Source organism: Psittacula echo (assembly GCF_963264785.1).
Source record: "Psittacula echo genome assembly, chromosome: 3".
Taxonomy (NCBI): domain Eukaryota; kingdom Metazoa; phylum Chordata; class Aves; order Psittaciformes; family Psittacidae; genus Psittacula; species Psittacula echo.
The window spans coordinates 3,025,838-3,170,016 of NC_137736.1; the positions used below are offsets into that span (position 1 = coordinate 3,025,838).

The window sequence follows — 144,179 nt, forward strand, 5'->3', positions numbered from 1 at the left end:
AGCTGTCATTGGGAAAATCCTGTTTCTCAGATACGAATGGACAGGGGACACTGACATGAAAATGGCAGCAGAAGTCAGTCTCTGAATTACGTTGTTAGGTGTAAATAGGCTTTATTCAGGTCTTGGCAAAGGATTGGGAATAGGCTTTTTAGCAAGCTGAAGTTTTTGCTTGCATTACAGTAGTATTCAGAGGCATGTTCAGGACCTGCTATACCAACCGCAGTTTTCGCAAGCAGTACACAGCAAAAGTATTGCATATGTATGCCTATATACATGTATATGTGGTAAGGCCCTCTGAGAACCATAAAACCCATCCAAAGAGACGAATGGTGAGAAAAGGAATAAAAAGAAATAGCTCCTTTTCCATCGGGGGAGTTACACTTGAGAAAAATGAAACACTTTACTAAAGCTCCAGGGAAAGCACGACAAAAGCCAGCAAAGGTTTCTCATCCCTTGGCCTCACGTCCTGCACGTTTTACCAGCAGGCAATACTGGAAACCTTGAGTGGCAAACAGTCCGTGCTGTTTTCAGGGTTTCTCTTGTGCTTTCCTGTGCGCAGCAGACTTTCTGTGTGATGATGGAGTAAGAGCAGCCCAAAGGCTTTTCGTTTTGTGTGGACATGCGGCGTTGGCACGTGGAATTGTTCCTCGGGCTTGAACTTCTATTAAGTCAACTCACACAGGAGTAGTAAAAACATAGCAAAATTGAATTTGGGGAAAGTGAAACTGATAAGAGATTTGCTGCTACTGGGAGTGGGAATCAGACCTTTCTGCAGTAGTTAACCAACGTTGCCCCAGTGTTGAGTGCGCTGACAGCACCGACCACAGAGCCGGTGAACTTTCCTGCTTTGTTGCAGCTCAGATCTGATAGCGGGGAGTTCCTGTTTGGTTTTGTACTTAAGCAATTGTCTGTGAAGTAGCAACGAAATGAAATATCCAAGATAGTGTTGATAAGTTTCAAGCAAGATGACGTAATGAGCAGTGCAGGTATAGATATATGCTCTGGTATTAAGCAGCGTGTTATGAGATGGTGTGGTGGATTTCATTTATATTTAAGTAATGCCTTGGACTATCATTTCTGAGATATTTTCATGTCTACCTTTGATCTGATACGTGTTAATCTAATGAGTGGGTAGAGGAAATTAGTTACTATGGGAACAATGTCTTTCTCTAACTTACTGCCCCATTTGGCTGCTCTGGCAGTCGAAGCACGCTGCAAAACGGAGCGGGGCCACTAGAGACAAACGTGCATTTCAATCTTAGAGGGAACTTCTGAGGTCAGGTTTGGGGTACAGAGGATAACGGCAGACCTCTGGGAGCTGTACTGTGCTTAAATCAAAACAAGGGAGGAAGGGAAGGGGGGGGAGCTGTTATCTGACCATGATAAGGAAATACTCCAGCAAAGTGAGAGTTGTCTGGTGGGAAGGAGACAAAGGCTCTGCTGCTGTGTTTCTTGGGGTGTGTAATTGCTAAATGATTAAGGACAGCTGTTAAAACTTGACGCTTTTAAATCCGTTCTGGTGATCGTTAATAAGGTACTTCACCATTAAACAGCATTTTGAGCTGCATCTGCTTCCTGTTTTCTGATGTAGACTCACAGAAGAAGGCAGCGGTACCGAAATCACGGGTGTGCCTTCCTCTGACCCGGAGAGCAATGGTACCTGCCCTGATGGCTGGTGACCTCTGGGGATGTGCTGTTGGTTGGGAAGCAACACCCTATATAGGTATTGCTTCCTCTGTTTGACTAACACACAATGTAACGTGTGGAGAGGAAAAAACCAGATTCCTCATTATTGCTCATATAATTAAGGGGAGAACTTTTCTCTGAGTGGAAGTTTTTTAATCCTCTCTTATTTGCTTCCTGTGTTTGGCCTATTGCCTGGGCTATGCAAAGGGAAAAGCATGTGGCCATCCTACCTCCCTTTGGCTCATTTGCTCTCAGAAGCATGTGAACATCAGGGGGGTGCTCAGCCCAACCTCAACCCCTACAGGTAAGCAGGAAATTCTTCCTCTGGGTGCTTTGTTTCTCTCATTCCTCACTGTGTAATATATGTCATTTATTTTGCCTACTATGTCAGGGAAAAAAATCTGTGCAATTTATGTGGTTAAAACAAACCAGGATCAAATTAGTGTGATTTACATTTCTGGAAAATGAAAAGTAATTAAAGACAGATCAGTGCAATACATGTTCGTGATCAATATAAGCGATATAAACCACAATACTAGGCATTAAGAAAACATTGACAAATGCCTATGACTTTCTGAATTTCCAACTGGGTTTCGACTACCACTCTGCTACCACTCTCCTATTCCAGTTCCTCTCTTCACAGTCACAATTTTTTGTACCTTTTTATCTCTTTTCAAGCTGATTCCTGCTCCCAAAGTCTTCTTTGTAGCGCTTGCTGTGCAATCCAGCTGATGGTCAATCTAAGGAAATATCGTCACTGGTAACTTCCTCCCAGCGCTGTAATGTTCTGGATGGATGCCCTCTCAAACAGCTGCAGGTCTTACACTGACCCCTGGATTACACCAAGTTTACTCTCCTGCTGGCTGCTGTTGTCCAAGCAGCATCACTGGGGGCTGTGTTGCCCCCATACTGCCCTCAGAATGGTGCCTGCCCCATTTTCATCACAGAAATGAAAGTACAATGCCCACCTCCTGCAGCCCTGGCACCCAGATTTATTGCATTTCTGGGTCTTTATTCAGCACCCCTAGAACCTGAACTTCATTCCCTGGTGCTGTTCCTGAAGTTTAGTGTTTTGCATATTATTTGACTTATTTATTTTGCAATTTTGTGTGTTTCCAAATTTTCCAATTTCCTCTCTATTGGAAACCTCAGGGATTGGCTTAGCATTCAGCTCATCTGCCCATGAGCACCTAGCTGGCATGGGCTAGACTGCTTTTTCACACGTGTATATGACAGCAGAGGCATCTCTCTGATTGTCTTTTGTGCCAGAGTCACATCCCAAAGCTAGGTAGGGTCACACTGAGCCTAAATATTTTGAAGGAAGGATTTAAAACATCCGAGCCTGCCCTTCTTCTAATTTGAGCCTCACTGATGAAAACAACAGCAATAACTAAAGCTTGGCGTGTTGCGATTCCTGCTTTCGCAGTCTGCACAAGTGTGATAGCAGCGTGCCTACCTGCCTTTGGGAACTCTGCCTCTTCACCTCTGCCGTGTTCCCAAGCTCTTCTCCAGAGCGCTTTCAATGGTGTGAAGATGGCAATAATACAAATAATTAATGTTAAGTGGCTGTCAATAAATTCTAGGTCTAAAAACATAACACATCTAAACCCATATTAATTTATTGCATCCCACTCTGAAATTTGAAAAGCAAGCAAATCAGGAGGGGTGGTATTGTGGTAATGATCAGTGTTTATTTTTTCCAGGGAATCATTGAGAAGCAGAGCAGCTTTGGGACAAGTGAGTCCTTATGAGAGTTTTTCTCCCACCTCCTTCTGAAAATTGGCTTTTAAAATGTTTTGTAGTTAAGTGTAGAATACTTTACAGAAAATACAGGTGTGCAATTATGATATTAAAAAATCTTTTAGTGTATTCAGTTTAAATATAAAAAGAGGAATTATGTAGAAAAGCGCTAAATGAGAAATCATCATCTCTTATGTCAACCCACAAACAACCTTTTCATGTGACCTGATCCGCATTCTTGCTATTTATTGTTCATACTCAGTCCAATCCCATCTTCTGCTCTCTGAAGCATTTCAGCATCTTCTAAATGAGGTGAAGGGGCAGGGACCTCAGCCTGGCACACACAGACCTTGAAGGGGGTTATAGTGAACAAGGCAAATCAGACCAAGTCTGCAGCACCACCATGCCAGAAAGAGCCCATGTGAAAGATCACTTTCAGAAAGACACATTGTCCAGGCTAGACGTGGTGGTTCTGGGCAACCTGATCTAGTGGAAGGTGTCCCTGTTCATTGCAGGGGTCTGGTCTAGCTGACCTTTGATGGTCCCTTCCAACCCAAACTATCCTGTGATTCCGTGATTCTTTGGTTAGTGGGGTGGGAGTTGTCGGTGTTTTATTTCATCTGATATTTGTAAGGCAAGTATCTGATAGCGTCAGTTTGGTTTCTATATTTGATTTATATTTTTGCAAACAGAAAGGTGCAGGAAAGAGCTAGAGGAATAAACCCAAAAGCTTTAGAAACCAAAAGGTTGATTCTACATGTGTAAAACAATCTCAGGTGCATGACCTGAAGCTCTCCCTTTGTCTAACAGCAAACAACTCTTCTTAAGTGGGAGGAGCTGGCTGGGGTAGAGCTGGCTTTTCACCTCCAGGGCTTTTCACAAGTGCCTTCCCAGTCAGAAGCTGTCTGGGTTCAGCAGTTAAGGAGAGAGGAGGCGATGAGGGGTTGGATCATGCCCAGCCATCAACATGGCAGGGTGCATGAAACATCATGTTCAAGCACATGGGTGCCATTGTAAGGAGATGGTGCTTTGTGAGAGGAGGGGCTGGGAATCACCTCAGATTTTCCCATGCATCTTCCTCCTGTGCTTCCCTTGAACTTCCTGGCATTTACGGAGGAGGGGGGACATGGAAGACATCCAAGAACCTTTTCTTGGCTAGTGTCACTGTGAGAAGCTGATAGCTGAACACTTGTTATCCGAGAGAGGAAAAACGCAAAGGAAGAGCAGGAAGAGGAAATGAAATAACATATCTATAAGTGGTTAAGTGTTAAGGAGCCTGCTAGGTGCCACCAAACTGAAATTAGCTCTGTTGCTATGAAAACAGTAAAGTTCTTCAAAGCAAGCTTCTTCATTTTGGTCGTGCTCTATATTCTTCCAGCCAAGCAGCACAATTTGTTCGGCATAACAATTCCTCACAGATTACTCTGCAGAGTCCTTTTGGATGCTGAGAAACTGAGCAGTTCTTCATTCTCTGGTGGAGCATCCAGTGTTATCACAACGTAGTGGGCTGCAGTGATTCCTGCAATTACTCATGACTGATTTATCACTTGATTGTAGGAATTCAGTTTAAATAGATTTCAACCCCCCCCCATCTCCCTTGGTCTCTAATTGATTTTTCTTTTTAATGCTGAATCTTTGACTTCCTCTCATAAAATAGATTAGAGTCATTATAGCTGCATGCTTTTTAATCATTCTGCTGCATAATTACTGTTGCTGCTGTTGTCTTCTGGTGTACACTGTTTCTTTATTAGCAGCTCTTCTTGCCAGAGGCTTTAAACATTTAACAATCTGTCAAGGTGGTAATTTGTTGTTTTTCACTTGGAGACCTTTTAAATGATATCTCAAAGCGCCTGGCCTGGTCAGATGCTTAAATATTCACTTATCTCTGTCTGTTTGGTGTCATGTTATTTTTAATTACCTTTTTTCTGAATAACCAAAGTTCCCCATTCATCATAGAAAAAATGTAAGCAGGTCACACGTAACTGTATCAGGCAGGAGCAAAACAAGCTTTCCAAAACTGTTTATGAAGTTAATGGCCAAAGATAATGCACAGGCAAGCTTTCATATGCTGGCACTAGCAAAAGAGCCTTAGTGCAGCCTGATCCAGCATTCGCAGTAAATGCAGGCTGTAGTGGTTTCCATAACACAGAGGGGTTATACCACTATTTCTTCTTTTCAATGCTTTTTGGGGTTTCCATTCAGGGTCCCTGCAGAAATACAGCCATTCTTCTCCACGAGCCTCTGTAGGCGTTTCCTATACAGCATGCCAGCTCTGGAGCAGCTTGCCTTCCTCAAGTGCCAGAAAAAGCCAGGCAGCTCGTGAGAGGTATTTTATCTCTATAAAAGGCTTTTAGATCTCAAGTCTCACTGAATTGGGTGTAAGTCACAGGGCTGTGTCTCCTCAAGGAGTCCTGTGAGGCTGTTCCTCAGCAGCTGGTGTGTGCGTCAACCTTTGCTCATCACTGATGGGCAGGACTGCTGAATGATGTCATTTTAGAGCAGTGACAGACAGCAACGTCCTCTGGGGTCAGAGCTGTGAGCTCGCATGGCCTGCACAGCCAGGACACCCTGTCTGCCACCAGGACAAGGTGTTGGTGGTCCTGCTGCTCACCCAAAGTGCTTGCTGGAGCCAGCAGCCTGGCTTCCGCATGTGCCCTGGGTCCCTGCCATGGGCATGGGGACAGCACTCTGCAAGGCAGCTTTTCCTGTGTCCACAAGGTGATCAGGGACTGGAGAGTGTGAGGAAGGGCTGGAAGAAGTGAAGAGTTCAGCACAGGTTATTGAAACTCGGGACACGATGGCCTGTTGGTAGGTTAAAGGGCTGTGGTGCTGACAAGATGCTCAGTTCTCCCTGTCCTCAGGGAGAGGACAAAAGGTAATGGGTTTCCCTGGACTAGAAGAAGGATAAAAAACTTCTCAGTGGTGAAATATGGTGAAGCTTAGACACAGACCACAGGAGGTATTTCAGCTGCTGGTGGTTGCCAAAGAGTGCATGAGACACAAGTCTGTCAAATATGGCACAGGTATGAAGAAAGCCTCCCTTCTGGCAGCGCAGTGGGTCAGGCTGCCTCTTAATTCTCCTCCCCCTCCTGTTTTTGTGCATGGAAGTGCAATCCAGAGGAAACGGAAACCCTGGGATTTGTGCATGCTAAGCTGAAAGCAGAAACACAGAGTAAAAGTTGGGTCATGGTTTTGATGTACACAGGAAAGAGTAAAATGCAAAGGAAGGCAGCAATCATTTATGACTGAAAAGAATAAAAAGTCAAGAATTGCTCATGGAAAAGAGTATTTAACTATATTTCAAATAACACCTTAGAGATTTATATCTTCTGTATAGCTGTTAGAGAATTGGTTGTTTTTTTTAGCATTCCTTCAACCGTTTTGGGGCAGGCTTTTCCATTAATGGAAATGACCGTCTCCATTTCTTTTAGCACCTCTTTTGTGCTTTATTTTTTCTTGCCAGAGGAAACTGGTGGATATGAATTCCTGGGATTTTTCTTGTCTATATGATAATCCAGACAGGATTTTGACAATTTCAATACAATAGCCTCCTCTCAGGGAAGCTTTGATTGCACTAAAACATACTCTGAAGTGCTAACCTCTTAACCTTCTGGAGTTCATTATTTGGACAGATAAAAATTGAGTTTAAAGTGACCTATAAGGTCTTCTTGCCAAGATATAATCTAGTTAAATTTTCCTCCAATTGAATTATGCAGACTTCATACCATGTATTGATTAAAAAAGTTCTTCTTAATGGAGTCACATAATAAGACTCCTGATACAATTTTGGCTTTTTTTCTCCTTTGATGGAGTTGGCTTTTAACAGAAACTTCAGCACTATGTTCAGTAAAACTGTCACCAGCTTGATGGCTTCTCAGTCAGATAATGCTTTGACCTCTGGGCCACATCCTCATTTGAGAAAAGCATAACTGCCAAATTAACCAGTCCTGTGCCACTTATGGAGAGATTTCTCATCTTGCATCAATATGAAGAAGCTGAAGACTGCTTTGGATTATCTCACAAAGAATTGGTGCTATGTCCTTGATTCAAGATGCATCCTTTGCCTTTCAGAATAGAAACTTTGGTAAGTGCGGCTTTCAAATGCCCTTTTTACCAGGATTTATAATTCTTGATTCATTTCTTTTTCAGACCGGAACAAAACCAAACAAAGGAGTGGTTAAACACATTGAAGAGACACCCTCAGCTAGGATTCATGTTTGCTGTGAGGTAGGCAAGGAGTCAGGTGAGTTGAAGTCAAGAGCATCTCTGTAGTGCTGGATAAGGAGGAGAGTCCCAACTTTATCTCTGCCTTATCTGGTTCCATCTATGGCTTTACTCTGCAAAATCTTTGGTTTGTGGATTTGGGACCCCTACAGCTATAGCATCCCGTAGGCCTCTGTGTCCCTGGGCTATCCAGTGACCTCTATGGGAAGAGCAGGAAAAAGTCTGATGCCTCAGCATTGATTAATTGCCAAAATAAGTGGCAAAAGAGAGACAAAGGGGAAATAGAGTCTGGAGGCTTCTGCAGGGATGGCGTTTTAGGTCTTGCTGTGGACTTCAGAGGGAAATCTGAATGTGTCCAGGAATGATGAGTCTTTGAACTCTGTTTGACCTCCTCCAGTTGCTTTGCTTTTAGAGAAGGTAGTCTCAATAGTGATATCAGTTTTGTGATGCTCTATGGGTCATGTACAAAAACTGCTTAACTGAGTTGATTGAGGAGGAAGGGAACAGATTGCTCTGTGTAAAAAAAAAAAAGGGAAAAATATAAAAAAGAATGTTTGTTTTTCTTAAATCTATTTGGTTTTATTTTTTAAGTGCTGAAATCCCACACGAAAAAAGCTTTTCTTTTTCTGGTCACTTAATTGAGACCATAACTTGTCAGTAAAAATAAGGAATTAAAAATTCAATTTTCCCTTTTTTTGAGGTACTTTGTGCCAGACCTGAAGCTGACAGGATTTGTTCGATTCATTGTAATTACTAGAAATGCTTCATCCATTCAGAAGCTTTCATGATACCCCTGGGGACTGTTAAGCTTTAATATAAGCTGTTATTCTCTTTATCTTTGATTTTTCCCTCAAATGATTTCCCCTTTTCTCTAGGTGTCTGGTTTTTGTTCCTATAGCGTTATTTTTTTCACTTGAAAAGGAAACAGCAAAGCTACGGTGTTTTGAGTCTTTTATCTGCCTTCTAGGGTGCAATTCTTACATAGAACTAAGCTATTTCTTGCTCAAATTATGCTGCGGGTTTGCTACTGAACAAGCTTAATCAATCAATAGTTCCTGTTTGATAGAGTAAATAAATGATGTTGTGGTATGTGATAATCTCTGAGTTTTCCCACCACCTAATAGAAGGCTCATACCGAGGTGGGAGTGTGAAAGCGGAGGAATTGACAGGCCCAGGCAAATGAACAATTACGGTGGTGTACTGAGGTCTGTGGCAAGGCAATAGAATAAGGCAGAATACATGCCTGGCATATAAAAGTCTTACACACTAGTTTTAAGTGTCCCAGGGGAACTGTTGGACAGATACTGCATGGAAAGCAAGAGACGCTCATAACAGCAGATTAGCTTGCTTATCAGTGGCTTAGAACTTGGAAATAGGGGCAAATGAGCTCAGGAACTGTTAGGGAACAGGAGCACAGGTATATATATTTCTAAAGCAAATTTCTGTTTATTTCAGGGAATATATTTTGAAGTAACCCTGGTCGAAGAGGAAGAGGTCTGATATGTTGCAAGGAGCAAAGTGTGGGAGTTTTCAGCAGGATGCCCTTTGATCCTCAGCTGCAGCCTGGCTGGTAGTGCCGTAAGTCGTGCAGGTTGTACAAGTTACAGATTTCAGATCTCACCATTATTCAGCCACATCTGCAGTGTTCTGAGTGGCAAAATGACAATGAGAAGTGGGTATACTGGCAGTATCTCTTGCTTATGTTTTACAGCCATACTGTAAAAGAGCCATGAGCAAACTGGTCTAGAGGAAGGTGTCTCTGCACATGGCAGGGGCGATGGCACTAGATGAACTTAAGACCTTTTCCAACTCAAACCATAATGTGTTTCTAAATAATTTCTCACCTCAGAGGAAGCAAACACGTGTAGCCAATCTAGTACACTGCCCTGCACCTCCAGTTTGGACGGGAGAGTTGCAACAGCAAATGCTTGAGCAGATATAAAAGCATTGCTAAAGAAATGAACTGAGGATCCGATTCCAATTTTGGGGTAAGTTAACATGTTTGATTTGGGATTACTCCTTTTGTTTCTTTTGTGTTTGTTTCTTCCCTTAACACCAATAAACTGCAAACGGGGCGATAGGAAAGAAACTCCACTGTGAGTCATAAATAGGGTTATTGACTAAATACCAGTTGTAGGATCTATGCCGCCGACATGTGAGCTGGAAAACACATCTCGACTGTATGATTTTATTTCTATTTTCTAAGAAGAAACAGTTTAAAAAATCATTATCAGTTGCATCCGAGTTGATCATGTTTGATTTGGAAAGCACTGGGATGCAACAAACAGGAAACCCCAGGGTGCCATTTTACTAAGACAGCTTTCAGAGAGGAACCAGGGTTTCTGCTGCAAAGCACTGTTGATTTACATGGATTTTCTTGTCACATGTTTTGGCAAAATGTATCAGCTTGTGCTTCTTAACACCAACAAATAATGCTTGACTTGCAAACGAGCTGCTTGGCAAGCACCCAGCCACAGGAGGCTTGGAAACTTGACTGAATAAAGAAGACTTCCATTTTCATTTCACCAGTTTGTGAACTGGCGCTATCCCTGCCATGGTCATCTGCAGCCGCTCTTGAATCCTTGCTCTTGATTCTTTGACATTGAAGCTGTTCACCCTGTTAGCTTTCACCACGTTCCAAGCAATGGAAATGAAACCTTTATTTTTTCAATGTAAATGCCTTAAAGGGATCTCAAGCTCATTTGTGCTCTCGTATTTGAAATTCATCCTTTCTACCTTGTGACATTGGTATCTTTTCCCTCACTACGCAGGGCTTTCAAAATGTTCACCTTTTAAAGGAAAAAAAAAAATAGGAGCTTACTTTGTATTTTTTTCTGTGCAGCCTTCTTGCTCATAATGAGCTTAAATAGAAGGAACATAAACCCCTCTGGAAATCAAATTATGCGCTAGGTTCACTAAAAAAAGTCATTACGTTATAATCAAACTGTCACTTTATGAGCTAGTGGGAGATGAAATACACCATAAGCTGACAAAAGAAGAGGATGGCTTGCTTGTTTAAATATCATTCATGGCACAAAGCAGTGAAGAAACTCTGAATTACACACGGCATAATCAGGAAAGCTCTTGGAGCTGGGGGCCACAGCACTGGAACCAGTGAGAAAGATAAGCTTTCTTCTTTCTAACCTTCAGTTATATGCAGCCCAACGTGTGTTCAGGCTACCAATGTCAGCAGACTGACAGCCCAAGTGTGTTTGGACACAGGGTGGGAAACACTTGTCTCATGATTAGCAAATAAACTGAATGCATGCATCATGCTTTGCGCGGGCTTCCAGTCTCTGCGGCAGTGGCAGTTCTTGAGTTATTGTCCTTGTTTGTTTCATTTGTGCCATCAAGCTGTCAGCCCCTTTCAGCCGAGGCTGTCTCACATCTCAGGTTAAACATGCAAGTGAATTGGGAAAATCTGGATGTGTGAGGGGTTGTATTTGTTCATGTCTTGCCAATTCTTGTGGCCCTTTCCACCTGCATTGCCTTAATGTGAATGGAAATGCCTTAGTTTGAGCGGAAATACACATTCCTGCTTAGCCACTGAGTAGACCAGCAGCATTTGGGCAGGAGGGGTGTTCATAGTCTTTCAGGCCCTTGTTGTGTGAGCTTTTGTTGAGTAAAGTCCTTTTTGCATCCTGATCTAACTTCTTTGAGATTTGAGCCTGTTCCCTGCATTCTGTTCTCTGCCAGCAATGGATCCTTTACACGGACACTCCAGCAATGAATTCTGATGCCTGAGAGCAGGCTGGTGGCAAGTGGTGGGCATGGATGTGGGGCATGGAGAGAGGGAGAGGATTTTGGATGCCAGCCTTGCTTTTCTAGCAGGGCCCACAGACGAGGCAAGCAGGCGGCCACAAGTTTATCCTCATGGATGGACCAAAGCTGGCGGAAGTCTGGCACCAGGACAACAGCTCTTGCTGCCAGCAATGCATCTAATGAAAGAGAAATTGGTTTTCATTTGGGGCTTTTCTTCTGGTCGCTTGAAAAAGATGCGGGAATATGAATGGGTTGAACTTGGTGTCTCTGCACTCTGATTTTTGTTTCTATTCCAGAGATACACAGGGTGACATGCCGGGAGGTCCATCTCGTGGAAGTGGCACAGCTGATAGCTTTATTCAGAGTCTTGCTTTTCTCTTTTCATGCTATGAATACAGCCACAGAGCAACACAGCATGCTGTGCTGGCCATGCACATGTTATTTTCTATAGACAGTGGATAAGACCCGTTTTGTGTATTCGTGCCACGTATCTATCTGGCAGGGTACTGTGAGCTTCAGGAGCACAGAAGCTGGGGGATCCCACTGGAGACTTCCCAATACTACAGCTTGGTTTTTCAAGTTTAAATCTCTAATTTGGTCAAGTACAATTAACTTTATTTTTTCAAAGAAAACTGGAAACGTTCCCATTCCAGGAACATGAACACCAAATGAAGCTTCATCACAAAGAAGTAGCAATAAAACCTTGTCCAAATGCCTGTGTAACTGTAGTCTGTTTTGACAGAAGTATCTTTTGTCAGAAACAGCTTTTGACAGCAGCTCTCTCCCCAGATAAAAGTAGCAGCTTGAAAGCCACTGTTTTTAACTTGTCACTGAATCTCATCACAAGCAAGCCCACCCGCGGACTGGTGGACTGCTGCTGAGCTCTAAGTTGTGTATTGAAAGCCTCGTGAGCTTAAATTTAGCATCATCCCCATTTCACGTTATGCTTCTGTTGCTGGCAACAGACTTGGTTAAAATACTACAGTTTTCCTCTCATTAAAGTCATGTTTCTAAAACCACCTTTATAATGCAAGATGTGTAAGATGCCTTCAATTACAAAAGGAAAAAACCCAAACAAACCCATAAACAAACCTCAGACCAAAACAGACAAACAAAAGGAATTTCACGACAGAAGACGCAAGTAAGGTTTGCTTGGCTTTGGTTGTGCAAACACTTTCATGAGGCCACTGTGCCCTGTTAGGCACAACAAGGCTATTTCATAGAATCATAGAACAGTTAGGGTGGGAAAGGAGCTTCAGATCATCTAGTTCCAACCCCCCTGCCACTGCACCTATCACAATGTCTTGGATAGTCTCACTGTTCACATTGTTGTTCTGCTGCAAGGATGCTGGTTCATCTCCATACCCATCTCGCTGCGCACAGGAAGACTCACTGCTCAAGTCTCGAAGTTGCAGCAGAGCCATGGGTGGAATTTGTGCTCCCCGGTGGATTTGAATCCTGAAGGAATGCGAAGGGATTAGCATGTGCAACTTGTATTCACTTTCCTGGGGACCAACTGCCTTTCTGGCTGTCCTCAGACTGACCTCGAGTTGCAACAGGTGATGCAAAAAAGGCTTCTAAAGAGATCAAATGGTGCTCTCTTGGTAAAAACCATCTGTTTAAACAGCTGGGGCTTGAGTTGGGGGTCTGTCTGTGGTGGAGGTAAGCTTCACTGATTCCCCAGGGAAACCTGAGGTGGAGAAGGGGTATAATACCCTTCTTTTAGGAAAGAAACAAACCCTTTGGATCTAGTATGGCTTAGCTCTAGCAGAGGAAGTTGTAAGGTTTTTGCTTCTGTTCCTAACCAAAGTATACCTAACACACAGCTATTTTTACAAAGCTAGAAAGCAACTTCGGAGATAGTGTCAAGAATTGGCAATACAGTATACTCCCTGGCTTTTGACTTCACCTAAACTGATCATTGGTAGGGTCCCATAAGCAACTAAATCTTTCTGCTATTGAATCCTCTTTGCCCTATGAAGATCATAGCAATGCCATAATTTAGCTCAAATAGATGTGACAACATAAGGCTAAACACTATATTTTACCTTCCTGCAGCAGCAGCTGCCTAGTGACCTAAACACTATGCATGATAAAGAGGAAAACACAAATTGTACCTTAGAAGTGATGGGTCTGGGGTCTTTTTGAAAGTGGAGTCATGGAGGTGTGTAAAGACAAAATGATCCAGGTGGGCCTGGAGCAATGTTCTCGGATGTATCACAGTTATGGATGACAGTAGGTGACATAGCTGACTCAGCCTGCAAATAAGGGTGGCAAAAATGACCCTGGTAGGATCATGACATTGCGTGTATCTAGGGAGTCTCCACTCAAGTTACAAAATCTGGCCTGACTCTTTTAGATTCTTTTCTTTTCCATTTGTCCATGTTCCTCTCTTCCCCTCTTGCCTCATTGCTTCCTTCAGCTACTGTGCTGAGTGGAAAACAGATATTTATTTATGAGATGATCTGTTAAGATCTATTCACGGCCTGATGATTTTTTGCAATTGTGAAAAGAGGAGGGATATTAAAGCTTTGTGTTGCTTCTCTGCAAGGGCCAGCACACAAAGTCTCTGGCACAGCTTGACACTGAGGTATAAGGGCCAAAATGTACTAACAGAGCAGGATTACTTTCTATTTGCTCGATGCATTTGCTCCATACTTTTGGAGGTGCTATATGGCCCTCAATTGTCACCAAAGTCCTCCTTTCTGAAATGGCTGAGCATCTCTGTCACTGCTCTCCCTTTCCCTCTCCACTCCAATGCCAAGATGCATCATATGGGCAATATGACTCTGAAACTGTTCTACTGTCCATTCTCCTTACAAGAACCCATATGAAGAGTGGTGAGGCTTATAACTTATGTAGCTTCTTTTTTTTTCTTTCCTTCTTCAAGCATGCTGAGCCTGAGGAAAATTAATATCACACTTCTTATAAACCTGTCCTTGTTGCTGATGCAAACCCTCTTAAAAGCATGTCAAAACAACGTGCTTAAGTGTGGCAATTTGCTAAAGAGTAATGGTGTCGGAAAACAGGACCAACTCATATGAAAACTTGCAGGAAAAGAGCTTTGGCTAGTTGCAATCTCGAGATTTTAAATAGAATATCAGCTCAGAGGTGAGTATTGAGTTTTTATTGAGGAGAAATCAGAGATGGAGGGTTTAGGAATCAATCTCTGATATATTAAAAAGAAAAACCCCAATCTGTGCCTGCAAGAAGCAAGCCTTCCATGTGATCCCTGCTCTTCAAGCGCAGGCAACAGGGCTTGTTGACCTGGATGAAATAAATCACTGGTCTTAATACAAACAGTTTTTGTATGTGTAAGTGAGAAGCTGCTGATCTCCTTGCTTATTTTTCTGCTCTAATTATTCTCATCTTTGTTAAAATGTATTATTCCATTTTTATTTCCGTAGATTAAAGCTGGAGTTGCTAATAATCAGGATTTTGCTGTCTCAAAATGTGAAATGCGCATGGCTTCATTAGGAGCAATGTGAGCTCTTTACACTCTTGACCTGACTTAAATGGATGTGTAATGCAAAACAAGCATAATGAGAAAGGCCCTCCCATTCTCACTTCATGTGTTTGATGTAGAAGGAAAACCCCAACCCCTCCATAATAATACTTAATAAGAAGCTCAGCTAAATAATAGAGGCTTAACGTGTTATCTTTTTTCTTCATGGCTCCAAACTTTCTTGGTCCTAATGGCCAGTGTTGGCGTTGAGCTCTCTGTAATATAAATTCCATTACACAGCAATTGAGTTTTGGCCTTTGTGGAGACCTGACCACAACATTTAATCTATTTAATTATTTTGTTAGAACTAAATCTGTTTTCCCAGTGGAGTCATTGCAATCCATACAGGCTCATCAATGCTGGACCCAAATTTCCTAGTAGAGACTGGCACTCCCTAGAGTTGAGCATGTGTCTTCAGCTCTATTCAGAGGCCTGTGCATACCCTGTTGTTACTGTTATTCTGACGCAAACTTCAGTTCTTTGTCTCCCCAGTCATGTATGACCAAGGTGAGGGCATTTACGTTTAGTTATCTGTATCAATACAAAGGCAAGAAATAAGCTCAAACTCTGAGACATACAAGTAATTGCTATGTGGGTTTGGGCTTATTTGGTTTTTTGGGGTTTACTTTAGATATCCCCTCCCTTCAATGCTATCAATTTATTTGATGAATCTCATCATGCAAGTCTTTCTAAACTGTTTGTCTCAGTGAATGATACCTGCTTGTTGCAAGCATGATTTGCACTTGCATGCCCCAGCAGATCTTTACAAGCACAACCATTCCAAAAGGGGAGATATGATAAACAGAAAGCTAGAGAAAATTTAGGAATCAAAAATAAAGCAGGATTTAGTCAGAAGCACAGATTCCCAAGGGGTATTTTACGTACAGAACCTATATCTAGCGAGTTGTAGACACTAAGACATATGCATGTCAAGGCTCAGGAGGAGTGACTTTCTAGACCATTAACAACATAAGCAATTACACCCAGACATGAAACTGCAAATAGAGTCAGAGCTCTGCCCTTAAAACGGTTTTGCACATTAGCAACATAACCTCAAAATGAATCTTTCCTCCTTTAGCATTTTCATATCTATTGCAAGTAAATTTGCTGTGATACCCATTGAACTATCTTTCATGCCAATGCTTTCTGGCAGCCATACTGTAAAGATGCTGATGAAAGAACAGAGGTCATTTCATATGGAGCTGGTGTATCAGATGAGTGTTGCTCTGACTGTGTCCAAAGGAGACGTGTGTGGCTTGATCTTATGGAAGCTGCCAACAGACCTTATTAAAAACATGCAGTATTCTTAAAGATAGCCTCATCTTTTTCATGGTCTGCCAAATTAAAAAGCTAATTAAAAATCAGCTCAGATTGAACCTTCTTCCTGCAGACATGATCTTTGTTCAGACTTCAAGTGATGCTTTTGAATCACCAGAATATGTAGACAGTGGTCATGGACTGAGGCTGAGAGCTGACAGCACCTATTTTAAGCCTCTCCAGGGCACATTTAAGAATGAAATCCTGGACTGATTCAGCCTTTGTTTGTCCTACAGGCAACTGGGAAACTTAGAGCAATTTATGGGCTTTCCATCAGTAAGACAGATCTGAGAGTCATTGTCATGGAAATGAAATTTCAGGTTGCAGTAATGAGGAATGTATCATAAGGACATAATGAGCACCCAGTAAAACGCATGAGCATTTTAATGGGCATAGCATTTCAATGGGCCTCTGTAGGAAAGATGCTTTTTTAGGCAAGCCATGATGTCCTTAAGGCTCTGCACCAGTGAAGATTCAGGTAGCAGCCGGAGAAAGGTAAGTGAGGGTGGGTGGTAGAGCCTCCACGTATTTTTATGGAAAAGCAATGACAGAAGGCAACCAATAGCAGAAGCACAGTGTTATTGCTGCTGCACGCATTCCCAAATGAATAACTGTGGTGGAAACCAGTCAAAACCAACCAACCATGTCAGGCCCCGTCCTGAAAACCTCCCCAGGTTAGCAGCCCCCAAGTAGCAGTCCCTCAGTATCTCCTGTTAGCAATGTTCCTCTTCATTCCCAGCTGCACCTATATGCAGGTGAAAGCCTGTTTCAGAGCTCAAAAAGGGATTGGGTAAAGGGTGGGGTTGACCAAAGCATCCTCTGTTAGATTTTATTGCCTGTGCAGTTGGTCCAAGCGTTTTCTCCCCCTCACCTGCTAGTCTTACAAATTGCTTTATTCGTACCAGCCCCAGAATGATGTTCCCAATAAAGCCAGCCAATAGTTTTCAAACCAGACGTCAGACTTGTTCCATGGCTCCTCTCACCTCTTCCCAGCCTGGCCCCGCACATCCCTCTCCATGTTGTGGTGATTCAGCAGCGCTGCAGCCTCTCCCTGCCTTTGGTTTACGCCTTGAGCCCTCTGTAACTGACCCCACTTCAGGCAGGAGGCTGCACTGGAGACCCCCGGCGTCCCCTCCAGCCTGAATTATCCTGTGGCTCTGTGTCAGATCCCATAGGCACAATGTTGGCTTGAAACCAGACTGGCTTTGAAATCTGCACTTTTGCTTGGCATAGCTTAAACGTGCCGACTTTCTGAGAGTGGAATAACCAGCACTGTCAGTCTCAGCAGGTAACTTGGAGGGATCCTGTCCTGAAGGACAACAGAGGGGAAAGAGGAACTCGGATTTGTATGTAGGAAGCTGAAGGATGGAGAGGTGAAGCCAGTTCCTGAATCCTGCGGGAGCTGAGAACAGGGTTGGGATAGTTGGAGTCTGAAAAGTAATTCTGTGTTTCTTTTCAGAGTTACATTTAGAATGAAAAATAGGCTATTTTTTTCAGGAATACCAACTGCCCTGGCTTGCCTGTGGCAGGACAAACTGTTTCTTGAAGCATGGAAAAGAAGATCTTGATTTGCAGCTGAACTTGTTAATGACTGAGCTTGTTATATGTTAGTTACCTTATTTAACATTTTTTACAGGTACTGTTGTAATGTCTACAGCGAGGACTTACGCATTAGAGTCAATCTGGTTTATGCAAATTAGGAGTGGGAAAACGGGCTTAGGTAATAGGGATGTCATAAATATCTCTGAGTTATGAAGTGGTGTGTTATCAGAAAGGTCAGGAGCAGAACGCAGTGACTGCTCACAACCTTGTGTTCATCGTGTGTCCCTTCTCTAATACCTTTGCATTGGTCCTTTTGTACCTTTGAAAAATACACTGATAAGCAGATAGCTGGAAATGGAATCTAGAGAGGATCATACCATGAATTAAATTAACTCTACTAGAGATAGATAACTCTGGTGGTAATTCTTCCCTGAGTATTGGTGCTAAAGAGTCAGATAGGGTGTATTCAGATGCATTTCTCCAAGGAGAAATGAGGCCAATGAGTGATTGTTGCTTCATATAATCAAGTAATTGTTTTTTAGCTTGCTGTAGATTACTATTGATGGCAAGAATTGCCAAAGGGCATTCATACAGGGAAAGGTTCAGTGTGTGCATGAGAGCCACTGCAGAAAAGCAGAGATCTTACCCTAGAGTGGGGTATAAATAGAGCCAGGGCAAGGCTGTGTGAGCAGGCCAGCAATAGCTCCAAGCTGTCTTAATGTTGTAGCTTTCTTCGCTGGACTTTTGAGTTAGTTTTCCTGAGCTGCTGATCTAAGATCACGCTCTGCCTCTCTCAAGAAAGCCTGCGGTGATGGTTGTGTTCCTCCACTTTCAGGCTGTGTGTTCAGGTTTGCTATCATGAACTTGGTAAAGGTGATGGCTGTAAAGGACCATTTATTAAAGGGGTAGCTCTTACTGAAGGTGTCCCCGTAAGAAAGGAGTTCAGATGAGGGAGGTAAAGGGCAATGATTCTGGCTGCAATTCCCAAAAAGAAGGCTGGATCAGTAGAGTGCATCAGTACTATGCTTGCACATATTCGTGCCTTGGGAATGCATCCAGTATGTAACACTTAGATGCTCATTGTGCCCAACACAGATATCCAGTGCTGAATGGTTATCGTACAAGTATCTTAGGATAAGTATGCATATCTAATGTTTATGCCACAGGATACAGTGCAGGACTGCTGGAAAAATACAATGATCACACACATTTAGGAATAAAAAAGGCATATGGTGATTAATGGGCAGCTGCATTGTATCTTTTGCTGCAGTGTGTGAATTGGTCGAATCTTTATAAGCCTCTGGAAATCCTTAGATGTACCCATACCTGTTCATTTCATCTGAAGTTCTATTCTTTGGCTTTTCCCAATTATTTAACAGTGGGGATTAGTCAGAATATCAAGTAAATCAAAAAAGTTAAACCCGCATTTGGATGGCCATGCATGCCAATAGTTCTTATTTGAGAAATAATCTTTCAGATGAAAGTATGAACTAATTAACCATGATTGCTTAATAACCTTGTTGCATTTATGTTCTACAGTTTACCTTGCTCAGTTAAGCTTCATCGTAATTGGTAAGTTGTCTCTCAGGTCTCACTGAGGGGTATACCACTGGTGATTGCTAACTTTGTCTCCATGGGAACAAAATCACTTCAAGAGCCTTGACGTTTATTTTAGGGTTAAGAAAGGTAACAGTATTCAGCTCTACAGGGATCATCTCGTTCCGTGTCAGTTATTAAACAATTAGGAAAATGTGGACTGTCTTTGAAAGGAACTTTTCAGTGGGCTTCTAGACAAGGAGCTGATTATGAAGATCTGTGCCTAACATTTAGCAGCCTATTCAGTGTCAGAGTGACGGATTTAGGCTATGGAGATGTTATTTATAAGTTTAAAATAATAGGAAAGGATGACGTTCCAGTAAAGTTTCTATTTGTGTTTTTTGTCATTACCTTGTTGACGGTGGCTTGCTATTGAGTATGATTTATCATATGTAGATGTTGATGATATGGAGGATAAGAAATAGAGCGCTCTTCAGTGAAGTTCTGGTTCAACAAACCTGTCACTTCACATTTTTCAGCTCTGTTTTGTTATAGAACTGTAACGCCACTTTCATGATCAGTCCAACTTGTCTGACTAATAGAATACTCTGTTTAGCATAAGACTGGTAACATGCACACAGTCTTTTTTTGAACCTGTGGAAGAACCATCCAGATGAGTGTACTATGTAGGATCCTATTGGACTCAGTTGTTTCAGACACAGGAAGAGTGCTTAAAAAAGCAAATCAAACCAAAAATAAGATTAAAATCCTCTTTTGGTATCGCAATCTTTGTGTAAGGGTAATGGTTGTATTGGGACTCGATTCACTTGAATAGGACAGTTGTTTGCAGACTGGATGGACTCTCCATTGCAAGGGCCTTTGTATCAGCATTGTGTATTGGTTATCTTAAGCTATCAAAGCACCTAACTATTCAAGAGATGGTGACAATTCTGCATTGGCAGGAACCTTCTTACTATTTCCAAGTGTCCCACTTATGCGGAGCTTGGTCAGTTCTTCAGCAGGAACTGAACAGGGAGTCCCTGGGACAGCCAGACCCCCACCTAGGATGCTAATCAACACACTGAAATGTAGACATTGTTCTGCCCATAGCAGGGATCTACATGGGGGAATCTAATTCTCTCCTGAAAAAGTTAGCCACGTGTTTTGCTGTGACAGTGACTAAAAGTTCAGTCAACACCATGCCTCACATCCACCTTTTGTCTTATCAGTCTGCTCATTCTTCTGTGCAGAGACTAACCAGGTATCTGCTAAAATCCTCAGACCCAAGGAATTAAGGATATAAATGCACTGGATGTACAAGAAGTCACAGACTTGATTACACCATAATTATAATTAAACAGACTTGAGCTGATTCTTCATATCTCACAAACAAATTAAGTGCAATAGCTCTTGCCACGCAATACACATAATGGTAATTTACAAGGTGTGTTCCCATTCTTGCTGGTGTCCCAGGAAATGTCAGATGCTTGCCTCTGAGCTCACACATTAGGAACTCCCTCTTTTCTGTCATCTCTAGCTAAAATAAGTAATTTACATCACCAAACTGAAGCTCAGTACATCGTCACACAACATATTACCTGCTCAAAGCACTGCTCTCATATCCTCTGTAAATCGAAAAGGCAGCTCCCTCTTCAGCTGTGGGCTGCATTTCTATATGAACTAAGTAAAAGCGGCAACGTTTTTCAGGATATAAGCTTATAAACATCACACTAGCTACTTCACCTTTCATTTCTTGTTTATTGTGACACTTATACTTCTGTAATATTAGCAGTCGTTTACAATGGTTAGGTTGGTGAGTAAAAACGGAATTAATAGAGCTTTTTCTGATAAGGAAATATCCAAAGAAATGATTGCAAGTGTCTCAACAGTTAAAATATCCAACTTAAGATGCTTCACAAAATATTAGTAATCGTTCAGTGTTTTGATCTGCGATTTCATGTGGCAGAGGAGTAAAAGGCCAAGCTATGTTAAGCAGCCTTTGGCAAACATAAATGAATATGTAGAAGCCACACAATTCAAATTGACATTTTCTCCAAACAAAGGCAACTCTACACTGTTCAATAATTGAAAAATCCCTGTGGCATGAACATCCATAATGACGGGCAGTGAAAATACTTCATCTCCCATGCAGTGCTTGTTGTGGGTTTCATGACTGGAGCTTGCTGAATTATTCATTGGAAACAGTTCTTATTGTAGATGTGTCTCCTTTTTGCATTTGGAAGTCAAGAGATGCTGTGGTTCAGTCAAAAGAGGCTGTGATATGATGCTCGCTGGTTTATCTCCAGTGCCCAGATATATAGATTTGGGATGAGAGGCTCAAAATGTCCCTTTGTAGAATGAAAACTGTCACTTCAAAAATTCAGTTTTCTCCCTAATTGTATTAAGTCAGTAGTTTATCATGCAATTAGGTGACATACAGCTTTCTTTTCATCCTATTTGCTTCTCAGCTTGCTACATGAGCTTGTTGCTCCCTAGTCATACACCACATCTGGACACATCTGAATCTCTGTTCATGGATCTTCGTCCGCATTTAGTTGTGTACAAGAAGGACTGAATGCAAGCTGGGAAGCTTCGCCCTCATACTGTTTTCCCTCTTAGGCTTCTGACCAGCTAAAGGCTTTTCTTTCGATAACCTGAAAGACAGATATTTCTGACAAGGGTATGTGAAACTTGGCTTCAAGTAACCCGTCACTGCCATGCCCATTCAAACTGGTCATTGAGAGGTTTTAGTTTAGCAGTTTTCCTAGGTTGCCAGCTTTGGAGCACATGTTCTTTGTGGCAAGGAAAAGGTTGCAGAAACTTCTTTATATTGGCAGTGTTTTACTGGGCATCAAGCAAGCCGTCCCAGTTAGTTACTGCGCAGCTAGTCTCCAAAGTGATGAATCATCCAAAACTTGAGTTCTTTGTGACTGTCATCATCTTTGATGAAGTACAGCTATATTGCAATCATCTCGTATATGGATAGCACATTCAGTCAGTCAGCATTGTTGCAGGGAATGGAAGTCTCGTACTGTTGGGCTTGATGCCAGTAAAGGGCTTAAGTATGTTCATCTCTTCCATTTTAAGTTGTAAATAAATGGGCTACAAATGCCACATTCTTGCTTTGGGTGGAGTATTGTAAATCATAAGCAAAACACTGACTTGAGAGAGAGAAGGCTACCCACTGGGTTTTACTAATGCTTGTGTGTAGCTATTTTATTTCCCCTAGAAAAACATTTCTAAGAGACTGTAAAAAAACCCTTTAAAACATTAAAAAACCCATGAAACTTCACCAATCTTTCTCTGCAGCATCTCTTTTTTAGGTTAAAAATGCTTATTTACTTTGGCACTTTATTGAAAGCAGGATTTATTTACTTATTTTCTTTAGTACATACTAGAGTGTCTCGAGAGTTGCATGCTAAATTGCGTCCATTTGCAATGTGCCTGAATTTCCAGATGAGTTTTTATGTTATTCTCATGCAAGAGTCAACGAATGGTGGCGGTGGTGGTGGTGGAGTGTTAATTCCTTGGAGGGAGAAACCTCAATTTCTCCCAGTACTTTATGTAGAATCTGGTAAGCCTTTTGAGGATTGTTCTGTATTATAAGCAATAAAGTTTGGAGTAGTTAAGAAGGGGACAGAAAGGTGAGCACTCATAATTCTACACGCTATAAATTTGAATGACAACTAGAAAACATTTCTTGCATTCTTTAGGTGTGTATTCCCCACTAGTTTTCCTATTATTTTCCGTGCTCAGTTTTACAGTGCATTAAGTATGTTAAGTCGTGTTATTTTCCCTGAGCCAGAAATCACAGACAGCTGCTCATGTACGCACTTATCAATGAAGCTGGCCTGTGCAAGATGGAAGGATTCAAAAGAGGAAATCAACTAAAGGATAGGAAATGGAAAGAGACTTCAGCACTTAGGAAGCGCAAGGATTAAATGTGTAGGCAAAAGATTCATAAGAAGAAAAAAAGTTTCAAATGGATGTTTGGATAATCCAAGTAGTTTAAAGATGGCCAAAGTAATTGAGAAATTCAGCTTTCAGTTTAATCTGACAAAGGAAAACGTTTGTACAACTGAATGTTACTTTTCAATATGTGAAAAGGGAAAATTCCCATATATTCCTTCAAGCTCCAGCTTCTTCTAAGCTGTAAAACCATCTTAAATGTAGATTTTACTTTATGTGAAGCAAAATTATTTCCTTCCCCCCCCCCCCCCCCCCCCCATTTGTGGGTGATGTGAGCGAACAGGGAATCACTGTTTTCCAGACTTCATTAGCTAGCAAACAAATGGGGTGCCCCAGCCTCAGTTCCACACCTCATAGACCAAATCCAACTGGAGCACGACTCCAGGGACGGTGGAATATAGCCCCTCACTTGTGCTGATGATACCTTGCCACTGTGAGATGAGCCACCAGGACACAGCTATATCTCTGAAAATCTGCTCTCTGATGTATTCTTACATTGTACCATCCCTGTAGCTCCCGCTGCAGGAGCACTGTGACCATGGGATGTGGGGCAGCTCCTCACCAGGGCTCCTTTCAGACCAACTTATTCTTGATGTTTTCTTGTGCTGGGACTTCCTGCTCTTTGCATCCAGCTCTTGGGTGCCTGGGGGCTTTCCCTGTCCTCAGAGCATCACTACTGGCAGGGAGGGAAGGCCCTGGGGTTAGCTTCCTGAAGTCAAATACAGCAAAAAATTCCCAAATGAAAGCCCACAAGAGGGACCTGGTACCTGAAAACAGTGGTGTGGTACTCTGCTGTATCACTCAGTCCCCATATGCCTCCTAAATCTCTTGTTCAATGGCAAGAATTCAAAGGTAAAATGAGCAAGTAGCATAGTCCATGTACACTTGTGAGCGTAGCAGCTGAAACTGCCTCATAGGGGGCCATAAATCCAGTAGCCAGCTACATTTAAAAGAGAAAAAATAGTAAGGTCCATTTGAAATAGCACTGTGTGCTCCCAAGGATTCTTTATGTATCAGGAATGGCTTTTGAACACTATAAATCAATCCTCTAGACTGCCAGAAGGAGAGGAGGTTTGGTCAAAAGATGTCAAGAGATACCAGGCTGCAATAACTCATAAAGGCACCTGCCTCGCATTCACAGGTGGAACATTTTCAGAGATAAATATCAGGATAACAGAGTCATTATCTCAGCTTTTTGTGTTGAAGAGGAAATCTTAAAGAACTGGTTTTTTTCTCTCCTTTTTCGTCCCCAAGAAGCAGTAAAAGAGAGATGCTGCCTCTATTGCTGCAGTCTGCTGTAAAGGCATGTGCTTTTGTTCAAGGCTTCAAACAATGCTTTTGAAAAGTGAGTTTAGTTGCTATGGAGAGGGAAGTCTCCTCTCCCCTCACCACCGCCTCTCTTTCCCCCAAGAAATGTGGATAGGCACTGAACAACATGACTTTCTCCGTCCTACTCTTGCAGCATGTTTCTGTACTGTTTCTAGGTACCAAAGGTGTCTAGAAACACCCCCTTTTGTCATTTATCAAGACGCAGAATACATTGGAAGCTGTGGTTGTAGATCCCAAGGTGAGGACACAGCAGAGGAGATTGCCAAGTCTAAATACTGGCCTGAGACATCCCCCAAAAGAGCTGCATTTGAAGCAATGGAACGAAACGCATTAAACTGGTTGGCTTTTCCACCGTGGAGTAAAACCTACTGAAACCTTCATGCGGTAAATCCAGGTTCTGGTGCAGTAAAATGCCATCTCCTTGAAAAGAGGACTTGAAACGCACTCTGTACAATCCAGGAGTAAATGAAAGCAATGACCTTTCAGTGACTTAGATCTGGCCAGTGTGAAATAAGGGGTTTGGAGAAGAGCGCATCCCTTACGGAAAGGGACACGTTATTGAGTTCTCGTTGTACAGGAAATTCTATTGATCCTTGCAAGCACTCCTAGAGAGGTGTCATGAACTGGAGCAGGCCCTTGAGATTGTATTTACTCTGCCCAGTCTTCAGAAGCTGTTCATTCAGGGTGGGGATGAAGGAATGTTATTGCTTTTCTCCTGCTTTCTTGCAGGTGAATGAAAGTTTCTTTACTCCGAAGCTGTCAATCTAATGACCCTCACCAGAATTAATGCAGCTTTTATGGCAAGTACGACTTTGTTTAATTGCACCACGAAGAAAAGAGGAAAATAAAGGAGAAAACAGGATTGGAAAATCATGCTTTCAGAGGTACAAATTGAGCACAGAGCACTTCTAAAAAAGAGGGGAAATAAAAACAAGGCTGCATGCAGTTTTTTTCTGACAGTGGGATTAAGAGACCCGATTAAATTTGTACAAGAGGCACTTACAAATATTTTGAGACTCCTCTGTTTTCTTTAACCAAATGTTATTAAAAAAAGATAAATCTTTACAGGAGATGCCTCAGAAAATGACATTTTGATTGGTTTTCCCCTGATTAGGAGAAAATTGGGCTTCAGGAAAGTGGTTGGAGCTGCAGCTTTCCTGCTGCGGGAGAACACAGGGTACCTGAGATGCGTTCGGGTCAGCTGCTGAGTCTACTCATTACTCGTGTTTTTACATATAGATGAGTGTTACTTCAAGTCTTAAAATCCTGACTTTTTGCCACAGCCTGTTTTTTTAACCAGTTGTGCTTTATGAGATGATACCAGTATATTTTAAGGCTTTGAAGCAGAAGGTGGTAGGAATAAGCATGTTTTACATAGCTCTACAAGTTCCATACATATAAAGCGTACATGGAATAAGAAAATGAAAGCAACACTTTAATTTTTTTCCAGCACTATTGCAAATAAAATGATTGTTTATCAATAAATACTTAATGCGCTTTAAAACCAAATTATAGACACTGGGAGCTGAATGAATTTCAATTATGCAGACCAACGATATTGTGCCATCCATTATATAAATCAAACCCAGGCGTAGGCCTGTAAGCTTTTGCTGCTTCACTGGTTTTTATTGCCATACAAAATGATAACTGGAAGCCATATAGAACAAGGCAAATTAAGAATCTATTGTGGGGAAAATGCAATTGGAAATGAACATCCTCCTGGAAGCTACATTCTGAAGCCAAATGCCTTGTAAGATTTCATCTTCCATGCGCAATCTGATGATATTCCTGTGCATATATGGTTAAATTAATTTTCCCTTATCAGCATAAAAACGTAGCTGGCTAAAATAGATTAGAACCGCATAAGATGTTGGATCTCATTTTATTTAGGTGGAGAAGAGGAAAATACTTAATTTCAGCCTGGAATGGTATTGAGCAGAATAAATGATTGAGTTCAAACAAAGAGATCACGCATCCCGGGGTTTTCTCCTTTGTTGTGCGAATGAAATGATCTCTAAATTCATGACAAGATGATGATTTTCTCAGTTGCAGAACAGTGAAAGGAAAATAAAATGATTTCTTTGTGCTCAAACAGAAACTTCTGATCCCACTGGAGCCCAGTCTCACTCTTTGAAAGGATTATGCAGTTTCTCAGGGTTCAGTCAGTCAGTTCGTGCAGTTTGAGGCTAAGGAGGGATGAGGCAAGCTGTGTCCTGCAGGATTGTCCTGTAAATGAACTTATCTTCTAAGCAACTGAAAAATGCTCACGCCTGTTAATAAAACCCAGCTTGGTCCGCAGAGGATAAGCAGTTCACTTTGAACCAGCCCCATCAAGTTGTACTATTAACCTGCCATTTACTTGTAAGATCAGGTTTGCCTTTTTTTTACCAGTGGTTTCAGTTCACCTGTAACTACGCTGAGCAAGTGGTGTCAGGGCCACTTTGCCCTGGGGTGCCAAGCTTGTCCCTCTGCTAAACACATGCAGCAGCTCCTGGGGCCCTGAGGATGCACAGCCCCACTGAAACTCATGAAATGGAAGACCATTTTGTTGTGAGTTAGAAAAAACAAGGGTGGTCTCCTTGTTTGTTTGCTTTCCAATTCTGTTGTTTTCATTCTCCTCGTCATGTAAGTGTCTCTGGAGGTTGGTTGGTTTTTACTTTCTTTTCTTCTTTCAGCCACAATGCTATGGAGAATTATTCAGCCTTCAGCTGAATAACTTTTGAAGAAGACGTCTGGTGTGCGTCTTAGGTTCATGTTTCAGTGACAAAAAGAAACAACACAGGCAAATAGCTGCAGTAGAAGGAGATTTTATTTTGATGGCTGCTTCTAGTTTCAGCCATGTAGATACCCAAAATCACAATGTTACTGAATTGAAATGGTGATCATTTCGCTTTAAGATGAGATTTAATCACTTGTTTTCTTTAATTCCTCATTTTGAGTGCTAGGTATTCACTCTACTTCAGTATACCAGGTTTAATTCATACCTGTTTCTACTTGATCTTTAAGTAGACAGTATTTTGTGTGCTGAACTAAACTTCTTGGCCAATGTGCCGTTCTAGCGGCCAGGACTCACTTCTCTATACACCCTCTGTGGTGCAAACCTGCTAGTGTCTGGCTGCATTGCCTAACTCCCTAAGAGGTTGATGGCACCGCTGTCTGTGTCTGAGCTTCCCACAGACCTGAATGGAAATCTCAGCTGTCTGGGAGCTTGGGAGCTAATCTCTGTTTACAGCACCTCATTAGGACAGAAAATAGCTTCTTCAAACTGCATTTAATAAGGCAGGTTTATCCTGAAAATGCCTTGAATAACTCCTTTGTTACTGTTCATTACACAGCAGTTCAAGGAGTACTATGGGCGAGTGGAGCCTCCGGAAGAAATACGCATCACGCTATACGTGTTTTGTCTAGACGTTGCAATGCCATCTCCATGCAAGACCATCAAAACAGTGGTAAGATGTCTTTGCTGACATGAAAGGGCTGACCTTGTTGATATTCGGGGATGTGGGTATTAAATGGCTTAATGAAGGGAAATGATTCAGTCAGAATGTGGGGTTTTGTTGAAACCTTAGAGGGACTGAATACCACTGCTTTAGAAGTTGTGACTAGATGATGTTTATTAAACAGCAGAAGAATTTGTTTTAATAAAATCTAGGAAACAAGAATAACTATTTTTTTAGCAGTTTTGCATATCATAATTACAACCGTTCATAGCTTTTTCACTCCATACCAGAAGTCTCGTGTTCCCAACAATGCGCCTTGCTCTTGGTTTTTTACAACTGGTTTTGTGAAACACATTCCCTTTCCTTGCAGATCTCATGTAGATCTATAAACCACCATGCTTCTAAGAAATGGTTGCTCCTTCCTAATCGAGGTGCTTCCTATTTGGGAACCAGATGAAATGAGAGATAGTGAAATAAACAGCAAATAATGACAATTTACTAGGTATCTAGCTCCTGATTTTACCAGTAATAACAATGTCATTGGGTCAATTTAGTGAACTAAATCTGGTTGAAATAATTGTCATAGTAAATTATTCTGTTTGAGTTCTTTGTGATACAAATCGAATGTTTTAAACTGTCAACACTTATGTTAGCAGAACTCTAAATGTCATTTTCCATGCTAAATCCCTTTATTATAGGGAGGAGAAATAGGGAAGTCTCATGAAGGCGCTGGAGATTTAGTCTATAAAAGTAGAGTTAATTTAAAAGACTAATTCATGGAAAAAATAAGAAGAAGTCCTCACTCTTCCCCCTCCACCCTCCAGCCTACCCCTAAGTGGAGAGTGGAAGTGGCAGCTATTGTGGTAAAACATTCCTTGGTCTGTCTATGTTGGAGGAAATGAAAAACCATTAAATGGATAATCGAATGAAAGTGCAATGAGATGTTCTGAGAACCCATCAATAAAAGGATGGCAAGCAATTGCTAAAGACAGCCCTTTCTAAATGTAGGTTTATTGCCAGAGGATAGAAAATTGAGAGAGAATTTGCAAACAATTGAATTTATGGTAATGACATATAAGTGTATTTTACCACCAAAGGAAAGCACAGAGCAAATATAAAAGACAAAATACACCAATGTCCCATGGAAACCCTTGTGTTTTGCCTATTATCTTTTGGTACTGGAAACTGTAATATTCTGATATTAAAATCAAGTACATTGCAAAATGCATCAGAAGGCAGTGACTGGGTGATATTCCTCTCTGTGTCAGCTTTAAGGTGAATTGTTGGACTAAAACCAACTCATGAGCAACGAGGAGCTTGCTCCTGCATACTCAAGGTAGCTTTGTTTCTTAGCTCCAGTGAAACCCGGAGAGTCTGATGCCGTTACCTTGGCAGTTTATGTGTAAATTACCTAGGGATAAATTGAGTCAATTTGAATTTTAAACCTCTTTGAAAACGCATTGTCACTGGGTCTGTTGAACCAGCAGAGGCGACTGCTAAAGGACAGGCAGGAAGAAAACAATTACCTGATGGGCTCGGACATGGAGCCTCCCAATAACCAGATAAACTGGGAAGGGGGAAAACACTTCTGGCAGACGTCAAAGATACCTCTTCTGGACAAAGCCCCAAAGTCTGGCAGTGCTAAAACCCTGTGGCTGAAACACCACAGGCACCAGGAAGCCTAAGCTTTGAGACAGCCTGTGCTCTGTGGGCAGGCCAGCATTGAGGGAGGCACGGGGAAGGCTTTCCTGTAAGGAGTGTCGTGATTTTTGCATGCAGAGGAATTGCTTGCATGTTTTCAAAGAGGTTATTTATGTGTGGTGTGGGTTTTTGTCTGTTTCGCTCCATGTCCCTGCCTCGTGGTACCAGCAGCCTGCTTCTACAGCCATGCCTCCCCTGGTGACCGTGGGGGCTCAGAGTGCCCCTGCTCCTACCTCATCACTGCTGCCCCATCCATATAACCAACCCCACTGCAGTACTGCTGGCTGGGCTGGGGAAATGCCCTATCTTTAAAGGCAACCTGGGATTTTGTATTGGTTTGGATTTTAATGTGTAGTCCTTCCTACTGCCAAGCAGAGTCGATGACAGGGTGCTGATGGGATTTAGTAGGATGGGAGCCGGTGCTTGGTTCAAGCTTTCTTTATTCCCTTTGATACACCTTACTGGCTATGACAGTGGTCATTGATGGGGTTACCTGCTCTGTTGGTACCCCTTGGCTGCTGAGTTGAGAGTCTGGAGATAATTCTCTGCAAAGCACTGTGGGGATGGAGGGTTTGCTTAGATTCATCCTCTGTAGATTTTGGGTTGGGAATAATGATTGAAAACAGAAAAAATGGGAATAAAATAATCCATGTCAATTCATTGAGGCCTTGGGTGCCATGGTTTAGTGTGGGATGTCCCTGCCCATGGCAGGGGAGTTGGAACTGGATGATCTTAAAGTCCTTTCCAACCCTAACTATTGATTCTATGATTCTATGATTTCATTCAATAGCATCTGCTTTCCCTGAGATGGGCATAGACAGAGCTGAGTCTAAGTTTAGCTAAGCTGATTTTTCTGTAAGTGTTCTGCAAAGACCGAACCTGCAAACAAGCTTCCCATACTAAAAAGGTCTTAGCTTGGCGGAACAGAAGAGCAAAACCATCTTTGTAAAGAGCCTAAAACCATAATTAAAAATCCAATTTCTAGGAATTGCTCCACAGAACTTAATAGCAAACACCAAGGATGAAAGATGGAGAGCTTTGAAAACAGTAGAAGGTTGCTCTAGGTAACCAGCAATGAGATACTTTCTGGCCTTCAAACCAGTATGGGACGAGGAGAGCCCAAAGCAATTAACTGGAGAAATGAAACTGAGCCTATCTCAGCCTGCCCCTGCTGAGAGCAGAGCTCAGAGGATGTCACTATGTATGAACAAGAACGTGAGAATGGCCAGCTGATGGCCCTGCCGAGGTGCTGGGACAAGCTACTGTCAGGCAAAACATCTCTAAGCTAAGCCCCTGTTTTAAAGCTGAAGCCTTGAACGTTAATGGCTTGGGCTGTGGCACAACCTTGTGTCTCTTCCCATGCAAGCCTTTCCTAAAATTCTAATTATCACGCATTGCAGCGTGGCTGTTATTAACGACTGTACCTTTCCTGAAGTAAAGCATGTCTGATTTATGGGAGGTTTTTTGTTTTACATTATTTCACCCCAAGCATAACAATTGCTATGTCTCTGGAAAGCCCCTAAATGACAGAAGCACAGATATGTGAGTTCTATTGAAAGCTTTAAGCCTGTTGTTCCAAGAAGTGCAGTTGTCTTGGCAGCAAACAAGGTTTTAAGTACCTTTGAGACATTTGCCTTTAATTGTGGAGGAATGGCATCACCAGCTGCAAAACTGTTTAACCCTCAGAAATGCTTGTCTTACTCATTAGCATCTCATTGAGGCATTGATTACAAAGAGGAGGAGTGGAGGGGTACCTGTAGCATAGCTGCCTTGGTTGAGGGGCAAGCGGAGCCATGTGAGTTCAGCTGAGCTTGGCCTCAGGAGGTCTCAGGCATCTCCAAAGAGTTTATTTCTTTGGGTAGCTGAAGGTCTGCAGCGTGGTAACGTAACGTGACAGGCAGCAGCTATTGTGCCTTAGCTAAAGGGAAAAATTCAAGGGTAGCCACAAACCTGATAAAGTCGGGGAGCAACTGCATGAATGTTGAGCGCTGGGATGGAAGCTGGTCCCCCTGTCTTTGTCTTAGGCATCCAGGGGTTCGCTGTGTGCTGTGCTGGTTCTTCAGCTCTTGTGACAAAAGGTGTGTATCTGAAAAACCAAGCCAAAACCCAACCCAAACCAAAACCTCAAACTTTAATAAACTCCATTTTCCACGATTACTTTTGATATTAGGGGGAAAACTGGGGGTCCCTGTCTGCCTTTTTGGAAACACAGCAGTAGAATTCACCATGGAGAAAATCTTCACGACTGTGCTGTCTCTAATGATGAATGCTTCAAACCCTCTTTGTCAGAAAGGCTTTCTAAGCGCTGATATGCAGCCACTGCTGCTGCTTTCTCTCCATGAGCTGCCTCTCCCACCAGTCACTACCAGCATGGTGGTGGGAGGCTGCTTGAAATAGCCAGCTAGTCCTAGCTAGTGCTCAGCAGGCTGTCCTCGTCCCTTCTGCCTCCTCCTATTCCCCAACTAGGAATCCTAATTTACTCAGCTGTCTTTAAGTAGGGGTCTGATTTGACATCTCCAACTTTCCTGATTCAATAGAAGCAGCAAACACAACGCTGCACCTGGTGGGGTCCAGCACTATAAAAATGCTTGTTTAAAGGCTGGATTTGGGCTCTTCTTTTATATAAATTAAAGAAGTTCTTTACAGAGGGAACTGTGCATTTCCTTGTCAATCACTTCCTCCTGCCAAGTGCTCAGCTTTCATTCCGGGTCTGCTCACCATCAGCTCTGTCTTCAATTTATTCCATATAAATTGAGATGCTGTAATTGGACTTCTCCAAGTCTGCACAGCCTTGTCTTAAAGTACCCCAAGTGCCTTATCCAGGCTTCGATTTCAGCTCTGATGGACTACAGGCATCCTGCTTGTTTGTTTATTAGGCAGCTTCTCATCTCAGTTGTAGTCTTTAAGAAACTCCATCATTTCAGTTGCACAGCTCTAGTAATTAGGCTTCCTGCTCCTCCGGTGTGGCTGGTGCTTCCTTAGCCTATATGAAGAGAGCAGAATTAAACAGTGGAAGGAGAAAAATGTTACCCCTGTTTAGCAGTCAACAGGGTAAGGTAAGAACCCTGGTCATACACATCAGATGCTGCATCTTGTAAAGCTGGGGTGTTGAGCAGATCACAAGGGTGCTAACACAAAACCAGGGTGGAAAAGATTAACAAGATAGGATAGATTACCTTTTCACAGAAAACGTTATTGCCTTTTTCCACTGTCAACCCGTACCAATTACATACTCACTGGGAAGATGAGCTTGACTTGAGGTTGCAGGTATACGTCTGAATCTCCTTCCAATGGCAACAGGCACCTAAGAGGCTGCTAAAGTACAAATACTCTGATTTTTCACCTGCAGTAATACCTGAAGTTTGACAAAGATTGAGGCTTTATAAATGTCATTTATCCCCTGGAGAAGGGAGCCTGACTGGAATGCATTTGAAGGCGTTGCAAATTAGAAATGGTTTTTACCATGTATTCCCACTGGTGAGCACACATAACAGCGACAAATATTTATCCAGATGGATGAACACAAGAATCAGTTTTGGCCTTAAGCTGTCACCACTCCTACCCAGTCACATATTTCACGAGTGAGTCTTGCTCAGAGCATCTTCCTTGCTGAGAGCATTGGGGTGCTTCCAGCTGCTTGCCAGCCCTTCCCTCTCTTCAGTGGGTTGTTCCCATCAGGCTGTGCCAAGTATATCAGCCACTGGAGCCAGTCCATCTGCCAGCCTTTCACAGGGGAGCAATTTGGGGCTCTTTCTGGAGGTCGGCAGCACTGCCAGGATCTTGTGCGACGCGAGGCACTGCAGAAGCCTGACAAAAGGTTAAATCAGACACTTGCCTGGCACCATTTTAATTACTCAGTAGGAGAGCGCAGGGTACTGCCTGCCAGTGCTGTTGCTCATTTATAGCCACCTTTACATGTTGTTCAGGCACGAAGGAGTCTTAATGAACTATTGCTGGCTGAGGAGCATGGGTATAGCGCTGTGTCATAGAACAGGACATTTTTACACTAATTTCAGTTTTTCTGGGTCACAGTTTAACTTCTTTCCCTTGAACTCCTGAAGGGGAATTCAATCTGTGCTCAGTGTTAAGGGCTTTTCTTCCCTCCCCGCCTTTGGCAGAGATGTGAATGCCTTCATTTTTCAAATAGAGAGGCTGATCCCATAACTCAGATGAAGAAGCTGCCTCACAGGCATGACATTGATCAGCAGGGAAAACTGATCCTTATGTGCAGGGTCTGAGACCCAAAAAGTGTGGTTTGCATGCTGAGATTCTGTCCTTTTGACAAGTAGCTGGTTTCTGCAGTAAGATTAACTTTCGCTGATACCATTTTAAGGCTAAATCATGGAAAAGTCGGGAAGAAGGCAGATGAACTTCAGTTGTAAAAAATGCAATGGCATATTACAGAAGGGATTTCTGGGGATGATGATAATACCAGCAGCAAAATCAGGGCTATTTCAGCACAACTTTTTGGTGCCTGCTTTCCACCTGCAATCATGCGTGTGGGCTAGCAAGCTTTTCCAGGCCTAGAAAACTGGCCACTTAAAATTGACTGAGAGTGACATAGCTATGTATTAACGTGTACAGGTATAAGGTGTTTCCTTCGATTGATTCTTCATGCAAAGAGTAGGGACCACAGGTGACTGTTGAGCTCTCTCACTTGAGAATCACAGGAGACTTTGTGCTCCCTACCTAGCCTGTCTCCCTGCTCCAAAGCAAGAGCACTAGCCTGGGTGTGCAGACTAGTAGCTTAAAAACACCCCAACAAAACACACTGTCAGCTGCATAATTCAGAGCCCTCTCCATCTCTATAATGTATCTCAGGAAGGACTGGCAGGGTCCCAAATGCCTGAAAGCCAAGGGGCTGGGAAAAGTCCTAGCAGGAGGTGATGGCTGCACGCACGTGGCAGCAGCCAAACACGCTCCATGCACCTTGTCCCCAGCAGCCTGGCAGGCAGGGCAGCAGCCTTGCTCCTTAGCCTTTCTCTGGGTTTACTGCTTTGCACATGAAATTCATACGATTTGTCATCAAAAATACGCACGTTGACCATCTGTGTTAATAATTGACTTAACAAGGATCTAACCGCCTCTAGCTCATCCTAGAGAAGTTAATTGAGGGGATTGCGTTTATAATCTGCCTTGAGAGTCCTAATCTTCTGTTCTGGTGCTGCCAAGCCCTGGATTGATTTTGGTCTCTCAGAGGGAAATAGCAACCTCCTGAGACAGACTTTGGCAGGTTCCCAAAGAGAAAGTACGCAGCATGGGGGACCAGGGAAAAAATAATATAGGCTTCTTCATGGCGTTTGAATGTTAGTTGTTAAATCCTGCTTCCTAGGAAATGGTAACCCCTAAATTTCCAGTTTTAAGGTACGCTCCAGGCCCTATGAAAAAGCTATTGTTGTTAACATAGGAATTTGTGTCTTTTTGTATAGGCGGTGGGTGATGTTTGTTTCCTGAGGAAGGGTGTGAGGGGTTTTAATAACAAAACAAACCTTTTCACCCTGCCTTTGGGAGGTGGCAGGTGAGGTCTTACTGAGGTAACTCTCTCCTTGGCCTTGGGACCTTCTGTCCAGAGGAACTTTCCAACTACTTGAGCTACCGCACGATGAGCAAGTCAGGGAGTAGCAAAACATGGTTCTGGTGAGAGAAGAAAGGTCACCCGTAAAAATGGAGGAAAAGATGCTGGAGAGCCCATCAGGAGATCTAAATCTTCATTCTGTGCTAAAGCCAGACTAACTGCACCTAGCCTCCTTTTTGGTTAATATTTTTATAGATAATAATTCTAAGCGTAAGGTAGGTAATATACTTGCTCTGTTCAATATCTTGTCTGTGTCAAAACAGTAGATTACTTCCCTGAGAAAATCCTAGTTCTTTCCTGTGGGCAACTAGTGTATGATGTAGGTGCCAGTCTCTTAAAGCTGAGAATGTGCAGGAAAAGTAGTCAATCCTCCTAGTATTCCAAGGAATACCTTTACTGCACCCAATGTTTTCAGGTGGGCAAAATCCATGTTAGTATAATAAAACAGTTCTTCTGTGTGAACGAGCCACACCCATAGGCTGCTTCTTTCCCTTTTTGTTTCATATAAGGGTTGTTAAGCGTTTCTATTGTTCAAACCATTGAACTATACATGAATTTTCTTTGAACTTACATTTCTTTCATTACCCACCTTGTGCTCTTCAGCTTCCTGGGAAATAGAGCCAGTGCAAAGCAGGAAGCCTGCCAGGGAGGTCCAATATCTGAGAGTGATATGAGATTACAGCCCAAATCTAATAAGGATAGATTAGTTTTATTTCCCATTTAGCCACGGGCATTGCTGGTAGAACAAGATATTAAATCAGGCTTCTAAAATTGTACCTGCACTCTGAGCAGCTGGTCAGCTAGACTCATCACCAGGCCCAGTACTTTCTCTTGCATCCTGAAAGGCCACGGCCAAGCCTTTGCACAAGCACCGCAAGCCAAATACGTCTCTGGTGTATTCAGGTAAATCACTGCAATGAGCCTGAAATGATTTTGATCCAGCTTCTCGCAAACAGATCTATGGCACTCCTAAATTTGCTTTTTTCATGCAACTCTGCTGGGCTTTCTTCTCCTTCTTGACAAGCTCTTTGCTGTACTGTAGCATCTGTTAGAGAAACACACCACGTGAGTCAGTGCAATCGGAAAGGGAGAAAGAATGACTGGTAATGGCTGTGGCTGCCTTAGTTTGCATGATGTTTGTTGCTTCGGCTGCTGTGCAGCTGAGCAGGGGGTAGGGGAGGGAACTGTCCTCTGGAGAGTCTGATTCACAGCAAGCCAACTTGGTTCAGTTCTGTAATGAGAAATTTTTCCTCGTTTGCAATTAAAATGTCAAATACCATTAGAAGTATTTGATTTGTGCGCAGTCACAGTGCAATTCTCCAGTTTACTGACTTTAAGGAGAGCCTTGCAAGATGCTTCTACATTTTTTTTCTTTTCAATCCAATTACGGTAACAGACTGAAATTAATTTACTGAATCATTGATTTTCCAAGGGGCAGAAGGGTGGCTTCATCCTTTTGGGAAACAAGGCTTGGGGAACACAGGCGGTTTTCCTTGTCTACATAGCGGTGCTCTTTTGGGGACACACAGTCTGGAAGAGCTCAGGTGCCACCCATCGACTTGGCCAGTGCTCTGGTTAGGCACTTAAACCCACTGAACCGCTGCATATTCATTTCAGAAATAGAGGCAATCATGCAAAATAGAAGTTAACTGTTCTGGTAGAGGTCTCAAATGATTTCGGTGCCATTAGCAGCATTGCTAAGCTTAATCAGCTGTGGAGAAGTTAAAGCATAACCTCATTTCAGGCGGGAGGAGGAGCAGTGTTCAGCCAAGTGGTGCCCGTGTGTCAGTAGGTCACAAGTGGGCTCCTGAGAGCGGGTATGTCACACATCAGTGACCAGACGGAAGTAGCATTGAGGACAAGGGGTCAAACTGGGAGGAGGGCTAAAGGAGGTGACTACCACCTTACTCTTGGTTCGCAACCAGAGCTTCAGTCCCAGTGACACTGGGGGGGTGATTTTCATGAGGTGATTGTCCGTCCTTCGCTTTGGACAATGAATGTGTGATCAGTGACTCTTTTAAGTCCCCACTAGTACAGATACAATGCTTCACTGAAGCAAGAAGCAGTGCAAGCCCTTCCTAGCATTGCTTCAGGAGGTGACATTCCCAGCTAGAAACTGAACATTATTTTACACGGGTGGTGACCCTTACAAACCAACTAAAACCTAGAAATCTCACTTAATTTTAGTGGTGGTTGAAAGTTTAGGAGCTCATATTGAGTGCTGAAAAAAGTGTTATTTGTTGAAAACTATCTTAATTCCCCATCCGTTTCTTCAGCTGCTTGCTAAGAGTGCTCTGGAAGGAGATAGGTATTCAGCGCACGTTGCTGCACGAACAAGGCCTTGCAGGCTGCTTAGGGCAGGTTCACATTATGCCTTTGAGCAGAATGTGAACCAAAAGGAACCACATCTGAAGTAGTTAATGTTACTCTGCTTATGGCCTGGAAAATATCATTATGCAAAACTACCCCAGAAGTTTCCTATTCTCCATCTTATATTCTAGCTACTCCTGGCTGATATTTATCCTATCTAACTACAGGCTGTTAAAGTCTATTGAGATACATAGGTTTAGGAAAGCACTTGCCTGACACAGCACTTGCATAAGGTGCGCTTAACTCTGTGTTGCCTTCTGGAGGTGCACCTCACCTTTCAAGGACCTGGATGATGTGTCCTGCTCTGCAAGACTCCAAGCTAAACCATTTTGGGAGACCAGACATGAGCTCCACTGAGGTACAGTTTCTCCTCTGCAGAGGTGGCCTTAACATGAAAAACAATCTTTTCTTTGCTTTTCTCATTTGTACTTCATCGCTCTTCCAAACAGACATAGAATTAGGGCATAGGGGGAAATTTATAGGTGATATAATAATATATATATAGAATATATATAATAATATGGGTATATAATAATGATAAATGATGGATGGATGGGATGGTGATGGGAGAGATATCTCGCTTTCCTGTGGCTGCTACTGACATGCTGATAGCATGAAAGGTATTTATAGGGCTACAAAGATACTGCTTACAAACAAACTCATTAACATCTGATGCTTTCAAAGTATTCTGTCCAAGAAAACAAAATCCAAGTTATGACTCTCAATGTCACTGTAACTTGGTCTTTTATTGCTGTAAATTGTCTCATTATTTTATAATGAAAAGAGCTGCTGCCCTCAAATTGTCACTGCTACTGTGTCTTAAGCTAACTTTCACACCCTTAGCCCTTCCTATTTGATGTATTTCTTCAGTGGTGGATTCTAACCAGTCTGCTCTGCTGAGCTCTCGCCAGGCGGCTGTGTGTCTGCAGGAAGGTATTTGCATACAATAACAGGGAAGAATTTAAGCTAATCAGGCAAAGATATCCATTAGAGCTAGTCTGCACAGTAAAACCCATCTGGGTTTACAGCACTCTGGAAGTGAACCTAAGCTTTTTGTTTCTGACAGAGAGGTCTGTTGCTTGTCTTGATAACCTTCTTTCATGCAGATCTCAAGATAAAGCTCCCCAAGCTGTGTTTATGAAAAGCTCTTTCTCAAGCAGGCTGCTGTTCTCTCTTGCTGGCACGATTCATGGAAGCTGCTCCAAGCACTGTCTTTGAAGCTCCTGCTGAAGTGACCAGCGTATGACACGGCCCTTCTGGGAGGCGTCAGTGGAAACCTCAACCTGATAGCCTTTAACATCAGCAGATGATTCCCAGTGCTGGCACTGGGTTACCCTTTCCTAACAAATGCCTCTTTTAAAACTATGGGTGCCATTACATTTTGTTGCACAGCTGTTAACCTACTCACGAACATCTTCTGAGCAGTGGAAGATGAGGTGTACAAGTGAAAAACCTTTAGGTGATGCTGTGCAAAACAGCTCAGTTTGTGTTATAGCTGGAAAAGAGAAGGCAACCTAAGAAAGCAGGGCAGGTCTCACATGTGCCTTCCATTTAATCTTGAAAGCAGTAACCCTGTAGAGTCTTTACTTATTTATTTTACTTTTTTGGCTTTCATGCAGTGTTTTCTTGGTGGTGTGTGGTTGTTGGGTCAACATTCTTTGTATTTGTTTTGTTCATTGGTTGCACTTTGTGTACCCTGCTTTTTCAGTGACTTGCACTTTGCACGACGTGATGTTCAACAGCTTACCCTGATGGACCATCACCGATCAGAAATGGCCTTAAATGGGAGCAGAGGACCACAGGGATGTGTGCCTGGAATGATAGAGAAGGTGAGGGAACTGACTCTCTTCCACCTCTCCCCAAATGTAAGCTCTCTTTCTCTGAAACATAAACTATAAGTTAGGCCTTCTAATTAGAAAAACCACTGCCAGCTTTCGAAGTCCCTTTCTTGTATCACAGAAATAGGAAGACAAAGGTGTGCACACGTAGAAACTCAGCACTAGATCACCCCATGTGATCCTCCTGCATCCTGTTGCCTTATCTGAAAGGGTTTTTAAACATGAGGCAGACATAAAGAGGTTTTTCTCAACCAGACAGCAGGAAGAGAGGATTTAGAGCTGTAGTCCTTGCCTATCCATTCGTTCTGACTTGTTGTCTTGGAGTGCTGTAAAGTCACTCAAAAGCAAGTTTCCTGCTTACAAAGTGAAGAAAGCAATTATTTACCAGTGGGATGAGCTAAAGGCATAATTAAAGAACCATCATTGGCCCCAGAATGTCTGTAGGGCATAATGGCAAATAAAACATTTGTGGAAAAGGTCATCTTGGATTTTGCTAGTGTTGACACTGGGAGCAGCGGCAGCAGAGCTGGGAAGGTGATGGAGCAGCCCCAGGGCTGGGGCAGGGAGGCAGCTGGGAGTGAGCTGTTCTTGGTTTTCTCCCTTACTCCGAGCTGTCAGTGAGACAGGAGGGATAAAAAGTCCGTTCAGATCTTTAAACATCTTTTAGATGGAAAAAGTGCTGTTGAGAGAGAAGCACGTACGCCTGGCCATGCTGCTTAAACACCCTGGCAGAAAACGGGGCTGCATTATGTCAGACGCAGCCTGTGGATGTGTGCGTGCAACCACGAGGGAGGAGAAGGAAGAAGCAGAATGAGAAACCCTCTTCTCCCTCCTCCCCCACATAGAAGAGGCAGTGCTGCAAGCAGGAGAGAGGCACAAGAGCTAAGAGAGGGAAGGGGTGACAGAGGAAGCATGAGGTTACTGCAGAAGCCCAGTGTGGATCCCACTGCCCGTTGCCATGCTGACCCCCAGGCGCTGCAACCCCATCGTCCACCCCTCCATGAGGTGCCATGGGCAAAGTTGCCTGCCAGCTACAATGCTATTAGGATGCTTTTCAAAGAAGTTCAAAACCGAACCACAGTGATAAAGTGGGAGCTTCTGTGCCAAGCACCAAGCAAACCTGAAAGGTTACCTTACTCTTTAATGAAATTCCTGCTTCAAAGCCCCCATCTTTCTTTCACTGGGGAGCAGCGTTTTCTTTAAGCAATGTTTAGAGGACACCAGTCTGCAAGGGTAATCATCCTCGCCTCTGGCAGGAAGAGCTCGCACGCTAGCACTTCTGAACAGGCACTCTTTGTGAATAATTGAATTTGTCTCTGGAGATCAAGGTTTCTTTTTCTGTGGGCCTGGCTGCAGCTCTGCTTCTTAGGTGCAGCTCGCTGCGATTGGGGCAGAAGAATTGTATTGCAGTTGCAGTTTTGTGAGTATGACTCACAATAAGGGTGATTGCCATGGAAAGAGTCATTCGTAGACGTCAAAAAAACACCTCATGAGGCAGCAGAGGCATCATTGAGCAGTGGGCAGAGCCCCACTCTGCACTGCAAGGGCCCCAACCTGTGTGATGCTCATAGCGCATCAGGTCCTGCCACTGCTGCCACCGCCTGGGATGCAGGGGAGGACCAGTCAGGCCAACTGCTTGCCCAGGCCAAAAGAAAGCATTGTGGCTCATGTATGCCCTGACAACATGTTGTCATTGTCATTGTCAACAACAAGGGTGTTGCCTTGTTTCCTTTAAAACCTCCTAGCTTTGCAATGGTTTCTGGGTGCCTCTGGAGCAGCATGTGTACCATGATGGAAAAAGCCCTGCATCCCACCTCTGAGACAAATATCCTTGCAGCTGCCCCATCAAGGAAAAGACAGTTGCAGATATGTCCTCCCTCCAGCTACCAACGAGGTCCGCTGTGCCTGGGCATGTGTCAGCACCTCTTCTCATCCCTTCTGTGTATAACATCCCACCTTGGCACCTACCAAGCTGCCTGTGAGTAACTTCTCAGGAGAGGGGTGGTGGGGAGGAACCTCTCATAATAATTGGCACTGCTGTGAGTGGGACCTCATGTGTCTGGCTCCAGAGAAGAGATGGAGCCCTGGCAGTAGACATAAGCAACGTGTTTCAAAGGTGTTTCTTGGTGTCGTGTTCAGAGGCAGGGCTCAGCTGTTCATTCACATTAATGTCAGCAGAGGGGTGAATGACTATTTCAGACTGTCAGATTAAGATACGAATTGGGGCAAAACACATTTCTGGAGTGGATAAAAACCCATTGAGCTGGGAGGTTTCTCTCTTGTCTTTCATCTCTAAGCGCAGCAACAACGCTGGGTGGCTGCATTCAGCCAACACAATGCAACGTGGCAGCAGTGTATTTTTAGGATGTTATTTTGGGGGGGGGAAACAAATTCTAAGGGCAAGACATAGCTATCTTCTAACACAAACAAGCTGCTCAGGAATTTCTGTGGCTATAGGATATACCTCATGGCACTTGGGCTGTCTTGTTGAATTGTGATACATGTTTCAGATCAATAAAAATGCTCATCTGAGACTTTTTTCTCTTCCAAGTTACACAAAATACATTCTCTCATGATACAAAGCTTACATGAACTGTTCAGCAGGAGAAGCTAAGGTAACTGCACTCACCAATGAAAGCCCAAATTCTAAACTGAAGTCCAGTTTTGTTGGACTCTAGTATCTGCAGGTAATCTCTGGGTTCTTTGTGTTCTCTGCTCTGAATTGGAAACCAGAGCATGCATCTTTAACAATTTTTACTCCCTTCTGTGGCTGTCAATTACAATGGCTTGAAATATTCTGTTCGTCTTCAACTTCAGCACTTCTTGATCCTCTGAGGCAGATCTTTCTCTGTCAGGCTTCTGAGTGACAAGCAGAGATTTCATCCTCGGAGACAGTTCCCTTAGCAGTAACCCAAGCATCTAGTACTACGACTGCTTTTAGCACATTTCATCAGGTAGGGGAGCAATGCAAACAAAAAAGGAACTGCGTAGCAGCATTTATCCCCTAGAGACATGTCTAAAGGCCTGACCATAGCCTGGCCAGCACTATAAGCTGTTCCAGCTGAAGACCTTAGCCTGCTTAAACACACTAGCAAGAGGTTGCATATGAACAAATTAGGGAAGTGGTATAGATGTCGTTTGCATCTGTGGTACTGCATAAAATAAAGGCATAAAATAAAGAAATGACCCGTGAGGTTTTTCTTTTTTACCTTGAGCTCTGTGCTTTGCACACTGGAGTCATGGAGAGCTCCATGGTCAGGGAAAGTAGACAGAGGGGAAGGAAATGGAGAACGGTTGGAAAGAAGTTTTCAGGTGGCAGCTGGCACTTTCTATAGGCCTTGTCTGAGGTGCAGAGAGGATTATCATTGAAGAAAGTGGCCAACAAAAGCACTAAGATCTCCTGTTTCAGAAACAACACGTCAAGACCCAGATCACCCAGGGATGGACCAGCCTCTCAAGGGAGGGCACTGGTGGTGGATACAGGTGCCTGTTTGAGGGACTATGAGGTTGGTTGGGGCTTTGAGCAACCCGGTCTTGTGGAGGGTGTCCCTGCCCATGGTAGGGGGTTGGAACTGGATGAGCTTTAAGGTCCTTTGCAACCCAAACTGTTCTATGATTCCATGATCCAGGACACACACTTCCTATGCTCTGATGGATGGGCTGTAATTGGCTTTCTCCTGGAATCCAAAGGATGGGGTTTCCTCAGGCCTGTGGGGAGGGAACTACTGAGGGTAACCAGCCTCCTGCCCAGCTGCACTTCAAAACACCCATCCCACTGTGTGAAGAGCCAGCAGATAATGTACATCCACACTACATGAATGAGGTGTCCTGCCCTGCAATGTTGGTTTTGGGGAAACAACCAGGTCCAATTTGCATACCACTTGCCTGCAATGAGATGCATCGCTGATAGGTATACGCCTAGTTCGTGGAAAGGTGATGTGCTTCGAGGGCAGTTTGGAAGGATTTACACTTGTCCTGCAATAAAGATAGGTCACAGGACTGGCAGGAACCCATCCGTGCCTGAGGGTGCTGGCATTATCGAAGCTACCAGCTGAATGGAGTAGGAGCTGTAATTCTTCATCCTGCTCAAAATAATGAATGGTCTCCTTCTCTGGAGAAAAAAAAAAGAAAGAATAAATAAGGCAAAGCTGGAAAACTCTCAGTTTATTCTGTTTTAATGTAGGGGCATTGGTTTTGTTGTCATGCCGTGGTTTTTAAACCCAGCATAATTTTAGCCTGAGTGTAGAGAATGTGGCAATAGTATACTTGAGCTATTTTGGACTAATACAGTGAAGGAAATGAAGCAGGCAAAAAAGCCACCTTTTCTGTACAATACGTACCCTATGTTCAACCTTAGTCACCAGACAAGCTTTTGAGAGAGTGCAAACCAGTAAACTGCTCACCGAGTTTATTTGAAAAGACAAAGGAAAGTACAGGCCTTCGACATGGGCTCAGAGTACAGGTAGTGTTTTCAACATAAAGGTTTCACAAGATGTGCTAATTCTATCGCTCCGGCAGGAAACTGAGGCTTTCACATCTAATGAAGCGTTTCTTTGAAGTCCCACTGAAAGGACGAGCGTGACTGTGTTGCACATCTGCCTGTTTGCACAGGGCAGACCATTTCGACTTCCTTTTCAGAGACTCTGCAAGGAGCAGGCCAAGAGAGCTATGTATTTACCAAAGCATCATCGGGTGAGGATGGGAAAAAGGTGCCTCTTCTCCCTCCTTTGTTTGCTCTTGGTGGCCAGCGTTGCAGGTAAGCATGTCAATGGGCCCCCTTGGCTCAGCTTATGACGGAGGGTGGTGAGGGGCAGGGTGGCATGTGCAGGCTGTGCTTAGCATGTCTCAGTAGGGCAAGCTGTAGCTGCTAGCAATGACTTTCTGTTTCCTGACAGCTTTCCAGTAACCCCAGTTATAATGTGCAGCCAGTAAGGACTAAATGGCTTGCACTGACTCGCAGATTAGTTTATTCAAAATACCATGTTTTCACCAGAATTATCACTGAGATGAGCTCAGTTGTATTTAGGGCAGTTTGTATTTAGGGCTCATCTCCAATGGGCAAACAGGAAAACTGCTTTGAAAGAGCAAATAAAAATCTCTCTGTCACACACACATGCATACATGTGTATGCAGAGAGAGGAAGAGCTGAAACACTTAAAGGCAAGGATAAACTGTACAGCTGCAACCCCTTAAATAGATCCTTCCCTTCCTCTTCCCCACCCAGCCCTATGTGCCGTGTTAAAGCTTGAGAAACAAGAGAAACAAGTGTGTCAGTGGGAGTAAAACTGTCAGAAAAGTTGAGTAAGGAGAAACGCATCCTCGTCCAAGGGAGTTTAAACCAAAACAACCTAAGGAAAACCAGGGAAAAGCCTGATGCTCACAACCCCCTCCACACAGACCTCTTACAACAGACTGGCCATGCTGGATGCAGCAGTGCTTATTGCCAGCTAAGAAGGATGTTGTAGGATACACATTGTTCCAATTAAGAAAGGAACAAATTAACGTGTTTGATGGCTGTGGTAAGATGCATCTCAAAATCTCTCCCTATTTTCCACGTCACTGTGGCAAACTGGATTTTAAAGAAAGTGTTTAGTATGTGTATTCATAGAAAATAAAAGTTCTCAGATGCAAAACAAAAGCACAATAAGAAAGAACCAGACTCCTCAAGACATGCACATGCAGGAAAGCAATGCTCTTTAGGGATGAATAGGACTGTTGGGTTTTTCCTCTGAGGATGAAATCCTCACTGAAAGCACTCAAAGGTGAAAACGGACACCATTGTGCCTTTATGGAGATCAGACGTATAAACGTTTGGGAGGTAATCTATTAAACTTCAAATGGAGCACAAGTATGGGCAACTGCATTTGGAAAAATCAAGCTGGCATAAAATGAGGCTAATTATATTGAGATGCTAACAAAAAGCTAAGAACACTTTAACATTAATGGGTTTCAGTTAAAATAATCTGAAGGACGAGGCTACTAACGACCAACACAAATTAAATGTTGTTTCTACATGTGTAATTTTTTCATCTTCATATAAATTATAAAAGTAACTCTTGGTAGGCATTCTTCACATGGTCCTTTAACTTGTTACAGCATCAGTATGAATACGAGAGCTAATTTGCTAGGTGTCCCGTGCTGGTTAGTCTGATTGCAACATTGCGTATGGCTTTTTCCTTAACTTTTCCTGATGCAAGACTTGCAGTGAAATCAATGAGCGTTTGCTATAATGAGCTCTTTGGACTGACAGAAATAGTTTTCAGTAATTTTTCTCACAGCAGTTGTCACTCAGGCTTATTTTTATTTACCCTTTTACGTCATCCCATCTCTTGGGAGTCAATTAAAAGATGAACAGAGCATGCACAGCAATAAAAAAGTGAGATTCATGTTGGGCATGGCCATCCAGTAGCTTTGTTCTCCATGCACCTAATCTTTATGTGTTCATGTCACCCTTCAGTGCTCAGGTACCCAATCTCAGCCAGCTCTGCAGCAGTGTGGGACTGTGCCCTTGTTCTTCTTTCCTGCCAAACCAGAGCTGCGGGTGCACAGGGTCCCTGTCTCACTCCTGGCTGTGCTGGTCCAGTATGGGGCACACCAGGCCACCTGCAGGCATCATCGAGGCTGCCTGGTCCCTGGGAGGGCATCCCCTGGCTCAGGTGCCCCAGAGCTGTGTACCATGGGGTAAAGCAGATGTCAAAGCAAAGAAATTGGTACCCCCTTTTTGCAAGTAAGGAAGATGAGCAGCGTGCGCTTGCTGCCATGCGGAGTCAGCGGCACGGCTGGTGGGACTGTGGGGCATGTTCCCAAAGCGAATTTGCAGTGGGGTTTTGGTACACAGGGAGGGTAAAACCCAATGGATACGGGGGGGGGAGTGAGGGGGGGGCAACAAGTCTGTACCTAAGAACATCTGCACAAGCACATTTATTAATGGGGACTCACATGCTCTTTTGAAAAAGGCTCTGTGGCTGTGATTGATTACTTGTCTGATTACTATAGCTCCCCCATCCATAAATTCTTCACCTCCTTGAGTCTGTCAGTGCAGGGATTTGGGGACTGTGAGCTTCTTGTTCATAGGAGGGAGAAACAGTGAGAAATCAATTTTACTACAGCAGCAGCAGCAAAACTGAGTCGTATAGGCTCCTGTTGAAAGCCCCTTCATTTCACCCATCCATTACTCCTTCATATGGCACACTAAGGACTGCCAACATGGTTTATGAAATTAAATGAGGAAGAAACCATACAGCTCGCTCTGACACTGAAACAGACACTTGTTCAGGTCATGCAGGAGCTGCTTAATAACACAGAGGTAGAAGGACAGGTTTCTCTGTCAAAGCAGTGAAGACAATGGCAACGAACAGGAGGAACAGTGCAGGGCAAAATTAGCCAGCAGGGATAACTCATTTGTTCTTGCAAAAATTGCTGGGGCATAACTGGGCCCGGCTTCTGCTTTATTTATATCACATGAAAGATTTCCATCTTCACAGAGGGACTCAGGGTTCCCATTTCTCTCCTGTGAATGTGATGGGAGCTCCCTGCCTTCTTCCAGACAAGCGTGTGTTTGCTCTCCCTGTTCTCACTCTGAAGTCTCTACCGGTGGAGATCTGTAAACCTCTTCACTGGAAAGCCTGTTTCTACAGTTGCAGGGTCTGCATGGTTGCCTGTGGCTAAGGGACCGAATCATGTCAAAGACGGCTTGGGAAAAAGCTTTGTTTAAACATTACTTGCACTGAAAATTTTCCCATTTGCTTTTAAGGCCAGCCCAAAGATGTCATCACAGAAACAGAAGTGGTCCACGCTTTGCCAGGTACTGACGTGACCCTGGTATGCAGCTTCCCAAAACCACACACCACCTACATCATACAGACACAGTGGTCCAAGACTGATGACACACAGCTTACCAGAATAGCTGTTTATCACCCTGTTTACGGCACCCACTACTTCACATTTCCTGAGGCTTCCTACAACTTTTCGGTGTCCTTCGGCATGAGGAATTGCTGCAGCTGGGGTGAGGCAGAGGCTTTGTGTTCCCCTGATCCAAATGCCAAGTCTGAATGCAGTCGGTGGGCTCTGCATCTGCAAAACGTTACCGTTTCCCTTAGCGGGCGGTATGAGTGCAGTTTTGCTACTTACCCTTATGGGACAAAGGCTACAAATATCCAACTTATTGTCAAGGCAGAAGGTAAGTGGTTATGAATGGGATGCTGGGGTTTTTGTAACAGGGGGTGGGGGTAAAGGGGTGAGGGAATATCAGGACAGATTAACATTTCTTAGTCTTTGATGGTGGCTTCTTAGGGGTTTGCACTGGTGCCGCTGAACGCCACTGCCTACACAGTTTCCTACTTACCAGGCACTTTCTAGCTGTTGTTATCTAGCTCATGGATAGGAAACCTTATTTATTTGGAGGAATACAAAGTTAGATAGGAATGGTGGGACGGGCAGTTTCCACATTTTCATCGTGGAGGAAAGTGCTGCAGAGATGACTGGATGCTGGGTCTCTGGATGCAGAGATGACTGAGGGTGCTGGATCTCCAAACCATGCTGTTCTGCAGCAATGGGCATGCAGCACAGGGCACCAGAAAGAGAAAACAGCCTTGTCTGGTTGAGGCCGAGAGCTGGCATCTGCTGGGCGTGCTAGGTGTTAGCTCAATGGAGGGATGTATCCCATCGTGAAAAACAAACTGGAGCAAAGTAAGGAATTGCTTGGAACAGTCACAGGAACAGAGACGTGGCTGCTTCTGTCAGCCAAAAGGAAGCTGGAAAGCAGCATGACTGCTCTTGGTAAGCAAGCCTCAGGGGAGAGCATGAACTCCGGGAAGGATATTTAAATTATCCTGGCAAAGGAAGAAAATGGGTTTAGGGAGGACGTGAGTGGATTTGACTACAAATTAAACAAGAGTGGCAACCATTTAGTGCAGCAATTTGGGAACAGCTGTTTAATGCCAGCAGTGAGGGCAGAAGTCCAAACTGCCGTGAAGATGGAGCTGGGCAGGGATGTCGGGCAAGCTTGCTGTTGTGCACATGGGGGACTGGATGTGATGGCCCCCAGAAACCTCTTCCTGACCCAGGTTTCTGTTAACAAGCCAAGAAGGATTAAACTAAATCCTGGCATGGTTTCAGTTAAGAGCTGCAAGGCCAACATGCTCACTCTGCTTGCGCCCAGGGCTGTAGATACAGCACCCGTTCAAAGGTTAGGAGCAGGGTGGGTGCAGGTGATGTTGGGGTAGCAGAGGGCAGCAGTGCTCCCACCACCTCTTTGGCCTGTATGAGGCCACACTGGTGGCAGGAGGGACATTGGTCCCCATGCTGGGTTGCATTTGTCCTGCAGCAAGAGGAGGCCCTGCGCAAGCCTCATTCACAGAGACATTCACCCCAAACCCTTGCTCACTGATGGCACCTGCATGGCAGCGGCTCAAAGCACTTTGGTGCTGTTATCCCAGAGGCAAACCTGAGGGGCAATCCAGCAGCACCCTTCTGCCCTGATAAACTCGTAAAGGCAAAAATTAGTGCCAGCGCATCTGTGCAACCCATAAAGATGCAGTACATGCTGGATAACAGCATCAAGGATGGTGATACCTGACATACAGGGATCTGCTGCAGTCGGCTCCCCTTTGGGAATCTTCTTGAGCTTCATAGGGCAAAATTGCTGGATCAAGCAGAGAGCAGTGAGGTACAAGTAGTGCTGGTAACCACATGCAACTTCTGTTCTTCATGCAGTTTGTCTCTTCCTTAATACAATAATAGTGCTAATTAGGCATTGCTCCTTTTCTCTTGCTGGTGCTCTTGGTTGGTACTGGCACGCTCAGGGTTGTTATTGTTGTCTACATGTTAAATGTGGGCAGTTCTTGTCCACATAGACATCATTGTGGCTTCTTTCCAGTAACTGCATGATGTAGCAAGCTGTGCTACTAGTAACTGCTTGCTTAGAGAGAGCTAAGAAAAATCAGTTCTCAACATACCGCTTGCAGATTTGTATTTTAAGGTACCCAGATCTTTTGCAATAAATCACTTCAACTCAAAAAAAGGCAAATGATCTCAATCCAGCCTACAAGTGGGGTGGAGAAGAGTGCTAGTCATTAATGAAGTACAGTACCCGACTACATCAAAGTGAAGTGAACCCAGATGGATTCAACTTGTAGACACTGCAAAGCCCACAGAGCAACAGGCCTAGGTAGGACTGACGAACAAGGAGGACCTTAGCCAACAGGCTGTTAATGGAGATGGAAATCAAAGACAGGGGAAAGAGCAGCTGGGGAACCTGACTGTGAGAACAGGCTGAGGCTGTTTGCAGGTAGAACTCTTGGTGCAGCTACTCATCTTCATGCCTCTTGCATGCTGCATGGCACATTTGCACAATAGCTTGTCCCAGCAAAGCCTCCTGTGCTGTTTTCTTCCTGAGAAGCCATGGATTTGCTTCCTTTGCCTTTTCTCTTTCCTTTCTGCACTATCCAGCCCTTTTAGTGCTTGTGCATGCCCTGTCCCACTGTGATAGCTGGCTCCTCAACTGCTTGGCTCTGGTGGAAAGTGGAGAGAAGCTGCGTCTGGCACTGAGTCTCCTGGGTACCACTGAGCACTGCCTTTCTTTATGTCCCTGTGGCACAGGCTGCGTGCTGACAGTGCCACTCTCTGCTTGGTTGCCAGACATACAGGAAGTTACAGTCACCAGAAAGTCCCCACTACCAAACAGTCCGGACCTGTTAGGTAATCCCCTTCCCCTCAAGATTAAAAAGATAGACAAAATATGCATCTATTTTATCTCACCATACAAGTAGAGCTACCAGGGGAGCAAAGTTCAGGAGTTTCCCAGGGGTGTCTAGAAGGAAGAGGGAAGGCAGGCTTAGGCAGCACAGTGATGGCAGCAGGGCAGGCTGCATGGTGTGGCAGTCAGGCTAATGGTCAGATGGATCAGTGCTCACCAAGGCACTCATAGCATCCCCTGGCCATCACTGCTGCTCTTCCTGTTTCAGTGCACACTCACATGCAGACCCAATGCTTGGACCACAGCTCTGCTCTGATCAGTGCATCACTCTGACCCTTCCACAGGAGGTCTGGAGGCCTGGACTGGGAATGGGGTAGGGTAGGAGGTATTGAAATGCTTTTATAAACTGATGACAAAGGGAAGAGGGGCAAGCTCTCTGCTGCTGATAATGGGCAGGTTGGAAAATAACAACAGAAGCACTTACACTGAAAACCGGGGTTAGCCTCAACCTGCCTGACGTGCTGAACACCTTGCTTTGTGAAAGGAGGTTTTCGGTGAAAAGCAAATACAAGTGCACAAAACTGATGCGAAGGTTTATTGCCACAGAAAAAAAAAAAAATCAAAGCTTCAAATTGTTCTCATCTCCAAAATGAGACATCTTGGTCCTGAATTTAAGCACAGGTTTTCATGAAATGCCCAAAAATTCAGGTAAAGCCGTGAATTAGAGTCATGAAACTGCATCTAGAATCAGAGGCAGAGCTTTCACTTAACAAATGTGCCTGTGGGTAATGGTTGAAAATTACAGTAGTGCCTGTTCCTTGAACAGTAGACCAGTCAATGCTGTTTTCTAAAGCACAATGAATGTCGCGTTTCTGATTTTCCTTCTCTGGCTTTTTTTGCTGTTGTTGCAATGATAAAAGAGGAGCAGCACAACGTGAAGGAAGTGTGGTTAAACCAGACTTTAGAAATTCCATGCCTTGAGGACACGGCCTCAGACAATTTGTCCCATTATCCTTTGAAATGGCTCGTGGTAAGTGTTCTTCCTTTCAGGCTTACATTTCAGAAGGAACTACAGGGTAGTTTTGCAGATGGAAATAGAATTGTCAGACTTTACTGTGTCCTGCAGAACCCGCCAAACAAAAGATATTGGTCATGTTGGATTGCGATAATAAAGGGGAAAAGTATAAACACAGGTTTGCAACATAGACACCACAAACAATAGCTGCTCAAGAAACAAGAGGCGAAAATCCATCTGAATTGCTTCTAATTTTGCAGTAATGCCTGTAGAACAGGTCCATGGAAGGTGCCAAAGGACTTAGCAAATAGAGCTAAACTATTCCTTACGTTGGATTTCCCAGGGATTTTTGCTGTAGTGAAGCTTTGGTATCTCTGAAAAACACAGGGTTACCGTGTAAGGTAGTGAGATACCAAGCAGCTTTGAAATAGAAAGGAAGAAGAGAAAAAGGAGGTGACTGTAATGTTTTGGTTAACCTCTGTATCACAGATACACGCCGACACATGTGAATCCAGTTATCTAGCTAACCACATAAATACTATTTTAAACACTTTGCTGTGAGCTATAAAGCTCGTTACATTTTTGTCCTGCATCCCACTTTCTGGATAAATATTTGCGTGTGCGTGTTTTAATGGAATGTTTTAGCATTGATTTCAATGTGGAGAGATAAATACCAGCCACCAGTGTCCTTGAGCTTGACCCTGTTCATTTCCATTTATTGTCCCCGAGGTGCTGTAACTGTTGAGGGGTTTCTTAAAGGTGATTTTCAAATGCTTTAGGCTTTTCAGTCTTTTGTCCTGGCTCATTTTCTATTCAGAGCTCCCTTTTGCAGTGCATTCCTCAGATTGAAATTCTACCAGCTCTTTGAAGGGAACATCCTTGCCCTTACTACTTTTTAGTGAAGGGGAAAGAACCCAAAGGTGTGCACGATGATACATGTGGGTCCCCATGAGTCATTCAGAGTGCAGCTTGTAAATAAGTCCAGAGGCACAGATGTGCAGGCTGCACCTATATCTAAGGGTGGCTGCCACGTAGGCATTAAGAGATGACTTTTAGCTATTGTTATCAGGTTCCCACTATTTAAAATCCAAAACCCCAAGGTTTTTCTTGGAATTTCAGTCATATTTACTATGTGTAGGATGTTCAGCATAACTTAGGTTGCTGCAGTGAGAAAGCGGCTCTGATGCCCTCTCTGTAGGCTGCAGAGATCAGGACTGACAAGACACAGCTATTTACTCCATAGTTATTGGTAAGATGATGACCACTGTTGACTTTGAACTTCTGAGAGAGAATGTGTTTGGAAAGAAATAGATGTTGCAAACGTCCCCTTACTGCTATGCGATCCTAAGGGTGCAAGGGAAGATTTTTATAGTGGGAATAGAGCTGATCTATAAATATAGATAGGGGAATGGGGGGGTTCTGGTCTTCACCTATTGTGTGGGTTGCTCTTTTTACAGGAGCAAAATGGCACGAAAGAGGAACTTGTAACCAAGGAGCCCTCCTGTCCTGCAGTGTACAGGAACAGCAGCTTGCTCTATGGGCAGGGAGTCCACCTGGGTTTGAATAATGCCCTAAAGATTTTCCCCACCAAAATCACGGACGATGGCAAGGTTTTCTCCTGCCATGTGGTGTCCCATCCGGAGAGAGTCCAGAAGAGCAGCACCACTGTGAGAGTATTCGGTAAGGGGCTTGTGCCAGCTGTGCATTTACTTGCACTTGGAAAGGTAACACTCCTGTCTGGTTCTGAAAGCAGCAGCTTCTGAAATACGCTGTTTGAGGTTTTTTACATATAGATATTGACATTACATTTTTTTCAGCTGCATTGAGTTAAAATGTTCATAAATAACCCCATGATTCTTAGGAAGACTTTGAGGCCATTCCTCCAACTTCTGATGTAGAACCGTTGCATATCGTGTATGGAGACAGGCTGAGACAGTTGGGGCTGTTCAGGCTGGAGAAGAGAACAGAAGGCTGCGTGGAGACCTCAGAGCAGCCTTCCAGTATCTGAAGGGGGGCTACAAGGATGCTGGGGATGGACTGTTCATCAGGGACTGCAGTGACAGGACAAGGGGTAACGGGTTCAAACTTAAACAGGGGAAGTTTAGATTGGATATAAGGAAGAAATTCTTTACTGTGAGGGTGGTGAGGCACTGGAATGGGTTGCCCAGGGAGGTTGTGAATGCTCCATCCCTGGCGGTGTTCAATGCCAGGTTGGATGAGGCCTTGGGTGCCATGGTTTAGTGTGAGGTGTCCCTGCCCATGGCAGGGGGGTTGGAACTGGATGATCTTAAGGTCCTTTCCAACCCTGACTATTCTATGATTCTATGGTTCTATATCGCCACCACTGGCATGCACATTGCCACTATCTCACCCCGATGTGTAAGCTTATGTTGGCCCTTTGCAGGTTACAGGTAAGCACCTTGGTCATCAAGACCTCCATGCCCCAGTACAAAAGGATCGTGCTGCCTGTGTTGGGAAATCATGGCCAAAATTTAGCAAGCAGGTAAAGTGTTTTGGAACTACTGTTATTGCAGTGCTGCATCCCTGAAGGCATGTGGTGTTCAGCTGCTGCCAGAGGCCTTGGTTCTGAAAGTGAGGACCTCAAACTACTGTGGGTCTCAATGTACTTAGGAACAGCAGGGCCCATGTAGCGTGAAAGTGTGGGCTGGCATTTCATGATGGAAGATTTCCCCATCTTTAGTTTCTTGCTCTAATCCCTTTCTAGTGTCTTGGGAACTACTCTACAATTGCTGAGGTACAACTGAATCAGAAAAATGCTGCCCATTGAAAAAGAAAGTATGTTCTGCTTTTTGAGCAGCGGGTCTGGAAAACATATTTCCAATGCCCCAAAACTGAATGGGTGTTCAACAGTGGGTCTGTCAACAGGGAGCAGGAAGAGAAAAAAACCCAGTAAAACCTGTGTCTGGGAGCTGTTGATCACTGATGCAAGAGAAGTAAAATTAGAAGTTAATGATCTGAAATTTCCTCTTGCATTTGTATGATTCAGAGATGGGTTTTACTTTTGAAAATCAGCATTTGTCAAACAGGTACAGTGTTACCTGGGTAATTGTTCAAGTATATTAGCGTACTTGAGCTCGCCTTCCCCTGCAGCCCTACTGATGCTTTTGCCTTGGTTTGCTGGTATTTGCTGCCCTGAGAGGTTGCCTTATTTGGCTTATTCTCTGACTTACTGTCATGTGTGGTTGCCTGCTCATGCACTCAGATCTGTATATCAGTACAACAGCAGAGAGAGGCAAACAGGAGAAAGCAACTGTGGCCCTTGGTGGTGAATAGCCTGTGATGCTCGCAGTAAGTGCTGGCTGGCTTAGGACTGGGGTGCTGTGCAGTCAGCCTCTCTCGCAGGCATCCCAACAGCAGGGTTATATGGAGGCTCAAAGAGCCAAGGCAGGATGCTAAGCACAATAGTAAGCATATACAATGCCAACAGCACGTTATATTGGTTACACCCCTCATCCTGGCCATTAGTAACGACGCAGCTAGAGAACAAAGGCAAACTGAAACCTGGAGAGGTTTTCCCATCTTAGCAAGCCAGCAACCCCATCACCCAAACACTCGTGCAATTGAACCACATGGGCTGGGTGGCACAAAACAGGGCAGGGAGGGCAGGCAGGTAGTGCACCATGGTGCTGCAAGAGGCAGGAGAGGAGAGGGAAGGTCTGTCACCTGGAGGAAGCTTCTTGTGCAGGATCCCTCTGATAAAAGCTGCAGGGCTAAACACAGCCCAAGTCTGAGGAGTGGAAGCGATGCTTCCCCATAGATGCTTGAGATGGCCTGAGTATGTGTGAGAGCTGGGCAGTAGAGGATGAGGAAGGCATGAACAAGTCCCTCAATGAAGTTGAGAGGCTTGATAGGTTGAGTGAAAACAGACATTCAATCAAGAAAGCTTTTTTTAAGAGGGCACTTCTGGGCTGAAATGCTTTAAAATATTTCTTTTCTGTAACAGAGTTCTTTTAAATACAAATTTCTAAGAAAATGTATGCTCTTTTCACGTCTAACTTTGCCAAATATTGATTTCTCCCTTTTGTAAGAGCTCAGCAGCAGAAACTGCTGCGCTGAATATTGAATTTCTGCTAGACCCAAAACGTTGGTAAATATCCCAGCAAGACAAATGAATGTCAAACTATTAACAGGGGCTGAGATGTTAAATGGAAAAGATCTATTAGATCATTCAGAGCTGTACTTGAGAGCTGCCTGCCAGAACAGCTACCCAGCAAATGTCTTCAAAGAAAGCAGAGGGCAGCATCCTGTACAGATGTGGAGAAGCATTCTACTCTACTCAGAGCTTGTCAGGCAACATGTGGAATACTGTGTTCAGTTTTGGTCCCGGCTATGCAAAACTGATGTGGACAGGCTGGAGAGGATCCAGAGAAAGGCACAAAGATGATCAGAGGACTGGAAAGCCTGGTGTGTGAGGAAAAAGGCTGAGAGAACTGGGTTTGTTCAGCCTAGAGGAAAGAAGGCTCAGGGGAAACCTTATCACCGTATTCCGGCATCTAAAGGGTGACTACAACAAACTTGGAGACCCCCTTTTTACAAGGAGTGCCATGGAAAAGACAAGGGGCAATGGGCACAAGTTACCGCTGGGGAGATTCTGCCTCAACACAAGAACTCTTGTCACAGTGAGAACAACCAACCATTGGAATAATCTCCCCAGGGAAGTGGTGGAGCACCCAGCGTTTGGATACTTTCAAGATTCAGTTGGACAGTGTGCTGGGACATCCCATATAGGTCATGTTTTGCCTAAAAAGGTTGGACCAGATGATCCCTGAGGTCCCTTCTAACCCGGTGTTCTCTTATTCATTGATGCTTGTTCTCATCATCAAAAAAACCAAAAGGAAGAGTAGGCACTAGGCTAGGTTTTATTTAGTCTCCCAGCCAACTCCCAGCTGAGATTAGAAGATCCGGTGTGCCAGATCTTTTCTTGCAGCTGAAAAAGTATGGTTGTCTTTCGCCAGCCCCACTAACCATCTGTACAGTTTCGGCAAGGCAGAAACAAGGATATAATCTTAAGACATTCATTTTCTGAGAGGAAGAAACCATCAAGATAAACCAAAAACCAAATGAAAACAAACCAGAAGGGGAAAAATATAAAGGTAACTTCAGGGTTAGTGAAAACAGGGGAAAAAATATCTTAATGGTAAAGATTAAAGTGAGGTTTAGCCTGGATCTCCTAAGGGGCTGCACTTGTTTCCAGTCCAGTTTTAAGGCTTAGAAAGGGCCAGAAGTGCAATTTAGAGTCATAGAATCCTAGAATAGTTAGGGTTGGAAAGGACCTTAAGATCATCCAGTTCCAACCCCCTGCCATGGGCAGGGACACCTCACACTAAACCATGGCACCCAAGGCTCTGTCCAACCTTTATCCAAGTCTTTATCCAAGACTTTTGAGATTTACTACATATTAGCACAGTTTCAGCAGTCCTTACTCAACAAGTCAGTTAATAGCACTGCACACCAGCAATCCCAGTGGGTAATGCCAGCTTAGAGAGGCTTTACCATACCTGATGACTTTTATCTAGACAGTCAGAAGTGCCTAGAACCAAAATGCTGTGAAAACAAAAGAAAACACTTTCTCCATCTGTAGTGCAGATGGTGGTCATCAGAAACCCGCTGCTGTGATATGAAGGTGAGCTCTGGGCTTCCTGGCAAGGCAGGAAGCATCTGCAGTCTGGCACTGCCACACATCCGCCCAGGCAACAGCATGGGGATAGCTATTGCTATACGAATCAGCCTTTTTGGGGATGGCTAAAGCCTTCGTAGGTGACTTTGGCAAACACCCAGAGCAACCAACGACTGGGAAGTGTTTTATTGCAGCAGGCCTATGAAGGGTGGCTCTGCAGCCAGAGCCATGGCTGCAGGATGGTTTCAGCTCGTTTCTCCAGCAAAGCCACCCAGGAGTAGTTTAGGTAGGCAGCGAAATACGTGATAGATCTTGCGGTAGCAGCTGCTGATACATGCTTGTAAACCACTTCCTCAGCCTCAAATTGGAGCTGTGCAAGCTTTTATCTTGCTAGATGTGTGGGTGGATGTAGGCTTTAATTTCCACTCTTTTTATGAAACAAGGCTGTTAAGCCTTATTAGAAGCTGTTACTGTGACTCGTGTTATCCACTTAACTAATGCCATTTTGTTTGCTTTCCAGCCTACCCCGAGATCTCTGTTGGCCTGCAGGAGGGAGCTGCTGGCACTTCAGAGAAGGTGAGTGATTTTGGCGTGAAGAGAAATGCTTGTGACCAGCACTCTGCCACCCCGGCAGGGCCAGCCAAGCTAAGCTGAATCAGGGACCTCCAAACAGACCAAGCTCACAGGGTGATGAGCGAGTCGATGAGTTAATATCTACCATCTGTGGCCTTTCTTCTGAAGGATTCCCATCCCCACAGCAGTGAGCTGCTTCAGTGAGGACAAACTGGAGCTAGCTAAGGGCTTCCCTGGTATGTGGGCAAAATCTGGGTTTGTGCTACTTATTGTGAAGGCTCCAGGACAGGATTGAGTGGCTGTGAGGAGCTGATGATATTGCAGGAGGCTGTGATGCTTCTTTTCCCTTCCCATCTGCCAGCAGCCACCTGGCAGCCTCGAGCTGCCCTCTTCACACTGCTTTAAATCCCTCTCTGAAGAAGGTCACCCACTACCTGGGATGCTGCTCCAAGGGGCCAGGCAGTGGCAGCCCCCATCTGCCACACAGCCCCGCTGGGACAGGGAGGAGCAGTTGTAGTGGGAGTGATGCTCATGTTCAAATCAAGGTGATGCTCATGTCAGGCGTAATGTGTTGTGCTGCAAGCAGAACACAGCTGGAGCAAGCAGAACACAGCTGGAGCAAGCAGAACACAGATGAAGCAAGCAGATGCCAATGGAATGACTGGATCTGAGGGCCCCTATTTAGAGCTAAACAGTTACACGTGTGGTTTGGGGTCTCTGTTTTACCACATGCTTGGTAATGGCAAATGCTGAAGGTCTGCCGTACCGCAGTGGCCATACTTGGCATAAAACATATTTGTGGCCCATATGATTGCCCAGCAAGCCACTCTGGCTGCTAGGTATGGCACTTTGCTTCCTGTCACATCCATCCAGGTTAAAGCTTTTGGTCTGTGAGCATGCAAATTAATTTGGAAGGTTTCCCTTGGAAAATGCTTGTGGGTAGGCAGAACCTTTTATCAACCGTACCCACCTGCTTCAGACAAGCCATGAGGCAGTTGGTTATGCAAAAATTCCCTGGTAACCTATTTCCAGATGTAGTGTTGGACGCTGCAGGCTTTTGTCTGCACTGTTGTGTCAAGCAAGCAAGCGGTGCTGCTAGCATGGGACCAGGCAATAGAAACTCTTCCAAGAGCCTCTGTCTATTCTTCATCTTCAAACACACGCCAAGTCCTTTCCTTCTCTTTTCCACCCTTTCTTGCACAGCTGAAGTCTACTGTGGATGTCAGACTTGTATTTCTTCATAGGCAGCATTTATAAAGATATTATTAATGCAGAGTGCCTGAATAACAAGGGAATAATGAAAATAAGAGAGGAAAGCAATTGTATTATGCTTTCAGAGGTTGTTTACCATGGCTAGGAAAGAGTTTCAGCCAGGTACTTTCAGTCTTCATACCAAATGATTGACTTCTGCTGGCTGTAATGCATCAAGTTTGCTTTGAACTAAAGGTGTTAGCCTCTTTCTTTGAAAGTGGGAGCAAGAAGGCTTTGTGCTACATGAGTAGCACATGATTTATTCTTTGCTTTTTATTACTGTTTAAATGCATAAGGCAATTTCTCTTAGTGCCATCATGTGCTAAGTAAATGTAATAGGGAACATTCAGGCAGCACGAGGATGAGACCTCCCACCCTGCTAGTGCTCAGCCCTTCATCCAGCCTTGATTTTGAGGTCCTTCCCATCAATTTCTTTATGAGAAGTTACAGTGAGCACAAACACAGATTTGTGGGGCATTTAGCATACCGACAGGACTACTGCATGCAAAGCAAGGAAATCCTTGTGACTTCTGGAAACCTCTTACAGACCATGCTCTCTGAAAAGGTATCTCATTTTCTACATTCAACACATCATTGTGCTAGGCTGGCCCAGCATGATGGGGTTGTCTCTGGGCTCTCATTCAGTGGTGTCTGCAACCAGAAAAATAGGGGCTATGAGGGGGAGAAATAGAACAATAAAGAGGAAGTGAGTGGGATGGGGGGTAAATAAGCTCTGTCTGTAATGGAGGTTGGAAGCAGGCAGCCAGGTGAGAAGTGGCTGAGATTAACGCCTGGCTTTTACTGCCCCATAGCCTAATGTGACCTGCATCATGAGGAAGGTATTTCCCAAGCCAAGCCTTGTGTGGTACATGGACAGAGAGAGCTTGACGGAGCAGCCTGAAGGTAACGCAACCTGTCAGTAGGATAATGGGGCAGCTGTAGAAGAGATTCCCAAGAAAAGCAATGGGTGCTCATTCGCTCCTGCCGTGGGGAACCTGTAGGTGTCCATGTGGGTTAAGGGAAGAGTATCAGGCCCCCTCAAAGGGAACATCCGTGGCCACATCCCCCTGGAATTGCCAGTCGTAGGAATGATGGCTTGGCATAACCGCACTGTTTTTGCCAGATCTTTGGCAGCGTCTCAGCAAACAAACCTGCAGCCCTATGAGCTTGCTTTTCAGTACCAATGTTTTGCACAGCTCTCATTTATCATTTGGAGTGTAATGAGAGGCTTTTGCAGCTTTTCCTTTTCTCTTTTCCCAAGGAATTTCTGTTGAACAAGAAGATTCGCAAGACAGTGAAGGTTTCTATCGGCTGAGATCAACACTGGTGTTTCAAGGGACCCACCATACATCTAAGACGTTCTTGTGTGCATGTCTGTTTTCCTTCCTTGGGAATGGAACATGGAATATTTCATCAAAAGAAATATTTGTTTCCTTCGGTAGGTTTTTCACAGATAGGACACATCTGAAATGTCAAATGATAAGAACACCAAACGTATGTATTCTCTGTTATTTAAAATACAGCGAAAGGCCAAGACTCTGGAAGTTTCATTGTGCAAGTTCCTCACACAGCTTGAACTTTCCGGCAGTGGTTTTTAGCTCAAGCCTTTGCTCAAGCCTTTTAATGAGCTAAGAAACTCCTGCACAAACATAAGATGCTTGCTATTTGTATCTTACTGCACTTCCCATATGCCAAAATACATTAGCTTAACCACATGGCTCTAGTGAGATATTATAATCATGTGTTTCTCACTGAGCACTCGTGGCAGAAAATCTGCCTGTGTGCAGTGTAGCTCTTTGGATACCAAACCCTCGGTCAGGCTCTCCAGTGACACCTGAAAATAGTTGAACCAAGACCAGTTGAGCCATTTTGGACAATGGAGAAACTCCCTTATAACATGTCCCATAGGAGTTAGCTAAATGAATAGGGAAGTGTGGAAAACATGGCCGTGCAGAGGTTTACGTAGTTTCTGAAGGTGCAGGGAAGGGCAGACTGATTTCCTTCAGCACCCTCTTGTGTATGCCTCCTCTTCAGGTGCAAATGCATAGTTACACCTTTTTCTTTCTTACTATGTATGCTCCTTGCTGCACAGATAACACATCTGAACTGCTGACCCGCTAGCAGCCTCCACGGGTACATCACATAGCATGGTGACTGCTTGCAGCTCAGCTGTGGATATGATCATTGCTATGTATTCCCACAAAGACTGCATCAAAAGCCAGAGCTTACTCCTCTGGAAATACAGCTTTGGAAGGAAAGGAAATAAATGATCATTTTTCCCCAAAATGACTCATTTCACCCATTTTACAGTTTTGTAGAAAGATATTCGAGTTGGAGAGCTGTCAATTAGAACAGTCTACATTCGCCCCTGCAGGCTATGTCAGCGCCAAGATAGATGTGCTCTGTGTAAAAATGTTAATGTACTTCAATGTGACAGAAAGGAAAGAATTGCTTCAATTCTCAGCTACGTTGTAGGAAGGTGCCATCCTAATGCACAGTGTGACACAAACCCCAAACTAAATTTCCAGCCTTTATGACAAAAGCCTACTTTAAAGAGCTGCTTTCATCTTTCTTTTTTCCCTTCTTTTGTCCTCCACAGACAATAAGCCTAATGAAACCTCATCGAAAGCTTTCACCACCATGGCTTCAGAAGGTAGGATAAATTAGAGAACAAAATAACCTGGGTTATGTTAGAGGTGTGTCTTTGAATTCCTACAGCTGTTGGAGAAATGGGTCTGCAAAGTTGTTTCTGGATGGGTACTAATGTACTCCTCTCTGCAACTATGATTCCAGAGCAAATACAATAAACAGGTATTTCGGTGATGTCATCTATCATAATTAAGCTCAAGCGTAATTAAACTCCAGCCTTGAGGGGCACTTAGTGTTATTTCTGATGCGTCAGCTGGCATTTGAATGTAGCTCTTTCAGCCCTGAACTGGTAATTAAAAATAACAGCCCTACTAATGGCTCTACCTTCTGCTTAAGTACACAGCCAAGACCTCAACATTTTGTCCTAATTAAAGCACTGATGGGATGTTTCTTAATTTGTGTAAATTTGGCAAACCCGCAGTCTGCCCCTGCAAGTTTGTCTTATTATCAGCTTATTGCAGGGAGATAAATCCTTCCCTCCACACCTCAGCCAAAGCCATTTGGAGATGCCTCTCCTTGAGAGGCTCGCTCTGCTCCGCATAGGAGGGAGCTGGAGTTCAGCAGTGGGTTACATCAGGTGTGTCAGAGAACCACTGCAGACAAACAGCATGGAAAGAGGTGTGGGTTTCTGCGTAAGCTTGCTTGACCAATACCCTGCTGGGTACCAGGAAGCCATCCCTGGTACAGGGGGTCCCTGAGAGAGACTTTGTCTTTTGCTGGCTTCTGCAAGGTGATCTCTCAAAGCAGCCCTTGCAGCTTTGAATTGCACACTCTGCAGAAACATAGTGGGAGCTGGACGTACCTCGAGGTGCCTCGCTACCCTGGTGTTCAGACCCGCTCCATCTTTGGTAAGGAGTCTTTCTATGTCAGCCAGATACTACAAAACCCCTGTTAGCGCAGGTGAAGCTAAGATGAAATGCAAATTGCAGAGCAGGGCTCAGAACAGTCAAAGGAGGTACAAATGCTTGTGAAAGGAAGCAGCTGGAGAGTGATGGTTACCTCCTCATGCTGCTAAGGATCACTCCTTGCCCATCACCCTCCCAACATCCCTGACCAGACAGAGGTACCTTCTGGCTGCCTTTCCAGGTATGTTTTGCTAATGGGCTGTATGAGCTTTCATGGAGCCCTTTGGGGAGATTTAACCCTTCTTCCTAACCCTCTCAGGGGGTACTGTGCCCCCCTTCTGGGGAATAAACAGTGAGACTTCTCTCACTCAGGGTGTAAATGCTGCTTGGGCAGAAGAGTATCTCCGCTGTGCTGGGCTAGCCTATTTACAAGGATTAGCTCCCTCTCATTGGCTTTGAGGACTCAATGAGCACTTTTCAGTGCAAACTGTCCCTGAAATTTCCTGTCACGGTTACAGCCTCTGAAGCGCCTCATGGATGGAGCTATGCAGCTGCCACCACCAGTCACATATGTTATTGCAGCATGCGTGCTAATAAGGCACATCTGTTTGTATGGGATAAAACCATGTAACTCACTTCTACTTTTTCAATTGAGGTCCCAAAGGCTCCAAAACTTCTTCCTCCAAAACCTCTGTTTCCCTAGGGATTTCAGACATAGTTCAGGTACTTCCTGTTTCTCACTGGACCCCTCGGTTGAGTAGTACATTGAAAGATTATTTGATAATGAAGCGTGATGCATTTTCACTCTTGAATCTTTGAATCACCCACTTTAAAGCAGAATAAGCACCTTTCTCACCCTGAGTACAAGTGTTTGCCTTGATTTGTTACGGACCTCAGAAATTCAGCATTTCCATCAGCTGTTATGAGTACCTCAAGTAAGGGTTAAAAAAGAAGTCTTCTTTATTACTCAGTCAATATATGCAGGATCTCTGCTTGACCACTTTAAATGTCAGGTACACAGAGGCAGGGAAAGGTCAGTGTGCTCTGGTAGTGACAGTACCTGTGTGCTGCTGGGCAGGAACTCGTGAGCTATGAAGTTAACCAAGAAGGGATCCGACACAAATCCTGCTAACAGTCATGTCAGGACAGCGTGTAAGATGGCATGCTGAACATCCCATAATATTCTTATGCCTTTTTATGAAATGGAATAAACCCCCCTATACAACTATGAATAAATTTGTCCTATTATGACAGAGAGGTGCACGTGATAGAAAAGTTAAACCCACCACTTTTCCTTGACCCAATACTAGCGCATTATTCCCATTCCTTAATGATATAAATAGCGTTTCTTTAGCACAGCATGCATGTGGATAACTATATAGATCTATCTTCAGCAGCTGAGAGGAAAACTCGCAAGAGCAGGCGATCTCCTTCTGCGTGTTGTCAGGACCATTTCTGGCAAGGCCCTGGCCAGGCAGGGGAGCACCACCACCAAGTGCTTAATCCACCCCACAGCAGTTAAACTGAACCCTGTGTATTAAAGCATAAATCAATAATGCACACAGCCAGCCCGCATGAAAGGGTCAGCATTAATAACATCAGCCATCTCCGAGTGCCCCTTGAATCTGTGGGATGTGTTGTGAGCATTTAACCTTAACTGCAACAGCAGGAACTGCTGCCGTCTGTACTTACCCAACAGCTATTGCAAGCTCTTTGATCCTGGTTGGTTTATGATTCATTAATAGCGTGTTTTAAATACCCTATTGACTAAATGTGATCTGTTTGTCACTAGAGCACCAGTTGACATCCGTGGCCTCTCTGGAGTTCAGAAGTCAAGCAAGCTTGCCTCCTGCTTCCATGACACAAGGTAATCAATTCAGCCAAAGTGCTTCCTCTGTTGCTTCAAGAATGCAGGAGAAAGGTGCATAAACACAATAACCACCTTGCATTTTTTGTAGCAAACAATATAATGCCCACTGAAGTCCTTTTTTTAGTACATTATGCACTAGGAAGTCCACAGTCCAAAAATGAGAAAATGCTGTGTGATTTTATCTTTTCTAATGCTCCATTCAGGATATATGCATTAGTTTGAGCAAGTTGAACAGACATTGAGTATATATTCTTTTGATTACTTATTGTATGTATCTCTTCAATTAAATTCCCTACAAACATAAAGTGACATTAGAGCTAGAAAAAGCGCAACCCAAATATTGGAGCACAGGAATACGAATGAAAAGCACCAATAAACTAAATACTAACAGCAGATGACCCAACTCAGTGATTTCTTCCCCGGGCTGGTGACACAGAGGCCAGTGAAGGGCATGGTAACATACCTGGGAGGGTTTAACCTCGCTTCCCCAGGGAGAGGTATGTGCAGGAGCAGCTGGCACATGCTCAGCAGTGTGGCAGCAGCCTGAGTGGAGAGCAGGTGAAGCTGCAACCCTCCTGCCTTCTGATGCCGAAATAAAGGGTTGATGCCCACCGATCTCAGCATCGAGCTGGGAGCACTTATTTCTTTCAAGTCCCTTTCCATTTTGAAGCCCAGCCGTTGATCCCTGTAGGAATGGCTGCTTTTAAGCAGCAGTTAGAACGGCGTTGGAGCTGTGCCCACAAGCAGCAAGGTGCGTGCTCGCTGCCACACGGCCTGAGTGAAAGCAGGCATGGCACACGTTCCCATTCTGGATGCAAAACAGCACGTGCGGCATGGCAGCACGCGAAGATGCAACTTGGGAAGTCGTTGTCAAACTCCCATCTTCCCCTCCATAGCAGCATCAAAGCTTGGGCTCAGAAATGATTCACCGCTGAGGCAGCAGCTGGCAGGAGTAGATTTGGCCCTTGGTATTTGCAGCAGCCTTGTTCTTCAAACAGGCTGACTTCCACTAGCCCGCAGGGCATCAAACATCCTCCTTAAGCTGTATAATTCAACCCTGCAACCTTCACTTAAAGTAACCTACGTTACGTGATGCTATAGCAGTATTTATCCAGGGATGAGTGAGCAATGCGAGGGGCAACGTGTGGGGTAATACTGGAGGAAGATGCTGAACACAAGGCTTCGTCCTGCCCTAACAGAGTGCTGTTTGGGAGCTGAATCACTCATTGTGAAACCTTGGGGCATGAAGAGGCTAGGTCTAGATTGAGATATGCCAGGGTAGCAACACAGATTGCAGAGGCACTGAAATTAAGGCTTGTTGATTCTCATGCTGTCTTCCCCATCCCCGAAGTAGAGATGCTTGCCCAGCCTGGCAACAAAGTGCTTGTCCAAGTAGACTGAAATCCCTTCTGCAAGCAGTTTAATGACAGAGGCTGTAAATATGCAATATGAACAGAGAGGATTCTCCTACTTGATTGCGTTATCTTCACTAGTTGAGAAGGTACGAGGTCAAAGATACAGTGTGAGCTGGTGCAGAGCTGTTTGTCTTCTATGAATAGACCAGGAAACAACCGCCTTTTAACCAATGGCCCTGACGTGTGGCAGGTGTGGTGGCTGACTGTGGGTTAATGCTTCTGCTCTCTGGCATGCTGCTGGTTACCATGCTGGTGCCACCATCAGCTTCTTGAGCAGACTCTTTGGGCTGCAGCTGAGTCAGGATGCCAAGTCTGAGTCTGCCATTGTAAAAAGGGGGTTGGTTCAGTTTTTGTTGTTTTGCAACTCTTTAATGAACATCCAAGAGACAGCTGGGAATTGATATGAGGCAAGAGTGCACAGATATAGGCAGGAGAAGGAGGAACAGAGACAAGACCAAGGCTGTTAAAACTGCAGCCCGGTCTTCACTTAGCTTCCACGATAGCTCCACCTCTGAGCCCAGAGATGCTCAGGCTTTAAGTGCTGGGTTACAGCTGCGTTTCACCTTCTCAGATGTGTTCAGATGGCTTAATGATACTTCTCCAAAAATGGGACAGGTGTTAGGAAAGGTGGACTCTTTTTAGTAAATGTGAAATAGGCCTCTTGGGAAAAATAGAGATCTACCTGCTAACCACCATCTGTCTGTGTCTGAACATCAGACAAACAGGTAGTTGAGCCCTAGAATACTTAGCACTTCAAAAAAAGATTCATGGAATATATCATAGAATCATAGAATAGTTAGGGCTGGAAAGGACCTTCAGATCATCCAGTTCCAACCCCCCTGCCATGGGCAGGGACACCTCACACTAAACCATGGCACCCAAGGCTCTGTCCAACCCGGCCTTGAACACCGCCAGGGATGGAGCATTCACAGCTTCCCTGGGCAAATCAACTGTCATTTGGCACCAGGTATTGCAGGTGTGTTCCTGCACAATAACTTCTTCAAAAGTTCTCTCTGCTGGTTGGGAAAACAGCTTTGTCTCATTGGAGGTGCTGAAACCCTGTCTAAATTCTGATTTACATATGTTTGTTCATTACTGCACTGGCTTCAGGTCGAAACAAGCCACCACACTTGGAACTACTGAGTTTCAACTGAAACCCAGCTAAAATCCAAGAATACATGCTTAAATGCCCCATATGTTTTCTCAAAGTTTATTATCCGTCTTGTCAAACTGCTCTTGAGTTTCTAGCTTGTGACTGATAGAGTTTCAAAACAGACACACAGTTGTATGATGCTTGTTTGAGGGAACCAATATAGCAAGAAGTAGGTTACAACCATTTGACCTCATTAGTCAGGAAACAGGGAAGAAAGAGGGAAAAATGAAAAACAAGTAATAAGTTCCTCTACAGCAATGTTTACAAGCTTGTGTGTTTTCAGCAGGAGCACTGATTTCTACAGAAGAAACAAAAACCCATACCAGCTCCACAGCATTTAATGAGAGATGGACAACAGCATGTGAGTACCTGATGCATTTCCTTTGCTTTGTAGGACTGTATCAGGGGAGTTATGAAGCCAATTCTGGGTGCTGCAAAGTTCAAATGTGGCACCAACTTAGCAAGTGTTGGGTTGAAAATCTAAAGTCATCTGAAGTATCTTGCTCAAAGCAGCAGCAGGTACTTGGCTCTCTGTGGTCCTGTTTGTGATGCCTTTGCCAAGCACATTCACTCTGCGGTGCTTGTTTTCAGCTGCTAGTTGGTAGTTGTCACATCGCCATGCTTAAGCTATTCCCAAACACAGAAAAGTTGTGTCTGAGCAGAGGTCAGATTCGGGTGGTGTAATCTGTACCAGCTTTCCAGTATTTCACAGAAGCAATTCCCCTGTGGAGTTGCCCTGAGCTAGAAAATAAAGGCTTGACGCTTCCAAGCTGTCAAGGATTTGCGGCAGCAGAAGAGGAACGAAAAAACATTTGAGAATCCTGGTTTTATTAGACATATTTAATTTGATAATACTGAAATTCAATATTGAATATTGAAATATTGAATTTGAGACCTCCCTTGGAGTATTATGTACAGTTCTGGTGTTCTCAACGTAAAAAGGACATGGAACTGTTGGAACAAGTCCAGAGGAGGGCCATGAGGATGATCAGGGGACTGGAACACCTCCCGTATGGAGACAGGCTGAGAAAGTTGGGGCTGTTCAGCCTGGAGAAGAGAAGGCTGCGTGGAGACCTCAAAGCAGCCTTCCAGTATCTGAAGGGGGCCTACAGGGATGCTGGGGATGGACTGTTCATCAGGGACTGCAGTGACAGGACAAGGGGTGACGGGTTCAAACTTAAACAGAGGAAGTTTAGATTGGATCTAAGGAAGAAATTCTTTACTGTGAGGGTGGTGAGGCACTGGAATGGGTTGCCCAGGGAGGTTGTGAATGCTCCATCCCTGGTGGTGTTCAAGGCCAGGTTGGATGAGGCCTTGGGTGGCATGGTTTAGTGCGAGGTGTCCCATGGCAGGGGGGTTGGAACTGGATGATCTTAAGGTCCTTTCCAACCCTAACTATTCTATGGTTCTACGAAATTGAGAGAGTTGCTAGGCAAATGTAGTGAGTACTGAGGGCAGTTTATAGATGACATAAATTACAGGAGCAGCTAAACAAAATCACAGAGCAGCAATGAAATAATGAGATAATGTGTGGCAATAAAGGCTGTCTAATAGAACATTGAAAGGCGGCCTCATTAAAGATCAATAAATCAATACAGGAAACCCCAGGGGTGGACACTTTTCCACAGGTCTTTCCCTCTAGAAAATATCCGCTCAGCAGCAGAAAGATGGAAGTTACTCTCTTCTCTAACATCTTTGGTTTTGTGCTTTCGGAACAGGCAGGGCTTGTCAATGCGCTTTTGTATTCGTCTGTCAGTCTTCTTTTGGCTGAAGTACAAACGTAGCAGCCACTTTCCATTTCCCGACTATATTTTTGGCAGCACTCCAGTGCTTATTTACCTGCATACAACCCACAACCACGCATTTAGACTGAAACCTTGTGACAACTTCTAATGCTTCACGATCCTACCCTGGCACAGCTTGTTGGTTGCAATTTTTGCTAAAAGCATGCTGAATTACACTACTATTTACAGGAGGTACTGGGTCCTGTACCACTCATGGCTACATCCCTAGCATTGCTTCCCCATAGCTTGATTACCAGCTGAGGCATGGCCTTGAAGGGTCCTCAGTCTGGCAGCTGTAATTGGGGGTAATTTCAGAGCACACTGGCACCAGTGTTCCTGCTGAGGCATACCAGCATGTGTCCCTGTGCTTTCCCAGGGCCACCGGGCTGGTACAACAGGGACTGCTATTATCAGTTCAATCCTCAGAGGCTCTAACACAAGCCATTATGTAAATTATAATAAGTAGTGCTCATCAGCATGCTATATAGAGCCCTGTGCTGTGGGATCTCTAAGTCTATATCCTCTTTCTTATATATAACTTTAACATGCCAGATCTAGCATGCTTGTGCCCATAAGAATAAACACCTAATAAACAAGGAGAAAAGAAGAACTGAATTGACGACCAAAACTCTCAGTGAATATTTAGAATGCCCTAAAATTGGACTGATTTTTGTCAGGGCTTTTTAATACATACATACTTACATGCATAGAATGATAGAATGGTTTGGGTTGGAAGACACCTCAAAGATCATCTATTTCTAAGCCCCCTGCCACAGGCAGGGACACCTTCCACTAGACCAGGTTGCTCAAAGCCCCATCCATCCTGGCCTTGAACACTTACAGGGATGGAGCATCCACAACTCCTCTGAGCAACCTATGTCAGTTTCTCACCACCCTCATAGTGAAAAACTTCATCCTAGTACCTAACCAAAACCTGCCCTCTTTCAGTTTAAAGCCATTCCCCTTTGTCCCGTCACTCCATATCCCTGTAAAAAGTCCCTCTCCACCTTTTCTGTAGGCTCCTTTTAGGTACTGGAAGGTTGCTATAAGGTCTCCCTGGAGCCTTCTTTTCACCCGTCCATCCATCCATCCATATATATATATATCAACTTGAGTGCTCAATTTCAATCAGAACCAGCATCTCATAAGAAAGAGATTTCCTGGCTTTGATTACTCATTTACATTGTTTAAATGGTGGATTTATTTTTCTTGGATTTATAAATCAGCAATTATACCACAGCCTTTCAGGTATCTTTGTTATTTCATTTGTTGTTTGCATCAGACAAAAGCAAAGGGTATAAAATAGCCACAGTTGAGCCCAGTAAAGCAATCACGTACAGGCTTGTAAGGTAATTGAAGGGCATTCTTTCTTTTTGCACAGATTTGACTGATTCCAGCACCGAATCCCCTCAAAGCCTCAGGAATGCCACGCACTTCTCCAAGAACACAACCCTGGAGTATCGTAAGTGCCGTGGCAGCTCTGGAAACGCTGTGCCATTGTCTAATCACATATTTTAGCTATTAATTTGGAAGATGCAAACACGGAGGTGGCTAGAAAAAACAGGAATGTATCCTCAGGCAGCACTGATCTTAAACATAGGTAGCTTAGCTGTATTAAGAACGGCTAAGTATCTGTCTACAAACAGATGAGAGATTATTTTTGTGGATCAGACGCAGTACTTGACTGAGGAGACTGAGGTTTCACTCAGTCATGGCAAAGGCACACTCTTTGTGTTGTTACGAAGGCACTTAATATCTTTAGCTCTTCATTACCATCAAAGAGGTAAAAAGCTTATCGTTCACCCAGACTGCTGTGCAGCTCAGTGCTGTGTTGCTGGAACATCTTAATGGGTGTTTTCTAATACTCCTCTTTCTCTCTCTCTCTCTTTTCTTTTCTTTCTTTCTCTCTCTCTTTTCTTTCTTTCTTTCTTTCTTTCTTTCTTTCTTTCTTTCTTTCTTTCTTTCTTTCTTTCTTTCTTTCTTTCTTTCTTTCTTTCTCTTTCTTTCTTTCTTTCTTTCTTTCTTTTCTTTCTTTCTTTCTTTCTTTCTTTCTTTCTCTCTTTCTCTCTTTCTCTCTTTCTCTCTTTCTCCCTTCCTTTCTCCCTTCCTTTCTCCCTTCCTTTCTCCCTTCCTTTCTCCCTTCCTTTCTCCCTTCCTTTCTCCCTTCCTTTCTCCCTTCCTTTCTCCCTTCCTCCCTTCCTCCCTTCCTCCCTTCCTCCCTCCCTCCCTTCCTCCCTCCTTCCCTCCTTCCCTCCTTCCCTCCTTCCCTCCTTCCCTCCTTCCCTCCTTCCCTCCTTCCCTCCTTCCCTCCTTCCCTCCTTCCCTCCTTCCCTCCTTCCCTCCTTCCCTTCTCCTTTTCTCCTTTTCTCCTTTTCTCCTTTTCTCCTTTTCTCCTTTTCTCCTTTTCTCCTTTCCTCCTTTCCTCCTTTTCTCCCTTCCTCTTCTCTTCTCTTCTCTTCTCTTCTCTTCTCTTCTCTTCTCTTCTCTTCTCTTCTCTTCTCTTCTCTTCTCTTCTCTTCTCTTCTCCTCTCCTCTCCGCTCCTCTCCTCTCCTCTCCTCTCCTCTCCTCTCTTCTCCTCTTCCCTTCTCCTTCCCTTTCTTTCTTTTAATATTATTTAATTTGATAAAAGCATGGGTTTTGTCTAACACAGGGTTGTAGGCCAAAAATGTAGGAGTCTTGCCAAGAGAATTTTGACACCCTGATTCTGGAGTTCGATTTCCAGCCTTCACCGGGGTGAATAACAGTGGCTTCAAAACACAACCTTCACTTAAACATAAAAAAAGCAAACAACAAAAAACTCCAAATAAGTAACTAAAAGTGTTCTGTGCCCATATCTTTCTTGGTAACCTGTCCTTTAGCATCACCGACCAGCCAATTTCAGTTATCAAAGGGGAAGATTTCTTTACTACCAGCAGTCTGCTCAATACTACTGGTGAGACATTATCCTACAAAGCCTCTTCTTTCGGCATGCCGTTGCAGTAAGTGAGGAAAGCAGAGGAGCACGGGATCTGAAGCATCATGTATAGTTGACCAGGGGAGCTCAAGAAAGGGAGAAGAGATGAAAGAGGAGTCACAGCTGCTGTGTCCCCACACCGTGGGTCCTTGCAGGCTTTTGGCATTCCTGCCTTCTCCCTGCATCCGCAAGTGGTGCCTCAGTGCATGGTTTCTTCCAGCAGCAAAATTTGGCTAGTCACACTCCCTATGTCCCGGGGGCCACCAATGGCTTGTGCAGTGTGGTGGACTTGGTGTTTGGCCACGGCGCTGGCTACCACTGTGGCTAAGACCCAGGCTGAGTGACATCCCAGTATGACCAGCATTGCAAAGGGCCATGATGCCAGCACAACGGGAGGTGACACTGAGGTGACATCACCCAGTGACTCTTGTGCTTCAGGCCTCTCTGGCCACCAGCCCACTGCTGCACCCTCGGTGGCAGCTGAAGGAGGTCCGTGCTCCTCCTCTCCTTTCTCCCTATAGCTGGGACCCTGAGGGCACCTCTTTCAGCCACCAGCACCCTTCAAAGGTGGCTGTGCAGCAGTGGGGGGATCCCAGCACCAAAAGCAGGAGAGGCAGGGTGTTTGTGCCATCAACAAGAGCCCACCCCAAAAAGTGGCTGTGCCTTTAGCTGGATGTTTCAGCAGGCCTCGGTGTCAGTGTGCTTCCCCTTAAAGAAGCTCACATAGAAACAGACGAAAGCACTGATTTTCAGATGAAACGCTTGCCAGCCTGTGCCTGAATAACCCCATCATGTGAACGGGTGGGTGGCTGAAATCAGCCCGCAAACCCCGTCAGAACTAAAGTGGGTTAACTCCATAAATTAGAGCTGCAATGCTCAGATTTGGGGTCCTCAGCCTGGGAGCCTCACGGTCTAGTGTTGATTTGCGGCTGTATCATCACTAGCACTGTGCCTGGGGGCAGCGAGCTACAGGCAGCAAGCCCAGAGTTGCCTCCTCTTTGAGGGTGTTCAGCTGAGCAATGTCTCTTGTGTCCCTTCCAGGTGATGTGATGAACACAAAAGCCAGTCACTTCCCCTGGCCAGCAGTGGTAGCTGTCCTGCTCCTCTCCTGCAGCTCTCTAATAGCTTTGGGCATCAGGAAATGGTGTCAGTACCAAAAGGAGATGTGAGTACAAGGAAGGGGAACCGCAGATGTGGGAGGGGTGGCACAGAAGACAGCATAAGCTCTAACCCAGCTGTTTGGATTTACACATATTCCCTTGACATTACCCATCCTTTAAGTGCATGGATCACTACTGCCATTTTTTGCCATACAGCAGTAGGAAACGTGGAGTGTTCTCAGCCTTTTCGTCTGTTCTGTGGGTTATCTAGAAAACAAACTATAAAGAGTGAGCTGCGGTGCAGCTTCAGGGTGCGAGGGAAGAAAACAAGTCAATTCCTTTATCCCAGAGCCCCCCACTTCTATTAGCCCGCCTGCCAGCTGCTTTTGCTCTCTCATTTTGCATGGTTACTTGAGGCCATGTTTTAATGAAACTGTACTTCTAGGGTAACTCTGTTTCGGTTGCGAGTAATATATGTGAAAGTAGGATAACTCAGACTTAATCCCAGCCAAAGAAGCATTGAGTATGTAATTATTACCAAAGTTTAATTCCCTGCTAAAGCACTCGGAGATCTACTGATGGAAGCAGTATCTAAGAGCCAATTATTTTTAATCTTACTAGCATTACTAAAATGTTTGAGAAATCACGGTGTTAATGAATCATTTGCGGTCCTAAAAAGCCCTTTTGGAACACGGCTGCAAATCCTGTATATCAAAGGTAAAAATGGGATCAATTTTGGCACCGATTTGGGATGGGGCCTTTCTTTAACTTGGCCTATAAATCGACGAAAGAAAAGTTGAGTCTTTAAATATGCCTTCAGAGAGCAGTGCGAGCAAAAGAACTCTGCCAGGGTTTTGAATGCTTCACCAGGACCACGGTCTGTTCTCTTAAAGCATGAATAAAGTAAAACTGGGAGGCGGGAGCTGAGAAAGCCAGATGAATACCGGGAGGTGCACTGAGGCTATAGAACAGGAACAGGGCAGTCATGCTATGTAAAAGCAAACGTCAGGTGCTCTTATAATGACTTAGTGTCCATCTACCTCCTCCTGTGCACGTTTTGCAACAGTCTTTTATACAGCTTTTGTGTGACAGTGCGTTTTATCTCTTCGATTTCAGAATGGACAGACCTCCATCTTTCAAGCCACCGCCACCTCCGATAAAGTACGCCTGCATGGTGGAATCTGAAGGGACCCCCTCATCCTGCCACGAGCTGGAAAACCTGTAACATCACCTGCCGAAGACTGACACAATTAAAAGGCTTTGTCTTTGAAACAGCGATGAGAGAAGTTTGGTGTTAATGACCCATACTAAAATGCAGAGCGCCGCAATGACATCAATGCTGGAAGCTGCGCACTCCTGAGGACGCTTATTTCATCCCCTCTATGTATGCATTACATTAACACCGTTGTGAGTGTCACCGTGAGATTACATGTGCTTAATTTGAGCTGCGCGATCAAGTGGGAATTTGCTGTCTTGTTAATGGGAACAGATTAACACATCACTCCACCAGCCTTTTGTTTTACTAAGTGTATAGAGATGACAGCTCTGCCATATGGGCACCACGATTACACGGGAAGCATTGGTTTAACATGAGGTTTTTGACACCTACACGAGCCATTCTTACAATTATTACATGTTTTGCTATACAAATATGAACCAACATGGGATTTGGTATCGCTGTGAAACCAAACCCAAAGCAATCAGCACCTTACACAGAAAGAAAGAGCCTGCATCAGTTGTCAGGGGGTTGCAGCAAAGGATGGTGCGGAGGGGAAAGGCCATGGTGCAGGCCTGGTGGGACTGCTTGCGAAGATGAACCGGTTGTTGTTGTTTGCGATGTCGCAACAAAGAGTCAACTTTGGACCCGCGGAGCAGAGACTTGAGGGCTGAAATGAATAAAGACCCTAACGACAATGGGAAATGCTGGTCCTTTTGGAAGCGCTGTGCCTTTGAAACAATAACCACTCTTGAGTCTGCTTTTCTGCAATTATACCTATGATACATGTGAAGACAACAAAGGGACTATAATAATTTTATTCTCCTTTGGTCTGAATGAGTTTCTGTCATTGGCTATCTTCATATTTTCCAAGACCTCGGGATAGTTTCCCAGGTGCCTTAAGCCCGTGGAAGGGATGCTTCAGTCTTACCCAGAGCCACAAGTAGCTGCTGGAGCACCTGTCCTATGGAGACAGGCTGAGAGAGTTGGGGTTATTCACCCCGGAGAAGGCTCTGGGGATACCCTATAGCAGCTTCCAGTGCCTACAAGAAAGCTGGAGAGGGACTTTTTACAACGGCTTGTAGTTCTAGGGCAAGGGGCAATGGGTTTAAATTGAAAGACAATAGTTTTAGATTAGATATTAGGAAGAAACTCTTCCCTGTGAGGGTGCTGAGGCGCTGGCACAGGGTGCCCAGAGAAGCTGTGGCTGCCCCATCCCTGGCAGTGCTCAAGGCCAGGTTGGATGGGGCTTGGGGCAACCGGCTCTAGTGGAAGGTGTCCCTGCCCGTGGCAGGGGTTGGAACTGAATGGGCTTTAAGGTCCTTTCCAGCCCAAACCATTCCAGGATTCCATCCTGCCAGGGCTGTGTGCTTCCTTGGTCTTTCACTCATGATTAAGCTTCCATGCTGAGGGTGGGATTCCCAGAGTTCCCAGCCAGGTCAGCAGCTGTGTGGTCACCAATGCAAGGCGCACGAGCTGCAGCAGGAGCACTGCTTTTGGCAGCAGTGTGGTCTTAAACGTTGCCTTCGGCCAGCCAAGAAACCGTCCCTCCAAGCTTATTGGGAAATGTATTGTTAACGCGACGGCATTTCTGTAATTAATGCAAATCAACTAAAACTCAATCATGTCAAGCTTAAAACTGGTATTCTGGTTTAGGGATTTGCTTTATTTACTGCTAAACGCGGGTCAGTGAGTACCAGGGTTTGGAGCGCTGTATTTCCAGGGACTTCAGATGAATGAATGGCTTACTGGAAAGAATGATCTGACAGACCTTTTTAGAAGATCTAATTCTATTATTTACCTTATAGCATAAGGTATTATTTATGTTCTATTATTTACCTTATAGCATAAGCAGTTCTAAATCCATCCCTAAGGGAATATCTGTGCTGAACAGAAAACACCTTCCTACCTACAAAACTGTACAGACTCTGCATGCAGGGAAGGCTCAATATTAGAGTGTTTCTTGTCTGTATGGGTTTGTAGAAGCAACGTAGATTAACTTTTCATGCTCTCAGTCACTGCAAAAGAAGACAGCTTTCTGCTTTTAAACAAAGAAGTCAGGATAAAAAAAAGCAAGCTGGATAGCCATATTCCAAAGGATGCGGAGAGCACAGCTTGCTTCCTTGTCATTAGGGGTCGGTAGCAGACTCCATAGCACAGTGTCAAAGAGGGGTTGCTTTATCATCTCTGCTATTTTAATCCCCACGGTTGCTTCAGGTCGGAGATGTTCCCTCTGGCACTGAGGTTTTGCCTTTGGGAGAACACCACGACTTGCTAACAAGAGCCAGGATGCAAGGAGAGCCACTAGGAGCTTCGTCCGGCTCCGCGCCCTACCCGTCCCAAAGGATGCTGCTTCCACAAACACGGCTCGACCACGTAGCGACCTCCAGGCCACTCCCGCCTGGCTCAGGACCACTTCCATCCAGCCTCTCCAGCGGATCATTCCTTGGAGCCCCCCCAAAGCCGAGGAAACACCCGCGGGCGCCGCAGCCGCGCTCCCGAAGCTGACCAGTAGGTGGCGCCGCAGCACCGCGGCCGGCGGCGAGCGCGGCCCGTGTCCCCCTCTTCCGGGCCGGAGCAGCGGGACTGGGGGGGGATGCTGCGGGGTGGCGGCGGGGGACAGCGGGGCTGATGGACGGGGACAAGGAGGATGCCTGCCCTCCCCTTCATCTGCAGAGGGCGAACATGTGGGACCGGGGGGACAGAGGGAGGGAAAATCGCCACCTGCCAGCCGCCGTCTCCATCCTTTCATTATAATGAAGCTAAATTGAGCGCAAGGCAGTTTCTGTTTCTGTTTGGCTTCATCTGCTCCTCAGTGGGATAAAGATGTAACATACTCAAGAATTGTGACTGGGTTCAAAATTTACCCCTGCTTTAATTTAAACGGGAAAAAAAAAAACCAACCCACAAACAACTCTGAAGCCATTATTTTTGGCATCAGCTGCCCCCGCGTGTGTAGGTTTAAAACCCTCAGCTCCGACTTGGGTTCTTATTCCAATCCTGGAATAACTTGGACCACATAAAGTTGCCAGATGCTTCAAGTGTGGCTTAAGCCACCCGGGAAAATACCCCTGAGGTCTCGAAAGCTGTGAAGACAGCAAATGACAGAAGCGACGCTATGGGAGTGTCAGGAAAGCTCTTCTATAAGAGTAACGTGTTTGAAGCTTGCTGCGTGGGTATAGAAAGTTATTGTACAGAGTCTGCTTTGAGCTGAGCAGCTCAGCTCAGCCCCCTGAGCTGCTCGCTCGCTCCCTCCTGTAGGATGGAGGAGAGAATCCAAAGGCAAAAGTGAGAAAACTCCTGGGTCGAGTTCAAGATGGTTTAACAGGTAAGGCAAAAGACACACGCATAAACAAAGCAAAACAAGGGATCCATTCCCCACTGCCCATCAGCAGTCAGGGGTTCAGCCATCTGCGGGAAAGCAGGGATTCGATCACAGGTTAACAGTGACTTGGAAAGACAAACACCATCCCTCCCAACATTCCACTCTTCCTTCTTTTTCCACCGGCTTTATATACTGAACATGATGCCTTATGGTGTGGAATACCCCTGTGGTCAGTTGGGGTCAGCTGTCCCACCTGTGTCCCCCACCAGCCTCATGTGCATTCCCAGCCACTCTCTGGTGGGGTGAGAGGCAGAAAAGGCCTTGGCTCTGTGTAAGCACTGCTCAGCAGGAGCTAAAACATCCCTGTGTTATCAGCACTGTTCCCAGCACAAACCCAGAACACAGCCCCATACCAGCTACTATGAAGATAAATGAGCTCTACCCCATCCAAAATCGGCACAGTGCGATGTTGCTAAATGCAAATCTGTAACACAGTAAAACCTGTAAAGCAGACCTGAGTCAGAATCTGAGGTCACACATAACACAAATGTAATACTGAGAAATAAGCTGCGTCTGCTCTTTATGGGCTTTCCTACGTGCATTACACAGCTGTGAAAGCAATGCATTGGAAAGCTAAGCAGCAAGGGGGTTCTATGTGCAAGTGGCTTTCGTCTGCTTCTGGGGAGACAGCACATGTTGCAGGGGGTGGGGAGAGGATAAAAGCAAGCAGTTTGTTTCCTGTGGTTGTTTTCAGTTACTAATGTGCCCTGTGAGGCCAGTGGCAGAGATGGGACTCAGAGAAGAGAGGGACTTTACCCAGCACTCCCCAATTCCTGTTCCTGATGGTTATATCCAGGTGGTGTGGGTCCTGCTAACCACGGGCAGGGAATGACTGCCAGCCCCAGGCCTGTTGTACATGGGGCAGAAGGGTGTCCTCTGCCTCAGCCTGGCTTCCATCTCTTCAGCAGCGGAGGGGACAGCTGTGAGCTGAGGGGATGCTCTGGTCCTCCCATACCTTACAGCCACCCCATCAAGCCTTATTCCTCTTGAATGACCTTCTGCCTCTGAATCATGCTTCCTTTTAACATGCACTTCTTACAAGGCACCTTTTGATCCTGTAAATGAATTAAGCCGGGTTTGCTTATTTAAGAAGCATCCCTGTAGTTTGCAGTGTGGCAGCGCCTGGGAGCAGGCAATGGGAGAGCACAGGCTGCTTGGCCATCCCAGAGCCCAGTTCATATGTTAACAGTTGCTGATAACAGTCTTTGCCACCTGGGATTTCCTGGGGAAAAAGACCATCTTAATATGGACCAACAGAGTTTTTTCCTTTAGAGAGATGCTTTCCTTGTTGCAGCTGTTTTGGAAGCCTTGTGAGGTGCTCTGGGTTCCTTTTTATGTATGTGTTTGCTTTAAAAAGCTGTGTACAGAAATGATACCTCCTAACCGCAACAGGGTATGAGTGATGTTATGCAATCTTTGCTGGATTTAAAGCCATCGCTTATCAGAGCAGACAAACATGGGTCAGATCCGTGTATGCTTAACCTCCAGAAGAAGCAGTATATGAAGGGACAATTGTGTTTTGTATACTGTTTATGTTAGTAGCTAATTCTTCCTGACTCTGCAATTAACTTTGAGCGAGAAGCCGATGGAAAGCTTCTAAAGAGCTCTGCAGGGGGATAATGATTACTTAATCCTGCCTAAGGAGATTTTACTGGAAATAATATGAAATCATATCATATTTTACATGATTCCTTAAGGACAAGACAAAGCTCGGGGAAGTCTTGAGCAAAGATTATTCGAATTCAGGGAGCATGGGATTATGTCTTTAAAACTCCTCTGCCATCTGTTTAAAACATCCTCTTTAAAAACATCTTCTTTTAAGCATCCTCTTCCAATCTGGTGTGGGATGCTTCATCTATTTCCTTTCAAAGTCTCTTGTACAAGGTTGCCCCAGTAAGACTTTCAATCCGTGGAATAATAATGTATCTTTCTGCCCCTTGGTTTCTTTCCAGACAGGAGGACTTCCAAATTAACTCTGGCATGCTGCACAGCTTGAAACACCCTCATGTGGTGTAAATGAAGTATTGAATAGCTTGCTATTGTCAAACAGAGTAGCAGATGCCAAGGGCTTGCTTTAAAGAAGCGAGCAAACAAAGGTGGGAAAGAGAAGCGGGTAATATATTGACATGAACTGATACTGAGGCTATGAGTAGTGGACAGAAAAAGGAGAGGAGTCAATAATATAAAGGGTATATTATGTGATAGACATCTAAGTTTTTGCAATGTACTTAGGAAGTGCAAAAAGTGCTGTGATAGTCACGGTGGTTCTTTGACTTGCTGTAAAAAGGGAAATGAACACTGCTATTTGGTCTACTGCACTTGAAGAAGCGATGTTTTAAATGCAGCAGTGTCTGCAGAGGTTTGTGATTAAGTGTGTCTGATGGGTTTAAATGTTAAATAATTCCATTACAGTCAGGGTAAAAATGGTAATGAGCAGCTTGGAGGAGTCTGAATACACTTACATGAAATGTTGAGCCATTAGCTTCTCTCTGTGAGAGTGAATCCTGCAGTTTTCCTCTCATCAGCAGCAAAGTGACCTTTAAAACACGCAGATGACACAGAAGCCATTTCAAAAACCCATTTGATCTATTGTCTGCTGCTAAATTGCAGTAAGGATTTGGAATTTACATGGCACAGTAGATTCTGGATTCAGTTGGAAGACTCTGAAAACATTACCCGAAAGCTTTTTAACAGTAGCAATGCACCCTGTTGAATAATGGGACACGTGTTATCAGGGTATTCAACACGATAAGGAGAAGGAGGCTAAGCTGCCTGTAGCACTTGATGTTACCAATTTGTTTTCTGTTGCTTTGAAGCACTTTTAAAAGTTCATTGTTGTGGCTTCATATTCTGTATATGGCAGCCCAAGAGCCATGAGTTGAAATTCAAATAAAGCACGTTTGTGTATTTGGTATTGACTAACAGCAAAACCCATATGCCTCTTAGTGCTTAAATAGCATCAGCACGATCCACACAGCTAACCTTTCGACTGTGTATTTGAAAATAGGAGGGTTAGGGCTGTGGGGATGGGATCTCAGCTGCTAGGTTGTCTGGGCTGCCCATGACGTGGGCTTGTACTCTGGCACAAGGGGATAGCTGAACTCTTTTAGTAAACCCACATAAGGCATAAATATGGCTACGTAATCCACAGGGGAAAAGAGATAGTAAAGTTTAAGTCAAGCCATCCTCACTGCTGAAGGTGATTCACATGTGAATGCTCCACAGCAGCGTGGAAAAATCCAACAGCTACTGACCTTGATGTAGACTTTATAAACCAGATGTCGATAGTATGATATCTTCCCTCCCTGCTTAGGTATTCAGTGTTGCAGCCACTTAAAAACATGCCTGAAGTGGAGCAGTTGAATGGTCTCAAGTGACGAGACCCCAGGTAATTTGTGGGTTTAGTCGGTGGAAAATAGAATTGTATTATTAATGCACATTTGTTCCCCCTGGCCATTGCAATTAATGTTCATTATGGCAGGGCTCAGTACTGACTAGAGAATAAAATTACAGAGTTTAGTGGAAATGGAAAGAGGTTGAGGTTTTGGGGAACAGAACAGGCAATTTAATGTTGTTCTTTCCTAGAAAAGCACAGGAAGGATTTTTGGACCAAAAGAGAGTTCTGATAGTGGTTACTGCAGGCAAATATCTCTGTGTCGCATCTGATGCTCCCAGCTGAAGTCTCCTCCTTCCCTCCTCATTCTGGTTTCGAGCTGTTGGTGTCCCACACACTCTAAATGTCCTTTGCAGCTTGGAGGTTTAGAAACAATCTTAGCAACAACAGCCCGGGTGTACTCATGCTGCACGTCATAGGCTGGGGATGCTGAATGTAACTGTGAGCGAATGAGGCAGTCACTGTGGTAGCACTGAAGTACCCCAATGCTGTCACATTAAAAAGTGATGGCAAAGGGTCAGACTTTTGGGAGGCTGTGAAGGGGGCAGGTTTGAGACTCCCCAGTTTGCCCTCCTCTTTTCTAGCCAACCTGATGGCAGAGGACCGCCAAGACCTGCTTTTGTGGGAGAGTCGATTAGATTCCTTTTTCCATACCAGCGCACACCCTGCCTGTTCCCCTTCAGACACTGCCATGTGTCATACACAATCCATCTTCCTCACGTCACTTGAAAGACAGCAAATGCAGTATGAGGCCTGGCAAGGACGCCAAGAGTACCATGTCAGCGGTCAGCTTTAATTGTTTCAGCTCTAGAATACAGCTTCAGTGTTTACAGTTTCACTGACCGCAGCAAACTACTGCCCCAAGGACACAAAGACGTCCTCAAGAACGTGTCAACGCTGGCGAAATGGCTACCCCTGTACTGCAGAGCTTTCCCATCCCAGGAAGCTGCCCTGTGAAACAGGGTGCCAACTGCGTTTAAGGAGTTCACACGCACTGGTTTGCTGGGTGGTCCCAAGCTGTGATGGTGGGAACGTGAGAAAGAGGGTAACGTAAAGTAGTCATTTAAAGGAGATAAACTTGAAGGAATATGGAGTGGAGCTCCCACATAACTGTCTTTCAGTTAAAGATACAAATCTAATTACAAGAGAAAAAGTTTATGATCCCATTATGTATGGCTTTGAGTAGCATAGCCTGCTCTGTCCTGCATCAGAGGCAAGCGCACTACATGGTCCTAATGGGAAGGGGAATCAGGGCTGCAGGACAGCCGAATGCATGCCAAACCCACCCTCCGTGATCCTCCTTGAGTGTGAGGAGTCCTAGGTCAAGGAGTGCTTTGCAGAAACGTACCTAAAAACCTGAAAGAACATAAGAACCTAAAAGAAAATTGCACTGTTCTAAAGATTGTTCAGTATCAAAGCTTTAAACACAAAACATCTTTGTGCGCTTCCTTGAAAAGGATAATGCAGATGTATGGAAGATCGATTATGGTTGTATTAGGTGAATATACATAGTCAACATATATGAATTTACAGATACATTGAGTCTATGTATACTATATAGTTCAATATATAATATGTTAATGAAAGCATCCTGTGACTAACGAGCAACCATTCATATGCCAAATGAATTATACCTGTTCATTTAAACAATACTTCCTTACAGACAAAATGGAGGACTTTGGGAATATATAACCCTTGGAATTTTGTTTTCAGCCTTTATTAATTTGACAGTGAAAAATTATCTTCCAGAGCAGTGTTTGTTGGGGTTTTTTCACTAGCATATGATGGAGTAGACCAGTTGTCTCCATGTCCTTTATGAAGAGTATGGAAATAGTATGTTCATAGATACTTGTAAGAAGCAGTTACGAGAATTTGCTGACAAAGCATTATCCTTTAAATACATCTAATAATGCGAGGGAGAAAGAGTGTCTTAGAGGATCCATCACGTGTATCGTAGCAAATCTAGGAACTGTGTTGGACAAAATGCTTTACCCCGCAGCTAAATGCAGTGCAAGGCAGAGCTTGGGACTGACTGAGCAGGTGGAAAGGATTGAGGCTGCCCTGTCTTGCTCCTTAAATCTTCTGCTGCAGTGATGGCTCTTGTCAGGTGCAGTGCATAAATTGCTGCAGCTAACAGTGACCGGTCAACGTAAAACCCATAGCATTGGCCCTCTGTATTGGGGATAGCTTCTCTGGCCCAATGGTAGCATCAGATCCAAGCTCACAGAATGATCCTGGTGCACATGGGGCAGCCGCTCACGTACGAGTGCCCGCACCCACGCTAAAGAGGCGAGCACACCCCAACAGCTTTATCACTGCCCAGCGCAGGTGCACAAAGCCACGGCTATCTGCAAAGTCCCTGCCACAACAGCAAAAGCAGCGCCACGGGCTCGGGAGAAGCTGGATCCCAGGTGATGAAGGGCTTGCAGGAGCCTTCCATGCGGCCGCCGGTGGTCACACAGGTCCATTAAGCCCTGCAGCCGCAGCCCTCGCTCCCTCTCCTCCGACCCGGTCAGCGGGTGCAGAAAGGGAAGCCAAGCGGCGGTGGCGGCCGGCGCTGCCGGGCGGGCACAGGCACCGCGCGGCCCCGTCCGGAGGCCAAAGCACCTGCCCCGGGCCGCGGTACCGGCGGGGAGGGGCCAGCAGCCGGCAGCCAGTGGCTGCTCGTCCTGCCGCGGTGACGGCGCCGCACCTGTTACATAAAGGGGGCGGGCGGTTGTTACCGGCTCCAACCCCGCCGGGCCTGCTGCTGACGGCCGGGCCTTGCCCGGCCCGGCTCCTCGGGCACGGGATGAGGTCGCCGGCCGGGAAGCAAGGCGGCCGGCGACGGCGGCGAGGAGCCGTGGCGGACAGTAACGCGGACTGGATGGGCTCGCTGCCGGCGGCGCTGCGCTCCTACCCGCTCTCCAACCTGGCTATCCCGGGTAGGGCGGCGCGGCGGGGAGGGGTTGTCTGGGTGCCGGAGACGCTGGGGCCTAAGCCTGGGCCTGCGCCCGCCGGGGTGACCCTAGGCTGGGGGGGACTGGCTTTGGGGAGAGTCGTTTGCCCCCGTAGGGATGTGCTCGGCGCTGTCCGCGGGGTGTTTGGCCTCTGTTGGGAGCTGCGGTTGGGTTTAGGCTGGGTCGGAGAGTCCCTGTGTGAGTAAGGGTAACGTGAACCCCGTCGGTTGTGAGAGAGGAAGGAGAGCTTAATCTCGTGTAAACACTGCTGTGAGTCTAACCCGTTGGCCTGCTTGTTTTTACTGGCTTTAAAAGAAGGTAGCTGTGAGCGCTGGAGGTCCTGTTTGAGGTTTGCCAGGTTGTTTAAGCAAGGTTAAAAGTAGGCAGGCAAAAAGGTTTATGTTGACCCTGGCAACTAGAGGTTCACCAAATGGAAACTGCCTTTTTATAGCAGAACCTATGTGAGTTGTCAGACGGGAGAAGAGTGCAGCGTGGTTTTGGAATCATCAAATCGGAGTGTAGTTAAGTTTGGAAGCAATTTATACAGGCTTTCTAACCCCCAGTGCAATGAGTTGTTCAACTAATCCGGTTGCTCAGAGCCCCATCTGACCTGAGCTTGAGTGTTTTAAGGGATGGGGCATCTCCTGCCTTCTGGGCAACTTGTGTGAAGTGTTTCACCACCCTTATTTTAAATTTCTTCCTTATATCTAGCTTCAATTGACCCTCTTTTAGTTTAAAACTATTATCCCTTGTCATATTGCCACAGACCGTACTAAAAAGTCTGCTATAAGTCTGCTTTAGGTACTGGAAGGTTGCTGTAAGGTTTCCACAGAGCCTTTTCCAGGCTGAACAGCCCCAGTTCTCTCAGCATTTCCTCATAGGATATTCTTCATTAGGATGTTATTGGCCAGTATAGGAAATTGACCAGGGTAAGTGTCATCACTTCTAGTTCATGAATGGGTAAACTGATAAATGAGGAAGACAACAGATGGCCTTAAACTTATTCAGGAGTGGGCTGACTTTCCATCTGTAAATGGCTAAAAAAACCCCTCTAATATTGCTTGTAGATGTCAATAGGGAAGACTATATGGGCAGCTATTGTAGCAGCTCATTCTAATAATGAATATTAGACTCTGGCTGCTACTGGTACAGGCTTGATTTTCATGGCAGTGCTTTAGCTTTGTCAAAATCCTTTGGGTAAATGTTAAGTAGAGGACATGTTTTGGGTGCATGTTATATAGAGACAGTTCTCTAGAAATGAGTAAGTTCCTTTTTTGTGCCAGCAGAGATAGCCGAAAGGTATTTCAAGCATGTAGAAAAGGGGCTATGGGCCTCCCGTGAGGTAGGTACTACAGCACTCACTACTGCTTCGTTTGAAGTAGTAGTCAAAAAAGGGAGATGAAGGTTGCACCTCAAGTGAGAAGTGTTTTTGTCTGTGCTTAAGGACTGTTTGTCCCTCTCTGGGTGCATTTACTTCCTGTGCTGGAGTGACAAACTCAGCTGGTTTGCTTTTGTTTGGGTTTTTGGTGGTTTGGGTTTTTGGTTTTCTTCTCCTGACTCCCAGTCACTCTTTGTAAACAGGAACAGAGATTTAACTCTAGAACTTGAAACCCTGAAACTGATTTTAGCTTGAGATAAAGCCAGCATTCAAACCCATAAAACTTGGTTAGCTTTTCTTGTTTGGTTTTTTTTGTACTTCACACTTTGGGAAAAGGCAGCATTTGAAAAATAAAATGATACTAATCCCTTTTTTTTTTTCTAAAAAGGACAAAATGTTGGTGTGATGGGGCTATTCCAAGTGAAAAAAATTGGTAGTATACACAGAGAAGAAACTGGTTAGGTTATATTGTGTGATGTTTAAGTGGGAAAGTCTTAACTCCTTTGTATGATGCTAAGTATGTCTGGCTCTTACTTGCAATCAGTTCTGCTTTTGGAGGTGCTTATTTTCAGTTGCTTTAAAAAAGATAGCTGTGACATCTGGGGTCCTTTTTAACCCACATGATTCTACGATTCCCCGGGCTATTTAATGTGGTCTAAGTCATGCTACCTGAGGGCACAGAAAGTCATTATTTGCTCAGTCCTTAGAATCAACTGGTAGCAAATGATGTTTAAGTCAGGTATTTCATAAAGTATGTCAGTTTGGTGTTTATGTGATGATTTAACTGTCTTCAAAATGGAGAGAGACTTTGGAGTATTCAGGGCCATCTTCCAAAGCTTGAGCTTTTCTGCTGTTTCTATTGGAAAAGGAACTGAAACTGTAGGCAAAATGCTAAACCAGTATGGTCTTGTCCAAGGAAAAGAGATGAGGTTTTCTGTGCAGTTTTCTGAGAGAAGCTATCTTTCATGATGAGAAACTGTCAAATATCAAGTAACCATAATGTCATCAACTTACATGCATGCAATATAGCCAACCCAGCTAAAGCACCTTCAACTGATGACCTTGTGTGAAACTCTAGAGGGTTTTGTCTTAATTATACTCCAGGCTAATCCTCTTTGAATGTGGGTTTAAAAATGAACTCTTAACCATTTTGATTGCAAACATGGCTCTTGGCAGGGCTTTGTATAATATTTGTTTAATTGGAAGCTGCTTTACTGCAAGTGATTGTATGAAATCACATGCAACTGTGACACTTGTTATACTTTCCTTGGCCATATTTTGATCTGCATCCTGTTGTCTTATTTCTCTGTTGAGAAATGGAACACAGGAGAAAGCTGCTGTGCTCTTGCTGATCCGCTTTTGAAGTAAATCAGCTGTTTCAAAGAATTTTGCTGTAGAAGCCTAGCTTGTTTGTTGCTTGTACTTGCATTCTGTTAATTCATAGCACTGTGGCATGTCCAACTTATACTGTTTTCCTCAAACTACTTGTCTAAGTAATTTTTGCTGTATTGTAAAGAACTAGGTGCTAAGATTTGCGAAATCTTTATGCTTCTGAAGATCCAGCACCGTTTTCCAGTTTTGTCAAGCTTTTACATGAATTCTTGTATGAGGACAGGTGAAACACTTGTTGTGTCTCAAGGTCCTTTCTTTCTGAGATCATGAGCTTGTGCGTGTTATTTTGAGACAGCAAAGGAGTCTAGCAGATGTTCACTGCCAAATATCAGTGTTTGCTTATCGAGTGTTTTATTAGTCCAGGCTCCAAGCTGCTGAATGAATGTGATGAGCGGAAGAGTAGCCAGTTCAGTTTTCTTTTAGGTCTTGGTAATAATGCATTTCCTTAACCCTCTCTGGCTTATTCCATCCTTGAATGATTAAGAGCCATAATGTAACAGGTAGGTGTACTTCGCAGTTTTCGACCAAACTGTATCCCTAGATTGGCTCCCATTCTGGTGAGGGTGGGTAGCTGTGAGGCTTTTTTTACCCAGTACTGATTTTCTTTCCTTGTCTCTCAAACAAAAGCTATGATCATTTAGGTAGGGATCCAGTGCTGCTTGCAGGATCACTCAGAATAGTTGTGGGTGCCCTTTCATAATACCGGCAAGCTAATTAAATGCCTCTTCTGTCCCCTGCCTTCTCTACTCCTACAAGTCTGAAAGTGTATGTTCATCAAGCTAGCCTGATTGGAAGGCTTTTCTGTGTTGATGATGATATAGGGGGATTTTATTTAGACAAGTGTTCCTGTAAGAAAAACCTTGAAACAAGTGTTTATGGGATGGGCAAGCCCCAGGATGGATGCTGGAGCGTGTGGGTGTCTTGCGGGTACATGAAGGTTAACCTGATGTGGTGCTGCAGATGTAGGCAGGACACAACAGGTTGAATGGCTGTATTTAGATGACATGGGATTTCATATAGCTTTGGGGAAACACCTGCTGTTGGTAACAGTTAGGTTCAGTTGGGGAACAATTAATTTGAATCTGAATTAAGGTCAGGTTGTTTGGAGTTACTGAAGAAAAGAGCTGAAAAACAGAGGACTTGGTGGGGGGGAAGTAAAATGTTTTACTTGAGCACTTTGAAGTGTGATAATAAGAAAAGCAAAACCCTACCTTATACCAATGTTTTTGCCCTGGAGTGTAAGATGGCTGTTTTGATCTTGGAAAGATAAATGTTTCTCTGTTAATTAAATTTTGTACATGTGAGAATGACCTGTAACACCACCAAAAGTCAACTGTTTAGATGCTGTACATGTAGAGCTGAATGTCGTTAGGCATGTTGCTCCCTTGGGGTGGAATGTGCAGGCAGGGCAGCCTCTCTATCTGGGGGAGGTAGAACAGCTCTTCAGTCATGGTATCTGATGGTGCACGGATGACAGAACCTTTTCTGTCATCTTCTAGTGATGCCAGCTGGTGTGTTGGCTCTTCTTCCAAAAGCCTGTGGAAGGATGGCGGGGATCTCATTGCAAAGTAATGCAGAGCTGTTGCTGTCTGCATCAGGGTGGATGGTTGGTGGAGAGTTCTGTGGGATGCTGGGTTATGGGTGGCTGGAGGTGATGGAAAAGATGAGCTTTGCAGTTTTAAAAGCAATTTTATAATGGAGAAAATCATATTGGTTCAAGTATGGTTAAAATAAGATCATACAAGAGAATTTCAGTAGTTGCTAAACATGTCTTTAACTTGACTGTTCACTGATCTCTGAGGAGAAATGTGTCTGTGGCCTTCTAAAATAGGAAGTCTTTGTCTTTTGCTCCAAACTACAGCACTAGTGAAGCTGCATTATTTTTCCACTGTGACGCACGCACTCTTTTCATTAACTTTCTGACCAACTTTTAATTGAATAACTTTTCAGAGTTTGTTCATGGTAGTGTCGGTATGACTGTGGCCAAAACTTTCAGTACTATAACATGCTGCTGTTACTGCCCTTCTCTGGGAAGATCTCCCCAAAAGCCTGAGGCAGAAGCCTCACGGTTTTGATCTAAATGATCAAAGGCTTGCAGAATAATCAGCCCTAGAAACAAAGCTGTACAAATACAGCTAGTATTTGAAGTCTTAATGAGGAGCAGCCCTACAAGCCAAGCCCATGGCTAAGCCTAAAGGAGGTATGTTGAGTGTGGAGGTGTTTGATGTGATGACAAGCTGCTGTGAGTGACTGCTGGGTGCTTGCTGTGCTCATGTCTCAGGCACGTGGGGAATACCTGGTGCTGGTGGGGCCCTAGGCATCTCCTGTACATCTCCCTACACACCACCTCTGCTGTCCCAACAGTGTGACTGCTCACCAAAAGCCCAATGGTCTGCTTGCCTTTTAGGTGGCCAAGCAGAACTGAAATGATTCTTAAAAGAAGCAGCCACCCTGTCCACTTAAGAACTGGCCATTAGGATCTTACTAGATTTGGCTGTTTGGTTATTTTTCTCTTTATCTCTGTGACCCTGAGGCGAGCTGCTGAACTTCCCAATGCTGTGGTTTTCTGTGTTCATGGGCTGGTGTGCACTCTGTGTGGGCCTCCTCAGAGGAGAAGTGGTGATGAACTTAAGACTGCATCCTCCTTCCAAACAGTACTGCTTTGGAGTCCTAATTAAAAGGATCATTGAATCAGCTGAACTGGCTGTCTGTTGGGCTAAAGCTCAGAAGGAAGAAATACTTAATGCTCATGTTCTGATTCACAAAGCTTTATTTTTCTTGTCCTTTTAATTGGCAACTACCTGTAAGTGAGGTAGTGATGGTCAGAAGAAAGCATCTGCATAAAAATGGTGATGTTGGATAGGATTTGTTAATGCAGAATTTTCAGGTTGAACTTTTCCTGAGGTATTTTATTACCTTGGTTATCTTCTTGATTGCAGCAGCAAATCTCAGCTCTTGTTCTAGAGAGGCTGTTCAACTGTCTGGATCACTGTATTGATGAGAACACTAATGGAAGCTTTTCTACCCTTCCCAAGTATCAAAGTATCTCCTTTGTACATCCCTATGTGAGTGGTATGGCAGACACTGGGTCTATGCAGAATGTCCCTTAGTAAGCCAGCTTTGGATCTTATGGTTTCAGTTTTTAAAGGGCTGCTGTCATCTATTCTGCCAAAACCCAATTGTTCTCAAAATGCCACAAAATCTTCATCAGACAGTATATGAAGATCTTCATTATTTTTTTAATCAGGAAGAACTTCCATTTTTTGTTAAAATCTATGTCCTGGAGAGTTCAAGTTGTAGTTGAAACAGAGAAAAACAATGTTGGTGTAAGTGGCTGGTGCTCTTGTATGTGGTGTCAGAGTTCCAGTTCACTTGCTCTTCCAGGAAAGATGTAAAATAAAGGAGAAATACTGTATAATGAAAGGAAGAAGTAGTTCCCTAGAGCTTTCTTGAAAGCAAATGTGCCGTTGGTCCACACATGAGTGGTCACAGAAGAAGAATATAGGACCTCAAACTGCAGGGTGTTTATTCTGTTAAGATCAGGAAGATACATGCAGGCTTTGAAGTGGTAGGCCTGTATTGCCACTTTTTGCTTTCCCAATGCAGATAGCTGAGGTTGCTGATAAATGGGAAGTCACTGTTAAATCACAAAACCACCTTAATGGCATTAACTCTATCCAGTGCCAAATGGACTTCTTCTGGCTGGAAAGTAAAGCTAACTACCATTCGATATTGCCTGAGGGTGTTTTAAACGGTCCTTTTTCTCCTTTTTGCTTTGTTCCCCTTTTCTTACTCCCCCATTCCACCTCCACCCCTGAAAGGGGCAGTGGGGGAAATCAGGGTAATTATTTTATAAGGAGATGATTTCCTAAGAGGATTTGATCTGTACTAGGCTTTGTCTTCCCCACTGGGATTGCATTAAGAATACCTAAGGAATTATTTTAGGATTCTAATAAAATATAAGCATCTGAATAGTTTTGGATAATTATCAGTGGCAATGTTGTTATTTCTGACTTGCCTCCTTTTGCTGGGCAAAATAATAGCAAGTATTGGACTTGCTTTCCATCAGTGAAGAGCTTTTAAGATGTTAATCTTTTGATTAGGAAATCTGGCTTGTTAATGACGTGAATCCTGAGGACTTCTGGGCTCTCAGAGACACATTTGTTTATCCTGGTTTTCCTCTCAGTTCTGGCATACACAGGACGTTTGGTTTAGCAGAGCGCTTGTGGGATAGCTTTAACTTGCTAGCGCTTGCATCCTGTGTTTTTGGAACTTGATTACTGCGCTTCTAAGGTGTCTTAGCTATGTAATGTTTGCTATGCTATGTCATGTGTGGTGTTCTGTGTAATATATGGGGAATGTGCTTCGTCGAGTGAGCAAAGCTTGCTCTAGGAAGTTTGGCATCGCTTCAGCGAGGGTGATTGTTTGTCCATAAATGATCCGTCAGTTCTTTTAGGCAGTGGGTACAGTATGTGACCCTTGCTTCTTATGAATGTTTAACATAACACAAGAGGTTTTCTTGCCTTTTTTCATTCCATTCATATAAAGATCAAATTATTCTGATCTAGTTAAACTCATTGACAGTGCAGTCTCCTGGTCTTTTGGTTTCATTTATTGTTTCTTGGTTAGCTAGACTTTTTGCAGGCTAAGCGGCATGTTAGTAAGCATGTTTGTGTCTGAGGGGGAAATAAAGGGAGGTTTTGCCTTGTTTTCAATTAATTGGGAGTGTATAAATTATGTTCTGTGCTGGAAGATATCTGCACTTTGCATTCTATGTGGTCATACCTTTAACATCCCTTAAAGGTAAACTTAACAAGCTTGCAAAAGGGTGTAAGAGTTGGCGAGATGGTGCTTGTTCCCATCTACGCACCGCAACTGTATATGCAGAAACTACTGGTGTGCAAACAAAGATAATATGAAGTCATACAACTAGTAATTGTTGAAATTCAAGGCTTACTAACTTTCCATTGATGAGTGTCATTTGTTTGAGCTACACCATGGGTTAGTTTGACTTATCTGTGACTAAGTAGCATGAGGAATAGAAACACTGGGAAGTTAGACTCTGCTGTAGATGTGATGATAAAAGGCTGCTTTCTAACAATCAGCACAAAGACTTCGACAAAAAAGAAAGTCATTCTGAACACTGAAATGCAATCTATTTAACATGCAAATTCAATTAAGAAGTGATCTGTATAACACACAATTAACTTGAGAAATTAGTGTAAGGAGAATAAAAAGAAGTTTAAAGATATAATTAAAAATTAATCCACAGTTGCACTCACTGGGATAAATTTAAGAGGACTAGCCATAATCTTAACCATCTGGCATCTGGAAGGTGCTTCTTTAATACTACTCTAACAATATCATAGCCTTTGATAGTTAAGTGTCTGGGCATTTGATGGAATATGACTGTTTTCCTTGAAGCCTTCCGGTCTTTGTCGGATGGAAGGAAAACCAAAATAGAGCAGTGATTGTCTGTTGCTTTCTAAGAGCTGCCAGCTGATTAGCAGTCCCTGATCTTTCTTTGTGTGGACTCTTTCAGGATTAAATTTAGCACTTGCTGCTTTATGCTGTGCATCTTCAGCCTGTTGGAAGCAATGGGCAAATCATCATTGCTTTATTTCCTGTGTTTAGCTTGCTTTTGTGGGAAGAGGTGAGTATCCAAGTGATGCCATGTCACTGGAGCAGTTCAGTAAAGCTTGCAATCTGAATGCTAATCCATTCTTATGTACAGTGACTTTCAGTGAGCTGCATGTGCAAGAACATGCCCCTGGGGTTGTGTCCTCTGTTTGCCTAAAGGACAGCAAAGACAAAGTTTCTTGGCTTTTCTTTGCTTTTTGATTTCCATTCTTAGGTAGAGGTTATAAATACCTGGGTTCATTAGTTGCATTGTTCACAGTTAGCAGGTTTAAGGAACAGTTTTAGGGACTCAAGATTGGGTGTTCTTTATATTAAAAATGTCAGGTATAATCTGAAATGTTGTGCTGACAGGACTTCCTGAGCTTATCTTTTGCTTCATTAGAGAAGTGATCAATGACACTGGGGGAGATGGGTGCCATTTGGGTGGTGGGAATACTGACTGCAAATGATTTCTTACACATGGTGAAGGCTTCTGTTCATGTTATGAGAGTTTCGTGATGCTCTGCTCAGGAGCTGCCAGCCTTGTTGCTGTTAGTGTGCATGAATGCTACAGCATCTGATTATCTTCACACTTCCTTGTGTTAGATGTGAATTGCAAATGTTATTAGGAGCTCTAACACTGAGCTGCAGACAAAATGGGGCTGATCTGCTCTGTGCTTCCGGTGAAGGCTCTAGCCTCTGCATTTGAAATTGTACAGAGTTGGGTTGGTTTAGGTTATGCTTTTACAAAAGCAGTCGTGCTGTATCGGCACCAGTGTGGCTCTTGCCATAGCTATGGTATGGCTGGGCCTTTGGTCTTGTTTAGGGGGTAGAATGAAGGAGAGCAGGGATTATATTGACATCATGATGCAATCAGCTTAGCATGTAGCTTAACATCACAGCTAAGCTATATTGAAAGCCAGTGACTGAGCTGGTAACAGCACAGTGATCTTGAGTTAAAGAAGGGTCTGGTGGATGATGTATAGCCTCACTTAACTCTTACCTCGCTGCCCAACAAGTATCAAGTGTTGTTGCTTCAGGTTTTCAGTCTGCCTTCTTTCTGCTTGCCAAAACAAAAATGTTCTGGGTCTGGGTTCGGCCCAGATACTTCTCACAGTCTGTGGCTGGCCTTCTGTAAATGGCCATTGATAATCCAATTGAATTTCTGCTGTTCCTTCCAGCCTCAGTATTGATGATGCTCCCCTGTCCTTCTTAGGACGTGGTCTTCTACCAACCATGAAAAGGAGAGCTTATTTGTTTAGATGCTCCTGTTTGCGGTTCAGTTGTAGAAGACTGAATGGAAAGGCCTGTGAGAGGTATGCTTTTCAAACACTGAAGAGTTCATGAAGAATTCACTGAATTAGTTTCAATGGTCATTCATAAAGTCTGAAAACTAACCTTCATGGTTTCCTTTCAGTAGTTTTGAGCTAGTAGAAATGGAGCAAGAGTGCATTTTAGGTTGTCGTGAACTGATGTTTTTGCAGACTGTTCTTCCATTGGGATTAAAGAATCCTGACAAGATAATCCAGTTGAGATCATAATCTTGTTTATAGCTCTGACCTTGCATCACGGGCAATGCTTCAGTCTTCTAGTGAGCACTGGTGCACAAATAGAAGATTTGAGTAGAGGTGGCTGTGGGCACCTCAAATGTTGTCTCAAAACTGAGTCACAGATGAGGGCTTTGGGTTTCTAGCGGAGTTGCAGACTGAGGTAGAGGAGGAAATTCTACGTAAGTGCAGTCCCAGAAGGAGGGACAAGAACCCTGGGGCATGAGGAAAGGAAATGCATTTCTGACAGCATGGTGCATGCTCTTTGTACCCCCAAGGCAGCTGGTAAAGGAGCTGCCTGTGGTGCCTGGAGGTGAAGATGCTTTCCCTGTGCTTGAAGTGAGTGTGCAGCTATCAGGTGGGGTTTGGCTCACTGGGGAAACCCTCACCTGCTGCCCTGAAGGAAAAAGGGAGGCAGGGCTGTTAGAGCTCCTTTACATGCTAGGGCTTCACAGGGCAATCATGTCTTAACTGATTGCAGCTTCTTGGCCAGAATGCTGGTGCCTGATGTAAATGGTTAGAAATCCCTGGTAAGCCTCAGTCTGTGGTAGATAGGCTTCTGCCTATCTTTGCTTTATGCTGCTCTATTAGAGAGATAAACTGAGATAAAGTGAGATACACTGCCCTATTATTACTTTTTGTTCTGTTATTGACTTGGATAACCTAGGGATATGGGCTATTTCATTGACTCTGGAGCTGTTGTTTTGAATGAGTTTTGTTTCCATTCACTACTGCGTTTTCAGTTGGAATGTTCTTTAGTAAGCACAAATTTTGTGTGCTCACTGTTGCAGAGAACTGTAAGATGCAGTTTCTCTGCCAAGGTTACAGGTTGTGTTACAGGAACTTGCTCGGACACTCATTATTTAGGCAGGGACTGGTCATTTTGATGGTTGGTCATCTTTTTTGGTGTGTTTTATGTTTGCTGTACTTACAGTCACTCAAAGGCACTGCCAGGACAAGACACACTCATGAGCTTGTTTAATGTGAGCTTGGTATCTAACTACACAGTAATAGTGTTCTACCTCTAAGTTCATCTAGTTCTTGCTCTCTATTCAAGCTATTAATCCTTTTATTAATCCTTTTTTTTATTATCATCTACCATCATGGGGCTTTGGTGAGATGTACTGGTAAGATGGGCATGTACAGATAGATCCCTCTGTCTTTCACATGAATAAAGGTATCTGCTGCAAGGGCTTTGGTGTGTCAGGTCATGATTGGATTTAGCAGGTAGAATGAAAACAGAGCCTCAGATTCTGATAATAAAGCTGGAGTCGTATCTCAGACTAGGCTCTGGGAATGCTTTGGAGGTAGATTGGTTACTTGCAAATAAAGGTAGGATAGAAGGAAGTTTCCCTTTGCCTCTGATGTTTGTCTTATGGTCATGATTTTCAGAGTGCATTGAAATTGGGAGGTCATGTAAGAAAACCATGCATGCTGAGAACCTTAACAGAGCTCTTGTTGTGCAGCTAGGGAAAATTTAAGGTGTGAAGGACAATCTGAAAGACTCACACTTGAGCTTAGCTCTGTGATCCTGCCATGCAGGTGGGACTTTTCAGTTCACTGATAACATGGATGTGTATGTGTTGGGTGAGTCAGTTTTCTATAATTAACTATTCTTGGCTTTTTTTCCCTAGGATCGCATGATTCCTTTAGCTACTGGGTTGATGAGAAGTCTCCTGTGGGACCAGACCAAGCCACAGCCATCAAACGTCTGGCCAGAATTTCTTTGGTTAAAAAGATCATGAAGAAATGGTCAGTGACTCAAAATCTGACTTTCAAAGAGCAGCTGGAAAGTGGGATCCGCTACTTTGATCTTCGGGTATCTTCCAAACCTGGGGAAACAGGACAAGAGATTTACTTCATACATGGCTTGTTTGGCATTAAAGTACGGGATGGGCTGAAGGAAATTAACACCTTTCTTGAGCAGCACCCCAAGGAAGTTATCTTCTTAGATTTCAATCACTTCTACGCCATGGATGACAACCATCACTTCTTCTTAATCAACAGGATCCGCTCAGCTTTTGGATCCAAACTTTGTTCCGTTGAATGTGTAGAATATGTGACTTTAGAATACATGTGGGAGAAGAAATACCAGGTAGGGAAAAGGCTGTGTAATGTTTTTTCAAACCCGAAAGGTTTAGATTTAAATACAGAAGCTGGGTGTCATTCTCACTCAGAGGTACTGGAGCAAGGATGCTGCTGACAGTCATATTTGAAGCCTGCTAGGGCCTCCTTTATGTAGTGTGCATCTTTCCCTTCACTTACGCATGGCTGTGTAGCCCCTCCATCCAGTGTCTGTCTTCCGAGCATGTTAAGTAAATGGTAGCATCCTTGAGTCTTGTGCTTCTTACATATAGCTTTCTCTTCTGGAAGAGCATCTTGTGCTCAGTTGTGTTGGTGAGGATTTGATAACCTGTCACCTTTTAGGCCCGTGTGAAGCACATAAGCTTTGATGTGGCTAAGGTATGGTACAGAATTTCTTAGCTCCTTTGCTGCCTTCCGTATCGGTAGCAGGAAGGTTAAGCACATCTCTGTGGTGACGGCTCCCATGCATGCATGCAAGTTGAGAACAGGGTTTCAGCAATGGCACATAGGTCTTAAACTGTAAAAATACATGAAGCTTTGAGTATTCTTTCTGAACTGATGCTGTCAGTCCTAGGGTCCAAAATTGATCATATAAGCTTGGGTGTATTGTGGTTTAGACCCAGCCAGTAACTCAGCACCATAGAGCTGTTGGCTCAGCCATGTGTCCCCTGTCATGACCCCTGCCCCTGAGTGGGATGGGGAGGAGAACTGACAGAGTGTAGACCCCATTGGTTGAGATAAGAACAGTTTAATGATTGAAGTAAAATACAGTGATGATGGAAAGAATGCCAACTATAGCAATTATGATGGTAATAGGAAACAAGAAGAGAAGGACTGAAAGCTCAGAAGACACAAATGATGCACAATACAATTGCTACCCACTCACTGGCCCATACCCAGCCTGATTTGAGCAGTGATAGGTCCCTTCTAGGTAACTCCTCCTAGTTTTATACTGGGTATGATGTGCTGTGGCATGGAATACCCCTTTTTCTAGTTTGGATCAGGTGTTCTGTCTCTGCTACTTCCTGGTTTCTTGTGCCCTTACTCACTGGCAGAGCATAAAAGACAGAAAAGTCCTTGATAGGGCTAAGTGCTGCTGAGCAACAACTAAAACATCAGTGTGTTACCAGCATTGTTCTCAGACTGAAGCCAAAACACAGCAGTGAGGCAGATACTGGGAAGAAAAATAACTTGTACCTGAAACCAGGACAGGGTGTTAATGAAAGGTGTTGCATTCTGAAGCTATCTTCTTAAAGGGCACCACCTTACAAAGCATAAAATACTGACTTTTGATTTAGAAAAGAATTTGATGGCAGTAAGACTGACTTGGGCATCTCATGCAGGAAGTGTGAGTGGAATGCTGTTAGGCCAGTCAGCCTGGTACTTTCAAACCACTTAGTAGTAGTTACACAGAAAATGGCAAGGCTGCTAAAAATCTTTAACTTCCAGTATGGACGTAATAGCCTATGACAGTGCTCTGAAATGCTTTTAAGCTGAATTCTTTGAATGACATTTCAGTATATTCTTGGCAACTGTTTCATCTTAAACTGGTGACCCATAAAGCCTGAAGCCATGTTGTTTTCACAGCTAACCAAACTGATCTCTCTTTTCTTTCTTGGCAATAGCACAACAAACCTGCTGACACTAGTAATTAAGGAGCAGCTTTATGCTTGGTCCTTTTTTCGCTGCTGTATTTGATAAGCATAAACCAATGCAACATGATGGTTTAATCTAAATAATGTAGTTGTGAAATTTTGTTCATTTCTCCTTTTTCTTTGTTCTGTTAGGTTCTTATATTCTACCACTACCCTCTGTGTCAGGAATACTCCTTCCTGTGGCCAGGGAATAAAATGCCGGCACCATGGGCTAATACAACCAATGTGCACAAACTGTTACAGTTCCTGGAGACCACGCTAGAGGAACGAAGTTGTTATGGGACTTTTCATGTTTCTCAAGCAATCCTCACACCTCGAGTGAGAACTATTGCAAGGAATCTAATTCGTGGTCTGAAGAACACACTTGTTCATAGGTAAGGACTTGTCTTGCTTTCTCAGTTCTTTACTTACATTTCCTGTTGAAAGAGGCCCTGAATAGGACCGATACTGTGAAATGTTTGTATAGAAGTAAGACTTGCTGAAAGCATGCAGTTTGGCTTCATTATTGCTAGAAAGAGATGTTTCCAGTAATTAAAAGTAGTTATTGAAAATAATAAAGTAACAGGGTGTATGTGTATATATATAACTGTGCTTCCTAGTAATTTGAGCTCTTCCTGAATGTGATATGATTTCATAAAGCATGGGCTGGACCTGTTGTTTCAAACCAGTAACTCATTCCAAGTTCTATGAACTTGAACTTGGGGGGGGTGGGGGGGGGGGATCCTTGTGCCTTAGAGGCAGAATGCCTATCTGTGGGCTCAGTTTTGCAGTTGTCTGTACCACTTTATGTCAGTGCTTTCAGTAATGGCCAAAAATATGTGACCTGGGGCTTTTTTATCTTGGCTTTTTTTACCAAGTATTAGGTTAACAATCTGACTTTTTTGTGCCACTGACTGTTGTGCAATTAATTTGCCCATAAGATCATTAGAGTGTTTTGTTCTGAGTAGCACAGAATGCCAGTGATTTTTAATGGTGTTAACAACATGACCAGTATAGGTTCCATGTTTACCTTATTTTATGTGTTATCAACATGTAGCTTGTTGGCTAAAAACTGCCAGAACTGAGAAGTCCTGCTGGGATCTGGTCTCCTGGCTCACTGTGTAATACTGCCTTGTTTGATGTCACTGAAAGTTTATTGTGCCATAATGATATGAAGTTCTAAATTACACTTAAAAAGGTCTAATTTGGTCAGCAGCTGAGCTTAATACTAAGCAGTGGGATAAACACACATCCAGTTTATGTTCCATTTGAGAGTTGTTGGCCACTTTAGAAGTAATTACAGTAGTACTGATTTGATGCCGAAGTCAATACAAGTTAGTGTCTTAAAAATCCTTTCTAAAAATAACAGGTGTTGTGCTTTTACAGTCACAAAAGGGAAGAAAGTAAATTCCAGGTGAAGTATAAATCATGGAGTTTTCAGTTTCTTTCCTGTTTACAGACATGAATCTAGCAAAAGATAATTAAATCCAAATGATGCTTGGCACAATACATTGAGGTCTCCAGGCTGGCTTGCGCTTCGTCTCTGTGGTCAGCACTGGACGCTAGATGGTGCTCAGCTCCTTTGAGACTGGGTTTAGCTGTCACAAGTTGCACAGATGCAAATTTTCTTGATGGGGATATTGAACAGAAAGCAGGTATGTAACTCATAACTACATACTGTACAGTAAATGTACTTGTCTCATGATTGGAGGAAAGATGGTACTGAATTTCTATCCTTATACTAGTAAAGGGTCATCCGATTTCATGGAATGGGTGAGCAATTTTAAGTGATTCCTAGCGTGGATCTGGACTGCAAACCACTGATAAGCTGCAAGGCTTCCCCTCAGCTGCATCATTACCACTTATTGGAGAGTAAACTGTAAAGATTTAAAATAGATGTTGCAGTTTAGCACAATGGCTCGTATCCATTTACACATGCTAGCTGATTTGTACGTGTCAATCTGTCTTTGCAGTGCTGTGTAGATGTCTGCCTTCTCATATGGGAATCTTGCCTGGAATATGAATATTTAGGTGTTCTTGGGGTCTTCCTAAAGGAGAAATGTGCAACGTTCACACTTAACTCTTAAGTCTGGTTTGTCCCTTGACAGGGACAGTAATTATGCCTTGACTCAAGTTCTCTCTTATATTCCTGGAATAAGAGCTGTGGGGTTTTTTTAGGGTTGTTTTGAGGTTTGTTCTGCCTCATCCTTTTAGCCAACTCACTTGCCTACTGCCTTATTGTAAAGGTTGTTATGTATATTATGGCACTAATTTAAATCTAATATATTTAGTTGCTTGTCTCTATGCTGAAAACCCTGGTGTTTGCCTGGTAAAGTGCAGAAGAAAAAGAAAGCTTGTACAGACTCCTGGCTTGCACTCTGACCAAGAAATTACTTAAAAATTCTACTGTGGGGAGATACTTCAACTCCATTTAATCCAATTTCAGATAGAGCTCACCTTGCTCTGGAAGTTGTGTATGGTGGGATGTTCAACCTCTATAGAGCTGAAGGCTTGATTCTGGTTTGGTTTCCCTGATTTAGTTGCCCTGTGTGAATCTGGAGGTTGAAAGGGGTTTGGTAGAAATGCAGCATGCTGCCCCTGATAACTTCTTTCTGCCCACCCTAAGGCAGCTATCCTTTCCTGCCCACATCTTGAGCAGGTGTAGCCTTGCTTTGCGGTACACTGAAGTCTGCTGTGAAATTAAGCTTTTGATTCAACATATACATGGGTAGAAAGAAACCAGGATGGTGGGAATGGTGGTGCAACATTAAATCCTGAAGCACAGTCTGCTCTGTGCCTGTAGAGCTCACAAATGTTATTTGATTGCATGATAGTTTGGATTGAGGACTGACTAATGTTTCTATTTGGTACCTAAAGATCGCATGCTATGTTAAGAACTCTCCTCATCAGGTAGTTGCGTTTGGGTGGGAGGCCAGGACCTGATCACCAATGTGAGGTGTTAATTTGTGAACAACATGTTGTATTTCAAAGAAGTCGAGTGTGTATAGGGAAGAGTCTCTTTTAACATGTTCTATTTTCTCTATTTCAATTTTTTTAGGAACCTGCCCATGATTTTGAATTGGGTGAAAGCACAGAAGCCGGGTGTTAAGGGTGTTAACATAATTACATCAGACTTTGTGGAGCTGGTTGACTTTGCTGCTACAGTTATTGCACTAAACGATCTCCTTTTAGAAGAGGATGAATCTGCAACTAAATCCTGATTGCTGCATCCCACTAGTGCTTCTCAGTGGACATCTTCGAACTACGCTATACTCATATGTATTAAATGACGCCTGTTGTCAGATCTCTTTATGTGAAAGAAGTTTTCTGGAGGAAATACAGTTAAGCATCACGTACAGCCGGCTCCCTTCTCCCACCAGTGTGTGGGTCTGAGTGGAACAGGAATTGCTGTCTGAGTGCTGTTCTATGTCTGTCTGTGGCTATGTGTTTGACTAAGTTGTGCACACATCTGCTGCGGTATCTGCCTGCCAACAAGAGGCTGGCCTCTGGGGCAGATGTACAAGATGATGGTGCATGTCTCCATGGTGACTGGACTCACCGTGCCCCGATGTGTGCATCCTCCTTATTTCTCCAGGCCAGGGCTCAACCAAGGATTACTGCTGATCCCTTAGCTGCGGTGTGACCAGCCTCACCAACACAATATTTTCCTGGGCCACCTCAGGCATAGCTGGGCTCTGCTGGAGGTTACTGCTGTATTTATTGCACTGTTTTAGATGCTACCTCTTGACTTGCTTGAAGGAGCAGTATTGCTCTTGTTCAGGGGGAAGCTGTTATCCTGTGTTGAATATCTTAACTGTCTGTTGGGCCTGAGAGGCTAAGGCTTTGCTGTGCTCTGCTTCTACAGAATCTAAGTTCTTCTGGACGTCTTTATTTCATTTCAATCCTTTAATGTATTTATTGCAACTATGTTGAATTGTGTTTATTTTGGCATTATTAAGAATATTTCAGTCTTCACTTTGAGGATTATAACTGTCAAGTCTGAATTCCTGTTGAGACATTTGAGAAACCACAGCTCAACCTTTCTTGTTTGCTTGCTGGTCATTGGTTTTATATATTTCCATCCATTGAGTTTTCATTGGGGGAAGTCTCTTGTCCAGACAGCCTTCCTCTAGCAGGAGGGTGGGCTAAGTGGGAGTTCACTTGGTATGCAGAGAATCGGTGCTGACAGGGACTGTTCAAAACTCCCAGTATTTCTCTCTGTGACTTGCAATGTGACAGTGAATTCTCTCATGGACCCCAAAAGTTGTGCTTGTACTTAGAGCTACAGCTGTGGGGGGGAACGCTCCCCAGCCTGCAGCCACTTGTGATGAGGTGATAGTCACACAAGCACAGACAGGCATCAGTGCTGCTTCTTTCTGTAGTCATACTCATTTTGTGATGAGTCACAACAGAACATGACTGTGTGCTTGAGCAAATGCGGTCATGTGTTGTACTTATCAGCATTTAATTGACTAGCTAATAGCAGTCCTACAGTCTGATTTATCTTTGGTTTAAAAGAAAACAACATACAAGTGACTGATTAGCAGATGCTTCTCTGCTCAATCATCTTCCTAAAGCGGTTGTTGGTGCACTAATTACTGAGCAATTATGATTTGGTATTAATCTGCAATGGGATGGTTTGTCTTCATAGCTATTTTCTTCAAAGCAAGAGTGAATCTCCAGATCTATTCCGCTGTTGTATCCTGTATCTACCATCATGGTCTCAAAACACAGAAAAAAAAACCCAATACCTCTCTGCTTGTCACAAACCCTGATCTCAGGATAGGATTATCTACAAGTTCTCAAACCTTCCATGTGAACCATGAGTTCTGAGCAGACTGTAGTCTGAGTTACCTGTTTGTCGCATGGTTTTCATTAGAGTTCCTTGAATTCTTTAAACTGAATCCTTTTACTAAAGGAGTTGGGAGGGAGTGTCTGTCTCTCAAGCTGTCTTTCTCTTTTCCTCTTGTGTTTCAGTGACAGGGGGCAAGTAATGAAAATGAGGTTTTGGGAACTGAAGCTCAAACTTCCAGTTTAAAACTGCCTTTGAAAACCCCAGCAGAAGGTTTGGGTTTGTTGGGTTTTTTTCTCATGGATGAAAGCGTTGGAACCTGTTTTGAACAGCACTGTTTTGTTTGCAAAATTATTTAAAATACCTGGATTTTCCTTAGATGAATTGAGTGTTAACCTATTTTTCTCATGCTCCCAACTGAAACTCCACGGCGGTGTTAAATGTATGGGTTTGGTTTCAGTGGTCTTTTAGCTGCAAGTGGTCGTAGTGCTTAGAACTTGGGAAGAATGTGGCTTGAATGCTGATGAGGCAGAAATAACATGTTTGTAAGGTTTCCTGCAGAGCTGGAGGACAAGGCAAGAAGGTGAAGTGAGTATGATGTTTGTGTTCAACCTTTAACGTATTTTGTACTGTATATATCTACCTCAAAAGAGATTTATCAGGCTTAACCGATATTTATGTTGTGCGAGCACAGTGATGACTGTGGTGTTAGATCTTCTGTTGCATTTATTTGAATAGAGATGTGATGGTTTTAACTCAGGGCTTTGGTTAGATATTTTTAAGTGCAAACTGAGAAGTTTCTGTAATGTGTTTGCTGTTAGTTTTTGCCTCTTGAATTAGGACAAAGGCACGCTAGGTGTTAGAGTGTTAGCAGAAGCAGAAGAAATGGAAAATAGCTTTAATATTAAGTGAGGAGAGAAGAATTCCAAACCTAACACATTTCAGTAAGTTTGTCCTGTCTGAAGAAGCTTGTGTGTCCTTTCAGAGCAGTGCATGGTGTTAGGTCTGCGAGCAACCTGACAGCCTCAGTAGTGAGTTGAGCAGCTGGCAAATACAATTGCCATCTGCGTGCTATATCCTTTCGCAATTCTGGGCAACGTTAATGCTCATGCTTATAATTGGTTTTAGGGTAGTCCTAAACTATCCTAAGCAATATGAGCTACCTTTCTTCTGTTACACTTTATAGCCTCTAACAAAGCTACCTGTATAATAAGCTTATCTGTGACATAGAGAATCTGGATATTTGTGGTGCTCACACTTTGCAGAATGGAGCTCGTCTGGACTTGGACTTTGGGCTATGGACTCTGTATTCTGGTGTTATAAAAAGAAAAGGTGAGCTGGGCAGGAAGGGAGGATCAAGGAAGTAGGGCATTAGTTTGCATCCAGTGCCCACATTGGAGGTGTGGCAGTGTTTAGCTAGGTTTTGGGCAGCAGATAGGAGCAGGTCTAGCAGGTGAGTGGAAGTGGCTGCAGCTTGCACTGAGGTACTGCCTCCGTGTCTGGCCTCAGAGTGGGCTGTAGCAGAGCCAAGTATGGAGCAACTAACAACCTGCAATGTCATGCGTGTGTGAGCTTGAGGAAAATTAAGATTGGCATGAATGCAGGAGAAGGCTGGAGCTTCCTTGTTGTTGTTGTAGACCTGCATCTATTGAATATGTTGTTTTAGTCTCGCTTGTATATTTCTAAAGCAGTACAGTTAACTTTCAAACACTCTAGGAGGAAGAATCCCCCAGAAGAATTGTTGTGAGGATTTGATCAGTCTGTAGGTGCTGGGAGAGGAAAAGCTAGAAAACTAGTAGCTGCTTGAGAGTAAGTTCTTACTTGAATTGCATGTTCTTCAATAATTACTTGTATGGCTTGTTATTACAGATTCAGGTTACTTAGACATTGTTTCATGACTGTTGGTTCTTTCTAATGTGCAGTCGCTGAACATGGATTTATATTCAGCATCCATCAGTGGTATGCCTCTTCTGGCACCCGATTTGTGCCATGTGCAATTCAAGGGCATACTTGAGGTGCCGTAGACCTCTGTATATATCCATGATGGGAAGCAGTACAGAGAAGATAGTTAGAAAGCACGTATGAGTTTTGGGTACCTTACTGTGTGCTTGTTGGTGAAAACAAAGAGGAATTAGTACTAGAGTTTGGCAGACTCACAATCTTTTAGCTCCTTACTTGGGAACTGCTGTCCTAACATATTTAACAACTGTGGAGCTGGTATTCTGAGAACAAAGGACAGTTTCCTGCTGTCTAGTTTTATCTCAAGAACCGAAGGAAAGCCAACTTGTGCGTGCTTTGCTGTGGTGTTGAGGATCCCACTGAAGACAATGCTGGCAAGGTAAGTTTCCAGGTCAGTGAGAGGTATTAGGCCTGGAGTCTTCAGAGCAGCATTGCTGACTGCAAAAATGCCCTTGTTCTCCTTAACAGACCGTTTGGAGGGGAAAGGAATAATGGGAAAATGCTATCTTAGCTTCTAACATGTACTGTTTTCTGTGTTGGTACTGAGTTACTATGTTGGAGTTCAGAAAGCACCTGTGCTGTAAAGCTGAAGGAGCACTTTGGAGCAGGGAGTTTGGTTCAAACAGATGTAGTACATCTGCCAAGATGCTTATCCATTGTTTTCATCTGATGTAGCCCTTGGAAATGTTTTCTTTGTGTACCTGTCTCAGGTGTCAGAATTCATTGCTATATCAGTTAGCAGACAGGGTTTAGGACTTGTGTAGGTAGAGGATTGTTGCCTTTTTGATTTCAAGTTGGGCTACCCTTATAAGTCTGACAGAGCCTGTGAAACTTGAGATTTACTTGAATATGTAATACTTGATACAAAGTCCCCATGCAGTTTTAATAGAACTTTTATGTAGAGTTGAGCATATTGTTACCAATCCCTAATACACAAATTCTTTGGTCAGAGGGACCGCTGTTTTGGGGCAAAACTTCAGGTAGGCTTTCAGTGGGTTGCTTAAGCACAGAGAAATTGTCTACTGTGAGGAACAGAACTGACCCTAAACTTCATTCAGAATGAAGTCAGTCAAGATTTAGTCCTTCCATGCAGTGAAAAGGAGGCTTTTTTTCCTTTTGTCTGACAAATTTTTATTCCAGGCTTGTTTTTTGACTCAGCAAATGGGTAGAAGAGCCAGAGCATATGCTGAATAGCCGGTAAGTTTCATGCAAAGGACATATATGTTGAGCTGGCTGTAGTGAGAGTCTAGTGATTTACTTAGTCACACCTTTCAATGAAAGCCCCATTAGCTGTTTGGTTTACGTTGTTAAATCAGTATTAAAAAGATCAAAATCAGTCCTGCTGATTCACTATGTCTGTATTGCAGTGCGTGTACTTCTGTAAGAGTATTTATTTCTCTACAAGTCTTACCATGTAAACAAGCTTTAACTTTTAGTTGTAGGGACTGGAATGTCAGCTTTAGAATGTTTGCTTGAATCTGATTAATTCTGTATTCCTGAATATGTATGGTGTTTTGTTCACTGAAACAGTACTTCCCTTACCCCTTGTTAGATCTGTGATAACTTCTGTATCGCACTTAAATTGAACTGCAGCATGTTCTTAATTGTGAAATAAGTATTGATCAGTACATCCTATGTGAAAATAATTGATGGTTCTTGGACTTTTTTCCATGTCATGTGTTTTGCAGTTGGATTTTATTTCTGTTATTTATACTGTGTAAGGGGGCAGAGGGAGCCAGTTGGAGGAGAGCTATCAATTCTCAGTTTATATCTTGTGGTGGTTTTGTGCTTAACCCATCTGTCCAATTCAGTTTTGTGCAACGAGGATACCGCATCTGAACTGCAGATAAACTTGGGATTGACATCTGTTTCTTTCTGCTTTATTCTGCCTCTATATCATTAGGGTTTTTAATCCTGGAAATAAATGTACAACTTGACTTAATCATCTTCGCTGCATGTTCTGTACTGTTGACTGTTTTGATATGTGATGATTACATTGTGAGTCAATTAACATCAGTTGAGCTCAATTGCTTTCCTGATGCATGATGGTGTCAATGAAGATTGTTTTTTGAGGTTCCAGTTCTTGCTGCACTTGTGGACAACATGTCTCTTTTCCGGATGTGCTGAGAGCTTCTCTATGGAAGTAGTAGTGCAAAGCCAGGAAACTTACTGCCTTCACATGCGTGCACAGTTGCATCTCTGCCTGAGCACACTGGGATAAAAGCATGCCAGTGCAAGGATCTCGTTGTGTCTGAAAAGGCAAGTCCAATTTTTGTGCAGCCTCTACTGCCGTAATATAGGTGATGAAGCTCCATGGTAACACCTGATCAGGAAATTAGATATTGATAATGATTCCCAGAGTGTGTGTAATGTTGGATGCTTGTAACCTGGTGAGGTAAGGGAGACCTCCCTTTTTTTGGGTACTTTAAGCTTGCCTGTCTTGAGAATGTGGAAGTACTGGGTGTTTGCAGACACTGGTAAGTAATAGGTTTTATTTTACTGTAGCTCTTACTTTATTTTTTGGAATCTCTAAAGGTAGAGCCGGCAATTTAGAGCATAATCACTACTGTGCCTACATGTTGTCTTAGCCCTTGAGGTAAGTGTTCACAAGCCAGCCTAGACTAACAGTGACTCACATAGCTAGCTAATGGTTCAAGAAATGGGTCTGAAATGTGCTGTGGGCAGGGAGTCTGCCACTACCTTCTGCAGAAGGTATATCTATGCAGCATAAGTCAAATTTAAACAGCATAAGCTGCCAGTGTGTCAAAATGTTCATGGTTAAATAGTTTGCAGTAGCAGAGCTACTTTCCCTTCCCTCCTTGCCACAGATAGTGTTTCCCCAGACCAGGAATCATACACCTTAGAGGGAACATGGGGTGCAAGAGCGAGCATGATTTCATCATGCTACTTCTCTAGGGGATGATTTAATAGTTGTTGTTCATTTCAGCCTCTGTGCCCTTTAGCAATGCTGGACAAGGGCACGCGTGTACAAATGTGCATCTATATGCACAAAGTAGATAACTTCTATGAAATGTGTGAGACTGCTAAAACTAGACACACGTACTGCAACAAATTGATGCACGCCCTTTATACCGAGTTTCGCTGTTGCCACTAACCTGTGATTAGCTGTTCAAACAGAATCATTCCTGAATTGCACGTGGCTTGGTGTTTGCCTCTTAGGAGATACTGCTGAACCTTCATGCAGGGTTTTAGCTGTGGAGGATAACCTTTTCCCAGCTATCTGGAGGAAAACCACTTTGAAACCTCATTTATGTTGCCAGCTGCTCTTGTTCTATGTGTATCTGGAAGGTGAGCAAGAAGCTAGCAGGCTTTGGAGCTGTCTAATGGTAATGTCACCAGTTCTCATCTGATCGGTTGGGTGACACAGCGGTTGCTTGCATTAGACTAGAAAACTATTTGACCAAAAAGGTTTAAGTCTCCAGTATAAATCCAGTAAACAGGGTCAGTTTGTTAAGTTCTCAGGTGAGAAAGTGCTGGAAGAAGAAACCAAGTGGATTTTAACTACTGCTAGTTAGTGCATCCAGCTGCTCTACTCAGGGATCTGGAGTTTGATGCTTCCTTCTGCTGATAGCAGTGCCACTGCCTGAACTGGAGACCAAGTGGAATCTTCTGGACAAGACTCAAAGAGTGACCAGGATCATTTACAGGTAACTTGCTGCTTAGATAAGCTGTTCAAATAATCACGCTTAAAATCAATTTTCCCTCAGTTTAGAGGTGTGGTTTAAGTGAGAAACGAAGGTTGGTTATAGTAGAAAACAGTTGGTTGTTTTCGTGTCCTGTCTCATATCTCTTATCTGCAGTAGAAATAGCTATACCTTGGGGGGAAGAACTGCAGGATGACGCAGGGTCTGTTTGAGGAAGAAGCTGCTGTCAGACCTTAAAGGTTTATGTCTGTAGGTCCAACTTGCAGGTCCTTTGTGTAGGTACTGTTCCTTTCAGGAACCAGTGAGCAGACGCCTCTGGCAGAACCGTTTACATGGCTGAATTTGTCAATTAAAAGACTTTCAGCGTAGTTACCTATGGGCTGAACTTGCTTAAGGTTGTGAATTAGGTAGTACTTCAAAGAGGCGAATGCTGCTCCTGTCTGCTTTTGGTTAGTTTTTGTTTTCAGTAGTTTAAAATACAACCACCTTGTTCACAAGATGCAGTTGCTGAGCTTGGCTTCTAATTGGGAAGCAGAATTGATACAGGGATGCTTTTGTGCTGTGGTAGCCGTCGTGAGCAGTTTCTTGGTGGAAGAAAGCAAGTGGCAGGCAGCACCTTAGGCACTAGTGTGTTAAGGTAGCTAGCTGGTAGTTGCCCACAGCATCAGCACAGACTGTCCCTTTATAATCGAGGCAGACTCCTTAGCCACTGGATGAACCTTTGAAAGACTTCTGGTGACTCAGGAGCTGCCCAGCAATGAGTGGTCTTCAGATGGAGACTTGTAGGTTTCACTTATATGGGTTAAAACCTTGACTGGTGCATGCAGAGCCCAGATGTTATTTCATGCTTTGGTTTGAAAGGGCAATTTCTGTGTTTGATCAGAGTTGTAGATGCCTTTAGTGTTTGATCTCTGTTATAATCATGAGGAAGTTTTGATACTGTTTTGGTCGCTCAGCAGAGGCGCAGCCACGTATTCCAGCACTTCACTTTGTACTGCAAACAGCGCCTTGGCACTTCAGGTATTTATGTAACTCCAAGACCAATTCCTCTTAGGTTGAGAACTTGGGCACGCAACTTACAGAAGAAACTGCGAGCTGAGTTGTGTTCTGTCGTGTTGCTTCTTGCAAATACACCATAAGAAAAGGGAAATAAAAGACTGCCTGAGGGGATGTTCATACCTGCATCAAAGTCATCATCTGGCAGACTGGGTGGAGAAAAACATAGGTTGTTTGGTGAGGTCTGCATTAAAGGAGAATTAAAGGTGGTAAAAATATTCTTTTTTAGCTTTCTGTAACTGAGCGTTCTTCTTGTTCATACCACCTGAGCCAGAGGGTCGGGTTTTGGTCTTCCTGGTTTTCTCCTAACTGGGAACAGCAAAACCTGAAATCACTAGTGCAAGAATAAAACAAAAGCCCTCTTCAAAGAGGGGTTGGAGCAGTGCAAAGGGAGGAGGGAAGGTATGCAGTAGAGATGGTGCTGCAACTTGCCCTTTGGAACAGAAAATAAAGCTCTTTTGGTTTGGGGCTTTTTTTTTAAGACAGAACAAATTATTACACAGAGTTTGCTCTTTGAATCACGTCCAGTACAAAGTTTATCTGATCTGCTCAATGCAGTTCCATGTTTACAAAAGGGCTGAATTTGACTTGATTGCGTCCTTTGAAAGATGACACTGGCAGCAAATAAAATGCAACATGCCAGGCATTTCTTCTGGCCAAGTAACAATCACTCGTATTTCAGCCTGAGTATCTTAAATGATGACTCTTTTTCTCTGATTTTGCCTTTTTTTGGAGGAATTATGATTGGAACTCTGAAGCATTAGAAGCAGCCAGTTCATCCCCTGTGATAGCTGTTACTGCTGGAAAAATGTGCTTTAGCCATGCCAAAGGTATATCACAAAGATAATCCCCTTCTGGCCCTCCATCAATCTGCCTTGAAGAGCAGCCTTAGTGACAGGATTGTCTGAGGGTGAGGGGCACAAGCTGTCTCACCAGGTTGTCCCCTTCACCCATCACAAACATGTTTATAGAGTGATGAACTGCTATTTCCCTAGGCTGTTTTACCCTTGTACACTGGGATGTGTGCACTGCGGATGCTGACAATAACACTTGAAACCAAGTGTGTTCTTCTAGGCTTTAAGATTCAGAATGAATCTGAAACTCAGTTTTAGCTTCCTGAAATATGTCCACAAAGGAAAAGCAAGGATAGTTTACACTAGTGAATGGGTAATTTGGGGGATTCTATTAACTCCTATCAGATAATAGTTTGTTTTCATAATACTCCATTTGGAAGGGGATTTGGCAGTACCATCTTTGTGCCACCTGGATTTTGTGCACAAGGGGGAATTGCAGTTTCAGAGGGCTATTTGACTGCTATCTCCTGGAAATAATTACTGAAAGCTAGACTACTAAAAAATGGCTTGTTTCTGGCAATAAACTGAATGATTACAGTCTTTCCTTCATGCATTTATTGCCAAGAACACGAGCATTTGAGTAGCTTAATTTCCTTTCTGCATTTAGTTCCTTCCTCCTGTCTTGGGGCTAGGTTTGTTCCCTCTCCAAAGCTAAAGGATAATGCAGGCACTGTTAATGACATGTGCCAGAGAACTAGCTTCTCAGGATCATGCTTACAGTGAAACTCAGTTTACCCAAAAGTGAAATAGTTGGCCAGTGAATTTGTTCTCTGCTGTGCTACTCTGCTGTGACTCTTGGAGCAGAAGAGGCTGTAGAAGCTGTTACAGGAAGGCTTTGAGTAGACAATGGGGTAAATGAGATGAAAGTCAAGCATCTGGAGGATGCTGGAGCTCCTACTAGATGCCTGTGCTTCTGTACATGGCTAATGAGCAGTCAGCTTGAAATCCTTGTGTTCCTGCCCCACTGGCTGGAAGTTGTTGGTTAGGGGGGCTTTAGAAAAACTCAGGAAAATCCTTTCTTTTGTCCTTATGCCCACTGAAATGTAATATTTAAGATGTGTAGGTACTGCTGGTCCCCCTGCCTCTCAGGGGGCACAGGCTGGTAGATCCAGAGGCTCACCAGTGTGGTGGCCCAGATTTCTACCATGTGTTGTTATTGTTAGAGATGTGCCTGCGGGGGCCCTGTCCCGGCCTCTTGCTTTGCTTGGGCCTGTGTGGCTGCGATGGTCTTCATGCATCCTGTGGATCCAAGAGGTGAGGTTTTCTTTGTGCGCCTTAAGCTTTGCCAAAACTACAAAAAAGCTCTGACAATACCAGGCTGAAAAACCCTGTGTTGTGTTTGTGTAGAAGAACACTGTGACTACCTTCTATTATGCTGAAAATCACACCGGTGATCACCATACCTGCCCAGTTCACAGATGTGTTGCACTACATTCCTTAAAGGCTGAGGAATGCTCCAGCTACAGCACTGGGGACTCCAACTATGCAGGCTGACATGGGCTCTAGGCTGAGCACACCGAAACCAAACTCCCACGTAGGGACAGAAGAATGCCTTCTACTGAGTGCTGGGGTGCATCTCCAACCTGGCTCTTCCTGCAGGCAGGAGCTTTACACACCTCCCCGGGGAATGTGGCACCTCAGGGTCGGAGTTAGGCTTGGCTGTATGCTGTGAGATCCCATCTCCGACATTACAGGGCACCACACCTTCTCCTCGTGAGGATTCCAGTATGTGGTAGGACAGGAGAAGGCAGGCAAGCTGGCTGTGTCCTCTGTGAGCAATCGCAAGCCCGTGCTCAGACCTCTCTCATCTGTCCTGCTGGATTCCCATCGGTCAGCACACATCTGCTTTGCCCAGTGAGTCTCATGGTTAATGCTGGTGGTGGCATTTCCCTAACTCACAGGTAGCTGGCATGGAGTTGTGTACCCCAAGAAAGCTTTGCGACATCAGGTATGGCTTTCTGGCTCCAGGTTGAGACAGTGTTCAGACTGACTCTTCTCCAGAGCTGACTGGCCTAGGATCGGTGTTGAAAGCTGCCTTTTAGTTGCAAAAGCACTTAACCACCCTCCTAAATTATTAGCATTGGCAAAATGCCACCAGATGGGATGGAATCCAGTTCCAGTGAGGTGGTAGAGCTGCTCTTGGTTTTTTTTCTTGGATAACGACCACAAAAGGCCACTTAACACTCACCCAAGTTTCCCCTCCTGATCTGATGGGAGCAGGATACGTTAGCATTGAGTCTGAGGGGAAAGTGGGCTCTTGTCTCCTGTGCTTTTCTCTTTTGTGTGCATCAAAAGAAGAGGAGAATTCAGGGAATGCAAGGAATCCTTCTGTCAGTTTTCTCCCTGCTTGTTTTAAGTGCCTAAGAGGGAGAAGCTAGTGCCTTAGCAGGCTTCCCTGTGGATTTCTATTCAGAATGTAATTACTCTGTGATGCATTTCACCCTTGTTTTGATACTTTGGGAGGAGGCATCCTTCCCCAGGGGTATTTAGGACTCCTGTTATCCTCCTGGATTTGCTGGTGTTTGTCCAACTCCATTTGCTGTACTGCCTGCTAGCTGTTCTGTTTCAACACACCTTTAGTTGACCTGTGCTCTAGAGCCCTGTTAAACATTGCAGGCATGCAAAGGAAGGAAAATAATCTCTCTTTATCCTTGAGTGCAGCACTTAAACTCACTGCTGTGGCAGAAGAAGCAGTAGATATGCTGCGGCTGGTGCTAAACTCATGTGGAGGGAATTGGGCATGGCATGAAGTGTTGAACTGCAAACTTTACACCACCCTGGGATGAGTAAATCAGCATCTGTGTGCTGGCAGACAGTGCTTTGTGGGGGTGTTGTAACCCACAATGCTTTTAACTATCTAAAAGGAGCACTTGGAAAGGGTTTGAGATTGAGCCCAAGTGTTGCCTTTGCCTTGCTCAAGGAGGTCAGCAGACATGGTTAATAAAGCTTTAGCTCCCGAGCTCACTAAACATTCTTCCAGTTCAATGGCCTATGCAGAATGATGTGTTTAGTCAATGTTTAATTCCTAAGCAACAAATGGTGATTATCATACTAGAAGGCACTTGTGGTGTTGACTGAAGCAATGGAGGCCAAGGATTAAAAAGGTCATATGAGGAGATCTCTTCTGCAGCCTCAAAGCACTCTCCTCCAGGTCAGGTCTCTTCACAGCAGGAGAAAAGAGGGAGAGAGGTCCAGGCTGCTTTAGGGCCAAAAAAAGCTTTCCAATAAGAAAACAAACGAGCCCTTGTAAAGGAGAAAGACAAAAGGAGATGTAAACTGTGGGATGGTTGAGGTAAGGCAGGGGAAAGCAGAAAATCAGGAGGTTTCTACCCTTGTCCTGGTGATAGGAGAGCAGGAGTGGAGGGTGTAGCTGCTGCTGTGGCTAGCAGGAGAGGCAGGCTGTGATTGACAGCACGAGGGGAAAGGTGCAGCAGCTGCTTGAGGATGCTGAGGGCTGCCTGTGTGGTTCAATCTGGAGAGGAGGTACAGAAGGAGCTGTAGGCAGAGCCCTGGCCTCACAGAGCAGAGACCTGAGTGGGATGTCAGGTAGAAAACTCGAGAAGCTTTCTTGTTGAATGAGTCAGAAATGAGATGAGCCTCTGGCCCTGCCTTTATCTTCTCCAAGATCTCCCTGCTCCTAAATGGATAGCCTACCTGTCCTTTTAGCAGATACCATACTCTTAAAAAGCCACAGCCCTTGTGCCTGCAGAAAGTACAGGCTTTGATGCATGTGTGATGCTTCCTGCTGAAGATAACTCAAGGTTGCTACCACACCAGCTGGAGCACTTACCTAGTGTTGGGCAGCTAAGTACTGCAGAAGGACTGTCATGGCCAGGCCATGGCCAGCCACCAGTGCTGTTCATCCTCAAGTCTGGTCTGGCTTTGGCTGAAGCTGCTTTTCCCAAGGTTTCTGTTAACTCAGGCTTAGCACAGGGGGCTTGACTCTCACCCTCTATAAAATCAGCTTAAAGCATTTGATGTTTACAAGTCAGATTAATAACATATGCCCTAGGTCAATGGGACTGGCTTGGCTATTTTGGCCTATGGGCCACGAGGATCTATAGGGGTTCACTTCTTTATTTTCCATGTTTTATACATCACCATGTAAAATTACTATCTAGGATTTTGTTATACAAAGTGCCATTCAAACCAGTGCACCTTCCAGATTGTGACTCAGTGTTTGGGATTGTATTGTCCTAAAGGCAGATAGAGCTATTAGTAATGTTGGGTTTGCGATTGTTTCTTGTTTGGTTTTGGGTTTGGTATCCTTTAGTAGGCTATAACTGAGCGTGGGCATGTGTAACACAAACCGGAGTTCTGCTTCAGTTTGAGAAGATGAAGGCAAGACCGAGTAGATGATCTTTGATCAACCCATACCTCCACTGCTGAGCTACTTAGAGGAAGGCTGCAAATTCATGGCAGGGCATACTTGCAGCTAGGACACGCTATTTCTTTCATCCTAGATACTAACTCCAACACTGATTTAGTGTGCACAAGGAATAAGTTTCCACCCATGCAATTTCCAGCTGAAAGTTAAGTTTAGTACCCAAATTACTGATCTTTGAGGATTTCAGTCGTGGCAATGATTTAGTTTGCTGGTGAGACGATGCTCCTGTAACCATGAAGGGCAACTCTGCAAAAGTCATCATTTGAGGTCTTTATTTAGTTAGTTAGTTATGATTTCACGCTGCTTACCTTGAGAATGAAGAATAAATGCTGTATAAAAGTGACATGTCCTATGGGCCTGTATTACTTCACTTAGGAGCAAGCTGTTCCAGCAACCATGGTGCACATTCCAAAGCTATTAGAACAGTTGTGTAAGTAAATACTGCTCAGCAGCTGATAAAATGCCTTTCAGATGTCTTTGTAAAACAGATTCAGGTGACCAGCAAAGAATTACTTTCTTTAATCTTTGCGGTGGAATGTGAAAATACTTATTTTGATTTTTATCAACTTTTCCATGTAAAAATAGCTGTGAATTCCAAGTAGTTAATTTGTCTTGTTGGAATAGCTTTAACTGAGTGGCAGGGAAAAGAAAAGGTGACCACCACGGATTCCCCACCTCTGTCTGCTTCCCTTTGGCAGCGTAACCACACATTGTAATTAATTGATGCTTGGCTCAACTGGGAGGATGAAGACTTCTAGGGAGTAGGAGGATGGAAGCCATGAAAGGAGGATTTCCTCTGCCTATAAACCAGCATTATGTAACTGCATTTCATCTGGGAAGCTCCGCAAACCGAGGCATGCTTGTGTGCTGCCCAGAAGGAGCACGGCTGCAGTACTGCTTCCCAAACTTCATGGACCAGCAAAGTTCTTCAGTCCTCAGCTCTTCTCCATGTTGTCCCTTGTCGTAGAGCTTCGAATTTCCAACCTCACAACAGCAGTGTAGCCTCCAGCCCGCCAGCTCTTTATTTCCCAGTTGTGAGAACCCTCGAGCCCGAGTACTTTTTGGGTACAAACAGAGACTTGGCCATTATGTATTCCAAGGCTAAAGCTGGATATCTCTTTTCCAGAAACATGCTTTCATAAATGAAACAAAGCAGTCTTTTTAGATATGGGGTTGGGGGCGGTGGTGTTTGTCCTGTTCTGCTTTTCTTTCTTTGCTGTTGTTGTTGATACCTGTTGGCTAGCATTACTTTCTCTGGGTTGATTCCATTCTCCACGTTGCTGCTTTGTGAAGGATGGGTAGGAAACTATGGAGGGTTAGTGTTCTTTGGGATGCTTTGCTGCTGTGATGAGCTGTTTGGAAAGACGCGAAGTGGGGAAGTTACCCAGGCCACTCACTGAAAGCTCCCAGTGCAAGAGCAAAGGAGGCTGATTGTGTGAAGGGAGAGGAGCACAAGCCCTGTGAGTGGGGCTGAGCCTGGAGAGCAATAAGGAATGGAAACGGGCTTTGAGCAAAGCCAGCTGAAGTTAAGCCTGGACAGTGCATGAAGCCAAACCCTAAGTCTGTTTATTTTGACTGGGCAACTTAAGACTTGCACTTGGATGCTGTGGTCCAGGCCCAGGCCAAGCACATAGAGCATGAGCCTGCCTGAGTATGGCAAGTATAGAAGTCATTGGGTTTGTTAATCTACATCGCAAGCCTGTCATACAAGCACATCCTGAACTTTAAGTGTGTGCATAGCTCTGGTTCCTGTACAGCGCTTGAAAAATGTGTCCTCATTCCAGTTCCTCATCCTGATGAAGAGAACACGATTTATAGAGAAGATTTTAAGCACAAAGTTGCCTTTTGTTCTGCACCATATTGAAGTACGCAGATAGAAAACGTACACAAAGACCTATTTAATTCCATTGGCTCCAGCTAGCATTGTTTGGTTTTGTTGTTTTGGGGGGTTTTGTGCGTGTGTCAGTTTGTTTCTGTTTTCATGTGGTTTTCCTGGGGAGGATTGCACGTGGTGATGTAGCATGAGAACTGTAAGTCAAATATAAGTGTGGATGTCCTGTGGGGTGGTTGGTGGCACGTACCTGGTGAGGTTCCAGATGGGACCAGCTGTAGGGAGATAATTTTGTTGGCCCTTGCCCAAATGGTTTCCCTTTTCCTGCTCTTCCTTCAAGCTTGTTTCCAGAACAGCAGCTCATGGTTACGCTGGGTGTAAAGCCCAGTTCTGCTGGAAACCTTGGTCAGCTCTGTTCTGTACCTGGAGCCTGATGTGATAACCAGGTAAATCCAATCCACTTTTTCTCTCCCTGTCTCCCAAGTCTGTTTATCGAATCTGTATTACCACATGGCCTAATCTTTTTTTTCCTTAATTCTGAGTTAGACTAAATAGGGAAACAATTATTGATTGTTGTGTGACCTCATGTATGGCATCATTGTCTTCTTCAGCTTGACTCGGTTTACCAAAATAGATGAAGCCAAAAAGCAAACCCAAGCACAACAAATGCTTTCGGAATACGAGATCAGTGTGCCTAAAGCTTTCCAGCACCTCAGTGCACAAAAAGTGTCCTGGTTTCGGTTTGCTGTGAGTTGAAACCTAAACAAAATCATGAGCTCAACCTTATTTCCACCCCTGAGCTCCATTATGTTAGAGGCAAAGATACAAATCTTACCCCCAGCTGTGATTTGAAGAGCTTTACAGGACCTTGCTTGGGTTTAACACCTTGTGGGAAAAGCAAGAGGAAGAGTCTATAGCTCTGCATTTAGTTTCAAGCTGCAGTCAGAGCCTTGATTTGGCTTGGGGAGGGAGCTGCCTTGGCCATCATCCAGCTGGCAGAGGTGTAGCTTGCAGGCCTCCCTATGGAGCTGTGCTCTTTACAGGTCAGCCCAGCCATGGAGTCTGGCCATGGGCAGGAGAACTGGGTCCTGGCCAATTTGGCATCCTGTGGTCCTGCTGGGTAAGAGAGCAGCAGGCCAAGACCCAAAGCTCTTAGAATCAGGGAGAGGGTCTGAAAACAACCTGCCCCTACTGTTCTGCGGACCTGGTGCATCATAACCAGCATCAGCTCGGAAGGAAGGAGGTATCTCCATTGTGCAGGACTGGATGGGGGGCATTTTTATATCTGTTTCCTAATTCTACACTGAGTGGAACAGGGCTGGAATCTGCTGCCAAGTTAGCTCTGAGCCCTCCAACTCTTCAGGGCTTGTTAAAGTTATTATAGTAGCTTTCACCTTGAAAGCATTATGGTCTTCAAACTGGGAACTGTGTTTTGGCTGAGGAAGACCCCAAAATCAGGCAGTGTTCAGATCGAGGCCTTTCTCTGTTTTTGCCATTTTGACCCTAAAATAAAGATGCTTAAAATCAGTTCTTTCTTACCTACTCCAAATCTCTCATGCTGGTGTGACTAACAGAAGTCCTGTAAGTGAGCCCACATGATCTGCAAGGTAATTTGCCCATAGTGGAAGTGCTTCCGAATTCCCTCCATGTTGATATATCCGGATACATGCATATATATCACATTGATGAATCTGGATCTGAGTTTTCTCTTGAGTCTTTCGATGGAAACCTGGATGGCCCTGCTGCATCAGTGTAGCTGTTTGGTTCTTTGCTGTAGGCCACAGTCTTGGCTTCAGGTGCAGACCAGTACGATGAGGTCTGTAGTTTGGGAATCTGAGCTCACAGACCCAGGCTAAACCTGACCTATTGTCCCTGGTATCTTGTTTGCTATGTGGCAAAGGGTATGTCTTTGTCACTTACTGGTTTTTGACTTTGAATTTCCTTTTGAATCATTTCCTGGGAAAGAGAACCTTTAAAGCCGCTCTTTCACCTTTAACTTGGGCAAGTAGGCTGAGTGCTGCTACTATGACAAGGGATTAGTTAGCACACGAACAGTTTCCAGTGTTGATCTCCTGTAGAACATGGGTTTTGGAAGTGAATAATTGCTCCTTCTCTCTCCTTGTTCTGTATGGATGCAGGGTATTTCCCCAATATCTGCATGAGAGTAGGAAGTAGGATGCTGAGTTAACTCCACTGGTGCAGTGCTTCCACAAAAATCAATAGGCAGCTGAGGTTTTGAGTCGGCATTAAAATCACTTTATGGAAGACTATATTGATGATGATCACAAAACAATACCTTCAATTCTCAGGGGAAGCCAAAACTCGCTTCTCAGTCTTACAGTGCCCAGAGTGCCTAATCACTGCTCGTAACTCCTCACTGAGTTACAATAAATACCAGAAACTTGAGTTATTTTCTGAGGTTTTGCTTTTACTTCCAGCTCCTTGAGAAATCTGTGCTTTCCTCTCCCCCTTGAATGAAGATTTGGTCCATGTATTCATTGTCTTTGTGGTGGTTTGCTTGAACTTGCTGCATGTAAAGCTAAATGACTCTAGTGCACACATACTGCAGCTGGAATGCTGGGAAGCTGCTTGCTTTTTCCATGTCCCAGATCCTTGGACATTCATAATAGGGATCCACAATCTCCGAGTTCCAATGAAACAGCTGCTTGCTTGTCAGATGTGGTAGGTCACAAAGCATAGAGTGCTGGAGGACAAAAGGTGTAATGTATTTGTGGGCGAGGAAAATTGAGTCGGAGTTCTTCCTTAGGAAGTCTTTGCAAAGATGTTTCACATGTAGGCACATAATATTCATCCCATCCTTGTTCCTTTAAGTGCCTGATAGTTTGTCCTATTGCAGAGACCCTTCTTAATCCTCTCTTGTGCTCTGAAATGTCTTTTTGGAAGTTCATTATCCAGGGAAAATTAATCAAAAGAAGGCCCCGCAGCACCCTCTGATGTTTAACACCAGGTTAACAAGTCCCAAAATAGCTCCTCAAAGCTGTGGGCGATTTCAGGCCAGGTTTGCATGGTTCAGATTCTTGCTTTACCTTATTTGGCCACGCAGAATGGGATCCAGCGGTCCTGGGGGAGTTGGCTGGGCAGAGATGGGGCTTTGTTAAGACAGAACTATGTGCTTTTCGCTTCAGACACACATGGCTAAATATGGGCTGTGTTAATAACAAATGAATCTGTTTTCTGGCAAGGTTACAGCTTCCTGAAGTCCATCAAGTTAAAAAGGCAAGCACGCTGCAGCCCTTAAGCATCAAGCTTTGGCTTTGCCAGCGACTGCATTGGAAAGGTGGGGGGAGCGGAGGGATGCGCTAACATTGGCAGTGATTGTTTTGATTTCACTGAGAAGTGATTTGGGTACGAGGTAGCTGGAGTTGTCTAAAACAACAACTTGAAATGAACCCAAGCAGGGCAGACAATGAGAGTTGTCATTTTTGTGAGCAGGGACTGTGTGTCACAGTTTCTCTTTCTTTTTTTGCTATATTTTTTTCTTTGTTTTAAATAGCCTTTTTCTTGTGAACAACTATTTTCCTATTGAAAAATTCAAGTAGACCAGACATAAGATGGCCAAATAGGATGCATAGTTTCAGGGAATAAATATTGACTTAGGATTTGATAGTGGTCAAGTGATACAGTTGAGGTGTGCCTTATAAAATGTAGCTCTTGGGACAGGAGCGGTATCAGATTAAAAAGCCTCTGCTGGCTGCATGCATTATTTATCTATTCACAAGTGTTCTGACTCAAATATTGCCCTCGGTGCTTAGTTAGGTATGAAATCTGTTGACACTTGGGCTGAGGTGAAGAGCGTAAGGGAGACAGTAATGGAGAAGCATTGATGTATTGAAGTATGTGTTGCATAAAGCATTAAATGTATGACCTCTTCTCCAAGTCTAACAACAAGGTTGGAATTCCTATAAGAGCGAGCGTAGGGTATGGCCAGAGGCTGCCAGGGAGCCATGAGGTGCAAGAGTAGATGTTAGGAAATAGGTGTAGGTAATGAAATAGCTCCTATTGCTTATTTGGGCACTGCTGATGGGACAAGATAAGCTAGAACATGGTGTGGTTAGGGTCAGAAAGGATCTTAAGATCACGTAGCTCCAACCCCCTGCCATGGGCAGGGACATCCTTATACTCCTTAACAAAGACATTTAGCTTCTCAATCACTGCAGGCCAAAATGCATATTAGGGGATTCTCTGCTCACAAAAAGGCTTATAAAAAACCAACCAAGTCTCACTTTGCTATTAACTGGGACTTGAGGTGAAACATGGAAGGAAGGCTGAGAGGGTAGGTCCCAAAGTGACTTGTTTGGGAACGCATTGCATCTCAAGCTGAGTTGCTTCTTGAGCTTACTGCACAGGTGATGAGAACATGCATCATCTCCAATGCTTGTCAGAAATGTTGAAAAAAGGATGACCAGATGACATAGAATCATAGAATAGTTAGGGTTGGAAAGGACCTTAAGATCATCCAGTTCCAACCCCCCTGCCATGGGCAGGAACACCTCACACTAAACCATGGCACCCAAGGCTCTGTCCAACCTGGCCTTGAACACGGCCTGGGATGGAGCATTCACAACTTCCCTGGGCAACCCATTCCAGTGCCTCGCCACCCTCATAGTTGACATGGTGCATGTCAGTGCAGCTGCATCATGAATAGGAGCAGATAGGGGGGTCAGTTGCACCATGGCTACAACCCTGTCTTGGTATCTGTTCTTGAAACTTGCTAGTCTTGTGTGTCTGCGTATTACCATGTTTTGAGTAGAGCTGGTGGGAGTTTTCTTCAAGAGTCTTGCAGAAAAGGATTTTTACTGAAAAATCAGGTTTTTTCACAGGAAAAAAGGAAAACTCTTCCTGGAGAGTTATTTTTGAGGTTTCTTGAGGTCTGTTTCTGGTATTTTCCATCAAAAGAGGAGAAGGATTTTAAAGTTAAGTCTTGCGTTTGGACTTCCTGTGAATATTTGTGCTTTGTGATGGGATGGAGGAGAATATTGGTTCCCGTAAGTGTTTTGTGTTGATTAAAGACTTGGCAGACCTTTGACCATGTGAAGTGTTTCAAAACCTCTGTTAGTTTTGATGTGAATGACATTCTCGGTCTTAGTAAGTGGTTTTGAAAGCTAAAGAGCTCCAAAAAAAGCCAAGGGCTGGTGTTCTTACTCTAATGCATTTGCATGTCCAAGGGCAACAGAACTTTACTGGCCACTGATTTTATTCTCTTTTCTTCAATGCCAATGTTTGTAGCTGATTATTTGTAAGAGTGGAAGACTTTGGTTGGAGTTGCAGGTGGTTCAGGGCTATCTTAAGTTATGCTCAAGGCCTCTCAGGCTCCACACCAGGATTAGGGACTTGATCCTGGAAGTTTTGCTGCAACTTTTTGTCACGGTTGGTGCTGGTTTTACTTCTGTTGCATGAAGGTGAGCTGGTATTAGGAGAAGGTGCCTGCTAAGGACTGATTTCACTTGGCTGTATGGCTAGTACAACTGTGAAATGTGAGACTTGTTCAGGAGCGTGCTCTGGACCAATGTCCTGCAGTGGCTGGAGATGGGTGAGTGAAGGACTGAGAGCTGAATATAATACAAGTCCTCTTAAATGGTGGCTTATTTTCCTCCCTATAGCCAGTACCCAAGGCACTGGCACAGGGTGCCCAGAGGAGCTGTGGCTGCCCCATCCCTGGCAGTGTTCAAGGCCAGGTTGGATGGGGCTTGGAGCAAGCTGCTCTAGCTGAAGGTGTCCCTGTCTGTGGCAGGGGTTGGGACTGGATGAGCTTTAAGGTCCCTTCCAACCCATAAGGTCCCTTCCAACCCAGAATCGTTCCATGATTCTGATTCTGCACTATACCTATGACAAGCTATAGGATTTTGATAAGCGGTATCTTCTCGAGCATTCAGACTGTCACAAAGCTATGTGTCTGTGCAAAGGCAGGGATGGAGCAAGCTTATGGATTTTCACAGGTAAAAGACCTGTGTAGGAACCAATGTAGCTTGGGCAAAGCATGCCATAGAAATGAAGCTGCTCCCCCAGCCCTCTTGGGCTTTTTAGCAAGGTTCAGTAGTGCGGTGATCAGATTGCTGTAATACTAATGTTATCACTGTTGGTGCTGCCTCTGTGTTGAATCCAAGCGCTGCCCACATTCCGGGAGCATGGAGATGGTTTGCGAGGTTTTCTCCATGCTGGATGGCTGTGCCCACATACTGAGGTACGTTGGGACAGGGCTGGGATTCATGCCTGAAATGCTTGGTGCATACCAACAAACCCACTCCCATTGCCTGTCTGTTTGGAGGAGGCACTGGCAGACCAAAGGGCCCTCATGGCCTTTGATAAGCTCATTACTGGTAGCATAAATGTTTATGGGATGGAATGTGCCTCCCATTCAGCATATGACCTGTGCGGAGAAGCTGCCTTCAACATGTTGTTTTGTGGGTGAACGGTACGAAGTGTCTGTGTGAAGTCAAAAGTTGTTGGAATGATGCGTTATCAGTGCTCCTTTATAAAGCTGAGTCTTCCTTATCTTCTGTTTTAAAGTATTTCAAAGCACAGTGCATTGGAGCCGGGCATGTATGCTCATCAGAAACAAGGGTTCCTGTCAAGCAGCTGTGTAGCCTCCTCAAAACCAGCATTTTGTATGTGTAATGGTGCTGCAGCTAATTACAAGTTAGTCATTGTTTATATCCTCATCTAACCTTCTGGCTTCCTCTTAGAAGGACTGGCATGGCTCCATCTCCCAGAAGGAATGTGATGCAGCTGATGATGGTTGGCCGCACCAGCCAAAGTGTGACGCTTGAGAGGGGGATATCTGAGTTGGGACCCAACACTTGCTCTTTAGATAGTTCTAATAGAGAGTAGGATAGGGGGAAACAAGCAGTCACATGGAAGGGTTGCAGGATGAGCAGTAGCCTTAGGGAAGGAGATGGAGATCTTCTCCAACATGGAAAAAAACCCCCTTATTCTTTAGTACAGTAGGGTCAGAACTCCAAACAGAATGGTCACTTTGAAACAACTCTGTGCTAGGTTTGGGAATCAGGGAAGAGTTCAGTTTTTTTTTCAGGGAATTACAGAAAGGAAGCATGCTTTTCCTTGGGAAGCAATAATGTGGGATTTGATTGATCAGATTGATAGCAGCTGTGTTGATGCAGACACAGTAGTTGCCTGCCAAGAGCATGCAGACAGCTTGAGGATGAAATTGCAATGCTCCCAGCAACCACTGGTATCCACACTGGGAGGCATCACCCGTTACCATGAATGAGGTGGAAGGTTTCTCCAGCATTACAGCTTGATATGGTTGGGGATGTTTTGATGAAAGGGTTTTCTGTTGGAGAATGCAGTGTTACCAACATTAAAGCACTTCCTCTGACCCTGTGTAGGATGGGGGGGTTACTTGGCCAAAATTGAGGTGATTAATTTGCTCTATTTGTCTTCAGTTGAATGAAATCTATCTCATTTTGAAATGCCATGTCTATACCTATCCAATCATGTTGTAGCAAAGTGGTATGTTTCGTTTGGCTTATTGAAGAGTATACTTAGACCAAACTGTATTTGACATTTTAAGATGCTTTTAGGAGTGAAGAAGTCACGGTTGAGACAATGTTTCCTTTGACTGAGATTAGAAATTTGTGTCTAAAAGAGATTTTTATTGGTTTTACCTTTTTTTTTTTTTTACCTGCTTTTTCAGGTTTCGATTCTTGTTAAGACTGAGCCATTAAACATTGTGATGTTTTTCAAGAACACTGATTCTTGACTGGCTTATCTACATCAAGTGTTTAATTCAAACACGTACCTAACTGCTAAAAAGGCTCAGGGCACTCGTCTTTTATTTCATTTAGGTTGCTAACCTTTAAACTTTAAATAGCATTCCCCTTTCCAATCACAGTGTTTTGCCAAGAGCTTATCTTCCCCATGTGGGAAGAAGGAACATGCAGAGGAGACACAACCAGCCGTACTCCACCAGCACATTGACTTGGCTTAGGCTCAAGGAAGAAAGAGGATAAGGTGCAGCACTGCAAAGCCGTGCAGGATCAAAACCTTTGTCTGTGTTCATGGTTGCAGAGGGGTGGGCAGGGGTAGCTTTTTGCCAGTGTGACTGTGCTAATAATGCTCTGGTGTCCTGAGCCCCTCGTCTCCCATTGCGAGGTGCTGGGTCCATCTGCTCTGCCATGTCTCTGATGGCTGATTGGTGTGGCAGGCACAAAAAGCAGGGAATAGGGAAGAAGGTGGCTGTAAACACTGAAATCCCACCTGCGGGAGGCCCTACAGGTCTATGACTTGCCTTCTTTACTCTTCGGTGGAAAATGGCATTTGGAATGGGTTGATGGTGACATTACTGTTATCGCAGGGGACGGGTCTACAGACCGCATGGTGCAACTGGTGCTGGGTTGAGTTGTTCTATTGGGCTTTGGCCACATCTTGCTGCTGAATGCAGAGGTGGCAGCAACCTTAATGGGGAGCAGAGGCTTTTCCAGACTGCACCTCAGGGGAGCAATGCAAGCATCTGCTAGAGGTGTTGAGGGCGAGAGCGGGAAGTGTGAGCAGGACTCTCCTTAGTAGCTTCCTGCAACATAAGGGATCAACTTTAAAATGACCTCATTTGTGGATACCTCTTTGTCTACTTGATACGCTCATTGTCTTCAGAAACAGAGGAGGGATAACAAGGGTGCTGGTCGTCTGTTATGCTGCGGTGGTTGGGGAGGATACCATGGTTGGATGGAAAAAACAATGAGATTAAATGATTCCAAGTATGTTTTTGATGGGGAAAATGAAGTGTGAGAAACAGAGCAGGAGTGGAAACAAGGAATCCCTGACCAACATACCTCACTTTAGAAGGAGTCATTGGAGGCCTCCTCCCTGGCAGCAGTGCCAGTGGCCTCCAGCCGATTGGAGAAGTGATTATGGACTGAGCATGAAGCAAAACACAGGGCCTGGGAAAGGGCATGTTCTTCGGTGGGGTTTGGAAGTTATTTCCCTCTGTCTATTCTTGTCTCGCACAAATATTCCCAACTGGCACCAGTCTGTAGCCAGTTGCAGCCAATGTTGCATAGTTTTATACACCCGCTTTCTGTAAATGTGGCTTAGAACTGCTTAGATCTGATATCTAGGTTTGATTTTTAAATTGGGATGGATGGTTTATAAGCTTTTGTGTCAAAGGGATTGTTTTGGTGCATGGGGTTTTTTAACATGTTTTGAATGTGAATGAAGCGTTGTTTCTCACATTGCACCTAGAAATAGGAAAAGCTTATTGGAAGGGTCAAATAACACTGAAATTTGAAAGATTAAACTAGCATCAAAAAGAGGGTTAACATAATAATAACTTATTGCCCATTTTCTGAGGGAGAGGATAAATTAAAGGTTACCTTTGTCTTCAAAAATGCTGTAAATGTGTAAAAAAATGGAAAGGAAGGGGAAAAGAGAAGGTCTCTGACAAGGCTGCAATTCACAGATGCAAACTGCAACGTGTTTCTGCACTCTAGTGCTGCTTTCTCCGTACTAGATGGTGCGGTTGTTCACTGGGCCTGTTCAGGAGGGGTGTAATTTAGAGGTAACACACAACTTGACTCCGGAGCATCTCCTTGCAGTGCTCTGTTTCAGAGCACCCATTTGGTCTTGCCGCAGGGATTGGCTGTGATGCCTTTCCCGTGATGTGTGACTGCAGATTTGCCGTGGGAGAGGGCAGCTCTTTGGGAGGAGTGAAAATAACTGCCGCAAGCTTGCGGTGGTTTGCCTGGAGCATCAGTGCTGGACGATGAGCTGCGTGTTGGTGCTTAGGCTTCCTAGTCTCATCTTTGTGATTACAGGAAAGGAGCCTGCTACCAAGTGTCTTGTAGCTTACGTGAGTGCGGGACAATGCTCAACAAGAGTGAACTCCGTATCCCACTTCTTGATGGCTGAGTTATGGAATGGCATAAAGCTTGTTCTTTAGTGAGCAGAGCTTGCATGTTCCTGTTAATGACCAAAATAGGACTATTTTGCTGTAGCAGTAAATCCTGCCTAAGCAGCAGGATGATGTAAATGGCAGTTTTGCTGCTGACTGGGTTTGTTATGAAAAAGCTGTGCTCTCTTAAAAGGTTCTCATAAAGTCCAAGTTACTACTTTACGGCTTGTTTCCTATCCTGTGGAAGTGATGTGCTAGCTATATGGTTTTATAGAGTAATATCTAATGCTGTTAATGTTTTGCTGAAGCCGAAGATTTAAGTTTTATGAGATGCTGGAGTTTATAATTGCTGGAAAAAATCACAGGGAATTGCAGCAGGTAGTTTTTACATCTCATTGAAACCATAATGTGCCAAAAGTTTTCATTATGACCATGTGCATCTCTTCATTTTTTGCTTGAAAGGCCTTTTGAAGGTGAAGATAATTGTTTTTCATGCAAATCAAATGGCCATGCTCACTTCGGTCTTCTAAGTGAAAGATCCACTGACCAGTGCTAATGAGAGATGATGCTGTTAGTCAACAAGGAGTAGTTTCTCTAATTCTGTGCTTGATCATAAAAGAGAATAGTGCAACTGTTAGCAGTAAAATAGAATTAAGTAAAAAGGTTTATTTTAGCAGTTTTGGAAATCCAGATTTTGAGTATCTCACACTGGGCTGATGGAATATTTTTTGGTGTGTGTTATAAGTTTAGATCCAGGTCTTTTAGATCTCTGGTTCGATCATGCTTTTGTATGCCCCTTGAAAATTAAGGAAAGTAAAATTAAGCATGTGCAGAGTATGCTCAGCATTAACACTATCAGCTGATGTTGTTCAAATTAAGCTGCACAGTGTTAACAACATTTTGACACTGTTACTCCTCTGTTCTTATGTTCCATTTAGATCCTGGCTTTGTTGAAACTGGTTGGACCCTAAGTCTTTACACTTACGGGTGCAATTCTTCTTTCACTCTGCTTTCTGCAGGGTGCAGCAAGCATCAGTATGTTGTTTCCCAGTCCAGCACAAACATCAAACATAGCTTGGCTGTGCATGTGCAAAGGGGAGCAGGATCTGACATGCAAAGGAGCAGTGGCTGCCTATGAGGATGGCTTGCTCCTGATGAGCAGTGTGGGCATGTCCTTGGTGTGCAGTTAGCGTGGGCTTTCCTGTCAGCCAAAATCCCTTGAGCTGGGGAAAAAAAAACCCAAGGAGTTCTTGATGCAGCAGCAAATCAAAACTCCTTGGTCCTTTTGAAGACTGATGATTATGGTGAGGGTGGTGAGACACAGGAACGGATTGCTCCAAGAAGCTGTAGATGCTCCATCCGTGGCAGTGCTCAAGAACAGGCTGGATGGGGCTTCAAGCAACCTGCTCTAGTGGAAGGTGTCCCTGCCCATGGCAGGGGGTTGGAACTGGATGAGCTTCAAGTTCCCTTCCAACCCAAACCATTTTGTGGATCTATAGGAGCATCTTACGGCCTGTTCAAGGGGGTGGTGGAGATACCTGGGCAATGGCTAACCCAATTTGCTTCAGAGGGCTCAGGGAGATTATACTGGGTTATTAGTTTTTGGAAGGCTGGGCCAAAGGTGGCTGCATTTTCAGAGGGGGAATATGGGGCACTTGTCATTCTCCCTTTTCAGCTTGGTAAAGCCATGCTGGATGAAGATGTTTTAATCTGCCTGCCTTCTGTCAGTCCTCTGCTGTGGGAAGCATTGTGACCATCCCTTTTCAACACCAGTGTAGTTTACATCAGTTTGTAAAAGACAGTAAATCCAGTGTCAATGTGTCCTTTATTAATCAAACCTTCTAGCTAAATGTTGGCATTGTCTTGCTTAATAAGTCATGATATAATCAAGCAGTGGATCAGAAAAGTGTTCCTTCAGTAGTTGCCAGGAGATAGTCATCCGAAGGAAGGAATGCATCAGGGAGGCCTGAAGTCAGTCTGTATTTTCCCTGATGACTTGGACAATAGAACAGTGATTCATGATTAGGTATATTTGATGATGGAAAGTTTGGGTTGGGGGTGCAGCTCAGGAGCTTTAGGCAACAAGCTTCTGATTGAAAATAACTGAAACTGAGAAAAGTATTTGGAAATAGTTTGTAATCTATGGAAGATGTATGTGGATTTCTGCATTGTAACAAATGATAATCAGTCAGTTGCAAGGTGGGAAACAATGAACAAATTACAGCTCTGCAGAAAGAGATGTGACAATGACAAGAGACTGAGACAATATGGCGAAGAATTCAGTTACTCCCCAAGTTTAGGCAGAGGTGACAGGACATGCGAAGTGATCCTGCAGCACGTGGGGATAACAGTGGTAACTCCTTTGCAAGCCCAAATGGTGGGGCTTGAAAGGAATAGGAAAAAAGACCAGGGCCCTACTCCATGAAGATGTGGGGTTGTGTAATTTAGGGAAGGTAAGGCTGGAAAAAAGCAAAAGGGGATCTTTGAAGGAGGTGATCCTGCCCCTCTACTCTGCTCTCGTGAGACCTCACTTGGAGTATTGTGTGCAGTTCTGGCGTCCTCAACATAAAAAGGACATGGAACTGTTGGAACAAGTCCAGAGGAGGGCCACGAGGATGATCAGGGGACTGGAGCACCTCCCGTATGGAGACAGGCTGAGAAAGTTGGGGCTGTTCAGTGTGGAGAAGAGAAGGCTGCGTGGAGACCTCATAGCAGCCTTCCAGTATCTGAAGGGGGCCTACAAGGATGCTGGGGATGGACTCTTCATCGGGGACTGCAGTGACAGGACAAGGGGTAACGGGTTAAAACTTAGGGGAAGTTTAGATTGGATATAAGGAAGAAATTCTTTACTGAGAGGGTTGTGAGGCACTGGAATGGGTTGCCCAGGGAAGCTGGGAATGCTCCGTCCTTGGCGGTGTTCAAGGCCAGTTTGGACAGAGCCTTGGGTGGCATGGTTTCGTGTGAGGTGTCCCTGCCCATGGCAGGGGGTTGGAATTGGGTGATCTTAAGGTCCTTTCCAACCCGAACTATTCTATGATTCCATTAAAAGGTTTCAGAGGAGTTGTTTGCAAAGACAGAAGCAGTCGCCTGTTTTCTGGTCCACAGTGCTCACAACAGGCATTAAGATGATTTTTCTGCAGTGAACAGTAGTTGAGGTATGCAGCTTGCAGGATCTGTTCAATCCATGTAGATCATGTCTGTCAGGAGTGACGTGCATGCAGCTGATCCTGCCTGGGGGCATGGCTGTGTAGTGTGAATTCATGAGATCCCACCTTGTCTGATGCTTCTGGGGTCAAATCAGGGTGGGAGCTGAGGTCAAGGGGGGCACCCTTGATCTATGGGGATGCAAGATTTTAGCCAGTTTCATTCTGTTTCTGTTCAACCCCCTGCGTCCAAGTCCTGAAGTCGGACTCCTTTGTGCTGCCTGCTTGTTGACACAAATGAGGCAGCAAGTCCTTTCAGGCAGGGGATGTGTTTACCTGCCTGTTGATGTGGCATCAGTGGGGCTTCAGTTTTGACTGGAGCTTCCAGCATAAACAATAACCTTTGTCAGAGCAGATTATTGAGAGCGGAGCAATCTGAAGTCATTTGCTTATGAAAGGCTCCCCAGAGCATGAGTGCTTGCTGTGACCCAGAAATGTTGGCATGAAAATCAATTACATGGTAGGATTTATGTAGCAAACTTGAAGTCCTTCCTTGTGCAGACAGCGTGCAGTGCCATGGAGATGGTGCCTATTGTGCGAAATGCATGTGCAGCCTTCCTAAAGGGAGCACAAACCCTAGCCATGGGAAAGAGGACTGAAGGGGCCTGTTTGTTGAGGAAAAAGAATGGATGAAGCTGGGGAGAGTCTTTGGAGTGTCTGAAGTGAGATGACATGGACAGTAATTGCTGGGGAGGGGGATATGGGTGCCGAAGATGCAGGGTATGAAGGCGAGTGCCTCCCTTCAGACATGTTCTCCGAAGGGATGGCAGCTCCCTTGCTGGAGTGCTGATCAGATGAAGTGCTGAAGAATACACAGCTGTTTCAAATGGGCCAAAAGCCCTGTAACCCTTCCAGTTCTCTGCTCTATGCCTCTGAGTGTCCCTGCCAAATCCCTCTTTCCTTTTGGTTGGCGGGGAGAAACCAGGCGTAATTACTCATATTATCTGCCTTGTTCCAGACAGCTTTGCTGCTGTTACTGCGTCAGTGGGGCAGCACCTGAGAGTACAGCATCTCTTGAATGGGGATTCAGGCCCTGGAAACGGCAGCTGTGTTCCTCACCAAAACTATGGGAGTTGCTGAGGAGGCCCCCAGCTGTTTTACCCAGTGGATGGATCTGAGCTCTTCAGGACAGACGCACAGTGGGGACACTATGCAAAACCCAAATCTTAACATAGGAGCTTGTAATTCTCCAGGAATCATTTCAAAAAGCCAAATTTGTGCTAAAAAAGGGCAACCAGAACCCCCAAACTGCTAAAGGTCCTAATGGAGCTTGTGTTGGGTCTTCATCTGAAACAACAGATCTGCCCCCAAGACTAAATGCAGAAGAGCTCTGAAGATGATCAAAGCTGCTCTTCCAGCCCAGCAAGGGAATTTCCTAGCAAGTCATTAGTATGTGAAAGTGCAGTGTGTTGTATATCTACAAAGTAGGCTCAGCTCAGAGTGAAGCAACTGTTGTCTTCATTTCTGCTCTGGACAAATTGCAGAGAACCTGAGCTAGTGAAATAAAGCAGCAAGGAGAAGATGTGTGTGTGCAGCGTCCATGTCTCCAGGTATGGCGAATACCCAGTTCTTGAGACTACAGCAAGGAAACCTCTAACAGAGATATGGACTTGTGTGATAGTTTCAAATGCAGTGAGGCACAGTTTCTTTTCTAATCCATATGATGATCAGTTTAAACCATGAAGTGTGAAATGTGATTACCCTTGTCCAGTGTTTGAATTAGGGGGATGTAAGGAAAAGCTTATTGCTCTGGCTTGCGTGAGGGAGGGGAAAACAGGCACAAAGAGCTGCTTCTGTATGTCTGAGACAGGGCTGAAATACAGTTGTCTTCCATTTAGTCACTGAGACTTAAGAATGATGAAACAGAAGTGTTAATATTCTCTCAGGAGGGGTTTAATTTGGGTCTTTGCTATGGACCACAGCTGTTACGAAGGACAACTGAAGAACATGTTAAGTCTTTCCCCACAAATTGGAAATTGGTTCTTGGGGAAAAAACAAGGCACTTGGAAATGAAGCTAGTGCCAGGCTTTGTGAAGAGCACAACCACTTATGCCATAGATGTGGTCACAGTCTTAGCTTAGCTTTACCTGCACATCTGTTAGTTGGCACAAAATTCAGAGCGCAGCTGCCTGTGAATTAACCTGCATTTGCAGATAGTTTTTTCCCCCTGGTAACCTCATTCATCTTGAGTGGGCCTGCTGGTTATATTAGGAGAGAAGTTAACAGGAACCTTTGTTTCATTTGTCAGCTGTTGTCAAGACACTGTCTGCTTTGGCACGGATGCTGCTGTATCTCAGAGCAGTGAAGTGGAAAGACTACCGCTTACTCTGTCTGCTGTACAACAGAAGTGGCGATGCCTTATGCTAATGCTTTGAACTGATAAATAGGTGTCAGTTTTGTCCCAAGAAGTGTTTTACACCATGCTTAAATGAAACAGATAAAGGTGTGTCTACAGGCACAGTATTGACAGTGGGCTTCAGTTTACAATGCACTGATTGGGAGCCCCTTCCCTATCCTGCTCTAAAAGGTTTCTAGTGCTAATAAACAGGAAACCTGGTGTGCTTTGCTGTTAATCTAATAGAATCATAGAATAGTTAGGGTTGGAAAGGACCTTAAGATCATCCAGTTCCAACCCCCCTGCCATGGGCAGGGACACCTCACACTAAACCTTGGCACCCAAGGCTCTGTCCAACCTGGCCTTGAACTCTGCCAGGGATGGAGCATTCAGAACTTCCCTGGGCAACCCATTCCAGTGCCTCACCACCCTTACAGTAAAGAACTTCCTCCTTATATCCAATCTAAACTCACCCTGTTTAAGCTTTAGCCTGTTACCCCTTGTCCTATCACACCATGAGGCTGGGAAATTTACTTTGGGGCTGGATAACCTTTCTTTTGAGTCTGTGCAGCCATGGTCTTGGCTTCAGAGAGAAGCCAAGCTATGCAGTGAACTACATATGTCAGGCTAGAATGTGTAAATAAGAGCAGCTGTGAACTAGTGGTGTTTGTCATTGAAATACCAAGTGAAACTTTTTGTTGTGTCTTCGATTGCTTTGCTTTTCAGACTGATTTTTCCACTCCTAACCAGTTACGGTGGCTTTCTAGAGTCAGAATTGCTGCCCTTCTCTGGAAGCAGATGTGGGAAATGTTTTGACTTCAGCAGTGTGGTTTTGTCTTAGTGCACTGGCATCCTGTGATTGCCTTTAGAGAGGCAAATCCCATAAATACCAACATTCATAGCACTACTGCAACCGACTGCTCGCAAGCACTTGACTCTGCTTGCAGTTGCTTGGGCCTGGACATGTTATAATATTCATGAGCTGTCGATGGTTCGTATCAAAGGAAATAAAATGCATTTTGCTAGCCAAGCCTGGAAGCTAGATTTAAAGAAATCCACACAGTACAATAAAAACACCCAACACAACAACTCTGCTTTAGTTTGGTGGTCTGCTAGTATGTGGTTGGTCTATCTGAGGACAAGTAGTGTTCTTCACCCACCTATAAAATCCTCTTCAGTAAGTAAGTTAGAGTAATGAAGACTAATACTGTAATAGACTCATACTCTCTACTCTGATTCCTTCTCAGAGGCTTTCCACTCTCATGTGAAAACAAACTTATTTTTAGCCACTTAGAGATCCCATTGAGTTGACCTCTTCTATCACATTGACCTTTTCTATCGCATTATTGACCTATTACTATATTTTTCAAGCATAAGCCCGTGCACTAAGATGTTTCAGGTATTTCTCCCCAGTCTGCCTTGTCCTTGAGGTAATTCTGGAGGGATGAAGGAAATTCTGGAGGGATGCTGGAAAGCTGTTGCCACACTGGGTGAGTCTTACTGCTGAGTGCAGGGATTTTCCTGTATGAGCTGAAGCCTCTGACCTTCTTCCTTGAGCCAGTTCAGTGGCTTCGCTGCCCAAAAATGAAGGCAATGGAGGAAACAGAGTGGCTTCAGGCAAGCCAGGAGAGTTGGGGTGATCCCTGTGTTTGGCCCAGTGTGGATTCAACTGGAGTTCTAGGGTGCCTTTAGTGATCCCTCCTATTTAGCACCAACAGCTTTTCTATTCATGGTCTGTTCTAGGCTTGAACTTCCAGCATGTAACTGCAAGGCTGTAGATCCCCTGCCAGTAAGGCAGTATCTCAAAGGTCCCTTATTTATGACCAAATAAGCAAGATCAAATAGGAATGACACAGCTTGAGCTATGAATCACATCTGACTCACGTTAAAGGTTACAAGCCCAATTCTACTTTCATCTGTATCAAGTGCCGTTCTGCTTTTGGTGCTAATGGATGCAGAACCAGGTGTTAGTACAAGAAAGCTTTTAATGTGAAGTATTCATCTTATCTTGTTTCAGACTAGGTATTTCAAGTGTGTCATCACTTGTATTTAGCAGTTGTCAAAACAGCTGAATACAGCTGAGGAGTTGTTTCTCATCAGCAAACTTTGCAGCCTGCCTGACTTCAGATAATAAATCCCTTGGTGACATAACATGTTTTCCTATAGAGAAACCAGTTATTAACTTCGCCTTTGTCGCAGTTTTAATAATACGCTGCATATAGGAGATACCTGTGGTTTGGATGGGAGAGGAATAAGGACTGTAGCAATTTATATTTACCTATTAGGCAATATGTCTGGATGATGAGGGATGTGATAGAATTAACTATGTAGAGCTGCAGTGACACCTGAAAACTGGAGCGTACAAGTATGGATGTATCTTTTGGCTGTTGTTAGTGCTAGCCACCACAGATAAGAGCCACTACGAAGCTGGCCCTGCTTGGTTAGTTCATTATTTGCAATTGACTCTAATTTCCTGCAGATGTATGTGGCGTGAGTCATTTCTGTACGGTACACGTAGCTTGTTTAATTTTTTTGTCATTAATTGCCATTCTTACTCTGGCCTTGGTTAAGTAATCCTAATGATGCTATTTCTATTTCCCCACTGTATGAGTGAAATGTTGGAGAGGGGAAGAAAGGAAGATGCGCTTGAGCATTCTAAATGTCCTAATCCTGTTATTATTGACCCATGTTTTAGGAGCTACAAACACTTGGCAATCTCCAACTAATTGCAAGCAATTCATATTCTGTTCTGGAATCAAACACAAATTAAGCTATAGGTTTAATTTTGTTCAAGTTATGCTTTATTTTTGGCTTCCTGTTTTTCTCCCATGCTTCTATATGTGATGAAATTGCTGTTAGCCTCAGGGGTTTGCGTTTGTCACAGGGTATCATTTTCCATGCAAAATTGAAGGCCTTTGGGTTCATGGGGCAGGGAGCTCTCGTATTGCATTTCTGCATAGCCCTTTGCTCTATTGGCTTCTGCCATAAGCAAGGCCATGCTCACAATTGCTTTGCTGCCTTTTATGTTGCTATCACATCAACTCAGCTGTATTAATGCCAAGGTTTTGGTAGTGGAGGGGCTGCAGGGCTGGCTAATGTGAGAAGCTGCCAGAAGCTTCAGTCGCGTCTGACAGAGCCCATGGGAGCTGGCTCTAAGACGGACCCAAGGCTGAGCCCATTGGCAATGGTGTTAGTACCTCTGGAATAACCTACTTAAGAAGGGGGCAAGGGGGGAAACCCAATGCACAACAGCAGCTGGAGGGAAGAGTGGGAATACATGTGAGAAACAGCTCTGCAAACCCAAGGTCAGTGCAGAAGGAGGGGAGGAGGAGGAGGAGGTGCTCCAAGTGCCAGAGCAGAGAGTCACAGAACTCTTAAGTGTTTTCTGCTTCTCTTGAATCCTTGAAAAAGAAGTTAATAAACAAGTGACATCTGTCTCGCACATCCCTTCTTGGCATACAAGCAATGGATCTAATGACTACCAAAGGAGACTTGGAGTAGAAGAGGCGACAAAGAGTTGGAGGCTCGAAACTGAGTAAGAATTTTAACAGCGGAGCTTCTTGGGGTGTTCCTTTTGTTCATGGGCTTGTAAAATGGTGGGTTAATGATTTGAAATGCAAGCTAAGCAGGCTATGTGTAAGTCCCTTAGCCTTTGGAAATCAAACGTATTTGGCCATTAAGTACCACTAACATGGGGAGGAAATTCCAGCTATTTGAATGTGAGGAGGAAGACACAGCTTTGCAATACCAGGTGATAAAGTAAAACTTGACCCTACCTGAGACCTCTTTGGTTATTGGTGCAACTTCACGTGACTTTTGTTGTGTTATGCTCATGTACATCAGCCATATCCATCGCATGCTGTGTTTCAGCTGTAGGCAAATGGCTCCATCTCTGAATGGTCTGTGCAAATGGCTTGCTATGCTTGAAGGGCAAATTGTATGATTAGGCAATTAATAGTAAGAACTTCACTCTTACCCACTGGAGTGCAGCAATATTCAGCTGAATGCATTGCTCATTTGCTCCTTCAAGTTCTTTTTTGCTTCTTAAACTGCCAGCACTGGTTGAGTAATCTTTCTTTTTCATATAAGAAAAACAGCTCTGATTGCAGAGTCACTGTTTTCTGTAGTCCCATACTGAGTACATCTTAGACTCAATTTCCCTCTTGGGCCTATGTGTAGAGGAGTCGTCAATACAAGATACTGTGTAATTACCTCTGCTTGTTCAAAGGAGGCAATTAAGTATGTGAATCTTCATCTTGTAAAGTGATGCTCTGCCTTAATGGATCATTTTGCAAACAAATCCTGATGATCCATTGAGCACATGGGTTAAAGTGCTGCAGTCTGCAGTCTCCTGCTGACTACTGCTGCAGCCACAGGTGGTAAATAAGGTAAAGGGGTATCTAGGTGGTAGTGGTCTTTCCATCAGGGAATATGATGTGGTTGAAGGAGAAAATATAAGTGTTGGGGGAAAAAAGTAATTTTCTATCTCTCAGAGAGTCATTGGTATCCAGAAGTAATTAAATCACTGCCTCAATCTTTCCAGTGTCATCAGTTTTGATAATATGTGAGAAGCAGTAGAACTTACCCAAAATGGAGCACGTCTTTTTGGCAAGGCATTACTTCTGCTTGGGGAGGATTGTGTGTGTTTGCTGACTCATTTGGCGTAGGTATGTGATCATTTTACTTTGCTAGAGAGTATTTGAAGATGGTTTTCTGGGGTCATTAGGTTTGCAAGCTTAAACAGCCCTGCAGCTGGAGCAGGACATTTAATCTGCCATCATTCTTTATTAATAAAGCAAAATCTAATGAGAAGAGTGAGGATGGACTCTGGTATGGCTGAATTCGATCTGTGGGCTGAGATATAAAGGATAACATTTGAAATACATGTAAGCCACGTGGGATGCCAGCTGATGCACAGTGAAGGTCCCCTGTGGATGTTAATGTATCTTTGGGGCCTGTCCTTCATGGCAGAATCCCTGCTTGGTTGATTGCTCCTTTCTGACCAGCAGCACAGCTGTTTGGATGGCATGTGTTGATGCTGTTTGTTCTAATGGTTCCTGCCAAAATCAGACAGGTTTGCTGCTGGAGAAACTAATATGGAGATACTAATAGCAGCCTTCCAGTATCTGGAGGGGGGCTGTAAGGATGCTGGGGATGGACTCTTCATTAGGGATTGTAGTGATAGGACAAGGTTAAAACTCAAACAGGGCAAGTTTAGATTGGATATAAGGAAGAAATTCTTTACTGTGAGGGTGGTGAGGCAATGGAATGGGTTGCCCAGGGAAGATGTGAATGCTCCATCCCTGGAGGTGTTCAAGGCCAGGTTGGATGAGGCCTTGGGTGCCTTGGTTTAGTGTGAGGTGTCCCTGCCCATGGCAGGGGGGTTGGAACTGGATGATCTTAAGGTCCTTTCCAACCCTAACAATTCTATGATTCTAAAAAAAGACACAAATTAGGTTTTTAAATATTAGTTTAAGATAATGTTAAAGGATTATTCTTTAAATGCAAATCCTATCTCCTAAATTGCTCCCCACCCACCCCAATGAAAGGAACAAGTTTAACAATAATACTTTACCTTGCAAGCCAGAAGGTTCAGAGGTCTTCTCACCAGGCCCGCAGTTGTGTTCATCTGCTAACATAGCTGTATACCTACTTTTGCATGGGCACTTTGAAGGTGGAAAATTTATCACAGACTACTTTAGCTTCTGAACATATAATCTGATTGTGCAGAAGTGGCACCATTGAGAAATAGGGGGATGTTTATACTGGCCAGTGGAGCTCACTACACCTTCATTTCAAAATCACTGCACTTCTGTGATTTTTGTCTCTTGACCTTTTCTTGCAGTGCTGAGCCTGAGAACATGCAAAACTGAGATCTGAGAGCCTGGTTTGCTATAGGCATTCCCACCTTTGGCAGAGGTTCTTCTGCTTGCTTTCTGCAGCGAAACTACTGGACCAATGGGCCATTGGTTCAAATTGGGACCTTAAAGCGAAAGGTGATGGGACTTTTACTGGTCACCGACTGTCATCTTGGAAAGCCAAAAAATGCTATTTCAAATTGTAAATACGCACACTGTAAATTAAAAGCTGCAATTATGATGCAAAACATTGATATGAGGAAGGAATTTATCTTAGCCTTCCCCATTAAGGTGCAGGTAGCTATTTGCAGCAGGATGAGCAGAACACTCCCTGTCTTGTAGGGTAAACCGAAATGTGGTGACAGTTTTAATTTTGCTATAATTTCACCTGGGAGCAACGTATTATGTTAATAGTGCGGTGATTCACAACTTTGAGAGGAGCAATGTACATTTGTTCAGATGTTCATCTTGCGTGATGAAGATGATGCGGCTCTTTTGAGTGACTGGGGTGACAGCACCTACTTGGGGCACATTGAGCAAAGGGTACTCTATTTTTTTCATTGTTATTACCTCACTGTTGAATGTGAGTTTATTTTTTTTACATATTATATATATTTATATATAAATATATATATTTATATATATTTATATTATTAAAAGTTGATAAAAGAAGAAAAAAAACAGGTTATGTTTGTGAAATACCTTAGGGTGAGAGAGGGAAGTAACTGACAAATCAGTGGTTGGCATAGCCTTATCTCTTACAACCTATGGCTCCTGGAGCCCCAAAACTCATCTTTGGCAGGAATGAGTAAAGCCTTTCAGTGAAGTTGTGCTGGTTTCCTTGGGTCCTACAGACCTGAGAGTTTCTGGAAAGGTTTCCTGTGTTGGTGCTGTTTGGGGCCTGTTATCCTGATCAGGTTTCCAAACCCATTTGTTATCATTTGTGTTTTGGAGAAATCAGAAAAGAAAACCCAAATACCTTATCTTTTGTTTTTCACTTGGAGTGTTTGTATGGGAATGCTTTGCCTTTTTAGTTATGGAAGAAGCTGGACTTTTCGGAGTGGCAAAATAGACATGAGAAGTGTCGCGTTTTAGTGTTTATGTGTTTTAATCCAGTAAAGATGATGGGTATCTGTTGTTGTCATATAGAAGCCTCCTTTGGTTACAGCCATCCTTGTTTCAGTGTGGACTTTACCCTTACATACCCTTATTGTGCGAGATTAATCCGTTTAAAATATACCGCTTGTGTTAAGGCTGCACAGTATTTACAGCTTGAGTAGATTTCCCTGTCTTAACGGGTTTGAATCTGAGTTTTCAGAGAGTCTTTGACCTGGGCAGTCCGTCTCCTTCTCCTCCTCTTTATCTTCTCTTCAGTTTTCATTCCTTTTACCTCACTGCCTCACACAGATATTCAAACATGTGCTATTCTTCTTTACCTTTGGCTGTGATTTCTCTATTTCTTTGGGTTCCTCCCCCCTTCCAGCCAGGAAACAAAACCCGGGGTGTGTTTTTAAAGGCAGGAAAGTAGCTTTAAATATCCTGATGGAAGAGCAGTGAGATGGCTTTTTCCTCCTAAAAAAAACCCCAAAGGCAACGCGTTTTTCTTGAAGACTCTCCAAGTTTGTGGCTGTGTGAAATGTGTATTATAGCATCCCTTTCCGAGTCTAGAGGTGAAGCAGCTTCTCACACCACAAGCGGCACTTCCTTTTCTCCTTCCATCCCCCTGCCTTCCCAGACCTTACAAATAGCATTTTTCCTGTAGAATAAATAACTCCACTGAAATAGATCCATAACCCCCCTGTGAAAGTCAGTCTGTTTATAGCTGAAATCCAACTGTTATTTTGCAGCTGGGCTCCACAGTTTACACTGAACCTCACAAAGGTTGTCGGCTTCTGAGATCGTTGTTTTGCGCATTAGTTCCTTTTGAATGATGAATTGGCCTTGTTTCTGATGTTTCCTAATGCCCATTCCTACAGCAACAGGCACAGAAAGGCTCCATACAAACAGGTGGGGCTTTGTGAAGGCTTGCAAACAGTTTACCGTGTACGCTTTCCGAATTGGAAGCTGCCCCAGAGGCTGGAGCTGGTGCCAGGGCTGGATGCAGCTGTGGCAGCAATGGAGGGGAGCAGAGGAAGGTGATGACCGATGTGATTGTGTGGCAGGCTGCCCTCTCAGTGGTCCATGGAAAGGTGGTGTGAGTCCTGCCCGCATGCCCTTGCTGCTTCCCTGCCCTTGGACACCAAAGGAAGCAATTAAAATCAGGGTGAGCCAGAGGCTGGGAATTGTGTCAGACAAGAGACACGCATGTGGCACCTGCCCATGGTATAACACCAAGGAGGTGCGCATGTCCCCAGGCTGCATCTTGTTTGTTGAAGGTTATTAGTAATGTGCTTAGAAGTGGAACCCATAAAGAGTATCAGAAGCTCAGTACCAGGCTTCCTTTGCAGCTTGTTTCTCGACTCATTTGAGACAAGTGGCTTAAGCCCATACAATGATACTTGTGTTGCATCGTCTCATTTTGCTGTGGAGCATAAAGAAGGGTTCAGCCAAACAGAGCTGGTCCCCTGAATGCTCCTTACCTGCAAATAGAGCTGGGGCCTTGCAGCGTGGAGATAACACAAACCAAGCAGAAGCTCCATGTAATTATCATTATTCCTGCTCTACTGAGCTATGTTGCTTTGCTTTTTGTTGGTTGGTTTTGGTTCTTTTGAGGTGGGGAAAAAGAGGGGGAGATGAGATTTAATGAAGCTATCCATGCAGGACCTTTTGTGAGTGTGTTCAGGACAGAGCTAGCATCTTTCTTTCATAATAAGCTGTGATTTCCAAGCTATAGGTCATGGTCATAAAAGGTTCATGGTCCTGGAGGTGATGTTACGTGCCTAGAAGCATGAATAAGAGATGTATTTACAAAGCAAACATTTTGGGAAGCAGCCCTCTCTTTTTGACAGAGCTGGTTTTAGGTTCTCACCACAAGAAAGAAAAGCATGGAGACAACTGGAAAATGATGTTGCTGTTCCAGTCCAGGTGGTGTTGTCAGGATATGCAAGACTTAACAAGATTAGAGCAGTTTTGCCCTTTAATTTGAACAGATGCGAGTTGGAGTCACCGGCAGATTTGCATCATAGCTGTGGTTCAGCCATGAGTCATGGGGTTATTTCATTCTGCTATATTCATTTTTGATGAACCACTTTGCTCCTCTTTTTTGTGTTGTGTAAGGGTGGGTTAAGCAAATGCTAATTCCTCAATGAAATACTTCTCCTTTGTTGAAACCTGAATGGGATATTTTCCGGAGCGCAAGATCAGAAACCACCCTTTGCACTGTATGGCTGTGCCAGAAACGGCTTACCAGGAAAGCAGATTCCCGAGGGTGAGTAATGGTAATGAAATGGGCAAGGGGAAGCTTTTCAAGGAGTATTTGTATTTCAGTGTTTCTTGCCTTGTGTCATTAATCTGGTTTTTTTCACCCAGTCAAGTTGCATGTCATGCGTTTGTCATCCAAGTTGTTAAAATGCCCGGCTCTTGCTCAAGCAGACTCACTCCTGCTTTTCATTAAGGGTTTTTTGACTATTTTATATCGTAGAAAAAGTAGTTATTCAGATTGTAGCCTTCCTAGTTGTGAACAGCAGATGGGATCGTATCTATCTGGCTGTTAAAGCGAGTCCAGGAACCAGGTCGTGACTTAGTGGATCTTGACAGGAACCACGTGTTCAGATGCCTACAAGGCAAAATGGGCAGGGATGCAGGAGTGCAGCATCTACCTCACCCCAGCCCAGGAGGAGGCCCAGGGCATTTGCAAAGAATGAGTCATCTGTGCAGTTCCAGATTGCAGCTGCTACAGCATCATAGGAGAGCTCTAAACTGAGCTTAAAAACGAGGGGAAGGGACAAACTCAAGGCAGAAAGGAACTTCAGGCTAGCCTAAGGGTGCAGGAAGGACTTTAAGAGACCTGCAAGATTCTCCTGTAACTCCAACCCTTTAATGAAGATGAGCCTTTGCCCCACGATGGAAAACGAGATAGAGCTTGCATGTATAATCAAGCTAGGCTGGACTGTGGTTGCTAATCTAAATGGAGAATGAATTACTGATCTTCTTCAGGGCAGTGTATTTAAACTAGAGTTAGAATGCCTGGAGAAAAAAGACCATTTTTGCCTAGCACTGATTTTCATTTTATGTTTTACCTTGCTTTCTCCCCTAGAAACTTCATCCTGCCCAAAATAGACCCCGTAGCTATAGGAGCAAGGCTGCACTGCACTTGGGAAAATCTGCATGCCTTTGTGCTTAGATTTCCTTGCTTTTGCGTCTGAGCTGAGCCCCTGACAATTGAAAATATTTAAAGAAGGAAAAGTAAACCCTAATGAATGTCAAAGGCATTTGCACAAAAACACAAGCCTTCTTCCCTCTGTCTTAATCGAAACACCTTAAAAGGCTTGCGGAGGGTAAGCAGATGAATACCGCTACTCATTCCCTCCATGCTCTTACGTGTCAGTTTTGAAGGTGTTTGTATCTATTTTTGTCTCCTTATTCTTTGCTCTCATGAAGATCCATAAATACAATCTCTGTCTGCGTCCAAGCTCAGCAGTGATGTGGTCACATCTCCTCTGTATCGTTTTTCCTGTGAACTTTCGGTTCCTTCTCCTTTACTCGGAATAAAACGCTGTTAATGGCCAGAAGCCTGCAGCAAGAGGGCCATGTCACAGCTCATCTGGGCCTGTGGATGCAACAGGTGAAATGCTATCAGACTATTGGAATGATGATCAGTATCTTTAAAGTCACTTTCCTATAATAGAAACATGGTTTAAGAGCAGAAAAAGTGCTGGTCTGCTTCATGCCTTTTCAAGACCTGGTTTTGCCATGTAAAGTCAATTGGCTGTAAGCTGCGGACCCCAGCTTGGCTCCCAAGTGCGCCTGGCTCTTCATTCACAAAGTAAATGCTCCAGAGAGCTGCCAAATTGGGGAGATTATTCTGTCTCGTTTTCTGGCAAGCTACGACTGCGTGTATCGCTTCATTTATATGCTAATAGAGGCCAAGCCTCCGAATAGACTCCGTACTATATCAATGTGACTTGGCTCCGTCTGTATGGTTATTCTGCCTTCCAGCAGCTTCGGTGTGTGTGCTCTGAGCCAGACAGGGGTTAGTATGTCTTCATCAATGAAGTCCTGCATCCTGACCCCAGCTTTCGGGAAGTGAGGATTCAGCTCGAGGAGCGGGTCACTCGCACCAAGGATTGCCGTGTCTCTCTGAAGGTAAGCTTGTGCCATTCCTTCACTGGGATTCATTCAGCTCTGGGGAGAGACTTGCTGATGGTCCTTAGGCCAACTGGCCTAATCAGAGCTTGCAGAGAGCATGGCTAATTATGGGAACACCATGTTGACGAGCCAGCTAGGTGGAACAGCCAGTTTTGCTACCTCCTCTCCTTTGCCAGCTAGTGGGTGACTGAATGGCAAAAGCTCATTCTCTAGACTGCCCAGTTTTAAAGCATAGTAAATATCCATGTGTTGTCAACCGTTCCTTGAGGAGCACTGTATTGTAATGGAAAAAGCAGGTGCAAGCATATGCATCAAGGGCTAGATTAAAATATGTAGATTAAGAACTCCATTTTGTTAGCATGTTATGAACTTCAAGCGCCATACAGTAAATGGAAACATTAATTTTATGGGATGTTTCACTGACGGCTATTGAACTCGGGCTGGAAAATGCATATGCTTATGATACAAATTCTTTGATCCTTTTCAGAACGAAGGTTTAAAGCGTAGATGTGACACTGGCTCATAAACGTGTTTTACCATTAACCTCAGGGATTAGAGGTCTGTACCGAGCTCTGAGGTTCCTATGTGATAGCATTTCTATGTGATATCATTTCCATGCCTTTTGAACGATTTCTTTCAGAAACCTATCAAGGTGTGGTGTTATAATCTTGGTAAAAGAGAACCTGAGAGCTTGAAAGCCAGAGAATTCCCAGCTGGCAGTCACCTATGCGCATCCTCTGTGGGGCTCCATGGCAGTTATAGACTACAGCAGCTCAGGTATGGGAACATGGAGTTGCAGCATGTTCCTATCTTATAAACCCCAGCTCTTGTACTGCAGTTCCCAGTCCATGTGCCCCAAAAGGGTCTTCATAGCCTACTGGAAAGAGCAAACAGCCAAGGAAAGGCTGTTGGCAAGAACAAAACTGTGTCAACAATTCCTGTGACCTCCCAGGCTGAGTGTGTGCTCACAGCTTGGAAAGAAGGGATTATCTGAAAGCAGGATTCATGCCTTGGGCTCAGGCCCCCATTGTCCCTTTATAAATGGGGGTTGCTGTTCTGCGTTGTGGCTGTGCCCACCTCTTGTGTGGAAAGGGAGGGGTATCAGCATGAGCTTTCTCCTTGAGCTCAGATTTACACCTCATGTGCAGGATAATTGGCTTATCCAACAAACAAATACGCATAGAGACATTCTTCACCTCACCTGTGCATGTCAGGTATGATCTGGCCACGAAAGGAAGACTCATCAAGCCATAGAGGGGGGAAAAAAGGCAAGAGACAGCACAACTGTTTTGCCTAATGATGAGGCAATTTCCTGTGATGGAACAGTTACGGGTTCTGGTACTTGCCAGAAGTATCTAAACGTTTTTGCAATCGTCTCATCATTCATCAGATAAAACTTGCATGGGATTTCCAAAGCCTGCCCATGCATTCAGTTTTCTTCGTTCCTGCGTACGCCTTGCGTCTGCCCTTAACAGCACATAGCCTTGGGGTTATGACCTGTTGCTTGACAAAAATAGGTGCCAGGTGAGGTTCCTGCCAGGGCATGACCGGCAGGCTGAAGAATACCACAAGGCTTTGCGCAAGGAAGCGGCTCATTTATATCCGTGACACTGTGCTCCTTTGTGTGCTCCATGGAGCAGGTCTTGGCAAGCAGCGTTCACGTGGCTCTCCCTGTTTTAAGTGGAAGAGCTCCAAAGCTGATAAATTTCCTGTGTCAAATGGGTCAGAGAAAGGACATTGCTGTTCTAGCCCGGGATGGTGCCGTTAGGGAAACGGCGATTGTTCCTCGGCCTGGGAACCAGCCCAACCTGGATGTGAGTGTTCGGAAGCTGTACTAAGGGAGATGATTGCTAAGGGCAAGACTGTGGTGGGGGTTCAGCTGCACTACAGGGCTCATGGTGTGGGGAAGGGGAGCTTGCTGCTGTGCTCGGAGCACCATCCCGCACTTTGGAAGCTTGGCAAGGGGCAGCAGTCTTCATTCCGCCACTGATGGGCCCTGCGCAGGAAGCAAAGGCAATGAAAAACCTGAACAAGCTGAGGAATGCCAAGTTGGCGCAA

The 144,179-nt window shown here is 44.2% G+C and overlaps 2 protein-coding genes across 2 annotated transcripts; both read left to right on the forward strand.

Moving 5' to 3' along the window:
- Window positions 1-44,202: 44,202 nt before the first annotated feature.
- On the forward strand, window positions 44,203-73,702 carry CD96 (CD96 molecule; the record flags this gene model as incomplete). Its single annotated transcript, XM_080613233.1, has 14 exons — window positions 44,203-44,290; window positions 47,288-47,713; window positions 51,151-51,260; window positions 52,703-52,925; window positions 57,404-57,459; window positions 59,520-59,610; window positions 59,969-60,145; window positions 61,307-61,367; window positions 63,099-63,136; window positions 63,994-64,068; window positions 66,923-67,000; window positions 69,805-69,885; window positions 72,419-72,542; window positions 73,594-73,702. 14 exons carry the CDS (start codon window positions 44,203-44,205, stop codon window positions 73,700-73,702), a joined length of 1,737 nt encoding a protein of 578 aa, XP_080469359.1.
- Window positions 73,703-83,263: 9,561 nt separating this feature from the next.
- Window positions 83,264-100,287, forward strand: PLCXD2 (phosphatidylinositol specific phospholipase C X domain containing 2; the record flags this gene model as incomplete). The annotated part of the gene is made up of 4 exons (XM_080613931.1): window positions 83,264-83,396; window positions 94,982-95,442; window positions 97,220-97,461; window positions 100,125-100,287. 4 exons carry the CDS (start codon window positions 83,264-83,266, stop codon window positions 100,285-100,287), a joined length of 999 nt encoding a protein of 332 aa, XP_080470057.1.
- Window positions 100,288-144,179: the final 43,892 nt, after the last annotated feature.